Source organism: Ursus americanus, chromosome 17, assembly GCF_024610735.1.
Source record: "Ursus americanus isolate L20-20 chromosome 17, mUrsAme1.1.p, whole genome shotgun sequence".
Lineage (NCBI taxonomy): Eukaryota > Metazoa > Chordata > Mammalia > Carnivora > Ursidae > Ursus > Ursus americanus.
The window spans coordinates 9,367,228-9,477,026 of NC_142143.1; the positions used below are offsets into that span (position 1 = coordinate 9,367,228).

The 109,799-nt window shown below is 52.5% G+C and overlaps 2 protein-coding genes and 1 non-coding gene across 3 annotated transcripts; 2 read left to right on the forward strand and 1 right to left on the reverse strand.

The window, feature by feature from the left end:
• Positions 1-43,035: 43,035 nt before the first annotated feature.
• Positions 43,036-43,141, reverse strand: LOC123780960 (U6 spliceosomal RNA). Its single transcript, XR_006776555.2, has one exon. It is a non-coding gene; the product is annotated as a U6 spliceosomal RNA (small nuclear RNA).
• A 13,707-nt stretch (positions 43,142-56,848) lies between these two features.
• CBX6 (chromobox 6) lies at positions 56,849-67,799 on the forward strand. Its single transcript, XM_045779778.2, has 5 exons — positions 56,849-57,008; positions 57,189-57,232; positions 57,403-57,468; positions 57,620-57,686; positions 61,986-67,799. The coding sequence occupies exons 1-5, from the start codon at positions 56,940-56,942 to the stop codon at positions 62,985-62,987; spliced, it is 1,248 nt and encodes a 415-aa protein (XP_045635734.2). The 5' UTR covers positions 56,849-56,939; the 3' UTR covers positions 62,988-67,799.
• Positions 67,800-82,288: 14,489 nt separating this feature from the next.
• On the forward strand, positions 82,289-104,729 carry NPTXR (neuronal pentraxin receptor). Its single transcript, XM_045779540.2, has 5 exons — positions 82,289-82,909; positions 94,987-95,212; positions 97,244-97,491; positions 100,004-100,183; positions 100,581-104,729. Exons 1-5 carry the CDS (start codon positions 82,316-82,318, stop codon positions 100,803-100,805), a joined length of 1,473 nt encoding a protein of 490 aa, XP_045635496.2. The 5' UTR covers positions 82,289-82,315; the 3' UTR covers positions 100,806-104,729.
• The last annotated feature ends 5,070 nt before the right edge of the window (positions 104,730-109,799 follow it).

The window sequence follows — 109,799 nt, forward strand, 5'->3', positions numbered from 1 at the left end:
TTTGGTAAAGGCCACAGTAGAGCCTGGTGGTGAACTCTGGGTCCAGGAGGAGCACTCCACACCACAGACTGGCCATGACCTCAAAACACACAGGCAGCTTCCCTCAGTCTCCGAGGCTAGAAGCAAGAAGAGTGCAATCCTGTTCTATGGGGAATGACAGCCCTGTCCCCCACATCTGCCTCTGGAACACTGAATGAACATGTGAAAAGATCCCTAGGGGAGTCCCGCTAGAATTCTCCCTCAAAGCGTGTGACGGTCCCAGAAGGGAAAGGAGGGCCTGGGTCCCTCTTGAGAGCGAATGTGTGCCCCCTTACCCCAAACTCCAGGCAGGGGCAGCCCATGCCAGGACTGATCCCGTTCCCCTGTCAGGAAAACTGGGAACAGGGCGGGCTGCCCCGGGCGGGGGGCGGGGGGTCCAGACTGGGGTCAGAGACACAGACTGAAGCTAGAGGACCCCGGGGAGGGCGCACACACGTGGGCTCAGCCTGAGTCTCTCTGGGGCTCAGGGAGTGGAAGGTCCCATTAGTGTCTGGACTCCAGGCTGGGCTGCTCTGGATGAGGCCCCAGCGCTGCCCCCTGTGGGTGGCCTCCCCTCCCTAGAGCCAGAGGCCAGGACAGGGGGCCCGTGCCCAGCCCAAGATGGAGCAGTCTTCCCAGGCCGTGTCATGGCCCCTTCCCAGCACCTCCTGGTGGTCCCTGGGTCATGGGCCAAGCTCTGGGACCGGGGTCCTGGGGAGATGGGGTCCTGGGAAGATGGGACCCTGGGGAGTTGGACCCTGGGGAGATGGGGGTCAGGGCTTCCTGGAACGTACCCTCTGAAAACACTGGCTATGGGGACCTTTTTCCCCGTGTCAGACCTCTGTCTTCTACCTGGGTTGCCCCGTTTGCCCTGAGTGACTGCATTGTGGATTTTTTGGTGACTTGCCGTCTGAGTCCAGAAAACAAAAACAAGACAAAAAGGCGTGACTTGATGATGCGTTTCTTCCAACAACTACCTCTTGCGAAGTTTTAACATCCTGTCTTCGGTCCGACCCGGAGAGGCACTTGGGTGTGTCCAGTAATCCCCGGGTGGTTCCTTTTTGTCACGTCGGTGCTTGTAGGAGGAGCTGTGTGCGTCCTGGGGTGCCTGGGCCTGGGTGCTCAGGCACAGGGATATGGGACACCAGGGTTTGTCATAATTGTGTGTCCTGAGGTCCCAGGGATATCCAGAGGAGGAAGTCATCTAACGTGACGCACCCGCAAGGCTCACGGGCCGGAGACAGAGGCCTGATGTCCAGCTGCACCTCAGCCTGCAAGGAAAACGTAGGCTGGTATGAGCCATGTGCTGCTGTCCCTGTCCCTTCTCCCCACAGCGCATTCTCCCTGCTCAGAACCCTCCCATTTGTGCCCCTGGCTTCCAGTGCTTGCTCTGGGCCCCCTCTGGGCTGGGCTGGAGTCCTGGCTCTGCTCTGTGCTGGGGACCCGCAGCACAGCAGAACGTGGGACGACTGACTCCCGGTACTGGTATTATTCACTTTACCAACGTGCACCTGCTTCAGAGATGCAGACATTCACGCAGGAAAAGGCTGTGGCCGCATCCAACACACCCAGTCTCTCCCACCCCCAAGGCAAACGGAACCTTGTGGGGCCCTCCCATGCCCACTTCTGAGTTCTCTGAGGAAAGCGTCTGGGGCCTGTCTCTGTTTCAGGCTCTGACAAACTGCGGTTACTCCGAAAGCTGTGGCTATCACCTGTCTGGGCCAGCGAGGCCTTGGCTCCGTTCTCTGACAGCCCCTCCTCCTGGGGATGGAGACCTAGGCCCTGAGTCTGTGAGCTCCTGGATCTATCCCCCCTCCCTTTTCTGTGCCTACAGTTGTGCCCCGGGGGTGTGTGTGTGTGTGTGTGTGTGCGCGTGTGTAGACTTCGGGGGGGATGGGAGGGTTCTTGTTGGCAAGCAGGGGTTTGGCCTCCATCCTGGGCTCTCAGAAGAAGAGGGAAATCACCAAAATGTAACAGAGTGTCTGGGCCTTCACTCTGCGCTGAGCGAGAGTTCTCTCCCGGGCTCCTGGGTGTTCTCTGTCGCATAGAAAATTCCATTTTATAGGGGTGCCTGGGTGGCACAGCGGTTAAGCGTCTGCCTTCTGCTCAGGGCGTGATCCCGGCGTTGTGGGATCGAGCCCCACATCAGGCTCCTCTGCTATGAGCCTGCTTCTTCCTCTCCCACTCCCCCTGCTTGTGTTCCCTCTCTCGCTGGCTATCTCTATCTCTGTCAAGTAAATAAATAAAAATCTTAAAAAAAAAAAAAAAAAAGAAAATTCCATTTTATAAAGTCAGGGATGCTGTCAGAATTCGGGGCCCCGACCCCCCCAGCTCAGCTCTTCGTGATCGTCTTCTGCTATTCTCCTCTGCGACCAGAGGGCTGCCCACCTCCAGGCACCGGCTCTCATCCTAGGGCCAAAGAGGGCAGGGCCAACCTAACACCCTGGCCTGTGCCTGGGAAGTGTGGTCACCCAGTGTGAGTGTGGTCCGGGACAGACCCACTCATTTACAGTTCCTAGGGTGTTTCATTCGAAGACCGCGTTTGTCCTCCCCCTCTCTGAGCCCTCCTACTCGCTGGCCCCTTCTTCTGAGTGTCCCCAACCAAACCCCTTACCCTCCTCTCTCTCCAGACCCTTCTTTCTGGCTCTGGTCCTGCTCTGGCCACACCACTCACCTCTCTGCTGAGGCTCCTTACCTGCAGCCCTATCCCGACGCCTCCCCCCAAGTCTCCGGGGTGGGGGGTGGACACTCCCTCCCTCGGCCCCCATGTGCTCGTCCTGCATCCCCGGTTTCGGAGCAGCTCCCCCCGTGGAGTCTCTGTAGGGACGATTTACAGTCAGAAAGTCCTGGACTTCACTCTGAGCCCAGGCTTCTCCATACTCAGGGGCCCTGGGTTTCTCCCCCTAAACACACGGACAGTGGCAATGAAGGACCATGGGGGCTGTTGTGGCAGTTAAATGACAAAGCAAATGTCAAATGCTTTAGACTATGTCTGAGATCATTATTCCTCAATAAATGATGATGTTATTAATAAAAAAAAATAGAGGGGCTATCCTTGTTTAATAAATCACTCAACGCACAGTGCACCCCCCAGTCCTCCGGACATTCTGGCTCATACCCTAGCAGCCCCACGTGGGGGAGGCAGGGTGAGCAGTGGCCTCAGCAGAGTGGTCACCCCTGAGATGCAGGATGGGGCCAGTTCCTGGGGAAGGAGCAGGGGAAAGGATGGGGCGTCCAGGACTGTGACCAGAGAGGAGGGAGGGGGGAGAGGAACAGCCAACAAGAGCCACAGAGAAGGGGAATGCCGTCCTGGAGCTGGTGCTCAGAACTGAGACAGACCTCAGGGCAGGGGCCACAGAGGGCTCAAAGCTGCGGCTTAATTTCTGAGTCAGCGCCCAGGGCGGGTGGCACTGCTTCCTGGTTCTGTGACCAGAGGCTTATGCTTGCTTTCAGCTCGTGGTTTCACCAGGCTGCCCCGGGAACTCAGGCATCCCATATACACAAACACATGTGGGACCTGGCACACAGCTGTGCCCGGGCAGCTGCCCCGAATCAAAAGATAGACACACACACACACACACGCACGCACGCACACACACAGAGTGACTAAAAAAAGGACCTTCCTCGGGGTTCCCAGACACACCCAGAGCACACTCCCCAGGGCAGGAAAGCAGACAATGTTGACACTCCCCAAGGGGTAGTTGCTGGAAGAAACATCATCAAATCACGCCTTTTTGTTTTGTTTTTGTTTTCTGGACTCAATAGGGAGGGACTTTGGAGGTCCTGGAGGAGAGCCAGGCCTGCATCAGGGCGGCATCCTCCCCCCTGGAAGGCGAGAGCTGGGACCAAATCCTCAGGGGCAGGCCTGGCCTCTGCAGCCCCGGTCCAGGCAGGGATGGGGGCTCCCGCTCAGGGGGGCTGGAGACTGCGAGCTATGTGTGGTCTGTTGTGTGCACGGGCTGGGACCTGGGAAGTATGGGCAGCAGGTAGGATGGCCCAGAGACCACCTTGGCCCCCAGGGGACAGGGTCAGGGCTAGAGGGCACCGGGTCTAGGGGATGGAAGACATGGGAAGACGGCTCAGTGCAGGTACGGGGAGGACACCCTCCCCTCTGTCCAGGAACAGGGAATGCCCGCCCGAGAAGGAGGGGCCACGGTGCTACGGTTTCCACTCTCAGGATGTGACTAGACAGCCCGGGAGGGTGATCAGCCCAGCGGTTCTCGGTGCAGGCAGCCAGGGTGTGACTCAGGCCCCGGTTGGCCCAGCTAGCCCCGGGACAGACACATCCCTCAGGGAGGGGACACTGGGCCAGGACTGGGGGTTCTAAGGGAAGCCAGAATGGGGGAGTGAGTGGGACAGAGGGGCAGCCCTGAGGGGACAAATGGCCAGCTAGGGCTCAGGGACCTGCCTGGGGCTGGAATACGAATCCCCCCTCATTCCTTGAGGCCTGGGGGTGAACAGAAAGGGCTCAGGTGGCCGCCCAGTGGGATGTCTCCATCCCCCCATCCCTGCATCCAACAATGCCTGTAGGGTCCTGGCCAAGTCCCATTCCCTCTGGGAGCCTTTCTTTTCCCCTGCAGGTGATGGGCCAAAGGCTCCACGTCCAGTTTGCAATCACCCGCTGGGCGGTGTGCTCTCAGGGGAGCTCAGTACTTGTTTGTCCTCCTCCCTTGGCAGATGCAGGGATGAAGGCCCTGCTGCGACTTCTCAGACCAGACGCTCCCGCCCTCCACAACCCCTGTCATGTGCGGGTGCCCAGGTGTCTCACCCAGCTGGCCCCGGGGAGCCTGGGCCACCCCCTCCACCCCCCACCCCCGCCGTGCTGGCTGCGGACCGGGACTCAGGGTGGGGCTGCCCAGGAGCCTGCCCTCCAGGGGCCCTGTGTCCTGGGCCAGGACCTTCCTCCAGGGGGGACGCCTGTCCTCTCACTTCCTGCCTTGCTGGTCCCTGCTGCCCAGAGAGCCCGCACCCTCCCCGAACCTCACCTGCCCTCGGTCACTCCTTCAGACTTCCAGGTAGGGCCTTCGTCAGAGCAGGGAAACCAAAACTTAACTTGACCCCAAAGACTTAGGGACATGACAGCTGGCAGAGAAGTTCCTCCTGTGTTGACACCCATGAGGGTGGCATGAGTAGCGTGAGTCTAGCAAGGGGTGTGTCCCCGTAATGCCAGCTCAGCCGCTTCCAGGAGCTCTGATGGCATATAAGGCTCCTGGGTCCTTGGAAAGCACCCCGAGAGGATGGCACAGGCGGGACAAAGCAGAGAAGCTGTGGACACAGAGCCACAGCTGGTGAAGGGACCTAGACATGGATGCTGGCAGAGAGGCCTGGGACAGGTAACCCCGCCCCCTGCGTCAGCCCTGCTCCTGAGCCCCTCCTCCCGGCTGCCTGATGGGGGCTCGCCACTCCCTCCAGGTCCCTCCTGGACCCCTGGGGGCGCCTGCTCTTCTTTGCTTTGCTCCTGCCACCCCAGCCCAGGCCCACCGAGCCCTGTCATCTGACACCCGGTCTGCTTGTCCACCCAGCCTCCCCCAGGATGACTCCTGAGGACCCATCCGTGAGGGTCCCCACCCTTGGCTCCCTCCAATCCCCTCAGGAATCTGGTCTTTCTGCCTGGGATCCCTTCTGAACTGTGCACTGGAAGGTCCCTTTTAGCTTTTAGCTTTTGGTTTTGTAAAGGGCTTGTGGTATATTCATCATTACAGAAAAGCCCATGATTATTTCAGAAGCACAGGCTCTGGTGTTCTCCTATCGGCAATGGTCCCGCACGGGCATGTCTTGGCCCCAGTGCACCCTGCGGCACGGGCTAACCTTGAAGTCAAGAGGGAAAAGCCCCAGGTGTCCCTCCACGCAGGGGAGTAGGCCAGCGGGGACAGGGATGGGATGGTGAGGCCAGCAGAGAGTCTGAGCGCCCTGGGAAGCTCCTGGGGGTCACCTGACAGAGCACTGGCCTGGCCTCCTCCCCGGGGGATCCCAGAAAGGGTCGCAGAGGGAGGCTGGGTGGCCCAGCAAAGCCAGTGGAAGCCCGTCCTCTGCAGCTCCGGCCAGTATGTGGGGTGCAGGGGGGAAGGCCTGGGGCAGAGGAGCCCAAGAAACCAGCCAAAGACAATGAGCTCATAAGAAATAGTTTAGATTTTTAAAGATTGAAGTATCTTCACCTTTTACGGAAAACCTCTCTTCTATTCCCAACACACATCAGCAAGAGGACTCTCACTGCTCCAGGGGGAGGCCGTGTCCTTCAGCCTCTCCTCCGCCCCTTTGTCCACAGACACCTCCTGGATGAGGACACCTTCAATGAGAACTTCCGCAATGATGATTGGCCCTCCAGAACCTACCTCTGTTACAAGGTCGAGGGTCCCATTCAGGGCTCCGGGGTCCCTCTGGGCCAGGATAAGGGCATCCTGCGCAATAAGGTGACAAGGCCTCCCGGTCCTGGGACGTTCAGGGTAGAAGCTTCTGGGTGTACCAGGGGCAGGTCTCACCAATGTTTCCCCTTCGGTCCCCACAGCTGCCACACCTTGGCCTGAGTCAGGTGGGGACTGTTTCTGTTGTCGCTGCTGGCTTGGAGCCACACGTCAGAGAGCAGGCACAGTGTCCCAGGCCTGGCACCGTCAGTCCCTGTCACCCCAAGGCCCGGGCTCAGCCTCTCCCCTCCCGCTGTGCCTCTGAGGAAGGGTTAGGTCAGAGGAAAAGGCTTCTGGATAAGGGGTCAGCTTTTCTAAATGGGTCCTGCCTGGGGCGAGTGCCGGCCACAGAACCTGAATTCCGTTGGCTCTCGAGGCTTCCCTTGGTCACCAGTGGGGGTCCTGGCAGGACCCCTGCCCACTGCCTGGAGATCGTGCCAAGGGCACTGCTCCCCACACCAGCATCGCCCAGGGAGGTCCCCTCGTCCCCGATCCCCATCCTACTTCGCCCAGATCTCTGAGCTCGCACCAGGGAACCTGACTTGCTCCCCATCCCTGCTTGACAATCCTTCCCTGGACGGGTTGGACCCATCTCCACAGTCCTGTGAGCCCCGACAATGACATTCATCCCACAACCCAGGCGCCTCTCCTCTGGGCGCCCCTACCCCATTCCTCTCAGCACAATGAGCCCTTTTCTATCACCCGTGGGCGAGGCCCAGAGCAGAAGCTCCTGGAAGTGCTGGTGCATAGGTGGGAGGGACGTTCGGTGGGGTTGGATGGAGACCGGGGGATCCCTGACTGGAGGAAGTACCCACTTCCACAGCATCAGGCCAGGGTCCTTGGAGCTCACCTGGCCTCCTGTCTCCCTTCCTGGGGCTCTTCCGCTGCTGTCTGCAGGGCCCCAGTAGGTATGGGTCCCGAAGACTCTTCCCTTGGGCACAAGCTCAGAGGGCTCCAGAAACTCAGGGGTCAAGTTCAATCATATTTTAAAGCAATCCTTAAAAGTCGAAATTCCTACAAATCCCATGACAAATCAAATCACAACAATGCAAATGAGGACCAGTCAGGTGCCCTGCCATGCAGAGCCCTAGTGAGCAGAGGCAGAAAGCAAAGTGCTCAGCACCCCTCATCGGGCTCCTAGGAATTTGCCCTCCTGTGCTTGTCTGCCAGTGGTGCTGACCCGGGATCCTGGGAATACCGCACTGACATCCCAATCAGCTCCACGCTGAGAAGGGCTCCCCCTGTATTTTGTGCCTGAGGCCAGGACTTCCCTGCCTGGCCCTGGTCCTACCCTCTCCCTCGTTCACCACCAATGACAGAAACCCTTCCTGCCTCTTCTGTGCTCAGCCTGCCCAGGGACCTGAGCCCTCCTGCCACGCGGAGTGCTACTTGCTGGAGCAGATCCAGTCCTGGAACCTGGACCCGAAGCTTCACTATGGGGTCACCTGCTTTCTCTCCTGGAGCCCCTGCGCTAAGTGTGCCCAGAAGATGGCTCGGTTCCTGCAGGAGAACAGCCACGTGAGCCTGAAGCTCTTCGCCTCCCGCCTCTATACCCGACAGCAGTATGATGAGAATTACAAGGAGGGGCTGCGGACCCTGAAGAGGGCTGGGGCCAGCATCGCCATCATGACCTACAGGGGTCAGCGGGGCCCTCCCGGGGGTGGGCAGAGGGCAGGGAGAGGCCTGGGCAGGGCGGCTGCTGGGGGGAGTGGTGGGCAGGAGTCGTGTCCCTGGTGGTAGACCCCGTTGGCTACCTGCGGAGGGGAGGCTGGAGCCTGGACAGCACAGGACAGCAGGGTCTGTGGGAAGAGAGAGGCAGGGCAGGACAGATGTCTCCGGAAGGGAAGGGAGCATGAGGGGTGGACAGGCCACACAGACCCTGGGCTTCCAGGAAGAAGGCCAGTCAGGCTGGATGAGGCTCCAGGCTGAGGAAAGAGTCCCCGGGGTCAGGGGAGCGCCCTGGAGGAGAGTGAGCAGAGGTGTATTTAGGAGGGGCACAGCCTGTCCCTGGGAGTCAGACCCCCTGTGGGCCCTGGGCCTCCCCAGAGCCAAGCTCATGTCCCTCCTCTGCTTGCTGCAGAGTTTGAGCTCTGCTGGAAAACCTTCGTGCTCCACGACCAGGAGGGAAGCTGCTTCCAACCCTGGCCATTTCTGCATGAGGAGAGTCAGAAATTCTCTGAGAAACTGCAAGCCATTCTCCAGGTGGGGGTCCTCCTTCCCTTCCTGCCACCTCCCCTGCCCTCCTCCCCCCTCTCCTCTCCCTGGCCTTTCCCTGCCCCTTCCAGAGCCTCCACTGGCTTACCTGCTCCCCCCTGGGGGTCAGCTCCACCCCTCTGGCTGCCTGGGACAGACACCTCTGTTCCCTGTCCTCCTGTGTCCCCTCCCTTCCCCATCTCTGTGGCTGCCAGACCCCTTCTGTGTTCCCTCTGCCCCCCTGTCTCACTGCCCGCCCCATGCCACTCCACCTTCTCCTCCTGGAGCAGGGAGCCTGAAGCATGGACTCCAGTCTGGCTAAAGACCGCAGGAGACCTCTGTGAACAGCAGAATCAAACACTTCCTCCCGGGAAATGCAACCTTGCCCTCCACCCCCATCTCCAGAGGGATCCAAAGAAGCCAGCAAAAGCCAAGGAGCCCAGAGGAAGTTGTCTTGAAAGCAAAATCTGAGTAGATTTACTTGTCATGGGAAACCTGTCTTAGGTTCCGAATATACCTGATGAAGATTGCCCTCGTCTCTGTCAGAAGAGTTTTCAATTTTCAGAGAATAATTACTTTAATTGATTTCAAATGCAAAGCAATGAAAGGGGATATTAAGGCTCTCCTACCAAAGGTTTTCTCTGGAAATGTGTCACAATGTCCAGAGAGCCACACCAAGGCTTGTAACCCTGTGCAAACCTGCAAATACCTCTCCCTTTGCGGTGGGCCCTTCAGGGAGCAGTCACACAAATTCCCTCTGTTGCGAGTAAGAATCAGCTAAGCCTTATGGGGGGGATCTAGAAATCAGAAACCTGCCCCCTGCCAACCTGTCCTATTGTCAGCCACGCTGATCTGCAATGACAGCCTCGCTGTAGAGAATAGAAAGAATGAGTCTAAATATTGGGGAGGAACCCTCACATTTGAGGTAGGAGGGAGGGCGGGAGGTTCTCCAGTCCTCACCCCTGCTACATGCCCCGCCCTAAGAGGAAGCCTGAGGGAGGGGCCTCCCTGCTCAGAAGCTGAGCTCTGCTGCTTCATGACACAGGGCACCTGGGACAGAGCCCCCGGGTCAGGACCCACACAGGACAGGGCACTGGGCAGAACCCCCCGCAGGCCCGGCATCGCCCTCCCGCTGCTCTCTGTGGAGTCCACACCCCTGAGTGGAGCCCTGGCAGCCGGTGGGTCCGCACAAGGCCTTCCCGAGGCCCAGCACAAGTCCCCGGTCCCTCCTCACAGACTTCTGCTCCCCTGTCAGGGCCTAAAGGATGTCCCAGCCTCACACAGTGACTATAAGGGGCTGGAGAGAGGCCTCATTCAGGTTGGGACAAGGGAGGGACTGAGAGGAAGGGATAGAGGACCATTGCTGGGCGGGGAGGAAGGGGCTGTCAGGGAGGGCTGACACCCTGAAGTGGAGGAGCTGGAGGAGAGAAGCAAGCCAGAAAGAGGGTAGAAAGGAGAGGAGAGGGGCACAGCGGGGCCCAGGTCTGCCGTGGAGGACGGGACAGAAGGAGCCTGAGGACAGGACTCTGGGAGAGAGGGGCTGCCAGCCAGGGAGAGCTGCCCTGGGGGGTGGACTTTGGGGCTGTAGCCCAGTAGACAGAAGGGGAGGGGCTCAGCGCTGCTATCAGCACCTGCCCCCCCTCCCCGCCCCTGTTCCCCAGCTCCCCTCCAGGCACCTGTCTTCTCCTGCTGGGCTCCTGGGCCCCAGGGCAGCCTGCCCCCAGACAGCACCTCCTCCAGCCTGCATGGCTCACTCCCAGGAGAAGAGAGAGGGGCACTGACCTCAGACTTCGGAGCCTGTGCGTCCTTCCGTGGGCAGGAGCCGTGTCCGTCCCTGGCAGGTGGCAGAAGGGAGACCCCAGAAATAGGGTTCCCACTGGGATTCCTCCAGAGACTCTTTTGTGCTGCAGAGGGAACCAGATTGTCCTCGGGGCTCGTCACCTGGAACCTAGGGACTGACCGGGGGCTGTGTGACCGGTCCTTGTCCAGGGCTGAGGACAAGGTGTGACATGGTTTTTCCTCCACGCACGATGCTGCCGAGGAATGGAGGGGATGTCTCCGCTCCTGTGGGTCCCTCAGTCCGCAAATACTCCCTCCGTCCTGCTCGTTTGGGCTCCTGGCTTGAGCAGCCTGGCGCTGGGAGGCTGAGCTGGTTGGGCAGCCTTGGGGCCCTCGCCAGAGTGACAAGTGTAAGAATCGCGGTTTATGCAACTTTACAAGCAACATCCTAACCTCAGATACCACGTTCAGAAGGAAAAAGAAAGGGGCTCCCTTGTAGGGGAAGAAGAAGTTATACAGGCTCCCGCAGGAAACAATTACTTTTCAGAAAGGAAGCCGACTTGGCCTTCATTTTCACCGACAGAACTTTGGCAACAATCTCAATCACTCCCGTGTCCGAGTAGAAGCCCACCGTTAACATGCTTTCGTAAACGTTGGCTGAAGTAAAGCTGTAAACGGGACGCCATGTGAACACCCCGTGCCCATGGCCGACTTCAGAAATAGACACAGGACAGCCGACCTGGGCGCCCGGGCCCCCTGTGTCCTGCCCCCTGTAAGGTTGGGGAAAACCAGTCACCCCTGCCTTCCAGCTCGGACTCAGGAGGGGCGAGGGAGTCAAGGGAGGGAGGGGACAGGCACAGCCCTGGGAGCAGGGCGGCCTCTGGCCTGCAGGCGGTCCCTTGTCCCACACTTGCACACAGACTGTGCCCACACCTGCTCCCCCGCCCTCCCCAGCACATCATTCTCGGTCCCCCAAGTCTGACACATGTCGAAAAAGAATGCATACTCTTCAAATACTCGGAGGACCACATCGATATCCAAAAGGACGCATAATATTCTCTCCGTGGGGCTGAGCCCTGGAGACTCACTTGATCCCACCAAGCCCCTAAGGAGCACATCTAGGTTCTTTCCAAACATTCAGAATTCTCCGGAACGTCGCAGCGCTGAGTTGTGTAAATGCTCTGGCATTTTGGACAGATGGTCAGAGGAAATCCCCAAAGAACTGGTGGCAGGAGCTTTGGTCCCTTTGACAGACTTCCCTGTGACAGCTTGTGTGGAGCTCCTCTCCCACTGGAGGCTGTGAGAGGCGCCTGATGACACCACCACCCCTGGCCCTCCTGCATCTGGGGGGTCCTGGCAGGGGAGGAATAGGACCGTCCCACTGCCTGGGAGCAGAGCAGCCCGAAACCACGTCCTGGCCACTCTTCTGGAACAAAATCCCTGTGTACTGAGCTCAGATCACTCTGGAGGACGGCCCCACCTGCCACAGTGGGGCTCAGCAGAGTCACCCAGTTAGAGGGTCCCATTATGGCCGCCTAAAGCTGCTCCGTAAAGGAGAAGGGGTGCAGGTTGGGACCTGTAGGGTCAGAGGGCATGGGCAGGGGAGAAGCCCAGTGGCCAGGACAACAGAGGCAGGGGAGAAGCCCAGTGGCCAGGAGGACACCTTGATGAGGGAAAGGAAGGCAAGCTGAAGACAAAGCAGAAGCTGACACCCTGCAACCCCCCTCCCCCCCCATGTGATGTATGTGACATTCCTCAGGCACTCCTGGCTGCCCTAAAGGACAAAGAAATAGTCCTTAATACCTACAGCCCATTGACAAGTCCTTGAAACAGGCATGGTGACATTCCTCTAGGAACTCAGCTGCCGGGATGTTAATACTTTGCTAAGGGCAAAAGGCAGTCCTAGCCTGACCCCCTCCCCTCCACTAAGATCCTGTAAGTCTACTTGAACATATAAAAATTCCTTTGGAAACTTCCTTTGTCCATAACCCCCCAAGATACATATTGGCAATCATCCCCCAAGCATAAGGCCCACCGATATACATCTGAAGGGTCTCATGACTCAGGTTTTATTAGACAGTAATAAATGACCTTTTCCCAACAACAGCTAGCCCCCTCAAGGTCTTGGAAACCTTGCTTCCAAAATTCCTTAGAGACTTATGCTATCCCTAACCCCCTCCCAACTTGAGGGTATATAATGGGCCATTCCTCACAACCCCGGGGCAGCAGCTCTTTCTGCCCACGGGTCCTGTCCCCGTGCTTTAATAAACCACCATTTTGCACCAAAGACGCCTCAAGAATTCTTTCTTGGTCGTCGGCTCCGGACCCCACCCCACTGAACCTCACGTATATTCCCCAACCTCATCAACCTGAGGCAGGGGCCCTGGGGACTGTCATCACACATAGGGGGCCTGACAGAGGGAGCAGGCAGCCTCTGGGTCTCCGGGGTGACCATGTCTCCAACTCCAACAGAGAAAAGCATGAGATGTGTCCTCACGAATCAGCTGAATTCAGGGCTGGGCTTCCCTGGGGGCACCAGCAAAGGCAACAAAGGCTTCCCAGGCTGTTACCAAATGGTTGGAGACACAGAGACAAAAAAAGCACCTGCCTGGACCCCAGGAAGCCCTCTGTACCTTCCTTTTTTCTGCCTCCAGTAGCCTGGTGCCCCCAGCTGACTTTCTCTTTCTTGGACAGGGGACGGGTGGCACGAGGCTAACCTATGTTACCATCTGGTGCAACTGGCCAGTGGTGCCCGTGTGGCTTCACAACGACGTCCTTCACAGCCAGGCACCAGGCAGGAACAAGCCCAAACATGTCCGATGTGCAGGAGAAAAGTGCAGCTGTAGGTGGGCTCTTCTCAGTCATACACCTGTCCTCCCAGCATGTGTAGCTCAAAGGTGTTGGTGGCGTGGCAGTGGGTGGGGACAACAAAGATGGAAGCCTGGTCCTGAGTTGTCCCCTCGGCTGGAGGGGCCAAGTCCAGACTTTGGAGTCCATGGGCAGGTAGAGGGGGGCTCTGGGGGATGGAGAGGTGTGGTTACTGGGTCCTCCCCTGTCTGCTCCAGACTGAGATCTCCTTGAGGACAGGACAGTGCCTGGCCCATCCTTGCCTCCCAGGTTCCCCCTAGCGTGGGACTGTGAGTCGGGGCTCCTGGGTGCTGTTGAATGGCTGGGGGACACAGTGAAGGACCAAACCAGTCTTGCCTTCCCCATGGGCGGGAATCTTATCATGTGGAAATGTGGCCCACATGCTTGGAGAACATTCTGGGGAAGCTGGAAGCACACGGGGGCTGCCGGGTCCCATGGTCCATTTCCCGGAGCCCTGGTTCTGAATGTGCCCAGAATGCCTATGTCCCTGACTTGAGCACAGAGCCCCCTGCCTGAGGACTTTGTAGCCTGGACCCCAGCACTGGTCATCCCCACAGATGGCCCGGAGCTGGCACCAGGCACAGGGACCTCCTGGGGGTCAGTGGCCTGGCCGGGCTGGTGAGGAGTGCCAGCCAGTCCCCAGAGGGAGGATTCTGGCCTGTGGTGAGTGTGGGGGCAGGGTACTGGGGTAGGTGACACTGGGGACAATTTCAGTGTACCCCTAGGGCAAGGAGACAGACAGGGGGCATGTGTGGTGGTGGTGGGGTCTTCTGCTCCCTGCAGGGAAGCTGCCTGTCTCCTTTCCCACCACAGAGTTCCCAGGATGCTGGGAGGACTCAGGGACCCCAGGGAGGCCTGTGAGCCCTGGTGTGGCCTGCACACAGGTGCTGGAAGGGTCCTGGGGTGGGACGCCGTCAGCCCCTCGGCCCTTCCCTTTCCGTTTCCCCCCTCACTGGCCCTTGGTCCCTTTGGGGGAGACCCTCCTTTCTGTAGGTTTTCCTTCTCCCCCAGGCTCCCGCTGCCTCTTTCCAGTCCCTGTGCTCACTTCAGCTTAGCTCTGCTGTCCGCAGTCCCCCTTCCTGCCTGCCCACAGTCTCCCTTCCTTCTGTCTCTGCCTCCTTCAGGCCAGGGAGGGGCGTGGGGGGAAGGGAGTGAGGAGGAGCCTCCGGGGAGACCAGAGTTGGGCTTTTTCTCCTGCTGCATGCTCCCAGCTCTATTTAAACCACATTTCCTTCCTGTCCCCTACATTTCCTATCACTGCACTGTGCACGTGCATAGCCTAATGCATTTATTTGATAAGATTATAGAGAAAAGGGGGCGCCTGGGTAGCGCAGTCGTTAAGCGTCTGCCTTCGGCTCAGGGCGTGATCCTGGCGTTCCAGGATCGAGTCCCACATCGGGCTCCTAGGCTGGGAGCCTGCTTCTTCCTCTCCCTCTCCCCTGCTGTGTTCCCTCTCTCGCTGGCTGTCTCTCTGTCACATAAATAAATAAAATCTTTAAAAAAAAAAAAGATTATAGAGAAAAGGCTGAAGAGTATGAGGTAAGGGTGCCTGCCCTTCCGCAGAGACACGATGGCATTTCTGGGCACCTTTGGGCCACCTGCTCAGCTGCCACTCGGTGATAGGATGGTCCCCAGAGCAGGGCGATCACTTGTCCCAGGATGAATTCGGTTCACGTTCTGTTCTGGGACCCAGGCTATGGCAGTGGCCTCGCCCTTTCCGTTCAGAGAGAGATTCTGGCAACAAACATTGTGCAACGGAGTGCGGGTCCACCTGAACACAGCAACCTGTCCATTCTTTCATCTCCATCAGAAATCAGTGGTAGAGAGGTGGACAGATGATAGATGGATGGATAGATAAGGAGATAACAGAGCCGGTAGCGAACAGCTAAGGAGAGAGCGGGCAAACACGAAAGAAAATGGGGAAACTGTTCCCAGCATGCAAATTCGGGTGAGGAGCATAGGGATGCTTTTTATATACAACTTTCTGCAAGTTCAAAATAAAATGAAACGTTTAAACAAATAAAAAATAAAATTAAAATTAAAATTAAAATTAAAAATAAAATTAAAATAAAAAATAAAATTAAAATAAAATTACTCTCTGTAGGAGGTAATATGGTCCTTTTCTTTTTTTTTTTTTTAAAGATGTATTTATTTATTTATTTGACAGAGACAGCAAGCGAGAGAGGGAACACAAGCAGGGGGAGTGGGAGAGGAAGAAGCAGGCTCCTAGCAGAGGAGCCCGATGTGGGTGGGGCTCGATCCCGGAACGCCAGGATCACACCCTGAGCCGAAGGCAGACGCTTAACGACTGCGCCACCCAGGCGCCCCGTAATATGGTCCTTTTCTGTCACAACTTACATCTCCTCTTCAAACTGCCCACAACGAGTGAGAGTTGTTTCTACAGTCATAGTAGTTAGTCGGAAGGAAAAGTCTCCTGAAGTCCTCCTTCGACACAGCCCAGTGTCCCCGGCTGCGGGAGCCAGAAGTTGACGAACAGAAGCCACGTCCCCGGAGAGCGTGTGCTCCCATTCCTCGGTCTCCTTGGATCTTTTCGATCAAAGAAAAGTTTTGCTTCTACGTCAAGGTCCATGAACAGAGAATCACCCACCCATGCACCTGGCTGCAGCGACCAAGGGTTGGTGACAGTCCAGCCTTGCTGGATGCTGATCCCTTCAAAGCCAGGTATGACCCAGAATCCAGTTTTGCAGGAATCCGGGACAAAGCTGAGCCTGGCTTAGCACTGAATCCAAGCTTCACGGCTGCAAATTCTTTAAGTTCCATGATGCCAAGATTGCATTTTTTCCCCCTTGTCTCCATCTGTGTGCACTGTTATAAGCACCACAGACCGGGTGGCCGATAAACAACAGAAATTTATTTCTCATGGTTCTGGAGGTTGGAAGTCTGAGGTCAGGGTGTCGGTGTGGTTGGGCTCTGGCGAGGACCCTCTTCCGTGTCCTCACCTGGCAGCGAGCAGAGAGAGGAAGCAGGCTCTCCGGTGACTCTTATGAGGGCACTGATTCTACTTATGAGGACTCTACCCTCATGGCCTCATCTAATCGTAAAGCCTCCCAGAGCCTCCCCTTCCTGATACCGTCACATGGAGGCAGGGATAGGGTTTCAATGTATGAATTTTAGGGGGACACAAACATTCAGTCGGTGACATACCCCCAAGATCCCCGAGACTTCCCAGGACCCTGATGCCCGGACAGATTTGAGCGTTGCCCCCTCTCCTCTGGATGTGGCGGGGGGGGGGGGGGGCGGCACAGCAGGTGGGGGGGTGTGGCTTCTGAAGAAGGGGGGAGTTTGCAACATAGCTGCTGCCACTCCCCCTCAGGCAAGACTTCCAGGGTCCCCAGAGCCTGCCCGGTATCTACTGAGCTGAAGATAAAAAGGACAGAGGGGGGGGCACCTGGGTGGCACAGTGGTTAAGCGTCTGCCTTCGGCTCAGGGCATGATCCCGGTGTTCTGGGATCGAGCCCCACATCAGGCTCTTCCACTATGAACCTGCTTCTTCCTCTCCCACTCCCTCTGCTTGTGTTCCCTCTCTCGCTGGCTGCCTCTATCTCTGTCGAATAAATAAATAAAATCTTTAAAAAAAAAAAAAAAAGGACAGAGGGGGAGGACTCAGATCCCAGATGGACTTCCCAAAGCTGATTTTCAAAAGGCATGTGACTCCCAACTGTCCACTTCCTAATTCAGAAAAGTGAGGGATGAGCCAGGGGAAGAGGGAGAGGAGGGCATTGCCGACAAGGAGCAGAGTAGAGCAAAGACCGGGGAAGTGAGGAGAAGCAGGGTGTGGGAGGCAATGGCCAGCAGTCCCTGAGGCTGCTGGTAGGTGATCTTGGAGCCAAGAGGGGTGGAGAAGGGACAGAGTTGGCATCAAAGCCAGGACACAGAAGACCTTTTTTTTTTTTTTTTAACTGCGGTAAAAAAAAAATTAAAAAAGCAACACAAAATATCCCCTTCCTAACTTCAATGGCCTTAAGCACATTCACATGGTTGGGCAACAATCCCCACTGTCTCCAGACCTTTTTCATTATCCCAGACTGAAACTCTGTCCCATTATACACTGACTCTCCCTACTCCCTCCCCTCAGCCCCTGCCAAAATGTCACCTGTTAAGGAAACCTACAGGACAGTTTCTACATCATGTCTGCAAGTCTAAATTTACAATAATGAATTCTGTTCTTTTTTTTCTTTTTTTTAATTTAGAAGGCATGTAGGATTGTAAAATTTAACCACCCAATTTTATTCAGCCACCATGCAAAAAACACAAAAGAAAGTCCCAGCATCACAAATTTTGGAGGACTGAAATATCTGTTATCTACAGTAGTCTCAACTCTTTTAGCCTGAAATTTCTGACTTATTCTCCTAAGAAAAAGAAATCCCTTTCAGGTCTTTCTTCTACTTTTGCTAGACTGAGCTCCAGAAGCATCGGGAGCTAGAACCACAAATTCAGAGTGTGACAGTTGTAAAGTATTCTGTTGCATACATGAGTAGACTTGGAAATTTTGCAAGTTGCACTGATTAAAGACAGGCTGTCTGTCAAATGGAATTGAAAAAGTAATCCTGACCCATCTGGCCCTACTTAGTCTAAATGACCAAAGAATATTTTGTAACACATTTTTTTAAAAGATTTTATTTATTTATTTGACAGAGATAGAGACAGCCAGCGAGAGAGGGAACACAAGCAGGGGGAGTGGGAGAGGAAGAAGCAGGCTCATAGCGGAGGAGCCTGATGTGGGGCTCGATCCCACGACGCCGGGATCACGCCCTGAGCCAAAGGCAGACGCTTAACTGCTGTGCCACCCAGGCGCCCCTTTGTAACACATTTCTACCTTTGGGAGAAGACAAACGTCAAACCTATGCATATTATATGTGTCACATTAATAGTTCAAGAGAATATAAAATAGGATCGTACTTTCCTACTTCTAAGAATATCATGTACAAGATAAACCCCCAAGATAAACCTTGTGATGGCTTTTCAGGTAGAAGCAGTCTTACAGACAAAAACAATACGGTTTCTCCACAGCTTAGGTATCTATATAACTTAAAGAAACCCGAGGGAGTAGTGAAAAAATTCTTAGTCCACTAGAGATTGATAGCAAAGATCATGTGAGATTTAAAAAGCATTTTTAAAAAACATCCCGGTGGGGGGGCACTGTATTCCCCTAATCTGTGGAGTAGTTTCTCTTGAATGAACAGAATCAAACCCATTAAAAAAATAATCCAGACTACATACTTTCTGTACAAAGCAAAATAGTGGATTTCTGGATGACCATATTTGATTACACTATGAGGTTTAGAATGAAATCACATCTTTGGTAAAAAGCTATTTTCTCCTTTACTCATTTGTTGACCGCATTCACTTGTGAACTAAGGTTTATATTTAGTTCGGTTGCAATTACGGCACAAAATCTCATTTCCAAAACAGTGGCACCAATTTTCCTTAAGAGTAAACACCACTCAGTTTTTAGCAGCCATTATATTTTTAAAAGGTTGACAACTTGTAGAACAAAATATTTTCACTATATTTACTTTCTACTTTCTACTCACTGCCTACCAGCTATAATATTGAAAGGAGGGGCCCCTGGGTGGCTGGTCGGTGAAGGGTCTGCCTCCCGCTCAGGTCCTGAACCCAGGCTCCTGGGATCGAGTCCCGCATCGCATAGGCTCCCTCCTGGGAGCCCTACTTCTCCCTCTCCCTCTGCCCTCTTCCGCCCCAGCTCGTGCTCTCTCTGTCTCTCTCTCTCTCTCATGCTCTCTCTCTCGTGCTCTTTCTCTCTTTCAAATAAATAAATAAATAAATAAAATCTTCAAAAAATATATTGAAAGGAGGAATAATCCACCTCCAGGGTGATCTTTCTCGCTCTCCCATCCCACCTCTTACTCAAAGGATTTTCCACCCACCTCATTTCTAACCTGGTTGGGAGGAAGTGGAGATGTTTCAGAAAAGGCACCTGTGTATTTTGGATGGGACTGGATTTCAAGTGAGTATAGAGGCAAATCTAAGCCAAAGAAATCCTGAGTTCATAGTACCTTACAGCGCCCCGAAAGTTAGGTATGTGAGAAATAGCATATGAAAAACCTGCAGAAGATGAGGCGTTCTGAGGTCCCTCCATGCGCAATATCAGATTCTGTGACAATGCAACAGGGGGAACTTAATCTTAAAAAAAGTCACTTAGCTAGTCAAGCAAACAACACTGACGGCCAGTAGTAATTACATCTTAGCATGAAAACTGCATTTTGTTAACAATGCCTCCCTACATGCCCCCAGCTCTGTGGAGCGACACTTTGCATTAAATTATTCTTGAGTTGGGGCGCCTGGGTGGCTCAGTCGTTAAGCATCTGCCTTCGGCTCAGGGCGTGATCCCGGCTTTATGGGATCGAGCCCCACATCAGGCTCCTCTGCTGGGAGCCTGCTTCTTCCTCTCCCACTCCCCCAGCTGGTCTCTCTCTCACTGGCTGTCTCTCTCACTGGCTGTCTCTGTGTCAAATAAATAAATAAAATCTTTTTTAAAAATTACTCTTGAGTTAGTAGAGGACATAATCACAGCAGGCTGTGGGTGACAAACTACTGCTAATTGTGAAAATTGGGGTGAAAGAGTTGGCAAATTCCTGAAAAGAGCAAATTAAATCATTTGTTCAAAAGAAATACTGGACAAGATAAAACTAGCCCAAATCTGAAATTTGAATTAAATTAAATTAAATTAAATTAAATTAAATTAAATTCGAATTGTGACCCTATGAAACAAGTTTTGGAGTAGATGTGAAATTTCCTAAGGCTCCCAAAATGATCATTTTCACCAATTCCCACCCAGAAGGAGCTGTAAAATACGTTAATGCTGTGAAAGAGGAAACAAGGAAGAGATGTACCCACAAGTTTAAGTGGCTCTGAGTTTTCGAAGCTGCCACTGGAAAATAAGCCACAGGCTGATGTCAAATGGACAAAAACATCTGAACGCTTTGAATGAAAAATGACAACCGAAAAACACAAGGTGGAAGAAGCACAATTAGGGCTTGTAAAAAAAAAAAAAAAAAGCAAGAAAAAATTTAAATCCACATGGCTTTGGCCTATCAGAAAATTTAAATTATTTCGGAGCATCTGCAAAACGTGCAAATTGTTTGAAAACGCTGCCTGGCAAATTCAGCAATCCTATTTGTTAAAGGTTAGCCACGCGTAGTCTTGGTTCGGCTCCGATCCGCCCGGGCGTCTCCCGAACCAGCCTCCGACGCCCTGCATCGCCCTGCTCCGCACAGCCGGCTCCTGCCGCTCGCTCGCTCCGAGCGCACCGTCCGCTGCCGTTCCGGCCGCCGCCCGCTGGGGGGCGATGGCGAGGCGGGGGCGCGAGGCGCGCGCGTGCCGGTGGGCGTGCCCGCTCTCCAGCGGGCCCCTCCCGCCGCTGCCCTCCAGCGGGCGCCCGCGACCCCGCCGTCCGCGCGGAGCCCGGGCCCGCGGCGGGCGCGGCGGGGTCGGCGACGGGGCGAGCGCGCAGCGGCGCCGCGCACCGGAAATCTCTGACCGTTAAATAGATCTTTGTCTTCTAATTACCACCGGGGACCGGAGGCCACCCTGATGTTCAGTTCTGGGTTTTGTTTTTGTTTTGTTTTTCTTGTTAATGCTGTTGGGCTTATGTTTGCTTGTTGAAAGTCCATACCAATAAAGCGGTCTGCTGAGAATATTCCTGATTCTTGGTGTGTGAGTGGCAAACAGAAGACGCAAGAATGGCGACTAGAATGTTGAACGCTTGAACATACACGGGTGTCCTTCTCTGTAAAAAACGAGGGCTTTGGGGAGTGGAAGACAGGCACGCTGATGAGATACTGCTGGCTGCCCACCAGGGTCGGCTTTCTGGAAGCGAATCCGGCAAAGGGATCCACGTTCTTTATTTATGTGTGCACTCCACCCACCCCACCCCCCGTTTGCGTCTACACTGCAGAAACAACCCCTTCTCAAGATCTCAGTGGTTTGAAACAAGGAATTCTTTTTCTTGCTCCTGCTAACCGCCCACGGTGGGGGTGGGGGGTGGAGGGTGGGGGGTGGGGGACACTGTCCGGGGGTCCTCGTCAAGATGGGGGGGCTGACCCAGAGCCTCCTCCCTGACCGCTGCTCAGCACTTGGCGGGGACGCAGCACTTCACTCCCTGGCTTTTAAAGCCTCCCCCTGGCAGTGATGGGTCACTTCTGCTCCTAGTTCAATGGCCAAAGCAAATCACCCGCTCACACCTCAACTCGCAGGTGTGGCGGAAGTGGAACTCCACCAAGCCACAGAAGAAGAAAAACGGGAACGTCCACAAGCAGCGCGGAGGGCCAGCGCATGTAGCCCCACCTCGCTAAGCCAGCTTCCTGGCAAAGGTCTGAGCGAAGGAAAAGGAAAGAGGTGTGATAACTGCAAAGAGGAAACATTTGTCATTATTTCTAGGTTATTTTCCCCTCCTATCTCTACTTAAGAGGATAGAGGGGTCACAGCCTGGCAGAAGCTGGCGTCCGTGTCCCACAGGTATGAGTTGGCTCAGGCACAAAGCAAGCATTTGCCTTAACCTACCACCGCCTCCTGGCCATGAAAAAGCAAAAGCTTCTACAGAAAGACCAGAACGGAGGGAAAGAGCTGAAGACAAAGTATTAATGGTCTCACAATCCTGAGATATATATATATATATATCTTTATTCACTTTAAAGAGAGAGCACATGAAGGGGGGGCAGAAGAGGAAGGAGAGGGACAAGGAGACTCCCTGCTGTGGGGCTCCCACAGGCTCACCACCCTGAGGTCATGACCTGAGCCAAAATCAAGAGTCTGTCACTCAGTAGATTTAGCCACCAGGTGCCCCCTGATATATTTTTTCAGATTTGCACTGTCTTCTTCATCTGCTTCCACCTCCCCTCCTCCTCCCATCTCTCTCTCTCTCTCTCACAAACACACCCCCCCACCACCAAAACCAACACGTGAAGCTTCAGAAAATTAGGAATAAAAATAAATCTTAAAAACAACCAGGTGGGAGAGGTATATTCCTCTCCTAAGTGAACACGATCAGACTGACATAGGGCTTCTGGCTGGCAAGTTGTTATTCTTGCTATTTTTGAATTTCTGTGGTTACTATTATGTTGCATCATCTCTCCAGTTCACAAAAACAAATCAGTGGCTCAAGCAGGTTCTTCCAATCGTAAACCAATGGTGACGGTGGCAACGTAAATCCTCAGAAGAACACAGCGCCCACCATGAATAAGCAGTTCTCCAGTGTGGCGAAGAAATAGGGAACCATGTATTCCAGGACAAGCAAATTCTTGCGTAACGATGGTACGCATGCAGCCGTAAGTGAAAACTGTGAGAAGTCCGATGGGGAATTCTGGAAATTTTCACGATCGCACCAGCAGTGTGTTTGCCTCTAGTCCTCAGCATGTTACCAGTAACATTAAAACTGGGGTACGTAGTCATCTGAAGCCATAAAACATATTTTTCATTAGCTTCCCCCAAAGCAACCAATCCTGTTTTCCCAGAACAGAACAAACCCCAAACAATGCTTTCTAATGGAAGATTGATTATTCTTGTTACTAAAGACGCAGAGGAGGCCAGAGCTACAGGGCCATCATTCTCAATTGCTGCCCTATTAACAAATGCACAGAAAAGTCAGCCTTACAGTTACCAAGAAGCCTGTAAAGCAGCTGCAAAAATAATGATAAAGACCAGGCGTGGAGAGAGAGCCAAAGGACTATGGACAACACTGCTTTATCAGATAACACGGTGGGAGGTTGCAGGACATGAAGAACCCGCCGAGCAGAAAAGCAATCAGTGCACACACGCTGGTGGATACTTGGCTGTGGAGCAAGCCAGAACTCTCACGTGAGGCGGATGAAGCAAGCCCTTGGCACAGACGGGGCTCAAACGTGAAGGAAAAATGCTGCCTGGCTTGTCGTTTTGTTTGTCGTGCCAAAGTGTGATAAGAGGCTTTTCATTTATAGATTATTTACTTTGTGAGTCATGCGGTAGCAACGGTGCCTTGGGATCAGTGCCAGAGTTGGAAGGAGCCGCGGTTGCCGCAAGGAAGGGCTCGGTTCTGTGAGTAAAAGAGGTGGCTCCGCGCACTGCTTTGTTCACAGAAAAGAGTTGATGGTCAACAAAATGCTTTGGGACCTTGATTCGGGATTAAAGGAAGTAAAAAAAAAAAAAAAAAACCCCAAAACAAAACAAAACAACAACAAAACCCCCCCCAAACAACCGAGTATCTTCGAATCCTGGCAGAGTTCAACGCACATCTTTTTGGCATGCTGTGAGAAAAAGCAGGTAGCGTACAGGTCAGTATGCTTTCAGTCAGGGATGATAAAACTCAGTTCCAAGTGGATTAAGCAATAAATGGAACTAATTAGATCATTTGTGATGTCAGGGCTCTGGCTCCGTTTCGCTGCAGGTGCCTTGGCTCCGTTCTCCCCCTTGCGTTGGCTTCCCTTCAGCCCAGCTTCCCTTGTGGTAGAAAAATGGTACAGCAGCAGGACCAAGCCCCACACGTTCACCCCACACCATCCAGACCAATCCCAAATTCCCCCGAAAAAGACCTGAGAGTCACACTGATTGGATTGGCTTGGGTCACATGGCCACTTTCGAACCAATCACAGTATGGCTGGGGGTGTGGAACCCGCTGATTGCTCCACCCCTGCCCTGACTGCCGGCACAAGGCCAGCAGAACTCGAGCAAGAAGGGCGGGAGGGTGGGAGGGAGACTTTCTCACGGATACGAAACTGTTCTTAAGGTTTAAAATACTGTTTTATCTTGAAATTTAAAACCGTTGATGAAACTCTACTTTCTTGCTACAAGTTGGTGATCTGTGGTGTGAAAACTTGGAGGAACTGTGCCTTACGAGGATGCTTCAAGTGTCTGATACCTGATCCCATCCCTTGCAAAAACAAAACAAAACAAAACAAAACAAAACAAAACAAAACAAAACAAAACAAAACAAAACAAAACAAAACAAAACAAAACTCTCCTTCATCCGTTCCCCTGGTAGTGAATGGAGTCAGTAAGTGGCAGGGAGAAGGCTGGAAGTATCAGGCGGGACTTTCTACTATGCCATGGCTCTGAACTCTGCTGACCAGGCACCAGCCCCACAATGTCAGTGTTCCCTGCAGGCTGTCCTCGCCATGACAGCACCTCTGTCTGCCTCTTCTTGTTTGTTTCTGCTTCTCTTTCTTCAGCTCCTTCATTCCGTCTCCTCATCAGTCTGGTTTCTCTGTTTGCACAAGGACTATCACGGCTGTCTGTCCCCAAATGGCTCCCTCAGCCCCAGGTCTCCCTGACCTTCCAGGTCTAGCAGCCAAAGCTAACCTAGAAGAATGTCTGCCTTGCACGTCTCACTCTCCAGAATAGAGAATCTGATTGGTTCAGCTTGCATCGGGTGTCCACACCTGGTCCAATTAGCCATGGAAGACTAGGGGACCCACCAGTGTGAGGGAGGAGGGGAGATGGTAGCAAAGGGGACCCTGGCTCAGTAAGTATTTCAAAATGTTTCAGATCCTTCGGAAGACATCTTGACATCCTCCTCAAAGTACTCCTTTCATGAGAAGAGAGTTCTTAAGGGTGACATGGACAGGGTTGCCCAATTAATGAAGAGTACCACTCAAGCAGACCGTGTGGAATTAGAATAAGCCCCCAGCTGACTGGAAAAAGCTCTGTTCCCCAGTGCTATGAGGGGAGGGCTGGCTGCATCTCTGGATCTGATTGAAATCTGGGCGACTGCCATGCTGATTCTTCCAGGAGCTGAAGAAAACCACCTGGCTGAGACGCAGACCAAGCCTTACACTTCATCACCTGAGCTGTATTTTGTTCTTGTACCAGAACCATTGTGTCTTTATGGGCTCTCCTAATGATTTCTGTTGTCTTTGGGAATTACTCCTTACTTTTGCTGACCAAAGCTGGAACATGTATGAGACACTGAGACAGGGAAAAACCCTGGGCCCTGCCGAGTTTTGAGCCCATCTCTTTCCCCTCCTTAACCTTAGACCTAAGCTCCTGGCTCCAAAACCTGATCAGTAATAGTTGTCACAAAATCAGCTTTCTAACCTTTGACACAATCTCTAGACAAGATGCTTGTACAGACCGCAAGCCCATCTTTCCCTTGTGAAATTTGTGTCTCTCCTTGCATAAGAAGAAAGTAGACAGTGGTGGTGGGGAAAATATGGCCTTTGGGGTCAGCAAGACCTGAGTTCGAGCCCTAGACTCACCACAAGAGCAATGGGATCTCACTCAGGAGGCTTGCCTCTATAAGCCTGGTTCTTCACTGAAAAATTTGTGATAAATCTCCCATGAGGATTAAATTAAAGAACCTAATTTCAAATGGCTGGCACAGGTGAATCTCAAATGTTAGCCCCTTTGCCCTCCTTCAGAGCAGGGATGAAAGCAAAATTTGAGTACCTAGTCTAGGCTCTATCTCTTACACACAACATCTTATCAATTCAACCGACACTTACTGAAGGTGGCAAGGTGATAAGGGAATCCAGCATGGACCCTGAACTCCAGGAATTCACAGCCTTGTGTCTCTATCCTCATCTATAAACTATAATCTACAAATCAGAGAGAAATGGTGGGGTCATGTGCTTCCCAACAGAGATCTTGGAGAATATAAAACTTCATGAATGATGATTGCAAGGAAATCCCATTTTCCTCTCTCTAGAAATGTCTCAGCAGCAGGATCCTCCAAAGGACTTGGTCTGCTTTTTTCTCTTCTCTCTCTCAGACCCTTGCTCGCCTGATTCCCAGTGGGGTTGAACAGGAGTCACCACTGCCCCAGTGGAAAGTGGAATAATAGTGCAACAGAGACGAGCAGCTGTAGTTCAGGACCATGAACAGCACCAGGTATTCGTCTCCTGGCGGAAACAGGTGAGTCCTCTTAGCCTGTGGCCTTATTGCCCCTGTATAAGAGCCATTCTGATGGCAGCGTCTCCCTGCCTCTAGTAGGATTGGCTCCTGCTGCCTGAGAAACTGGATCTACACCAGAGCTCGTGTTGTGAACTATTACAACATTCTCCTGGCGGCTGGAAGATGAGTCTGAGAACCCAAAATACCCAGGAATGCTTTCCATTTGGACCAACGCACGGAGAAAGGGAAAACCCAACTGTCAGCTTCTGGGGTAACCAGATATAAAGGGACTTGGCATTTGTGGATTTGCCCAAGAGCAATTTCTAAGCCAAGTCACAGTGCTTTTCTGCTTTGAGCCTCCTCTTCAAGCCAGTCAATGACTTTCAAGCACAAGAGTTCACAGAGGAATGCCCTAGTAAGAGAAGCCCAGAGCCAAGTCCGAAGTCTGGCTGATCCTTTTCTGCTGGCCCATATGTGGCACTTGAATGGGTTGATCTTCCCCTCCTTGAGACTCTGTTTTTAGAGCGATGCCTCTCATAGCAAAACTGCTAAACTGACATTCCTTTTTCCTCCTACCCCATCACTGAAGGCCTTGAATGACACCAAGTTGTTCTCTGCTCTCTCTGTCCTCCTTTCCTTCTGTCTCAAGCCTCTGTTCTCACTTTCCTGTCTTTGCCTCCAAAATCTGCTTCACCATCCTGGTTTCTTTTTTTTTTTTTTAAGATTTTATTTATTTATTTGACAGAGACAGCCAGCGAGAGAGGGAACACAAGCAGGGGGAGTGGGAGAGGAAGAAGCAGGCTCCCAGCAGAGGAGCCCGATGTGGGACTCGAGCCCGATGTGGGACTCGATCCCGGAACGCCGGGATCACGCCCTGAGCCGAAGGCAGACGCTTTAACGACTGCGCTACCCAGGCGCCCTGCCATCCTGGTTTCTTAAACTCCAGTCCCTTAGCAATGTAGAATCACCTGTGATTCTTCCTGTCCCTCCCTTCCTTGTTAAATCTGCTAACGAAACCTTTCATCCTTTCATTAGTAAAGTCTCTAAATCAACCAGTCCTCCGATATTTTCTGAGCCAAAATATATGTAGACTGAAGAATAAAATTTAAAAAAAAATTTTAAATGGAGATTTATTTATTTGTTTTTAGAGAGTGCAAGAGGGGGAAGGGGGAGAGGGAGAAGGAGGGAATCCACAAGCATGGGGCATGGGGCTCGATCCCACGACCCTGAGATCATGACGTGAGCTAAAACCAAGATTTGGATGCCTAACCGACTGTGCCACCTAGGTGTCCCTGAAGAATAGGGTTTAATTTTATTTTATTTTCTTAAAGATTTTGTTTATTTATTTGACAGAGAGAAAGGCGGTGAGAGAGGGAACACAAGCGAGTGGGAGAGGGAGAAGCAGACTTCCCGCTGAGCAGGGAGCCTGATGCGGGGCTCCATCCCAGAATGCTGGGATCATGACCTGAGCCGAAGGCAGACACTTAACAACTGAGCCACCCAGGCACCCCAAGAATAGGGTTTTAAATGATAGTTTGGACATCCAGTTGAAGCTGATGAGGTGACCACACGTATCCAGCCCATTCATCTCTGGAGACTCCTCCGAGACGATAGTAAAAAATAAAAAACGAATGAACCCATACTTAGGAAGAGAAAGGAAGGGAAGTCATAGAAAGAAAGTAATCTGAAAGACTGAAAATAGATGGAGAAGAGAAAACCAGTGATGCTTAGATACACAGAGGGAAATCCAACCAAGAAATAAGCTGATTTGCTCCCAGGGACTGCTCGCAAAGTAGAGGGCAGGGCCCAGGCTCACTATTTGAGGTCTTGGATCTTGGATGGATTGCCGCCCACCTCTGAGAAGAAGATTGGGAAGGCTAGGGGGTATGGGAGTATAAAAGATCTGGGGCTGTGCCAAGCTCCCGCTGTTCTATAACTGGATCAGTCATAGCCCAATGTAACAGCTGAACTACGAATGTGAAATGGGATCAAGACTGGGGGTCTGAAAGACCCAGCAACTGAAAAATGATGACCAAGGAGAGCAATCGGGGCAGGAGGGAGGAGAAGAAAAAAAGAGACAGAGAGAGATGAAAACAAAAGGGTTTCCTTTCAAAATAACTCTGTAAACCAGAATTCTCAAAACCTACAAGGAAATGTAATGCTAAGAAAGGAAGCCAACAAAATCAACGCATGAAGTCACTACAGATTAAGTAATCCTATAGGCAATACGACAATGACTAAAGAAATACATTGGAAATATTCAACGATCTGAATGCCTGCTCTGACTCAAGGCTGGGAAATACTTGTAAAGAGGCTTCCTCCTGGAATTCTCTGGGAGGTGGTCTTAGTGCCAGAACCCACCCTTGAACCACTGACACACACGGCGTAAAACTCCTCTGCTTTTCACTACTTGCTGGACTCTTGCCATTACAAATATTCCAACAGTCAGACTTCAGTCCCAACAGGCTGGCTGAGGAAGGAGCATCAGGTTAAACAGTTAGAACACATACTTAATGTAGAAGGCTGAATAATAGACCACCCCTCCAAAGACATTCACATCCCAGCCTCAGAACCTTTGAATATGTTACCTGGTATAGCCAAAGTGACTTTGCAGATGTGATTATGTGAAGGATTGTAAAATGGGGGAGATTATCCTGAATTATCCAGAAGGGCCCAGTGTAATTGAAAGGGTCTGTATAAGAGGGAGGAGAGGGTCAGAGTCAGAAGAAAGAGATGTGACAATAGCACCAGAGGTTAGAGTGATGTGCTTTGAAGATAGAGGAAGGGGCTCTGAGCCAAGGAATGTAGGTGGCTTCCAGAAGCTAGAAGAGGCAAGGAAGTGGGTTCTCCCCTCGCAGCCTCCAGAAGGAAACTGACACCTTGATTTTAGCCTAGTGAAATGTATTTTGGTCTTCTGACCTCCAGAACTGTAGGAGAATACATTCATGTTGTGTTATGGTCACTTTGTGCTTCTTTGTTACACAAGCAATTGAGGACTAATATGCCTAGTGAAATGGAACTGTTTAGTTTAAAAATGAGGTCTAAAATCCACAACTTCTTGGAGCATAAAACATGATTTTCAACTAAAAACCTCAGCAGGCAAATGAAAGACTACTGAGACCTAATTAGTGACCCTGAGGATGACATGCAGGAAATGCCTCAAAAACAGGGAGAAGAAAGATTTTTTAAATGTAATTTATGAGGGAAAAGAGACATAGTGAACAAAACCAGGAGATCTAATGGACAAATAATAGCTGCTCCAGATGGAGACAAGCATGAACAGATGGGGAAGAAGTCTTAATTGAATACTAGAAGAAAATCTTCCTGAGCTGAGGAAAATACATCCATCAGCTGATTGAAAGGCTCGCTGAGTTCTATCTGGATTGATGAGAAAGTCACACGTGAGGGCACATCCTGGTAAAATGCATAATCTCAGAGAATAAAGAGAAAATCTTCCAGGCTTCCGGGCAGAAGAGCTCAAAAGGCTGGCGTTGTATCTTACAGAGTGCAGTTTATGCTTTGGGTTAAAAACCTATATATGGTATTTTCTCTCTCATCACTGAAATATAGGAGTCCAGGAATTAAGGGATAGAAATGGGAGTGAGACCTCTCACCATTACACCTAGTAACCTGTTTGCAGAATTTTTACTTCCCTCCCCACAACTCTGAGCTCTGTAGACATGGAGGTCTTGCTTCCTAAGAAAGAAATACTTCTACCAGAGGGCACAAGTATAGTTCCATTAAATTGGAAGCTGGGATTGCTACCATCCATTTCGAGTCTTCCTTCCACTAAACCGAGACGAGAAGAAAAGGGTTACTCTACTGCCCTAGGTAATTGATCTTGATTACAAGGTGAAATTTGTTTGCTGCTACACAGTGGAAGTGGAGGGGACTGTATCTGAAACCCAGAGGCTGTTCTGGGCTGTCCCTTAGTACTTCCATGCCCCATTGTAAAAATGAATGGAAAGCTTTCAAAAGGCAAAGCCACTAAGGATTCAGAGACTTCAGAAATGAAGATTTAGGATACCTCATCAGGTAAAGAACCCTAACCAGTTGAGAAGAAAGGATATGTAGAATGAAGAGTAGAAGAAGGAATTATAAATGTCAACCACAGCCCCATGACCAGTCACAGAAACAAAGACTGAATCAACTGTGAATATTTTCTTCCTTGCTTGCTCTATAATATGTGTGTATTTGTGTATATTAACCACTTTTTTTCTTCTCCCCCCTCCTTCCTGTTATTTTACGTAACTTTTGCTGGATGTTAACTTTCCAATTTCAAATTTAGGTAACAGAATATTCAGGCAGGACTGTAATTGAATTTGAGAAGTTATTAGTTGACCAGAGATGAATACAGCCCTTTGGAACTTTGTGCCTTCTCATTTTGGGGAGAGACTGAGAACGTCATTTTTACATGAAAGATAGTTGCATCATGTTAAATGGAAACATAGAGTTATTTTCTTGTTGCATGAAGGTCAAATGTATGTGTAACAGTGACTGTGAATGTTAAGAAGCCAATGAGAAGGACTATGCCACAGAAAGTAATGTCTCCCAGCTCTAAACGCATCCTTCTATACTCTGCTTTGTGATGGGGACTGAGACTCCAAACCGTATTGCAACTTGGTCAGCGGGTGCCTTGTTAGACTCTGCCAGTAGGGGACACTAGAGGAACAATAGGAGCCCAGGGGAGAAAAAAAAGGGCTGGCTACTTTTCATCTGCTTCTTATTTGATTCCCATCAGCTTGCTTTTCCTGCGAGAGTCACCTAGCAGGTCTTCCTACAACAGCAGATGAGCCCAGTTTGAAGTCTGTCCAGCACCTGCAGACCCACCCTCTTCATGCTCCTCACGCACAACCCAAAGACACTAGCACCAGCCAGCCTGGGCTCCCTCCTAGGAAGTCAGGTTTCCAACCCTGTGGGGCTCCTCCTCCAAACAGCAACACCTGCTCCAGCCTGACAGGACCTCTTCATTAGAGGTCTGAGTTTCTCCTCTATGAGGTCCCTCCTCTAAGTCACAAAAAAATTTTTTTTAAAGATTTTATTTATTTATTTGACAGAGATAGAGACAGCCAGTGAAAGAGGGAACACAAGCAGGGGGAATGGGAGAGGAAGAAGCAGGCTCATAGCGGAGGAGCCTGATGTGGGGCTCGATCCCATAACGCAGGGATCATGCCCTGAGCCGAAGGCAGACGCTTAACTGCTATGCCACCTAGGCGCCCCTAAGTCACAAAATTTTAATAATCCAACATCTTCCCTTTGTTTCCCCAACCCTACGAGTGGCAGCTGCATCATGAAGTTACTTCCTCCATATCTTAAAAGGATCTCTTAACTCTTTCAGTTACCTAGTTAAGGCCTTTATACCTAGTTAACAATTCTTTCTTTTCAGTTCTCTCTGCTCAAATAACATGTAGTTTTTATTCCTTGAGTAGACCAGACTTACATACTATTCTTTCAATGTCTTCAGTGATTATAGGACTATTCATGTTTTCTACATCTTCTTGAGTCATCACTGGTAAGACATATTTTTCTAGGACTTTGCCAGTATAAAATTTCAGATATATTGGTATAAATTTGTTCATAACATCCCATTATTATCTTATGGATATCTGCAGCCTCTGGAGTTATATCCTCCTTCTTCCATTCTTGATATTATATTATTTGCACCTTCCCTCTTTCTCTTGATCAGTCTCAGTAGAAGTTTATCAAGTTCATTGGTATTTTATTTTAATTTTATTTAAAATTTTTATTCTAATTCCAGTCAGTTAACAAAGTGTTATATTAGTTTCAGGTGTACACTATAGTGATTCAACATTGCCATACCTCACCAGGTGCTCAACCCAAGTGCACTCCTTAATTCCCATTACCTGTTTCCCCTATTCCCCACCCCTCCCCTCTTAACCACCAGTTTTTTTCTTTATAATTAAAAGTTAATTAGTATTTTTAAAGACTTAATTGTTGTCTTTGTAGATCTCTTCTACTGTATGTTTGTTCTCCCTTTCATTAATCTCTATCCTTAATTATTTCCTTCCTTCTCTTTCTTTGGGTTTGTTTTGCTGCATTTTTTTACTAACTTCTTGAAATGAGCAAATCATTAATTTCAATTTCCTATTTTCCAATGTATGAAATTAAGGCTATACGTTTTCTTCTATAAACTATTTTAACTGCATGTCACAGATTTTACTATGTGATATTTTTATATTATCTTTCAGCTCAATGTTATAATTTCATCTCTGACTCTCAGATTCTGTGGAAGTAAGCATCTTAATTTCCAAATATGTTAATAATTTATTATCTTTTTGTTGTCTGTTTATAACTTGAGTAATATAACCACAAAGGTGACCTGTATAATTTTAATCGCTGGTATTTGTTGAGACTTGCTTGGTGACATATGGTTTATTTTCACAAGTGTTACACAGAAGCTTGAAATGAATGTGTATTCTCAAATTCCTGTTCAAAAAATTATATAAATTAACATTCAATCATACTTGCTAACTACATTTCATAGCTTTTACATCCTTACAGGGTTTTTTCTGCTTGATCTGACAATGATAGCGAGAAGTGTGCTAGCATCTTCCACAATGGTGATGGATTTGTCAAGTTCTTGTTCTGTCGACTTCTGCTTTACTCATTTTTAAGGCTATCTTATAAGATGCATGTAAATTTTGAATTGACTTGACTTCCTAGTAAATTGATTATTTTATCACTATGTAGATACTCTCTCTATTCTCAATAATGGCTCTTCTTTAATAAATATTTTATCTGATGCTAATATAATTAAAATAGTTTATTTTGTGGGGTGCCTGGGTGGCTCAGTTGTTAAGCATCTGCCTTTGGCTCAGTGATCCCAGAGTCCCGGGATCGAGTCCTACATCGGGCTCCTCTGCTGGGAGCCTGCTTCTTCCTCTCCCACTCCCCCTGCTTGTGTTCCTTCTCTCACTGGCTGTCTCTCTCTCTGTCAAATAAATAAATTCTTTTAAAAAAATAAAATAAAATAGTTTATTTTGGCACACCTTTCTCATCTTTTTGTTTTTAAGCTTTCTACACCCTTTTCAATTGAAGACATCTCTTAGACAGCTGGAAGGGGGTAGGTGGTTAATTCATTTTGAAAATTTCTGTCTTGCCCCACATCAGGCTCCCTGCTCAGCGGGGGGGGGGGGGGGGGAGCCTGCTTCTCCCTCTCCTCCATGCTCCTGCTCTCTCTCTCTCCAATAAATAAATAAAATCTTTTTAAAAAGTTCTTTCTTTACCTGGTGAGCTTGGTCCATCTACTTCTGTGATTACTGGTAAATTTGGACTTATTTTTACAATCTTATTCTTTTTCCTCTTTGCATTTTCTTTTTGATGCCTCTTTGTTTTTCTTTCCTGATCTTTTCTTTTCTTTACTGACTGAGTTTTTCTTTGTTTTATTTTCCTATTCCTATTCTCTATTCCTATTTGTATTTTCTACTTCATGTAGTCTCTGGAATTTATACACTCAATTGCTTTTTAGGGATGATCTTTGAAATTATACCATGCATGTGTAATTTACAAAGTCTAAAATAAAGCAATATCTTATTCTACCCACTCCTGAACAATTCAAGAAACTTAGAACACTTTAACATCGACTTATCTCTCTTTAATTATAAGCTGTTGCTATGAAGTATAATGAGTCCTAAATTTATTATCCATTAAAGAACCAACTTTCAGCTTTGTAGATTTTTTTTATCATCTGTTTGTTTTCTTTTTCTTTTTTCTGTTATCTTTATTATTTTCTTCCTTCTGCATACTTGGGTTTAAGTTTTTCTTAGGAATTAAAGAGTAAAATCTTAGAAGAAAACACAGGTATATGTTTTCATGACTTAGGATTAAGCAATAGTTTTTAAAATATGACCCCAAAAGCACAACCAACCAAAAAATAGACAAATTGAGCTTCATCCAAATTTAAATCTTTTGTATTTCAAGGGACGCTATCATGAAAGTGAAAAGACAACCCACAGAACGAGAGAAAATACTTGCAAATCGTATATTTAAAGGTATTGTCTCTCAGCTCTAAGCCCACCATTCTATACTCTGCTTTGTCCAGTATCCAAATATGTAAAGAGCTCTTACAACTCAACAACAAAAAGACAACACAATTTTTAAAGTGAGCAAAGGACTTGAAAAGATGTTTTTCCAAAGAAGATAAGATTTTACGATGAAGATAAGCTTAGAAGCTAAGTGTCGTCTTACACAAATGAAAAAAAAAAAGAAGGTATACAAATCGTCAATAAGCCCACGAAAAGATACCCAACATAATTAGTTATTAGGAAAGTGCAAACCAAATAACAATAAGATACTACTTTACACCCACTGAGAAGTCTATAGTCAAAGACAGACAAGAGCAAGTGTTGGCGAGGAAATGGAGAAATTGAAATGATTGTACATTGCTGGCGGGAGTGTAAAGTGGTTCAGCTGCTGCAGAAAATAGTTTTTCAGTTCCTCAAAAAGTTAAACATAGAATTACCCTATGACCCAGTAATTCCATGCCAGGGAATCTACCCAAAAGAATGGGAAATAGGTATGCAAATAAATATATGTGCACTCATTCCATAGCAGCACTGTTCAAAATAGCCAACAGGTGGAAACAACCCAAATGCTGCTCAGTGGATGAATGGATAAACAAATTGTAGTATACGATGGAATATCATTTAGCCATAAAGAAGAATGAAATACTGACACATGCTACAACATGGATAAACCTGGAAACGTTATCCTAAAAGAAAGAAGCCAGACACGAAAAGTCACAAATTGTGTGATTGCATTTATATGAAATATCAAGAACAGGTAAGCCCATAGAGACAGAAAGCAGATGGGCAGATGTAGGGGTTGGGGATGAGGGGAACAAGGAGTAAGTACTTAATCGGTATGGTGTCTCCTTTTGGGGTGATAAAATGTTTTGGAACCAGATAGAAGTGGGGGTTGCCCAACATTGTGAATGTACAAAATGCCACGGAATCGTTCACTTTAAATGGTTAATTTAATGTTATGTGCATTTCATGGCAATAAAAAAAAGGGGAGTATTTGTCAGGTTTGATAGAAACAAAATCAAAGTTTGAAAATAAAAGAATGAAAAATACATAATGGGAAAATACTCACCGAAAAAACAGGTGTACAAATATGTAGATTTTTTAACTCCTTTACTGAGTTAAGAGAGTTTCTTTGTATTCTTGGTTTACCTGGGATTTTTTTAAATCATAAATGGAGGTTGGATTTTGTCAAACACTTTTTCTACATCTATCGAGATGATCACGTGGTTTTTCTCCTTTTATCAGTTAATGTGATGAATTCCATTACCTGATTTTCTGATACATTCCTGGGACCAGTCCACCTTGGTCATCATGTATTACTTTTCATATGTTTATGAAAAACTCGACCTACATTTCCTTTATTTACGTCAGCCTTTGGCTTGGATACCAAGATTGTGCCAACTTCATAAAAAGTGAATTAGGGAGTACTGGTATTTTTTCTCCTCTCTGGAAGAGTTTGTGTTAGACTGAAATTATTCAATCCTTAAATATTTGCTGAAACTCCCTGGTTTAAGAAAAAAAAGTCTCATTCTGATATTTCTTTGGCATGGAGATTTTTGATCACCCATTCGATTTTTGAAATGGTTCCAACATTGTTCATATTTTAAATTTTTTCTCGAGCCAAATTTCACTACTTGTAAATGTGGAAAAATTGCACATTGGCCAAAGTTGTTCATAATATCCTCTTCCTATATTTTTAATACATTCTTTGTCTGAAGTCATGTTTCCTTTCAATTCCTTTCAATAGTTTATGGGTTCGATCTTTCATTTCCTAATGAGATCTGTTGGACGCGTGGTAGTTTTATTAGCCTTTTCTAAGAAGCAGGATTTGGCTTCATTATTCACATCTAGTTTATGGTCGTTTCTATGTCATTTATTTCTGCTCTTATCTTTTACATTTCCTTTTTCCTACTTTCTTTGGGTTTATTCAGCTGTTCTCTTGCTGACTTCGTAGGTCAAATGTTTGGCTTGTCGGTTCTCAGCCTTTTTATCCCGTCTAAGCTTCTTGTACATTCTGATATGTGAAATTTTTATTATTGTTCACTTCTGGTATATTGTAAAGTCCATTCTTTTTTATCCAGGAATTATTTAAAGAGAGTTTTTTTTTATTTCTATATATTCTTGTGATTAACTTCTTGAGTTACGTGGTAGTCAGAAAATGTTATTTGTTCAATTCAACTTTTTTTTTAAGATTTTATTTATTCATTTGACAGAGAGAAAGACAGCCAGCGACAGAGGGAACACAAGCAGGGGGAGTGGGAGAGGAAGAAGCAGGCTCATAGCGGAAGAGCCTGATGTGGGGCTGGATCCCAGAACGCCGGGATCACACCCTGAGCCGAAGGCAGACCCTTAACGCCTGAGCCACCCAGGCGCCCCTCAATTCAACTTATTTGACAGTAACCAAAGATTGCATCTTGGTGAGATAAATGATCAATTTTCATAAATGTTCCAGGGGTGCTTGAAGAGAATGTAGTGTCTCCAGTGACTTGGTGAAATGTTCTGGGCATCCCCATTATGGGATGCTTGTAATCCTGTAACTCCCGTCTTCTCTATCCTCACAGACTTTTTGTTTGCTTGTTTGTTTGGGTTCTGTGCTCCAGCTAGTTACTGGGTGAGGGGGGTAGATGTGGGAAAAGCAGGAGACAGAAGGATGACTTAAACTCACAAGGAACCCATCAGACACATCCAGAAGGCAGAATGTTCTACACAAAAATGGTTTAGTCCCTTCAATTCATGTTAGGAAAATAGGGACCGTTCTAAATTTAAAAAGATTTAGGAATGTCAGCAGGTTGGGCCCTGGATCCTAATTTAGAAAAACGAGCTCTAGAGGACATTTGGGAGACCATTGATTTGGGGCTCTCTAACTCCTAGGCCCCTCCTGTCTAGGTCCAAGGACATCCCAGTGTCCTGCCTTTCTAGATGGCCGGTGCTTTGGTTGGGCCGGAGGAAAGCTGACATCATCGTCAAACTATTACAATGATAATAGACACTTCTGTTGCTATGATAACAAAAGTCGGTTCCCAGCACCCAGAAGAGTATCTGGTAAATGGCAGACACTTGAGAATATCATTTTGAGTGATTTACCAGTGGACTTTAGAAACCGACTGTGTGGTAGGTCTTGCTCTCTCTTAAGACTCTGACGATGGGGTAGCCTCTCCCCCATGCCCCCTCCCTTGTTTCACAAAACCCAGAGCAGGTTTATCATTACCCTTACAGCTCTCTCAGTAATCTGTTTATGGGCCTGCCTCCTCTGCTGGCAGCTAGAGCCTCAAGAGCAGAGACTGTCTCGTTTCCCTGGATCTCCCCAGCATCTAGCCTGGCTGTTGGAGCAAACAGAATTAGTAGGCCATGGAATCTGGCCTCTGTCTTGGCATAGCCTCCACAGGCTCTATATTTGCAAAATTCTTTGCCCAACTCTCTTACCGCCTTCGTGTCTCTTCAGATAGAATATTCTGGTCCATCAGGGAGGGGAAAACATTATGTACAAGCCCAGCCCTGACAGATGGGAAGGAGGGCAGATGGCAAAAGATTTTTGTGGCCAAACTATGACTCTGTCTGTCCAAACGGGGAAATTTCAGGGTTTGGAAATTCCCCAGCTGAGGACAGGCAGAGGCTCCTCCCTGGCCAGCTCTCCCAGCCGGCAGCGGGTGAGGACAGCTTCATTTTGGGGTATGAGGCTGCGCTACACCCTTGAGAGGCCCCAGCAGAATGAAAGCACTGTTCAGAGAAGTTGGGGAGCCCCTGGGTTTGCAAGAAATGAGAATCTGCAGCTGAACTTGATGGCACAAGGTCAGCTGTATACCCTCCACTAACATTTAAGAACTTTCTCTAAACTCAGGCCACTAGACATAGACTAAGTAGATAATTGGGCAAATGCAAGAAGACGTGTGCTTAAGGGCCTTTGTCACAGCTTGTTTGTAATTTAAAAAATGGAAACAACGTCTAGATCCATCAATTTGGGATGGATAGAAGAATAATGCTTATCTGCACAATAGGCTACTGGGTAGGCGCTGAGGGATAATGGCAGATCGATATTCATTGATACGGAAAGAGATCCATCATACATACATAGAGACTAAGACATACGTGTGTATATATGTATGAAGAGGAAGTCCGGAAGGCCAAACTGTACCAAACTTCACCAAAGATTATCACTGTGTAGTGGAATTGAAGATGACTTTTATCTTCTCACTTACACTTTATGTTCTATTCAATTTTTTACAGTGAGTGTACATGGTTTTTCTTACCAGGAAAAATAAAGTCATTCACATTTGGGAATACATACAATGCGCCGTTGGCATTTTTGAAATGTTTAAAAAGAATAATTTCTCAATATACACATATATCAAGTCATCATGGGACACACCCACAACCAACACGATGCTGTGTGTCAACTATGTGTCAATAAAAGAGTTGGTCCGCATGCAAGAGTCTATTCTAAAAGTGGTAAAACTTCAGTGCACCATTTGCTCTGCTTCCTCACCCCTCCATGTAGGTTCTATTAAAGCCTGGAATTTAAGCCTGAGATTTGTTTTTGTTTTAATGATGCTGCTTCCATGCTGGAAATTCTGAACAACTGAGGCACACAGGGCCAGCTGCTGGAGTCAGACCGCCTGGGTTCGATCTGGATCGGGTCGTGCTCTAGCTCTGTGATCCTGGCTGGGTCGTGTAATCCTACTTGGACTCATATTTAAATCTGGGGTGATCCGAATACCTACATCACCGGATTAAGGATCATCGTGAAGGTTCAGTGGGTCGATATGGTTACAGAAAGCACTTAGAACCATGCCTGGCTTAAAGCAAACATTCGATAAAGGTTTTCATTTTAATTTTTATTAAAATTCACAGTCACATCTCTGCACCTGGGTGGCTTGGTCGGTTAAGGGTCTGCCTTCAGCTCAGGTCATGATCCTGGGTCCTGGGATCGAGCCCCACATCGGGCTCCCTGCTCCGCGGGGAGCCTGCTTCTCCCTCTCCCTCTGCCTGCTTGTGCTCTCTCTCACAAATAAATTTTTAAAATCTTAAAAAAAAATTCACAGTCACATCATCAATTATGTGGACTTACTATACATTTTACTGGTTTACTCTTAAATTGCACATCTCCCATTTTGGATCCCATTCTCTTTTTTCTGGAGTAGATCCTTGAAAAACTTTTCCCCAAAACGTTGACTAGGAGTTAGCTTTGTATGTCTTTGTGTGCACAAAATTGTCATTATTTTGCTACCATCCTAAACAAAATTCTTCATGAGTCCAGATGGGTTAGAAATTATATTCACCGGGGCACCTGCCTGGCTAAGTTGGTGGAGTGGGCGACTCTCGATCTCGGGGTTGCAAGTTCAAGCCCCATGTTGGGTGTAGAGGTTACTTAAAAATTTTAACAAATAATAAAATTAAAATTAAAAAAAGAAAGAAATTATATTCACCTGGAAGTGTGTAAATGTTGTTCCTCGGGGCGCCTGGGTGGCTCAGTCGTTTAAGCGTCTCCCTTCGGCTCAGGGCGTGATCCCAGAGTCCTGGGATCGAGCCCCGCATTGGGCTCCTTACTCTGCTGGAAGCCTGCTTCTTCCTCTCCCACTCCCCCTGCTTGTGTTCCATCTCTCGCTGGCTGTCTCTCTGTCAAATAAATACATAAAATCTTTAAAAAAAAATGTTGTTCCTCTGTTTGACATTTCATGTTCAGGCATCCAGAAAGGCCTGGGATTGACAGCTATTTATTGACATTTCAAAGGGCATCAGGGTAAGTCCCTAAAGATCACCAAATTCTAGGAGAGTGAGAAGGAGGGGGGTGGGAAGTGTCCTGGGATAGGAAGACAATGCATTTCTATGTATTATTTGGGTTCACTATTCAGCAAATACTTCCTCTCCTTCCCCCCGCCCCACAGGGGCAGGGTGAATGTCCCCACCCTGTTGCTATGGGGCTGGGGCTTGGACAGGCATTAGCCAATGGGATGTTTGTAGCCATATTGGAACAAAAGCATGAAACGCCTGCAGTGGGACTTGCCCACTTGTGCTTCTGCCATCACCAGAGGGATAATATTCTGCGGCTACCATGCCAGTCCAAGGAAGATGGGAGACACATGGAGCAAACTAGGACCCAGCCTACCCCTTGAAGCCAACTCCAGCCTGAACCAGCCGACTCCTAGCTGACCCCAACAGCATAAGCAAAGCTGTTTCAGCCCAACCGATCAACAGGAAAATGGGTAAATAACTTAGGGTATATCTATGCTACTGAAATAGAATACTACTAAAAAGAGGAAGATATCGGTAAACACAACATGGATGAATGTCAACATAACTACGCTGAATCAAAGAAGCCAAACAAAAATTATTATGCGAAGTGCTTGAAAAGGCATACCAGTCTAGACGCAAGGCAGATCAGGAATTGCCTGGGATTTGGGGGTGGTGAGGGGTGGGCTGGAGGGAGGGGTTACCAAGGATCCTGAGGACACTTTTGGAGGCAACAGATATGTTCACTATCTTGATTGTAGTGATGGTTTCACAGATTTATGGATAAGTCAAAACTCATTGATTGTACATTTTAAATATATACAGTTTATTATATGTCAATTTTACCTCAATAGAGCTGTTTTCAAAAAAAGAATAAGTGGGTGCTGTTTTATTTATTTATTTAAGATTTTATTTTTATTTTTATTTTTTTTGTAAGTTATCCCAACACCCAACGTGGGGCTTGAACTTGCAACCCCTGAGATCAACAGTCACACACTCCACTGTCTGAGCCAGACAGATGTTCCTAGTGAATGTTATTTTAAACCACTGAATTTTAGGGTGTTTGGTTCCATTGCAAAAGCTTCCCCATTGTTAATGTTTTGCTACAATGTTTCTCCGGTATCTCTTCCGATGGGGAAGCAAGGGCCATTTCCCCAAATGCGAAGATGCACTTCTCAGGGCTAACACAGAATGGGTGTGCCACTCAGGCATAGTCCGAATAGCAGACATCAAAGCCAGATGAACGTGTGTGCATCTGCGTGTGGAGTCGGGACTGGGTAGTCCACATCCTGAGAGAGACAGAATTATTTTAATCATTATGAAAGTGAAGTGGTCCTACCAGGACTTTTTAAAAAATCAAGGTCCCAGGTAAGAGCGTGGGCTCTGAATCCTGTATCATCCTTTAACTGCCCACATGACCCTGGACAAATGACCTAATCTCTCTGTGCTTCAGTTCCTTTATCTGTAAAATGGGAAAAATTACAGCACCTACTCTGTGAGTTGTTATGAATGAATGAATGAATGAATGAACGAATGAAAAGCACGTAGAACTATCCTGGGCATATAGCAGGTCTTCGATAAGCATTAGCTAGCAATGTCTTGAAGTTTAAAGGTCTTTAGACATTTAAACATCTGAAGAGGCAAAGAAATACAAAATCCAATCAATGATTTAGAAACTAAGTTTGCAGATTTCCATCAACGGAGGAAAGAATTAGGTAATGACTCAGTCCCAAGGATACAGATCAAGGCAGTCATAAGGGCTCTGAGATGACCCCACATGGAAGGTCTTGAGATTAAGTCCTCCCATCAGGGTCATGGACAAGGACCCAGCGTATAGATCTTAGGTCATTATGCGACATCAAACAGCTGAGTAGGTATCCTCAAAAATTGCTCAAATGATCTGACAATTTCCCCAGTGAGTAAGTACTTTTTGCTGTTTTATATCCTTATAATGCTTGTGAGAACTTGGTTTATTAGAATAACAGATTACCTTGTGATTCCAATTTCAAATACATAATTGAGGGGCTCCTGGCTGGCTCAGTCAGAGGAGTGTGCAACTTTCGGCCTCAAGGTCGTGAGTTTGAGCCCTACATTGCGGGTAGAGATTACTAAAAAAAATAAATAGGGGCGCCTGGCTTGGGTCATGATCTCAGGGTCCTGGGATTCAGCCCCACATTGGGCTTTACTGCTCAGCAGGGAGTCTGCTTGTCTCCTTCTTCCTCCTCCACCCCACCCTCACCCCGCTCGAGCATGCGTGCATGCTCTTTCTCTAATAAATAAAATCTTTAAAAAAAATAAACTTTAAAAATAAATAAAATATGTAATTGAGGGATTGCTCTGAACTTAAGATTTTACCCTTTCATACATTGTGCTGGGACAGCTCATCAAATTTCAAAGACACTGTATCTATAATCGAAATGTGTTAGGTGTATAAGAGTCACTTAAGCTACTTGAGAAAGTTTGTCAACCAATTATACTTAGGAAGTTGAGAAAATATAGTAGATGTGATGGGTGATGCAAAGGAAACATTTACAGGAGTTTATGTTTATAAATGAGACCAAAATTGATCAAAGCCTCCCGAGCAGTGACTGCTAAAATTTGCGAGACCTGTAATTAGAATAAGAAGTTATTGAAAATGAAATTAAGAGCTTAAGGACGAAGTAGGTTTTTTCCTTTTATGTATAACTTTAATAAATCGAATACTAATTTTTAAAACCTAAGCCAAACCCTAAATAATCTTCTCTGCACACAGAAACTACTTTTTAAAATACTTTTTTAATTGAAATATACTTGACACACAATATGACATTAGTTTCAGATTACAATACAGCAATTCGACAACTCTGTACGTTATGCCACGTTCACCACACGTGCAGCTCCCATCTGTTATTCAAAAAATTACTTTTAAGGGCATCAAAGAGTATTCACATTAGTGTATAATATGTGTGTATGGGTTTGAGATTATTTGAGGCAGTCTTTTTTTTTTTTTTTTTTTTTTGAGAGCTAAGACAGTTTAATTTAGAAATAAGCTTTGGACAGCCTCCCTCCCAATCCGAGGGGAGCCTAAGGGCCCACAGAGGAGAGAAAAGCCATCAGGGAGTGTAAGGCCACCGAGTGGGGAGGGAACAACACAGGAGCAGCTACCAACAGTGCCATAAAGCAAAACTATGGAACCTTCACGAATTTGCCTGTCATCCTTACGCAGGGGCCATGCTAATCTTCTCTGTACCGATCCAATGTTAGCATATGTGCTGCTGAAGAGAGCAGGAGACAGTCTTGTCACCTCTCATTTCTGTCTGTGTGGGGTCAAGAATAGAACAAATTCCCAGCAGGCCCCTGGGCTAACTTCCCAGCCCCCTTCAGTTCACACAGGAACTATGCATGGGTCACGACGCTTTGGGCAGTGCTCACCCATCACCACCTATGGAGCCTGGAAGACAGAAGTGTCCCCAGCCCTTATGGGACCAAGGGTGTGGCTCACAGTGTCCCCCAGAGGGATGTCCTATCTTGGTGTGAGAGGCAGCAATGGGCAGACCCGTCCCAGAGTCCGGGGCTGGGGTGAGCCACGGCTCCTGCTCCCTCCACGGCTCAGAACACGGAGATCAGGGCGCAGTCCTCGTGGGCACCTCCTTTGAGGGAGGCCCTGCGGTGGTCAGCAGCATGGCTCCGGGCAGGAGAGCCCACCTTAAGAGAGGCCCTGTTGGTGGAAGGAAGAAGTAAATGACAAATCGGAGTCTCGCACACAGGACTAGAAATAATCTCTGGAGGAACTGTGATGAACTTCACTGGTGACAAAGGTCAAGGGCAGGGGACAGGCTCCAGAGCAGGGGACTGACTCCACAGTGGTAGTTTCTAAACTAACTACATACCATCAGTAGTACCATTTTGATCGGGGATGGCATTGAAAGTGTAGATTGCTCTGGGCAGCACAGACATTTTAACAATGTTTATTCTTCCGGTCCATGAGCATGGAATGTTTTCCCATCTTTTCGTGTCTTCTTCAATGTCTTTCATAAGTGTTCCGTAGTTTCTAGAGTGTAGATCCTTTACCTCTTTGGTTAGGTTTATTCCAAGGTATCTTATGGTGTTTGGTGTTATTGTAAATGGCATTGATTCCCTAATTTCTACAGTTACATTGTTAGTGTAGAGAAGAGCAACTGATTTCTGTGCATTGATTTTGTGTCCTGCCATGTTGCTGAATTGCTGTATGAGTTTTAGCAATTTTGGGGTGGAGTCTTTGGGGTTTTCCACATAAAATATCATGTCATCTGTGAAGAGAGAGTTTGACTTCTTCTTTGTCAATCTAAATACCTTTTATTTCTTTTTGTTGTCTGATCGCTGATGCTAGGACTTCTAGTACTATGTTGAACAATAGTGGCGAGAGTGGGCATCCTTGTCGTGTTCCTGATCGTACGGGAAAAGCTCTCAGCTTTTCCCCATTGAGAATGATATTCACTGTAGGCTTTTCACAGATGGTTTTTATGAAATTGAGAACTGTTCCCTCTATTCCTACACTCTGAAGAGTTTTAATCAGGAAAGGATGCTGTATTTTGTCAAATGCTTTTTCTGCATCAGTTGAGATCATATGGTTCTTGTCTCTCCTTTTATTAATGTGTTCTATCACACTGATTGATTTGTGAATGTTGAATGACACTTGCATCCCAGGAATAAATCCCACCTGGTCGTGATGGATAATCCTTTTAATGTACTGTTGGATCCTATTGGCTAGGATCTTGTTGAGAATTTTGGCGTCCATATTCATCAAGGATATTGGTCTGTAATTCTCCTTTTCGATGGGGTTTTGGGATCAAGGTAATGCTGGCCTCATAGAACAAACAATCCTAAAATTTGTATGGAACCAGAAAAGACCCCAAATCGCCAAGGAAATGTTGAAAAAGAAAAACAAAGCTGGGGACATCATGTTGCCTGATTTCAAGCTATATTACAAAGCTGTGATCACCAAGACAGTATGGTACTGGCATAAAGACAGACACATAGATCAATGGAACAGAATAGAGAGCCCAGATATGGACTCTCAAATCTATGGTCAACTAATCTTTGACAAAGTAGGAAAAAATATCCAATGGGAAAAAACAGTCTCTTCAATAAATGGTGTTGGGAAAATTGGACAGCTACATCCAGAAGAATGAAACTGGACCATTCATTCTCTCACACCATACACAAAGATAAACTCTAAATGGATGAAAGACCTCAATGTGAGACAGGAATCCACCAAAATCCTAGAGAAGAACATAGGCAGTAACCTCTTCGACATCAGACACAACAACTTCTTTCAAGACACGTCCCCAAATGCAAGCGAAACAAAAGCAAAAAATGAACTTCTGGGACTTCATCAAGATAAAAAGCTTCTGCACAGCAAAGGAAACAGTCAATAAAACAAAGAGGCGACCCACAGAATGGGAGAAGATACTTGCAAATGACATTACAGATAAAGGGCTGATATCCAAGATCTATACAGAACTTCTCAAACTCAACACCAAAAAAACAAATAATCAAGTCAAAAAATGGGCAGAAGACATGAACAGACACTTCTCCAAAGAAGACATACGAATGGCTAACAGACACATGAAAAAATGTTCAACATCATTAGCCATCAGGGAAATTCAAATCAAAACCACATTGAGATACCACCTTACGCCAGTTAGAATGACAAAAATTGACAAGGCAGGGAACAACAAATGTTAGAGAGGATATGGAGAAAGGGGAACCCTCTTACACCATTGGTGGGAATTGGTACAGCCATTTTGGAAAACAGTATGGAGGTTCTTCAAGACGTTAAAAATAGAGTTACCCTATGACCCAGCAGTTATACTTATTTACCCCAAAGATACAGATGTAGTGAAAAGAAGGAGTACATGCACCCCATTGTTCATAGCAGCAACGTCCACAGTAGCCAGACTGTGGAGGGAACCAAGATGCCCTTCAACAGATGAATGGATAAAGAAGAAGTGGTCCATTTATACAATGGAATATTACTCAGCCATCAGAAAGGATGAATACCCACCATTTGCATCAGCATGGGTGGAACTGGAGGGAATTATGCTAAGTGAAATAAGTCAAGCAGGGAAAGACAATTATCATATGGTTTCACTTATATGTGGAACATAAGGAATAGCAGGGAGGACATGAAGAGAAGGAAGGGAAAAATGAAGGGGGGCAGAATCAGAGGGGGAGATGAACCATGAAAGACTATGGACTCTGAGAAACAAACTGAGGGTTTCAGAGGGGAGGGGGATGGGGGATGGGTTAGCCCGGTGATGTGTATTAAGGAGGGTATTAAGGAGGGCACATATTGCAATGAGCACTGGGTGTTACATGCAAACAATGAATCGTGGAACACTACACCAAAAACTAATGAAGTACTGTATGGTGACTAACAACATAATAATTAATTAATTAATTAATTAAAAAATAAAATAACTACATATGGGTGCCTGGGTGGCTCAGCCGGCTATGTGTCTGTCTTCAGCTCAGGTCATTATCCCAGGGTCCTGGGATCAGCCCCTTGCTCAGTTCCTTGCTCAGCAGGGAGCCTGCTTCTCCCTCTCCCTCTGCTGCTCCCCCTGCTTGTGCTCTCTCGCGCTCTCTGTCAAATAAATAAAATCTTTTAAAAAATAAAATGAACTAACTACATAATCAGGTTGACATAAGTCTTTTGTCCTCTGTCTGTGGCCTGCCTGCTCACCGGAGAATGCCACACTGCAGGAAAATCCCTCTCGCAATGTCTGGGAGGCCCACGTGTGTCCCCAAGCCCTGGGGACCCGCTCCCCTCCCACGGGATCTGGGATGCTTGGCTGGCGCGGCACTTTCTGGGCACGTTCTCAGCTGTCTGTGCATTTTGGAAGCAGAGCTCAATGAATCCACTAGAAGGATTCTTTCTAATTAACCCCTAGAAGTTTATGTTTTCAGACAGTCCCAGAACTGCCATGTCACAGTAAGATTTTGATCCTTATTATCACTCACCCTAAGGGCTCCCTCAGGACCCCAGGGAAGGAGACAAAGGTGATGTGACACTAGAGAGGCTCGCCTCCAGGCAGGATGGCTGGCCCTGGGGTGACACTGGTCCCCACCGCGAGCAGAAGAAGGGGACCGAGGCCAGGATCTGGGAGAGCAGGCGGTCAGCAGCCAGGCTTCTCTGGCCCCCGTGCGGGCCCACTGCTCCCGCCCAGAGCTTGACAGAGTTGGCAGAATGGAACCAAAGAAAGCACCAGCCTCTTGCCTCACCCCCTCTCAGATGCAGCCTCCAGGTATCCACCTGTCCCGTTGCCCCAACCTCTCCTTGCCTTGAAAAAGAATCTGGGAAATTAACATTCCCCCCCGCCTCCCCCCCAACAACTGAGAAGTATTTGAAAAAGTTTCCCAGCATAACAGGAAGAGCAGGAAGAGGACAAGTTTGCACAGAGCTGGCTGCAGTCTGCTGGGAGATGAAAGAGAAGGTTCTTCTCATCTGTTTTGCATTCTCTAGAAGAGGGACGGGGTCGTCAGGGCCCCTGGGGCTCACATGAGGCAAAATCATCCCTGATTTTATTGGTAATTGCTTGGGAGTCAGTTCCCCCCAACTGTGGCCTTGACCCTCCCCTGCAACAGTTCTGCTGACCTTGCTGGGGGTCACCAGCCTCGACAAACCAGATTGTTAATGAAGACAGAAATGAATCATTGTATTTTGGGGTATCTTTGTCCAGCAGCTTAACATCCGCCCAAACTAACTAGCACTCAGGAGAACGGCTTCCTCCCCCTTGTCTACCTTTCTGTTGGAGGGTACCCAGGCTTGGAGATTCTAGAGACAGCTCTTTCCATGTTTATTTACAGCCTCTGCATCCCTGAATGTACATCAAGGAGGCCGATTTGAGAAGCAGCCACCACTGGGCCCTCAGGACCTCGCCAACAACCCAAGCAAGGCTTTCCCTCTGTGTCAAACTCACTTTGATGGGTCCTTTTTCCTCTTGCAATGAGTTTTCTCCTGGAGCTTCCCTACTGCACTCCGAAGAAAGACCGAGCTCTCCTTTGTGGCCATAAGGTCTGTGTGTAGGGTGCCTGCCTTCCTTGAAAACCTCAGCCTCCCAACCACTCCACTCCAGCCCCACTGTCTTGCTTCTGTCCCCCAGATAGGCCAAGTGCATCCCTACCTCAGGGCCTTTGCACTTGCTGCTTCTTCTGTTTGGAAACCTCTTCTCCCACATCTACGCAGCTGCCTCCTTTTCCTCATCAGGTCTCATCTCAGATGTGGTTCCTCAAAAGGTCGGCCCCGGCCACCCTAGCTGAGCACCCCATCCACACACTCTGTTCCTCTCTACCACGTGACCCTATTTAGTCTTTTAATGACACAACTCTGGCCTGGAAAATCATCTCCTTGTCTCGTGTGTTCATTGTCTGTCTGCTACCCTCATAAGAATCTAAGCTTCTTGAGGGCAGGGGTCTGTCTGTCTTTTCTCCACCACATCCCAGCGCCTAGGAGCTAGGCTCTTGGTGGGTGCCCAGTAAGTATCAGCTGACTGACTACCCAGTGTCCCTGTCATCAGAGAGCTCAGGCATTATCAGAGTTGACACACAGAACTCTCCTGTGTTACTAGAACTCTGCTAACCCTCAAATGGGAGTAAATGAAGCCTGGCTAATTCTACCCCAGGGGCCAGGTGTGGCTTCATACAGAAGGACTCCCCAGAACTGCATTTTGAAAGATATGTAGGTGCTTCCCAGGTGAACCAAAGGTGCAAAGGTGTTAAAAAAAAAAAAAAAAACAGGACCATTCAGGAAACAGCAGGCAGTTTGATGAGACCAGAGGAAGGGTTGTGCAGGATGGGGGGAGGGGGGAAGAGACCATCAGGAGGGGCCCCTCCACAAAGAGAAAGAACTTGGGTTTCCTTCTAGAGACAGCAATTGGCCACTGTGAGGGTGTCTTCCCTGTTAATATTTTGGCTCCTTCCCATGTTGAAGAGTCTGAAACAGAGGGATGACTGGGTCAGAACTGCAGTTCCAAAAGATCCCTCTGCCAAAATTGGAGTCCCCTGTGTCCCTTGCCCAATTATGACCGCATTCAGGCATATTTCCAAAGACTACTGCCCTCTTTCTAAAAATAGTTAGTTTTTCTTTGGGGGCACAGAAGTCTGCAGCACAATCTTCTAGAAGGAGCGATCCATGTTTCAATTCCTCGAGACTTGTATCGTCACCTGACTGCATGTCTTCAGCTTTTTTTGTCCACTTTCGAAAGTCAAATTACATCACATGGCAGATCTCATGGGGTGGCAGGAGGAGCTAGAGGGTGTCTGATGGACTAGAACTTAGGCTTTGTTCAGCTCGCCTCTGCGTCTTTCATGTTTGGATAGAAACCCAGCAACCGCAACGGTGAAGTGGAAACATACTAGTATCTGGCCGCTAAGATTGTTTTGAAGTTAAAGTTAGTTAATATCGTGTATCAAGCACTTGGAAGATTCCCTCCGATATGATGAGCGTTATATAAAGTGTTTGGTGTTCTCTGGGACCAACACAGATTCGCTGTCTAGAGTTGACCAAATAAACTGAGTTTCAGTGGAAGAAAAACATAGACGTATATACCTTGTGTGCATGTGTGTGTCCGTGTCCCTTTAGTTATGAGCCAGCCTGGGACATATACATACTTCCACTTCCACTCTCACAGACCTACTACGTGCCCAACAGAGTTCCAGGTGCCATACATGTGTTATCTCATTATCCGCACGATGAACCTCCAAGGTAGGCATGATTATCCCCACTTTACAGGTGAAGAACACTGAGGTGCAGAGAGGTTGACAACTAAAAGTTGCACAGCTCAAACTTCACCTGTTTGCGCCTATATCCCTCCTTGTACCTCAGTAGCCAGAGGACAAAAATCCCATCCTTTCCATCTTTGCATTCCCAAAGCCCAACACAGGGAGGGAAGGGGATACCCGGTGAGTGTTTGCTGGGTCTGTATCCCTGTATATGTTATATGGTCAAAATTACGCTTGAAAGCTCTTTCAATGGTCCGCTCATGTATCCAAAAAATGTTGATTGAACACCTACTATGTGCAGGGAGATAGCACTGGAGATAAAGTGCACCGGATGGGCAAAATCCCTGTTCCTGTGGAGCTGGGAGTCTAGTGAGGCACTAACTCGATGGTTAATATCACATCAGGTAGTGTTAAGGGCCAGGAAGAAACAACAAGGTGACGAAGGGAATAGAGAGTGACAGGTACTACTTTAGATAAGAAGGTCAGAGCATACTTTTCTGCCGAAGTGAAATTTGAGCAGAGCTTGAAAGAAGTGAGAAAACAAGACATGTGCCCATCAGGAGAAAATGTGAGTATTCCAGGCAGAGGGAACAGCAGGTGTCAAGGCCCTGGGGTGGGAATTAGCTTGGAGTTTGTAGAGCCCATAAAGTGAAATATACATGGTGTTATAGCTCAGCCCTTCACAGCGACCTCTGCTGGCTACCTACCGGAGGGGATCCTCTTTGTCAAGTCCCCACCCCCACCCCAACCTAGGTGCTATGTGCCTTTCCTTCCAACAGCCAGCACCTGCGCCTCTCCTTCTGACCTCCCCAATACACTGAAGCCACTTTGCACACTGAGGTAGAAAGCAGGAAGTACCTGGAACTGACTGCTCTCCTGACACCTTCTCCCTGCCTCCTTTAACCGGTGCCTGGAGGGTGGGGACAAGTATGGAGGAGTGACTTTCATTCCAGAGCTACCCTGCAGGAACAGGCTGGCCCAGCCACACAGGACTGCACCTGAGATGACCCCTCCGTTCTCTGTTCGGCTTCTCTCCCTTCCTGTCCTGCTTCACCCACTCCCTTAGCGTCCTCATGGGAGCACATCCTTGCTAAGCCACTCGACTACCTGAAGCAAACATACAATGAGTAATGTTGCAGAACATAGTAATAAACACAGCTGCAGAACGTTTTCTATTTTTTAAATGATGGCAACAAAGACATAGATTTGGCTGTGCTGAGTTAAATGCACATAAGATGTTACCCCCACTGTATTATATCCCCCACTCCAGCCCTCCAGGACCCCAAACTGGGGCAGCATGAAGGCCTATGGCCTGTGGGTCTGAGCTCAAAGCACTGCCTTTTGGCATCAGGGAGGGGATGGTCCTCTCTGGAAAGCGAACTTGGATCGATCTTCAGAGAGACAGGAGATAAAGATATTTTTTTCCAATTCTAAGGTTACTCAAAGCCTCAGGAGACAGTCTGAGCATATCAGTCATGCCAGGCTGGCATCCAAGCCTATCACAAAACTACTTCTCCCCCTCCCGAGGACTTCCCTGCCCCAAGTGCAGGCAAATCCTTTTTAGCAAAGGCCTCGCCCTCATCCCTGGCATAGCCCAGGCTTGAACGCATCCGTTCCTTCCTTTGCTCAGCAGACATTTACTAAGGAGCCATTGAGCCAACTCGTGGACGACACTAAGCCAGGTGCCCACAATTCCGCAGGTGCCCAGATGGAGAGAGCATCTGGCCCCAAGGATCCCATCAGCTTTGAGTATGAGCCGTGTCCCAACTAGGAACCCACTTGTAATAAATTATTACAAGAATGGCCTGCGTCCCCTTCACAATGTGATCTTGTCCCTTCTATCCAGGGGTGGACTCTATTTCCCCATCCTTGAATTGGAAAACTCGACTAGAAAACTTATATGTTAGTTTTCTATTGCTCTGTAACAAATGGCTACCACAAACTTAGTGCCACAAACTAGCACAACACTCAGGCACCATTTCCATTTCTGTGGGTCAGAAGTCCAGAAACAGCTTCACTGGATTGTCTGCTTGGGGTCTCAGGACGCAGTCAAGGTGTTGGCTGGGGCTGTGTTCGCATCTGAAAGCCGGGATCCTCCCCTGGGCTCACTGGTTGTTAATAGAATTCGGATCCTCCAGATTGTAGAACTGGGGCTCTGGAGGCCGAGAGACCACCCACCGTTCCTGCCATGTGGTCCTGTCCACATCACGGCAGTTTGTTTCCTCCAGGCCAACAGGAGACAGTTTCTGCTGCTTCAAATCCCTCCCCTCAGCAAACACCTGGATCCTCTTTTAAAGTGCTCTCCTGGGCGCCTGGGTGGCTCAGTCAGTTAAGCATCTGCCTTCAGCTCTAGTCATGATCCCCGCATCCTGGGATCAGCCTGGGATGGAGCCCCGCATGGGGCTCCCTGCTCAGTGGGGAGTCTGCTTCTTCCTTTTCCTCCGCTGCTCCCCTTGCTTGTGCTCTCTCGCTCTCTCTGTCAAATAAATAAATAAAAATTTTAAAAACAATAATAAGAAAAAAGTTTAAGAAACGTATACTTGGTCTTCTTCCTGGGCTCCTGGCACAAAGCCCCTAAAACCTTCGTGATTTCCTAAGTGATGGGATGAGAGGAGGGTCTTGTGTTATTCAGTCATTAGCCCCCTTCCGCCACACCTGAGTTTATGCTAATGCAATGACTCTTGGTGCACCTGCCCCTGGGTAGCTTCAGGCTGAGACTTGTCACCAGACAGCCCAAGTGATTAGAACAAGTGGTTGGCACTTGAAGAGCCCCCTTGAAGGCGCTTGGATGAGCTTCTGGGCTGGTGAACGCACGGAGGTGCTGGGAAGCAGGTGCACCCCGAGAGGGTGTGTTAGGTCTGCACCCCGCTCTGCATACCTTGCCCTCTGCGTCTCTTCCTTTGGCTGTTCTTGAGTTAGATCTTTTCTAATAAATTGGTAAATGTAAGTCAAGTGTTTCCCTGAGTCCTGGGAGCTGTTGCAGCAAACGATGAAAACTGGGGAGAGGGTCATGGGAACCCTCAATGTACAGCCGCCCAGGCAGAAGTCGGAGTGATCCAGACTAGCTATCGGCGCCTGAAGGAGTCTTGTGGGATCTGCGCGACATCCAATTGGTGTCTAAAGAGCTGAAAATCTGGCTGTCGGTGCGAGGAGCAAACCCACACGTTTGGTGTCAGAAGTGCTGCGAGAAGAGAACCGGATCAAGGACTCCCTTTGATTAACTCAGGGTCAGCTGGTTTAGGGACTTTACCATATCGCAAAAGCCCTTACCTGTTCACTGAACCCGTTCAGGGGAGAAAATCAGCTCATTGCAAGTGCCATCTGACTCAGGGGAGGGGATTATGCGAGATAAGCACAGCGGGCCGGGCCGGGGGAGGGCGCACAGGGCTGCAGGAATCTCGAGGGCCCTGAATTCTGCCGACTCTGACCTACAGCGTGCAGTGGGAGCGATGTTGTGCAACTTTCAAGGCTGGGCCTTAAGAGGCCTTGCAGTGTTCTTCACCTCCTTACATGGCTCCTGCAGCCCTGTGAGGAAGCCTGAGCTAGACTGCTGAATCGTGAGAGGCCTCGGGAGAGCGAGGCCCAGCCAACACCCAGTACTAAGCCCCCAGACATGTGAGTCCCCTCTGGCCATGTCTCTGACTGCAGCCCCGTGGAGGACCCGAAGCAAGACCAGGTAAAAAAACAAAACAAAACACACACACACACAAACCACCCAGCTGAGCCCAGCCGACCCACAGAATCATGAAAAATAGATTCTTGTGTATGAAGGCAACAAGTGATGGTGTTTCGTAGCACAAGCTAATGAAATCGCCCTTTCTCTGGGCAGCAGCTTGCACAATCCAGGAGATTAAACTTCTCCCTTGCGGTGTTGGACCAAATCTCAGAAGGACAGACTGTGGAAGAGGTAGAAGGAACTTGCTGTCATAGAATAGAGAGTGGGTGGCTCAGTTGGTTAAGCATCTGCCTTCTGCTCAGCTCATGATCCCAGGTTCCTGGGTGTTGGGCTCCATGCTCAGCGGGGAGTCTGCTTCTCCCTCTCCCTCTGTTCCTCCCTGCCCTGCTCATGCTCTCTCTCTCTCTCTCTCTCTCAGGTAAATAAATAAAATCTTAAAAAAAAAAAAAAAAAAGAGGATGTGGGAGAGGTGGAAAGATTCAACGTGGAAGTTACTTCCTCTCCTTAAAGCTCTGGCTGACTCCTCTACCCGGGCTGCCTTTCTCATTCTTCACTTGCAGGCAAATTCATCTTCAGCTTCCAAGGCCTCAGTCAAATGTCCCCACCTCTGAGAAGCCCTCCCAGCCTCCTCTGCTCCAGGTAGAGGACTGCTCCCTTATCTAGTATGATGGTTCATTTGATGTGTCCGCTTGCCTGGGCTCTGGGATGCCCGGATAGCTGGTAAAGATGATTTCTGGTGTGTCCCTGAGGGTGTTTCCAGAAGAGAGTAGCATTTGATTGCATAAACTGAATAAAGAGATACACACTCACCAATGTGCACGGTTGTCATGTATCCACCGTGGGCCTGAACTGAACAGAAAGGCAGAGGAATGGTGAATTCCTTCTCTTCTCCAGCTGGGATATCGATCTTCTCCTGCCCTGGTTCTCTGCCTTTCCCACCAGGGGACGAACACCCAAAGCCTCCTAGTTCTTGGACCCTGGGCTACCAGCTTCCCTGGTTCGCCAGTTTCTAGACTTCTTGACCTTCAGAACCACATGAGCCGATTCCAACAAGGAATCTCCTCTTCTATATTTCCATATACACCTTCATGGTTCTGCTTCTCTGGAGAACTCTAACACATTTAGATTCCCAAGGCATCCTTTACATACCTTTTGTGGTGGGCTGCATATGCCCCATCCACCCAAAGATGTCTACATTCCAATCCCCAGAGCCTATGAATATGATACCTTACATACACTGTGTAATATGTTACCCTGGGGTAAAAGGGACTTTGCAAATATGATTAAGGTAAGGATGTTGAGATGAGGAGATAATCCTCAGTTATGTGGGTAAGCCCAATGCAATCACAGAGGTCCTTGTTCGAAAGAGGCAGGAGGTAAGTCAGGGGAAGGCAAAGTAAAGATTGGAATGATGCAGCCATAAGCCAAGGAATGCCAGCAGCTTCTAGAAGCTGGAAGAGGCAAGGAATGGATTCTCTTCTAGAGCCTCCAGAAGGAGCCAGCCCTGGGGATACCTTGACTGTAGCTCAGCGATGCTGATTTGGAACTGTAGGATAAGTCTGTGCTACTTAAAGCTACTAAGTTTGTGGTGATTTGCTACCGCTGCCATAGGAAAATACTACATGTCTATTCTACCGCCAGTCACACTATATGACAGGTCCCTCTCTCACCTGATGAAGAGTTCCTCAAGCCTGGGGCACCTGTGTTTGGGTGGTTTAACACAAAACCTTAAAAAGGGTCACAAAAGCTGCTGAATGAACTAACAAATGGATTTAATGTTTACCCACTTAATCCGGCTTCCTGTCTCTCTCAGGCTGAACACACACACACACACACACACACACACACACACACACACACACGTTCGTGTCCACACAGTTCATCTGCCCATTCGCCCCCATCATCCCCAGGAAGGCAGCTCTATTCTTAGACCACAGCCCACTTTGGGCTGGCCAGCAAATAGCTAATTTTCAAGAGCATGTTGATTTTAAGGAAGGTGAGGGGGGATTTCTTCCAAGATAATAATGGACAAATCTGTATAGATACAGGGATGAGAAGCAGAAATTTTGATGTGGTCGATTTGAAACCATAAGAATTGGTATTACAGTACAGAATAGTAAAAATCCTCTTTTCTGAGAAACAAGTAATGAAAGCAAGAGAGATGCTGACCCTCACCACGTCCATCTCAGCTCCACCACAGCCACGAAAACGGTGGCAAAATTTCCATTTAATGACACCAAGAGAGGTTCGCTTTATATCATGAAGGGAGAAAAGCACATTTCAGACAGTGTGATTCATAAGATCCTATTTTGTTAAAAAGAAATACATATATATACTATGTATATACAATGTATACAAATGTATACATACGTGTGTTTGTATAGACGGAGAACAGAGGCTGGAAGAGGATTCATAACGATATTAACAATGGTTTGATGGAGACTATGGACAGTAAGTAGGTGTTTTTTTTTTTAATTTACAAAGAACAAGACAGTTGGTGTAATAAAAAATAAAGTTTAAATAATTCAAAGGAAAAAGAAATGGAGCGTTTTGTGTGGCGGGGCTATTTTGTGTCCATTCCGGGACAGCCAGGTCTCCCAGTCTCTCCTCAAATAGGAAGCTGGGGTCTGGTCTCCCTGTGAGCAATGGCGGAACCACTGAAGAACTGCAGGCAGCCGGAGAGCGCCGAGGCCAGGAGGCCTGGGAATCAGAAAACATATAGACAAGGTCGTGTAGGTGGTTTCTGCCAAATGACCCAAGGATGGCCCACTCGGGCCTAATGTGGGGTGCCAGGAACCCATCTCACCCCACAGCGTCTCCGTCCCTCCCCTCGCCGCCACATAGTCCTGGCTGCGATCCTCAACCCGCCTCTGGGGTGAAGGCAGGTGCCGCCCAAGACCCCAGCCGGCCAAAGAACAGATGCACAGGATCCTCCCGCCCTCCTCCACCCCATCCACCGCCCCCACCCCACCGCCTCTTCCTGCGGCGGAGTTTTTGTTTTAATTCATCCGAACTGGTTACAAAACCACACTCCCACGAATACATAAATAATGGATTGGGGAGGGGGAGGGCGATGTTTTAAAGAAATTCCCGCAGGGCCTGGCAAAGCAACGGCAAATGCATTTCTGCTGTATCATATTTAACTGTTTGCAAACTTCTGGGAGGATGCGCAGCAGCTGCAGAGACTCCATCGTCCTTCCCCCGCCGGGGCCTAGCGAGACTTGCAAGGGGGAGGTGTTAAAAGGAGGGAGAAGTTGTCGGCCATCGGGGGCCGGGAAGATGGAGAAGGGAGTAAGGAAGTGTTTGTTAGACTGCCCTGCGCCCCACCAGGCTTCCCGCAAGCCAAGCATCCACCGGGTTCCGGGCCCGGACTCCCGCCGCCAGGCGAGGCCCCTTTAAGAGCCAGAGCGCGCCCCCGCCCCGCGAGCGCTCACTTTCCCTAGCAACCGCCCCGGGGGAGGGGGAGGTCCTGGCAACGGCGCGCCTGCCCCGAGGGGTCACGTGACGGCCCGCAGCTGGAACACGAGCGCGCGCCCCACCGCGCGCCCGCCCGCCGGGGCCTGTGCGCTGCGGCGCGTGCGCGAGCGGTGCAGCACCGGCCGCGGGAGCAGGGAGTATTATGGGCTGTGGGTGCCGCTGAGCAAGATGGAGCTGTCTGCAGTGGGCGAGCGGGTCTTCGCGGCCGAATCCATCATCAAACGGCGGATCCGAAAGGTGAGCCGCCTCCCGAGGCGGGACGCCTTGCCCCGCAGCCGGTGTCCGGGTCCGCGGCCCATCAGGGCGAAGCGGTCCCGCTAACCCGGGCTCTCTCGCCCACCCCCGCGCCGCCGCCTCCTCGCGTCCCCGCATCCTCCCCACCCCCACTCCCCCCTTTTTTTCTTCTCTGTTTTTCAGGGACGCATCGAGTACCTGGTGAAATGGAAGGGGTGGGCCATCAAGTAAGTGCCGGTGGGGTCGAGGGGGTAGGGGGGAGGGGAGGCAGCGGACACCCGGGCCTTTTTTTCCCCCTTGGTGGTGGCGGGGGGGGGGGGTGTGCACGTTTGCTGCCTCGCATGTTTCTCTGCCTTTTAGGTTTTCATTTTTATTTTGTGCATGTGTGACTCGGCAGGTACAGCACTTGGGAGCCCGAGGAGAACATCCTGGATTCGCGGCTCATTGCAGCCTTCGAGCAGAAGTGAGTTTGGGGAGCTGGCAGGGGCGGCGGGGCCAAGGCTCGGCTGGGGCGCCGCGCGGGGAAGCGGGGGAAGCGGGAGAGCCGGGGAAGGCCGCGCGGAGTGGGGCCCGGGAAGGGGCTCTTTTTAACCTTTGGCGTTTCTCGGCCGCAGGGAGAGGGAGCGTGAGCTGTATGGGCCCAAGAAGAGGGGACCCAAACCCAAAACTTTCCTCCTGAAGGTAACCTGGCCCAGCCCCAGCAGCCCCCTCTCGGGCCCCTAGCCCTGGCGCAGCACGGGGCCTGCAAGGGAGGGACAGATCCTCGGCTGCCCAGGCAGGCGGACCTTTCCAGAGGGGCCCCAGCTGGGCAGGGGGTGGTTGTGAGCCCCCGACCGAGCCCCTGGCAGCGGGCCCTGGCCAGCCCCAGCTTCAGCAAGAGGGGCCTGGGAGTGGGGAGTGAGGGAGGAGGATAATCCTCGCTGACAAAACCAGGGTCCAGGCAGGCCAGCCGGCCTCCAGCATGGGGGTGGATGAGGCAGGTGGGGCTGTCCTCCTGAGGGGGTGGCAGGGAGGTTACTTGCGCTCATCCGGTGAGGCGAACCCTCATCTCCCCCAGCCTTGAGCTGGTAGGGCTCTGCCTGGAATTAGAATCCATGGGGAAAGTAAATGTGGTTTCCCTCAGGGCTGGGAACAGGAGAAGCATTTGGGGGCCACCTGCCTCCCCGCCCCCAGCTTCCTTCTCTCTCTTAGGATTTGTTCTGCATGCCTCCCCTCCTCACTGGGGAATGCAACTTGAATTTGACCTTAGATCACTTCACTTTGAGTTTATCCCCCCGGGCCGTGCCACTGGCTTCCCCCCACCCCTGTCTGTTTCTGAAGCTTCTAATGAGGGTAGGGTGTGGGGGAGCGGAAGCATAGCACATTAGCCTTGGCAAGGGAGGGAAACCTAGCCCCAGAGGAAGCCATCTTAGAGGTTTCAGGAGGTTATTTAATTTTTCTTAGTGAGAAAGAACAGAGTCGGAGAGGGAAGGTGAGATGAGGAGACAGGCAAGACTGCAGAAGGGCGTCCGTGGGACACCACCGTTGGCCCAGTAGTGCTAAAGTTGCGGCGGGGCCCCTTCCCGCCGTGACAGCCTGTGACTTGGTAGCGATTGGCACGGGAAGGGCAGGGAAGAGACTGTGCAGAATGCACAACCTCGGCATCTCCCGTTTGTGCAAAAGGCTCAAAGCCCCAGGAGGGTGGGGTGGGCTTCACTGTGCATGGGTAAGGGATTGAACTTAAAGCAGACGTGAAAGAACCACTGGTTTCCAGAATTACATATTTCCGTGACTTCTGTTCCCAACCCACACCCGTTAGGGGATCCGTGGAGGAGCACACTTAACCCTTGATGCTTCTTAGGAGGAGGGATGGGGCGGAGCAGCCTGAGGGCGGGTGGGCTGTGTGACAACCTCTCAGCGCAGCTGGGGCGCCCTCTAGTGGTCAAGTGAGTAATGACCGTGAGCTTGGATTTGCGAAATGCGTTTTTTTTTTTTCCTTTGATAGCTCTTAGCTCCCGAACTGGCTCTGGGCCTAACAGTGCTGAGCCCTCCCTTGGATTTTCTCCTTTAATCCTCTCAACAACCCTATGAAGGAGTGTTATTCCCATTACCCAGATGAAAAAAAGGCCGAGAGAGAGGAGGTGACTTAACGTGCAGTCCCACCACCCAGCTTCCTGGCTTCATTCTGGCTCCTTTTCTTCACCCTGTCCCTCAGATAGTACATACATCCGGTTGAGGGGACAAGGTGGAGACACCCAGGAAGCGAAGGGGCGGTGGGGCAGGCGGGGGAGAGGTGGCTGAGAGGACCTGAGCCTTAGGAGAGCTATGTGGGTGTTTGCAAGGGGTGATGGAGACCAGCTTGGTCTGAGCCCGTGGCTCTCTGAGTCAGCGAGAGGCAGCGTGTATAGTAAACAAATTATACTCCGCGCTTACTTTCTGCCCGGAACCGTTCTGAAGGGGACCAGGAGCCCCGTTTTACACCTGGAAAAACGGAAACCAGGGAGGTTGTGGAACTGGTCACAGAGAGTGACCATGGTCACTCAGACCTGGTAGAATCCAGGTCTTTAATCTTCTGTGCTGTCGTCTGTGCTGCACGCCAACCCTTCGCCGCCGTGCCTCTCCCCCGTTGGCGTGCCGTAAACACGGTGGCTGTGGTTGGCATTTTTAATTCACAGGCAGACCCAGGTCCCACCTTCACAGAATTCTCAGCCTGGGGTGGGGAGAGGAGGAGGAGGAAGGGTAAACCAGTCTTTTTTAAAAAACAACAACAATAGTTAGAAGCTATAAAGTAAGAAATGTCTCTCATAAGAAGTTTGGAAACCGTCCATTAGTAAAAGATCATTGCTCATCAGCCCCCTGCCCCGCACCCCCGGGGAGAGAAATCCCGTCTTTCTCGAGTACTTGCTATGGGCCAGACGTAGCGGTGAGCAGGTAGCGTGTAGAACCTGACGGTATGTGATGGCCCACCAAGCCAGAGTTTCATCCCAGCTCTGAGGTTTCCCACTTTTGCCCCTCCTCAGGGACCCTCACCCCTGGACTTGGGCAAAGCCGTGAAGACAGAGGTCTGGCATGAACTCCAACCCCCTGGGAGGGATCAGAAAGAGTGGAGATTCCCCCAAGCTCTCTTGGGGGTGACCCTGCAGAAGGCCCTGCTTGCCATGCCGAGGAGAGGCTGGTTCTCTCCCGCCCTTGTCTGAGAAGGGACGTGAGGGATTCAGGCCCTGGCTCCACCGGCCGGGGCCCGGGAGGAGCAAGGAGCCCTGGCACGGGGCACCCTGGGCCATGGGTGCTGCTACCTAGTGATCGGAGGGACTGTTGGCCAAGCAGCCCCAGGAGACCCCCTCCCAGCGGGGTCAGGAGGGCCAGGTAGCGTTAAAAGTATGTTTCTACCACCTTCTAAAGATCTTGCTAATTCAGCAAGTGAGTCCCCAAACACCCCTTCGGGGGATTGTGGTCAGATACAACCTAGTTTTGTCTTAGGGGCACACAGGCTACCTCCCAGGGACCCGTTAAGTGTCTAGTGCTGGGGGGGTGGGGCGTGGAGAGACCCCAGACCACCATCCCGCTCTCGGGGAGCTCATAGACTGACTGTGGGAATGTGGCCTCCCCCTCAGCCACCACTGTCTCCCACCCGGCTTGAGGCAGACACCATGATGTCTGTCGATGACAGGTCACCCTTTGCTTTTAGTCCCTTGACCACTGATCCTTTCAGCGCTGGGCTCTCTGCCTCCCCTGTTGGTCTTAGGGGCACCCCTGCGGCAGGCCACCAGAGCCTCTGTAGCTTCCTCGAGCGTCATTGGCTCCAAAAGGACCAGGGCTCCCTCCTACTAAGGCTTCATCCTCTGAGACAGGCCTGTGCCCCCAAGCTGTGCTCCTGTAGGCCCCATCCGTCCTTTATTACATTGAATCACCCAACATCCTCACTGCCCATCCCCCGTCGTCTCCAGGGAGGGCAGCCGGTGGGGGAGAGGCCGTGTGTGTTTGTAGTCGTAGTTCCGAGCAGCTGGCTTGTGACTCTAGTCCTTAGGTAGTGAAGGAAGGACTGGTCGTGGAGGACGGTTTGTATGGCCTTATGAGTCCCCTGCTCTCAACTCGGGGTGTCTGAGGGCCCTGCCACACCCCTTATTTTCCATGAGTGGCAGGTGAGCTGCTGCAGGGAGCCTGGGACAGTTCCTGGCTGCCCACAGGCCTGCTCAACCACCCTGCACTCCCCCCACCCAGGCCATCCTGGCACAGAGATGAAGTTGGTCCCACCTCGTGGTCCATCCCCCCCAGACCCTTGTCTTCCTGGGGTGGATTCCAGCCTAGGCTTTAGGTGCTGGCTTTGGAATCTGTTGGCACTGATTTGCTCAGCCCCAGGCCTTGGGCCAGATCCTGGGCAGACATGAATCAGACCCAAGAGGGGAAGTGGAGGGGGCTGGGCACATACAGGAGGGGCTGAGAGTGCCAAGGGGTTGTCCCAGAGGTGACGGTCAGCCAGGGAGGCAAGTCCAAGCTGGAGGCGCAGCCTGTTAGAAGCAGAGAGCACAGAGCCTTTGGGACCCTGCAAGTAGGTCAGTGGCGCTGGGGTGTGGGGTGGAGCAGGGAGGGGCCTCCCTCTTCCTTCTGTCACCAAGAATTGGTCCGTGGAGGAGTGCCAGGCTAGGCTGGGCTCCTTCACAGAGCAGAGTTGGTCAGGGGCTTCTGAGCAAAGGGTCGTTCTTCCCATGCAGCGTCCTGATTGCTGACACTCCTCTGGGTCAGCCAGGGCAGCTGTCTCAGGGGCCTACAGCCGTCAAAAGTAGTGGGTCCTGGAGTCCCGCTCGGACCAGGGCTCCACCTGCCCTCAGACCCGCGCACTTGGCTTCCCCTGCCCGAGTCCGTTTTCCTTCATCTCTAAGACCGGGTTGGGAGCGCCGCGGATTCTCCGAGGTGCTCTCAGGATGGTCTGATGAGACGGGGCTTGTGGGCGCTGGCGCAGGGGCAGCCCAGCCTCCGCTCACCGCCCCCTCCGCCCCGCAGGCGCGGGCCCAGGCCGAGGCCCTCCGTATCAGCGACGTGCACTTCTCAGTCAAGCCAAGCGCCAGCGCCTCGTCGCCCAAGCTGCACTCCAGCGCCGCCGTGCACCGGCTCAAGAAGGACATCCGCCGCTGCCACCGCATGTCCCGCCGCCCCCTGCCCCGCCCAGACCCCCAGGGCGGCAGCCCCGGCCTGCGCCCCCCCATCTCGCCTTTCTCCGAGACGGTGCGCATCATCAACCGCAAGGTGAAGCCCCGGGAGCCCAAGCGGAACCGCATCATCCTCAACCTCAAGGTCATCGACAAGGGTGCGGGCGGGGGCGGCGCCGGGCAGGGGGCCGGAGCGCTCCCGCGCCCCAAGGTCCCCTCGAGGAACCGCGTCATCGGCAAGAGCAAGAAGTTCAGCGAGAGCATCCTGCGCTCGCAGATCCGCCACATGAAGTTCGGCGCCTTCGCGCTCTACAACAAGCCCCCGGCCGGCCCTCTGCCTCCGCCGCCGGCGGGCAAGGCGGACGCGGCGGCCTCCCCGGGCCCCGGGCTGCTCCTGGCCGCCCCCGCTGCCCCCTACGACGCCCGCAGCTCCAGCTCCTCCGGCTGCCCCTCGCCGGCGCTGCAGTCCTCCTCCGACCCCGATGACGCGCCCCCCAAGCTGCTCCCTGAGACCGTGAGCCCAGCCGCTCCCGACTGGCGGGAGCCGGAAGTGCTCGACCTGTCCATCCCTCCTGAGGCCACGGCCACCGGCAAGCGGGTGCCTCCCGACGTCCCTGCTGCCTTGGGCCAGGCGCCGCCGCCGGCCCCTGAGCCTGCCGGCGCCGCCTCCGAGCCCGAAGCTGGGGACTGGCGTCCCGAGATGTCACCCTGCTCCAATGTGGTGGTCACCGATGTCACCAGCAACCTTCTGACAGTCACTATCAAGGAATTCTGCAACCCTGAGGATTTCGAGAAGGTGGCTACGGGGGTCGCAGGTGCCACTGGGGGTGGTGGCAGCAGTGGGGTGAGCAAGTGAGGGGGCTCCATCAAGGAGGGGGGCTTGGGGGGGCCCTCCTGCCCGAAGTCATACTCTTGCTCCTGCCCCCACCCCCGCCCCCGGACACCTCTGCCTGTGCTTTGCTTGTTTCAAGGGGCTCGGTGTGGATCCCGGGATGGGGCTGGCCGGTTGGAGCCCCCCGAAGCCCGGTGGGAGCAGCGGTCCTGGAACGGGTTAGGGCTGGGGTGGGGTGAGGGCACTTGCAAGTCCTCCCTCTTGTCCCCGGGCACCCTCCCTGCCCGTGCATGGTGGGGCCTGCTGGGGGGCTCCCGGGGAGCCCCCGAACCTGGGGTTCAGCTGCCGCCTCCGCATCCCACTCTGTCTCTCCCCAGCTTGCTTCCAGCTCTCACACACAGCATCTGATTTCTCGGTGCTAACCCGGCAGCTGCGGGGCCCCTTAGGAGACCCCCTCCCAGCGGGGGCGCTGTCCCTTTCCTTCCCCTGGATGCCTGGGCAGGAGGGCCAGGGATGGTGAAGCCCAGTCGGAGGTTGAGGTGAGGCCGGCCTCGGCCCCTCCCTCCACATCGGTGAGGGCAGCGGGAGCGGAGCCAGAGGCCTGGGTCTTCTCACCCACTTCTGGACCCACCCGGGCAGGACCCTTTAGGCTCCTTCCGCCTGCCCATCTCAGAGGTGGGAGTGGCTGGCTCACCCTGCCCCGGCCTCCCAGCATCTGAAGGGCCCTTCAGTTCTTGACCAAAGGTGCTACAAGAACCTGCTGTGGAAACTTCCAGCTGGCACGCGCACCTGCTGCCCCACGGCGTGTTTGTGCACGAACCCGATGTGCACGGGCCCCGGGCTTTCCAGGCAGCTCTGAGGCTTCCTCAGAACGGGGTTGTCGAAGGCCCGCCCTTTCCTTGCCCTGACTGGTGCGGGTCCGAGGAGTTTGGCGTGGAGCCCCCAGGCCAGTCCCCCCTCCCCGGCCCAGCTGTGCTGGGGTGCGTGCCCCCACACCCTTCTGGGCAGTCCGCCTAACCAGCCAGGCCTTTGCTGCAGGCATGGCATGGTGGGGACTGAGGTGGAGAAGGGAGACCCCCACCCCGGCCTTCCCCTTCCTTCCTCCCCTGCATCTCGGGGAAGGAGGAAGCCTGGAAACCACTCCCCGGGGGCTCCTGCCTCTCCGGCCCCCCGCCCTTGCTTCTGACCACTGAGGCTTTTCTCAGAGTGCAGCCTGCTCGAAGCAGTGGGGGGCCCCGGCGCCCAGGGCAGCTTTCCTTCTCTCTGTTGCCAGGGAGCTGAGGTGTCCATGCCAGTGGCAGAGACCAGGGCCCCAGCTTTAGGCCGGGCACTGGATTGGGGGGGGAAGGGCAGGCCAAAGGGGGTGACCAAAGAGGGGGCCTGTGTTCTCCAGGGGAGGGAGCGTATGTGGGACCCGGGCTCTGGGGCGCTGTGGGAGGCACCCACCTGGCCAGCCCCAGGTCTCAGCCTGGCCTGGGGGGCAGGGTCCTGAGCATGGCTCGAGGGAGCTTCCTGGCGTGTGCAGCAAGAGGGGTCTCAACTCAGAAGCGTGATGGCAAAAGGTAGGAGGAGGCAGAAAGGGAATCCCGTTAGGTAACAAATGCCTTTGTCCGAAGTATGGGAGGACTCGGTTCTTCCAAATCTCCTTGCCAGGGGCCACGGCATGGCCCCTGCCCCTCCCCACCCCAGGATGTAGAACAAGGGCCCTCACAGGGTTTGGGGGGCTGGCACTCCTAGACCCCTCCCCACCCTGCCCTTTGTGTTGGCTCTGTGGCCGTCCAAGTGCCAATTGGCTTCCCCCCAAATAAGGGCTGGTATTTCTCCTCTGTCCTTAGAGGGGATGTCCCCCCCGACCCCACACCCCAGGTGAGTGGCCGCCTGGGGTGCCAGTTACAGGTGTTTTCCAGAGACCATAGAAATGTGTTTTCCTGAGAGTCTGTGTCATTCGTGACTTTTTTGTAAAGAAGTTGTGTTTTCAGAGGTGATTTTATGACAGGAAAGTGAAAGAATTAGTTTTGCAAAAAAACAAAAAACAAAAAAAGAGGAAAAAAAGAAAAAAGAAATAGAAAAAAATATTGTGGGATTCCTATGGGGTCGGGTGGGAACGGGAGGGGGGGGGAGAGAAAGAGATATTTAAAGAAAAACTAGTACCGCAATGATTGCACAGGTGAGGTGGCGATGTTGGGAATGGGGGTGGAGGCCTGGGCCTGGCCGCGGGTCCCTGGGGTCTGGCCGACTGCTCGCTCGCTCTCCTCGGCCTGACGCAGGGGGTGGCCTCCCTCCTGTCCTGGGCCTAGACCCCACACCTACCCTCCTTCAAAGGGAAGGCTGACCGCTGGTCCCCATGGAACTAGCGAGAGCTGCAGGGGCCAGGCTAATGGGACTGAGTTTGGGGGGAGGGTGGGGGGGTCAGCGGGAGTCCCACTGGTGTGCCCTCGGTGACTTTGTCCAGGAAGGCCGGTGAGTAGATACAGCTGGGTTTCTTGCTCTCTTCTGCTTGTTTGCCAGCTTGTCGGGTCATCTGGTCCCTCCCTCCCCATCACCCCAAAGACCATGACACCCCTGAGCTTCCCTGGCCAGGTCAGGGGTACAGGCTTCAGGAAGACAGGAGCTGTAGACTCTGGGAGAATCTTAGGTGGTGACCCTAAGGGATTGGAGGTAACCGTGGGGAGAAGGGCATGCCTGCCCCTTCTCTTTCCACAGGTGTTGCTGCCCTGACCCTCAGCCACGTGGCCCCACCCCATCTCAGCACACGCAGAGGCACGCATGCACACTGCTTCGAGGTGGGCACCTCCCCTGGGAGGCCCAGGTGGGCACAGGGTCGAGAGCAAGTGGAGCCTTCCTTACCTCTCTCCCAGGGTGGCTCAGAGTGGGGACCCACAACCCCACCCCCACTCTTGCACGAATCAGCCTCCTACTGGCCCTTCCTCTCCCCTTGCTGCTTTTCCGTTTGCCTAATTACCAAGCAGAAGTTGCATTCTGGTTTGCTTTATTTTTATATGTGAAATACCCCCAAAGCCCGATCTCCCATATTCAGTAGCGGTGGGGGCCTCTGTCACCTCCCCTTAATGCCACCCCCTCCCCACCCACGTGTCATAGGAAACAGGTGAGGTCTGGTGTCTCCAGTTGGAGGTGGGAAGTTGGGACACCTCCCTGTCTCATTCTCCTCTCTGACCCTCAGTGTGCCCTTCTGTGAAATGGGTGTATCGGGCTCAAGGCCTCTTCGTTAAGCACTGCTGGTGTCCAAACGGCTGTTGAGGACTCAGTGCTGGCCAAGGTCGCTGGCGCCGGGGCCTCTAGCCTCCCGCAGCCCCCTCTCATTCCTGCCCTGCCAAGGGTTCTGGGGCAAAATCAGCTCCATCCTTCCCCTGCTCTGGAAAGAAGCGATGATTGAGGTCCAACCTCAGTGCGAGGTAGGCAGAGTGGGAGGGATCACCCCGTGGAAAAGACCAGAAAACTGGGGCTCCGGGATGCAAAGCTGCTTCGCTGGGGTGAAGAGCCTAGCTGCTCTGGCGTTTTGGGGAAAGCCCCGTCAGGTGGGGACCCCGGATGCTGCAGCCGCTGCAGAGCTGGCGGGCTCCCCCCCACCCCCTTGCCAGGCAGTCCTGGGTGAGGGATCAGCCCGGAGGAGGAACCTGTTAGGTCAGGGGTGCTGGTCTATCACCAGCCCTTTTAGCCTCCGTGGGGACCCAAGCAGACGCACTGCCATTCCCACCTATTGGGGTTTTATTGGTTGGTTGGGTTGGGTGTTTTGGGGTTTTTTGTTTTGTTTTTGCACTTGGCCCATGCCGGACAGTGGAGCCCCACATGGTCAGTTCCACTTTTGGGCTCCCATGCACTAGCGGCAGCCTTGGGGGGCTTGTATGGTTTAAGGAATCACTTTTAAAAAGAAAAGGAAAGTGTTTAGAGGTTTTCGTTTTTTTCAGTCTGCGTCTCCGCTCAGATTCAGAAAGGAGTTTAGGGGCTAACACCCCAGGAGTGGGTCTCCCTAACCTGACTCCGTCTTGCTGACAGTCACCAAGATGCCGAAATAGGGGGACAGGCTGATGGGGACTGAAGACCCCACGCCCCAGGCCTGCGGGGTCCCCCTGCCCTGCCTTGAAGGAGTCGATACCCCACTCCAACAGTGAGTGAGTGCCTACTGTATGCAGAGCTTCAGCTAGGCAAACGGGGCTGGTGGTCTAACAGGGGACCCCTCGCAAGAGGCCAAGGTAGAAGGAACGAAGAGTTCTGGGGCCGAACCCCCGCTATTGGGTGGGGTGCAGGTGGACACGTTTTGTTCGTTTTAATTTAAAAACACAAAGGCCTAAAGAAATGTATCTTATAATTTTTTTAATTTTTGAAAAGCTCATTTAATGAATTGTGCACGAATGAATTCTATATATATAAAATATACGTATATAGCTCTATATTTGGGGAGGGGCGCTGTCTGTTTTTTCTCTTTCTCATTTTAAAAATGAAGTGTTGCCTTTGTCTGTGGTTCAACCATCCAGCTCCCAGCTGGCTAAACTTTGCCTCCAGTGGTGAAAGAGAGGGACCGAGTTGGGTTGGCAGGAGACCAGGAGTGGAGATGCCGCCCCAGCGTGGGGGTGGGTCCCCCAGGCCACCTGCCCCCTCCCAGAGGCTGCAGGTGGAGAAGACGGCGTGTTTTGGGTGTGGGTTTTGGTTCTGTTGTTCTGGATTTGGTTGTTTCCAGGCCGGGGGAGGGGGGTTTGTGCCGATTACTCTCGTCTTGTACGTTTAGTTCTGCTGCTCTTCAATGTTGTATCAATGCCAGGAAGGGGGAGTGGAAAGCCTCTTTTGCCCCCCAAATAAATTGTCACATTCCGAAGCTAAGGTCTAGCCCCTGGGGTGGGGACGTGTCTGTCTCATTTCTTCCGGCTGTGCCTGTGTGAGGAGGGGGGTGTGGCCTGTCCCTCCTGCTGTGGCTGTGGCTGTGACTGTGGCCCGATTCCAAGCTCGCCACCTCCTGGTCTCCCCCCACCTGGCAGCCTATAAGTGGGCTGAGCAGGAGGTGAGGACCCCTACCCAGGTAAGACCGAGGTGCTGCCAGGCAGGCGGGCGCCTGGGATGGGGGAGGTCCTGCCACTGCCCACTCCCCACTTGGGATCACAGTGGCCACCGAGGAGGGGGCCCGTGGGGCTGGGTCCCTAACAAGTCTCTTGCCACAGAGCCTGGGAGAGCAGGCCATTCTCCGGGCGCTCAGGTGCCTTCTCTGATGAGACGAGCAGCCAGGAGGAGCCCTCTCCCCACATAGGGCACCCTCGTGGCTTCAAAAGCTGCAACCCCGGGCAAGCCTATACCTTCCTCAAGGGTCCGCTGCTCTGCTCTCAAGCCACGCCTTTGCGCAGCCGTGGCCACCCGTTTGCCAGGCCTTGAGCAGGTGTGCCCCCAAATCCTCCCCTTCCCTAGCACCCCCACCCCCGGATCATGAAATTCCCGGTGTCTCCCCTCTCGGATGTCCCCCCACCCTGCGCACCCCCACCCGTCCTGATTGGTCTGCCAGGCTCCGTTCTTGCCTGCTTTACCCCTGCCTCTTCCACGCCAGTGCCACAGGGGGCAGGAGCCCATTGCCATGAGGATCATGCCCATGTCCTCCACCTGGCAGGCTGCAGGGGGTGCCGGCCCCTCTCACTCTCCTCGTGTCCTCTCCAGGGGCCTCCCATGGCCTACAGTGCCTCTTGGGCACTGACCCATGGCCTTGTCCCTCCAGGGCCGCGGGGGGGGGGGAGCATATCATCCCACGCTACCCACAGCTCACAGCCTAGCGCCTGACACACTCTAGGCCCTCCATTCATCTTTTCTCCAATTGTCACGCCCGTACTGATGGGGTCAGTGAGGCCAGGGAGTAGCTGAGCAGCGGACCTGGGACCCCAGGACAACTCATCCAACTGGTCCTGGGCCAGCAGGACAAAATGGGAGTATGTCCCTGTCTGCCCCTGGTCCTGGCAGTTAGGTGGGAAGGTCGGCGAGGGCTGCGGAGTCCCGCTGTGAAGTCAGAGCTGGCCCTCCTCCACGGCACCTACTCCAAACTACCCCTCTCCACACTCCCCCTGGTCATCTCGCCAGGTTCAGTGTTCTGTTGTCCAAAAATCCTTCATGCATACTGACGGAGAAAGCAGCCATGAGCTCCGTGCACCCACCACAGGCCAAGCCCCAGTGAGCACTTTACTATCTCCCTTCATCCCCCTCTCTCCCCCTGCCCACCTCCACACCACGCACCCCCTCCCCAGCGCCCAGGGAAACCCAAAGTGAGGAGCTGTGTCACGGGGGAGACTTGGTTAAAGTAATCGATTCCTTTGCCTGAAGTGGCAGTTCTCAGTGGTGGAGGGGCCGCTCTCCAGGCTCAGCTCTCGCCCCCAAGCCCCCGCTTTCTGGGATTGGCCGCCCTTGGGAGGCCGGTGCGTTCAGAGATTGAGAGTCAGTACTGCCCCTTGTCACAGGGCATGCCATCGCTAAGCAGTGAGCTCTGTGTCTTGGTTGCCCGTGAGCGAGTGTGGCCACGACTGTGTCTTAAGGACATTGGAGGGTCTGTTTCGAGGGCCGGGCAGGGCCACGGACTCGGCTCGGAGGGCACGATGCCCTGTCTGAAACGTGTCCAGGTCACTGCTAGCGTCACAGGGTTCATCTGCCAGGTAGTAGCTGACCCAGCCCCCATCCTCACCTCCTGTTCCTGGACCTCGCCAGGGGTTCGGGTCAGTCCCGGGGTGAAGCTCAGGGCTGGGAAGAGGGAAGGATGGGGGTTGGGGTGGCCCAGAAGGACAAGCTGGCACAATTACTCCGTCATTTTTTAAAAGCTGTAAGTGCTGTGGTTTTTCTGTCCCTATCAAGCTCTAGCTGAAGTGAAAAGGGGGGCTCAGCGTGGTTGCCTCCAAAGGGCAAGCCCCCCTCGAGCCAGATCACAGGCCTCCGGGCCCATTCTGCACCTTTGTTCAGGCTGCTGGCTTCTGACAGTTTGCACTTCAAAGAGGGCTCTGGCTCAGAGAGCGCAGGGATGCCTGATCCATGTGTGTGTGGGGGGGGGGGCTGCAAGGGCGGTGGGTGAGCCGCCCCCCCCCCACAACCATGCATTCTGAGCACCTGCTCGTCACAGGAGGAATGGAGGAGGAAGTAGCCCTGGTGAGCGGTAATGAGAGCCGGGCACAGCGGAGGCAGCGGGGATGGCAGGAAGTGGTCAGAGTTGAGAGATATTTGGAATATCGAAGATTTTGTGACTGGAATGCAGTGCTTGCAAGCGGGAGCCTCTGAAAACCTCCCGGTGTCTGGTGGGCAAAGGAGCGGGTGTTGGTGCTGCTCACGGGCGGGCCGGGGAGCCTGGTGGAGGAGTCAGCTTGGGAGCGGGGTGAGTGCAGTTTGGGACACCTTGGGTGTGAATCAGCTGTAGGGGTGAGGCTGGGAGCAGCACGTTCCGCTCACCCAGGCACTGCTAGAGAAATCTGTCCCTTTGTTGCAGAGCCTTTGTCCCCAAGTGCACCTCAGCTCTGAGATGTCACCAGACACCCTGGAAGGATCACTAGGGACTCAGGTGTTTTGCTCCGGAGGCCACGGGGATATCCAGCCCCTGCCTGCCACCCACCCAACAATCTCACGCCTTTCATCTGAGTGAGGTTGTAGGGCAGGTGGCTGGGGACAGTGAGTCAGACAAGCGGTTTGGGGGGGCGGGGGCTTACCAGCGTCACTCAGAGGCTGAAGGAGTGGAACCCAGGTCTTGGGCACGGTGGATGGAACTTTCTGAGGGGATACTACACCATACCTAGAGATACTAAAGTAAAACAGACGTTCTGTTAAATACCCAGCGACCCTCCAGGATTGTAAAGAAATCCCCAGGGACCATAAACAAAGAGGAAGCCAGCATCAGAGTGATAAGCAGATGCCAATCCTTTGCCCTGCAGCGTGGGTCTGCGGGTGACACAGGGACAGGTGTGGGGAGGTGTTGGCCTTTGCTGATCTTGGTAACCAAGGAGCTTGGATTCTATATCTGTATACGGTTGGGAGACAAGGCCTTGAGCCCTTGCCAAAAGAGGTCTGAAACCAAGACACCTGAACAAAGCGTATCTTCAGTGAAAAGACAAATGGTTAAAAAAAAAAAAAAGTTGTCGAGAGACGTCTCATTTTTGGCTCTGGTTGGAAAAACAAAAATGAAGTCTCTCTTGAGAAATCACGACTCCAGACCTTCCCTAGCACAAATCTGAGGTTTGAATTTGCATTACCCACATGGTCCCAGAACTGCCAGGTCTGCTAGTTAACATACAAAGCAAATGTATGGGGGGGGGTGCTGCATGACCCCCACAGAGCATGTGACAATAGTAAATGCAAGCCTCTCTGGAGGACATTCCCACAGTAAGAGACCAATGGGATACTCATGGATAAAACCCTTGTTAACGTGAGCTTGCAATCCAAAATTACAAGACATACAAAGAAGCAAGCCACAGAGGCACACAGCAGAAGGACAAACAGCAGGTACGCACTCCTGCACCTGACACGTCATTTTCAGGCACACACTGAAGATTTGCAGACGTTACCGCGTACATCACGTGGCATGCTATAAAGCAAACCCCAATAAACTTCAAGAAATTGTCATCACAGTTCATGTATAATTAAATGAAAAATCAATAGCTGAAGGAGAACTGAGAAACCAAGCCTCCTATCCTTGAACAGTAACCCACATCTCTCGTTCCCCAGCATCACGCTCCCTCCCCAAACTTCTGAAATCTCTGTAAAGCCATGAGACTCAAGATGAATGTGAAAATGTGAATACATGGCCAACACACAGGACGGGCACAGCCAACCGGAGTTGGAGCTGGATGGGAACAGGTCCCCCGTCGTCCCTCTAGACGGAATAGGACCTTCATTAGAGCAGAAGACCAAAGTCTTCTCTGCCTCTTCCGAAGGCTGAGCTCGGAGTGTGACAAAGACATGAGCTTCCATTTAAATGAGAGCTGGTAGCGATCAGCCTTTAGGAGCCAGAGGGAAACATCGATGCAGAGCCACGATGGACCAATGGAAATGGGACAAAGCAGGTGGCAGGGTTCTTGGTGCTGTGACATAAAGACAGGCCCCCCTGCCAGACTTCTGCCCGCCTCATCTCATGGTGTGAAATCCCAGCACGAGCAACGCCCTCTTTTGAGGTGGATTTGGAGGTCCCTAGGGGTTCTCTGTTAAGGCTCCAATACTCCCATCTGTGAGGAAGGCAGCAGGACACACTTTGGAAAAGGCAATTGTAGACTGTCCCCCATGGGGACTCATTAAAGTGACCATCTTCTCTCGGGCTCCCTTGACAATCCCCACAGGCACCGGCAGCATAGTTTCCATGTCAAAGTGTCCTGGTGGAGGCTTTCTGTTCTCATCAGCCCCAACCTGCTTGCCCATACTCACCCCTCCTCTGCCTGCCTGCCTTCCACAGCCCTGTCACCAGAAAGAGACCCTTGTCTAGGTTCAGGTGGTCGGGTCCCTTCCCCTCTCCAGCCCTCGTGCTCCTCAGCTGTCGTGGAAGCCGGGAGTCCCTGCTTGGCGGGGTTCCTCCGGAGGCCTGAGGTGATGGGGGCAAAAGGGTTTCATTCGAGCATGGCGTGGGTAAGAGGAGACATCTTGCAGACCCACGTGTCCACACTTGCCCATTCCTCTCACTTCCGGTCCGGGGGCTCCAGGGGTCTGCTCACCAATTCTCGATGCCCTTGTCCCGTGTAACAGCTTCAGGATAGCTGAGAAACAGTGGATAAGTCCCCACTCTGCCACTTTGTGATCTCAGGCCTGTCAACCACTCTCTCTCGGCTTTCACGTCTTCTTCTGTAAAATGGAGGAGAGGGGATTCCTCTAATTATCCTTCCAACCCAGAATGGCTCTAAGAGGGACACCTAACACGGACAGAGCAGACTTTACAAGGATTAACTAATTAAATCCTCACGACCCAGAGAGCTCAGTACCCACCATATAGAAATGAGGGCACTGTGGTCCGGAAAGGTGAAGTAACGGCTCATGAATTCCTATGCGGTAGAGGTGGGATTTGACCCCGTGCGGTCGTCCTTCCCGCTGGGCCAGCGTCCTCCGCTGTAGCAGGGGTAGGTGAGGGCCCAGCGAGTGGACTGGGCAGCCTGACTGTGTGGGTCTGCACAGCATGTTGCTCAGCTCCACTGTGCCTCAGTTTGCCCATCTGTAAAATGGGAGATGAGAGCAATTCTCCCTTCCTCATGGGATTGCAGGGAACCCTGCTGAGGGCCCCATGAGCCCGGCTTTGAGCTGCACCCTAGAGTTTCACTCTGGCTTAAGGCTCCCATGGTGCACCCAGGGAAACGCAAGAGAGACTGAGTCATCTGCCCCGGGAGGTACTCTTGGTAAGTCATGGAGCTGGAATTGAAACCCAAATGCCCTAACTTCAAAGCCCATGCTTTCAACCCCTCTGCTCCACCCCCACGGGACACCCTCAGACTCCATGTTCCAAACCAGCCTCTGGACTGCAAATTGGTCCCCACGGGCTGCGTGACTCACTGTCTTCCACTGGTGGGGTCTGAACCCTGCGCCTCGTCTCTGACTCATCCCTTCCTGGCCTGTCACCAGCGTCTGTGCTGGAGGGACCCCTGAATGGAAATGCCACTCCAGTCCCTCCCTTCCTCTCCAGCCCCCTGCTGCCCACTCCAGTCCAGACCCCCAGAACTGAGGACAACGGGTACTAAGTACCCCCCGTTCCAAAGCACAGACTTTCAAAGGGGCTGGGCCAGAAGTGCTCCTGGTCCCTCAGCCCTCCGAGGCTGTGTGGCTAAGTGGGAGGGAGGGGGTGTGAGAGGCGCCTCTGTTTAGAGACAGTTGGCAATGCTCCCCAACCTCAGGCTGAGTGAGGGGGCTGCAGAAAACCCAAGACTGTGTCCCCTGGAATTCTGAGGGTGAGCGACGAAAGGGAGAGGCTGGCTAGGCTTCTTTGCTTCTGTGGGGCAAGGACCAAGCTGCTTTGGGAACAGCCTGCCCTCCCAACCTTTGGGGGCCAGGATACAAGTGTGTTTCCCAGGGCCGGAGAGAGAACCTTGCAGAATGTGGCTGGTTTGAGGTCATTTTGAATTAGGACCTGCCCCAAGAGGGTTGGTGTGTGGGGGCGGGGGGTGAAGCAGGGAAGGGGCATGAGATCCTATCAGAAGGACTCATGTTGGGTTGGACCCCGGAAGGCAGGTGCTGAAGGGGGCTGTAAGCCCAGCCAGCTCAAGGAGGCTTTGCCCAGGTAGAAACTGGTGAGAGATCCCTAGTGATGGGGGGGGGGGGTGTCTCTGAAGAACCCACAGAAATACCTCTAATGAGAAAGAGTGCCTCCTTCCTCATTATACAGGTCTTTGAGTGTAAGGCAGACTTGAGGGAAAGGAGAAGCTTTGAATAGAGCTTAAAGCTTTGCTGCTAGACTAGGCTATTTTAGTATCTAAAAAATTAGGTAAAACCCAAGAGTGACTGGAAAAGTTATGAGATATGCCTGAGATTTCATCCAAGAGTGGGAAAGGTGGGGTCAACAGAACGGGTGGACAAGGCAGCCACTGGGAAAGAGTAAAATTACTTCTGCCAGCAGTCTGCCAAGCAAGCAAGCTCATTCTGGGTCTGTTCACTGCTTCAGCTTCCAAACAGGCCCTCTTTCCTCCCTTCTGCTGTTCCTGCCCTACCCTTAACCTCTGTCCCAGTCCATCAGGCTCAGGCCTGCCAGAACGGCCTTCCCTGCACCGTGCTTCCACCTAGAAAGTCTGTATAGCCTAGTGGTCATGAACTTGAATGTCTGGGTCTGAACCACAGCTCCTCGCCTTGGCAGCTGAGCGACCTGGAACCAGTTGCTTGACTTTTCTGTGCTTCAGCACTACGAGCTGTACCGTGGGGATGGTGGTAGCAGCATGCCGGTTCCATTGGGGTTTTGTGAGGCTTTGGATGATTACGTATCACGCGCTTAGGAACAGAGCAAGGACCACCTCGTCATTATCATCAAATGCTTCCTCCTTGCTGTGTAATCTCGGGAAAGTCCCTTTCCCTCCCTGTGTCTGAAAAAATAAATTGTGCGTGGGTACGATTTGCTAGCGGCTGCAGCTAATGCTGGTGGCAGGCAAACTTCAGAGGCGAGAGACCCAAGCCCAGACCCATCCCGAGGCGGGCCAAGAAGAGGGCTGGCAGGCTCAGTGGGCGGGAGCAGGGGTCCAGCCAGCAGGACCGCCCACGGTACCCTGCTCTCCTGCATGGTCCCTTCTTCCAGCCTCTGGGAGAGTCTCCCCAACCTGCCCCCCACTTCCTCTAGGGATCACCGTGGGTCCCCCGAGCTAGATCAGGAAGCCCATGGTATTTGAGGAGTAGCTGCCAGATACCCTTGGTTCTTCGCTGGATACACATGATTGCTCATCAGTGAGGTCCCAGGGCCCCCCTTGCCTCTAACCCCATCACAAACCTCGGCTCTGACTCCTCAGTGTCTGCCTGTCCCTGAGCCTCCTTCATAAGGAGACCTGTTATCTTTCACAGGCCTGCCATCATCTCCGTAGACCGCAAGGTCTGCCCATACCCGGTCTATGGATTAAGAAAGGGTTATTCCTGGAGCCCGAAAACTTGGCTTCCCTGCCTTGCAGTGCAGTTTCTGCAGAACTGTGGGGGTCATCAGAAAACTGCCTTTCCTAGAGGAGCTGGAGAAATGGCCATCGGCCCTTAGGTTCCATCGTGGGTGATGTAGACACACCTGGAGCTCACCCTGGGTGCCAGTGACCCAGATACGAAAGACGCGGTGCCGGACCTCCAGAAGTTCTCAGGGTCACGGGGAAAACACAAGTCACAGGTCAGTGCAACAGAAACAGGTGCCGGGACCCCTGGGTGAGGGCGGGGGCGGGCCACAGTGGCTCCTGGGTTTAGACAGGCTCCTAAGGTCAGGGGAGGGCCTGGAGAAGGAGGTGGACTGAGCCCCAGGTGGCGTGAGGCTCCCAGAAAACAGTACTTGGCTGTTTCCTCATTGGTCAGGATCTGATCGACTCTGAGAGCGAGAACATGCAATGTGGAGTCTGAAAACCTCCATGTTCGAATCCCAGCTGTACCTGCCCTGACTATGGGGCCCTGGGCAAAGGACAGAACCTCTCTACATCTCAGTTCTTTTTTTTTTTTTTTAAGATTTTATTTATTTATTTGACAGAGAGAGAGACAGCCAGCGAGAGAGGGAACACAGGCAGGGGGAGCCGGAGAGGAAGAAGCGGAGCAGGGAGCCCGATGTGGGGCTCGATCCCAGGACTCCGGGATCACCCCCTGAGCCGAAGGCAGACGCTTAACGACTGAGCCACCCAGGCGCCCCTGAGTTTCAGTTCTTAATCTGTGAAACAGGGAAGGTTCTAATGCGGAGCTCTGGGGTTGCCGTGGTGAGTTACAGAGTAACAAGTGTGGGGAGGAGGAATGGACTGAGCCCCGGGGCTGGCGGGATGATGGCGAGACAGTGAGAGCACCCCGGCCCCCGACAGCCACAGAAAGAGGACACTGCCTCACTGGCCGGCCACTCGTCCTGGTCTTTCTTGGCGGGGTCTGGCTGCAGGCATACACCTTCCCGCCAACTACCAGGCCCCCTGCAAGGAGGACACCCGTTTCCTCCTTGGTTCTCGGCCCCTCCTGAGCTGGGAACAGATGTCCTTGCTTCCTGCCTGAGCCTGAGAGGTGGGTTGGCTCCTTTTGCTGCTTCCAGGGAAGCAGGAACCCTGGATGGAAATCTCTGGGCTTCCCCAGAGAGGAAAGCTCCCTCCTCCCTGGTTTCAGCCCCTCCTCTCTGGTCGGGCTCCTAGTCGGGGAATCTGCTGTAATAGGCAAACATTTCTGAGCCCTGCTTCCCCTTGGAAGGTGCCAGGCTGGAGTATGTTGATTGAACACGCATATGAGCCTTAGTCTGAATGATCCCCCACTCTGTTCGGGAAGGAGGTGGGAAGGGAGCCAAGAACGGACAGCATGCCTTTGGAGGAAGGCACTGTAGGCACTTGGGGAATAAAGGTGAAGAAGTAAAAAAGGGGGGCGCCTGGGTGGCTCAGTCGGTTAAGCGTCTGCCTTCAGCTCAGGTCATGATCGCAGAGTCCTGGGATCGAGTCCCACATTGGGCTCCTTGCTTAGCAGGGAATCTGTTTCTCCCTCTCCCTCTGCCGCTCCCCCTGCTTGGGCTTGCTCTCTCTCTAACAAATAAATAAATAAAATCTTTTAAAAAAAGTAGAAAAGGAAATTAACCTTTACTGGACACCTAATATGAGCTAGCAATAAATCAGGAAGGAATAGCATGTTTTGGGCATTTACTAAGTGCTAGGCACTGTGCTGTGCCCTAGACATGCAAAACAACCTGGGGAGAAATGCGCCTTGCCTCCGAGTTCCTGGGGGATTTTACACACATCTCATGTGCTCTTATCCCGTTCTCATTATGTGGTAGATACCAGGACCCCACTTCACAGACGAGGAGAGACTGAGGGGGCTCTGGTTCTGGGACAGTCCATCCCTGGCTGACAGTCCATCCTCCCTCAGGATGGAGATGTCCAGGATGGACACTGACAGCTCTCTTTGTCCCCCAGCCCTGGCTTCCCCACTCCCCAGGGAAAGGAAGCTCTTTAACTCACAAACACACCCCAAGAGGAATTGTCCGCCTTCGCTGGGAGCTTGGAGTATCCACAAGATACTCAGAGACACAGAGACACAGAGATGAGGAGGACGCAGCTGGTCCCTGCCCCGGAGGGGCTCACGGCCTTGCAGGAGACAGGGAAAGGGGAAGGGAGGCACAGGGGCTAAGGAAGGCAGGACGAGGGAGAGCTGTGTGCTGTTCCATACCCATTACATACCGGTACCTGGGCGGGGGGAGTGTGATTTGGAGATAGTTAGGGTGACCAACTAGCCTGACCTTCCCAGGACTGAGAGGTTTCCCAGGACACAGGACTTGCCATGCTAAACCGAAATGAGTTGGTCACCTGAAGCCCCAAGTTCAAGGTCTGAGTCCGCCACGTGCCTGTGGCAGACAGAAACTTCGAGGTGCCAAACTAGCAGGTTCTCCCATTCTTTGAGACGTGACTTTGCCGTAGCCTGAAGTTTTTCCCTACCCACTCGTCCTTCCTTCCTCCCCTACTTGGAAAAAACCTATCTCGGTTTCTGTAAACATTTATTGAGCAGATGCGTCATACCATGGACTTCACTAGTTTAGGGGAAGGAAAGAATATTCATCCCACCTTTTCTCAGCAGAAGTAGTAAGAGGGCAAGGGGGGTTTACGGTGGGCAGTGGAGGGCAGAAGCAGTGGATGCCTCTTGGGGCCCTGAGACCAACTGTAGGGATAGAAGCTCTGGTTCATCCGATTGACCCCCACTTCTAAACGTCCCCTCGTCCCCTTGGGAAGAGAGTCCCAGGGTGGGGGTGGGGGTGGGGGCGTGGAGGAGCTGCTTCCTGACCTGTGTGGGGAAGTGGATCTTCACAGCGCAAGGGGTGGGCTGTGGCAGCCACGGAGGGGCACTGCTCCGTCCCCCTTCAAGAACGAGTCTGCCGCGGGGTTGCACCTGCTGCAGTTAGCAGACACTCTCCAGCTACCTTGCTTTCTGGAGTCACCCCAACTTCTGTTTGTTCGTTCGTTCATTAGACCCATCTTAGCTTCATAGAAATATTGAGCAGAAGATACAAAGATTTCCCATACACCCCCTGCCCCACACATGCATAGGCTTCCCCACTATCAACGTCCCCCACCAGAGTGATACATCTGTTGCCATGAAGGAACCTACCTGACACATCATTGTCACCCCAAGGCCATAACTTACATTGGGCTTCACTCTGGGTGTTGTGCATTCTATGGGTTTGGATAAATGTATAATGATACGTACCCACCATGATGGTAATCCTGGAGAAGAGTCTCCCTGCTGTAAACATCCTCTATGCTCCGTCGATTCATTCCTTCCTCCCCCATAACCCCTGGCAACCATGGATCTTTCTACAGCCCTTACAGTTTCTACTTCTCCAGAATGTCATATAGGTGGAATCATACAGCATGTGGCCTTTTCACACTGGCTAATTTCACCTCGTCACATGCATTCAAGTTTCCTCCATGCCTTTTCATGGAATGTCTTTCTGACAACCTTATAAATAATGTCCATCTCCCAAATCCCTCCCCCAACACACACACACACACACACACACACACGCCTAGAACTTTCTATAATATTACTTTTTAAATTTTCTTTGTAGTCCTCATGACTATTATAAATTAACTCATTTACTTAATTATTCATTTGTTTACTGCTTGCCTCCCCACTAGAATATAAGCTGTGAGTTTGTCTTATTTCCAGCTCTCCCCAGTGCCTGGCATTATGCCTGGTATAATGTCGGTCTCAAAACATATATTTCGAATGAATAACTATACTTGTTCATTTAGGGCAGAATTCCCTTACCCTAAGGATGGAATATAAGTGAAGAAATAAAAAGCCTAGAGGCACAAGACTTAAGAGGGAAAATGTGGGGACAATCCAAGTCTGAGGGGAGTTCCCCTGAGAATCCGTTTCTGGCCATCTCTGGAGGGATTCTGCATTAGGATTGGGGGGGCAGTCTCTCCCACAGCCCCGGAGAAATGGGTTTCAGGACCTCCCTGTCCTAGCCTCCCCCCTCTGCCTCCGGCAGCAGCCAGTGCTGGGGGAACTAGCTCTGCAAACATTTACCAAGAAGCTGCTCTGGGTGGGGGCTCCGTGCTGGATGTTGGGGACAGAAATGAGCCAAGGAAGAAGGAGAGCAGTGGCTCCGGGCAGCAGGCAGCATGCACAAAGGCAGAGAGAGGGGACATTCTGGTGCGTTTAGGGAATTACGCACACTTCGGTATTGTTCTGGACAGTGAGGAATAGAAGAGGAGGCTGGAAGGGTGAGCAGTGTCCAGATTACCAACAGTCTTACAAACCAAGAGAAGTATTACTGTTGTTCCCCCATTTTATAATTTGGAAAACTGAGGTGCAGAGAGGGTGTCGAGAATTGGGAAAGGCCTGAGACTTCACCCTCCTTGCAAACTATGTCACACAACTGGTAACAGGGGCAGGCAGGGTGAGAATGAGGCCTTCTGGCTCTAAGAGAATCCGCGCCCTTGACCTCCAGGCGGTACTGCCTCTTAAGGGGTTTGGAATTTATTCCGTAAGGGGCGGGGAGCCACTGATGGGCTTAGAAGCAGGAGAGTGGCATATTCCTATCACCGGTCTAAAAAGCCATTCTAGGGGCTAAACAGACCAGTTTAAGCAAGACTTGACTGGAGCCTCTGGCCCCATTTATCCAATTGTCCCCAAATCTCATGGGGCAGCTCACATAAAAGTGGCACCATTTGGTGCCCAAGCCGCAGTGGCTTCGCAGCCCTTGGCAGCAGCCCCTTCTCTCAGCCTCCCCTGCGCTTCCCTGGATTTTCTGCAGCAGTTTCTCCTGGGGATGTTAGGGGTGTGTTTCCGTCTTCACAGATCACTGCGTAGATGCAGTGCCTCCTGCACCTGCAGGACTTCATGGGCCCCCTTCTGCCTGAGTTTGCCTTCAGAGAGCCTGGCTCACCTCTCCACTGGGGAGAGAGGCTTCCCCCACGCTGTGCCGCCTGGCGGGGTTTCCAGGTCACTGCTCCAATGAGCCCTAACTCACGTCCACGGTAGGGCTCTGGGGGTCCATCATGTCGAACTTGCACTCGCTTGGCTCCCACTTTGTAGCTCATGATCCTTGACACCAGAGAGATCTGGTGAGCAGGGTGGGCATCATCCTGGGGCTGGGGGAGGGGTGGGGCGTGAGGAGCATGTGCTCAGGGACTACAGGGCAAGATCCCAGTGGTCAAAGAGGGTCCCCAGAGCTGTGGCCTTCTGAGAAATGTTCTGGTCTCTCCCCCCCACCAGCACTGTGCAGAGACCGCACGGTAGCCCTGGTGGTTCAGAGGCCGTTTGTGTCTTCCTCTCAAGTCAAGAATGCAGGCTAGGAAGGGAGACAGGCCTGGGTGTGGCCTAGGCTCAGCATTGACCCGGGTGTGGCCTTGGCCAGTGACTCCCAGGAGCCACAGCCCCTCTCCTCCACCCTTTTCTGCAAACAGCCGGACATCCTTAGCCTTCTCAGTGCCCTTCCAGCCCTGGGAACCCACGCTGGTCAGAAAACACCTCGTGGAAAACTAGAGCTGGACCTGAATTGTGGAGGTTGGTAGGATTTTTTTTTTTAAGTTTTTAATTGCAAAGTTAATTTGCAACAAAATATATATAGACATTTTTGAAAGGAGAAAGTAAAAGTCTCCTCAACCACCCCCACACCACAGCTCACTCCCATTCCTTCTGGTTCCCTCCAGTGCCTGGTCCACATGCCCAGCAGGGTTTTGCCTTCCTAATATAGACTGCGACGGGGATAGGGGTCTTCTCTGTGACCCCTGACATTTCCTGCCCTTACGGATTCAGATTCAGAGGGGGAACTTCTGCTACCCTCTGAGATCATAGGAAGTTTTTGCTTCTTTGTTTTTCTGCTTTGTGTGTGTGTGTGTTTTCTTGTTTTTTTGTTTTTGTTTTTTTTTTTTTGGTTTTTGGGGTTTTTTGTTTTTATTTTTGTTTTTGTTTTGATGGGGGTGGAGGGGAGTAAACCCTGCTCCTTCAGGAGGCCGGAGGTAGGGAGTGACAGGCTGGCGGTAGGCTCAAAATCTCCAGTCCCCTGCCCCCAACATTGACCTCTTTTCTTCTACCCACGCCCACCCCAGCTCCATCCCACAACCTGAGTCCCTTGAGAAGTGCCTGAACTCAAATGCTGCTCCAACGCGTCCTAGCTGCGTGACCTTGGACAGCGGCCTGACCTCGGTGGGCCTCCGGCTTCTCATGTCCACGGTGAGCGTGTCCACCGTGAGGCTTAATTGCGCCCGAGCTCGTAGCTCGCTCGGCACTGAGCCCGACACGGACACAAGCTCCCCGCCAGGTAGCTGTCGGCATTACGAGTTCGGGGAGGGGGCCGGAGCACAGGACGGGTGCGGCGGGGGTCCCCCGGGAGTCCCGCCGCGGGGCCACAGGGTCGACGCCCCCACCCCCACCCCCGGCGCGGTGCGGGCGGCGGGATCACGCTCTCGGCGGCGCCCGGGCCTCGGCGCCCGGCACGGAACGGGTGCGGGGCTGGGCCAGGGCCGGCCCGGGGGAGCCGGCGGGGCGGGGCCGCCGCGCCCGCTCCCCCTCCCCGCCGCCCGCCGCCTTCTCCTCCTCGCGCCGCCCGGGCTCAGAGCGGCGGCAGCAGCGGCCGCGGCAACAGCTCCGGCTCCGGCTCCAGCTCCCGCTCGGCCCCGTTCGGCTCCGCGCGCCTGGGCCCCGCGCCCCGACCCCGCCGCCGCGCCTGCCGGGGGGCCTCGGGCTCCCCCGCCGCCCGCCTCACGCTGAAGTTCCTGGCCGTGCTGCTGGCCGCGGGCATGCTGGCGTTCCTCGGTGCCGTCATCTGCATCATCGCCAGCGTGCCCCTGGCGGCCAGCCCGGCACGGGCGCTGCCCGGCGGCGCCGACAACGCCTCGGCCGCCTCGGCCGCCGCCGCCGCCGCCGCCGCGTCCCCGGGCCCGCAGCGCAGTCTGAGCGCGCTGCACGGCGCGGGCGGCTCGGCCGGGCCCCCAGCGCTGCCCGGGGCGCCGGCGGCCAGCGCGCACCCGCTGCCGCCCGCGCCCCTCTTCAGCCGCTTCCTCTGCACGCCGCTGGCGGCCGCCTGCCCGTCGGGGGCAGAGCAGGGCGACGCGGCGGCCGGCGAGCGCGAGGAGCTGCTGCTGCTGCAGAGCACGGCCGAGCAGCTGCGCCAGACGGCGCTGCAGCAGGAGGCGCGCATCCGCGCCGACCAGGACACCATCCGCGAGCTCACCGGCAAGCTGGGCCGCTGCGAGAGCGGCCTGCCGCGCGGCCTCCAGGACGCCGGGCCCCGCCGCGATGCCATGGCCGACGGGCCCTGGGACTCGCCGGCGCTCATCCTCGAGCTGGAGGACGCTGTGCGCGCCCTGCGGGACCGCCTGGACCGCATCGAGGTGAGCGCCGCGAGCCGTCGGGCGCCGACGGGGGCGTGGGAGGGGCGGCGGGCGGGCGGCCGGCGGTGGAAAGGGGAGGCCGGCGCCCGCCGTCACCGAGACCCGGGCGCGGGGGGCGCGCGGGAGAGGCCCGTTCCCCTCCCCTTTTCCTCCAGGCACCTCTGTGGTAAGCCTCAGTTTCCGCATCTGCGAAACGGGCGGCACAGGGTCCGCGGGTAGTGAGGATTTAGTAAAATGTAGGTATGTGAAAATGCTCGCAGCGTACTAGGACCTCGTTAAACGTCCGTCTCATTTGTTTCTTCCAGACGCCCCCAAAGCAGCCCCAGTCCCACTCGCTGCCCAGGGTCGGGAGAGAGATAGGAAGCGCTGTCCAAGGGACTCGGGAAGCTGCTGTCCTGCCGAAGAGCAGGGAACAGAGTGTCCCATACGCCAGATCCGGGTGTCCCTCAGGGCTGCCCATCCCCATATCCTCGGACCACGGACCCGAGGGCCGCAGCTCAGATGGCGCTGGCCCAGCCCCCAGTACCTGGAAGCCAGCAGCTCCGGGTGGGGACTGACTGGAGAATTGGGCCTCCCCCGGGTTCCTCCTCCTCCACACACCTTTTTCGGACGTCCCTGGCTCAGATCAGACACAGGGGGTCTAACAGGAGGAGGTCTGCTCTTGGCTGTGGTGTGATCCCGGGCCAGTCATTTCTTCTTTGAAGCTGCCAGACCCCTACCTCCCTGGCGGAGCTGGGCAGACATCTGCAAGACACTGGCCACCCCCAGCCATCCGTGATTTCCAGATGGGAGGGAGAGGGGTTACAACAAAATTGAGTCTGTGGAAAGAGGGGGGAGAGAGAGGCCAAAGCCCCCTTTTATCTCCCTCTCCCCCCACCTAGCGGAGCTGGCAAAGGCAGAGGGAGGAGAGGCTGGAGGGAAGGAAATGTAGGGACTCCCCCTCCTCATGGCTCCCTCAGATCAACCTCCGGCGGGCAGCACAGACAAGGCCTGTGGGGAAGGTTGGCCATCACCATGGCCCAGCGGCCCTCCAGAAAGTCTGTGCTGCTGTCAGCACCCACCCCACAGGGTGTCAGAGCGCAGCCAGGCCATCACAGCCAACCTTACTGGTGAGAAACCGGGGGTTCAGGGCCCCTCTTAGGTGAGTGGCAGAGTCAGGAGGAAAGCCCAGGAGGCTTGTCTGCCAGGCCAACAGCATCCCCTTTTCCTACTTCCGCTCTGGGGCATTTCTAGGATGAGAGAGCCGAGAGCAGGAAGATAATCAGGGAAACACTGTAATTCAACAGTGCTGGGGAGCCTCAGTTTCCTCACCTGTGAAATGGGGACAATAATAATGCCTACCTTGTTGGGGTGTTAGGAAGATTGAGTGTGTTAGTCTTTTCGAATGGTCCAGAGCAGTGCCTGGCAGCGATGTGCTCCGTCAATGTGAGTGACTGCTATTTTTGTCTTTAAGCTACAATATTGCTAATTTTTTTAAGTAGCCAGAAATAAAAATGGGAACAAAATACCCTTTTAGGAAAAAGAGTTTATTCATGTTAAAAAAAAAAAAAAAGATTTGGTTTTCAGTAAACTTCCTCTTGCCTGCCCTAGCCCCTGCCTCCACACCCAGATGGCGCCTGTGGTTCCTCCCACGTCTGGGGCTGGCAGAGCTGGGCTTGCCCTGGACCTGTTCCCCCAGCACCTGTGCATTTGGCAGGGTGGGCTCCCCTCCAATTAGCCTGCTGAGGTTGGGGAGGCGGGGATCCTGGCGGCTGGGATTTGGCCCCAGATCAGCCTCCCAGGTTGGGAGAGACCTGGCTTCCCTACACAGAGCCCTCCTGCTTTCTGAGTGCAGTGGACATGGAGGGAGAAAGGCGGGGGTCTGCTTGCCCACCAGGTCTGCCTTCTGAGCCTGACAGCAGCCAGAGCCAGCTGCCGGGGCACCTTTGGGAGGGGCTGGGGTCCGGACCCTGACAGTCCAGTCATGGGGTCGGACTACTGATCGCAGTGGGACCGCAGGCCTCCTGTAGCCACGGCCTACGTGCTCCCCTCTCTTTTCATCCAAGGTCCTCAAAAGGGTGCCTCCAGATTCCCAAAGTCTGTTTTCTTGCCATTCCTCTCTCTCCCTTTACGGCACCCTGAACGTGCTCTCGGGACGTCACCGAGGTTGATCAATTGAACAGGAATGATTCAGTCCTTATCTTGCTGAATGCCTCTCCAACATCTGACCCCATCCGTCATTGCCTCCTATGGACCTCCGTGCCCTTGGCTTCTAGACATCTCTTACCTGCTCCTGCTCCCTCTCTGCTTCTGTGTCCCCTTTGGGGTCCTCCTCCTTTAACGGTTGTGCCCCGCCTGGCTCTCCTCTCACTTTCCCTGGGTGAATGCAGCCACACTCTGGCTTCCAACACCCATTCTACTGTGGTTTTCCAACCAACTCCGTCCAGCCCAGGTTTCTCTCCCGAACTCCAGACCGGTAGATCCCACTGCTTCCTGAGCACCTCCCTCTGGACAGCGCACCAGCCCCCTGCCCTCATGGTGTCCAGACCTGACCTCAGGTCCTCCGCCAACCTGCTTTTTGGGTGTGCTCTGAGAAGCTCCTCTCCCGCCCTCCTCCCTCTGGCCAACCTCATTTCTTGGATGCTTGCAGCATCCGCCTTAACCTACCAGGCACACCCCTCCACCCATCTTCCTCCAGGCAGCCCCAGGGATCTTCCTTAAGCCCATTATGGGGCTTCCTTGTGGCACAAACTCCCCAGCCTGCTCCCAGGCTGTCATTTCAGAGCTGGCCCAACTCCCAGTTCCTTTTTGACTCTGCCCAGATTACTCTCAGAGTATCCATTCTCATCATCTAGGAGTCTGCGCTGAGGACGCCGCCTCCCAGAGGCCCTCCCTGATCACACACTTCCTTTTTCCTAGCCCCAATCCTGCTGCCATAACCCTGGGCACATCCCTGCCTGTTCCCACCCGGCACATCTCTGCATCACCCCCTCCCTCGCCCCATCGGCCTTCTACCAAAGGGGAGGGAAGGTCACACTGGCCCAGGCCTCCCCTTGAGGCCTCAGGTGAGAGCCACGTTTGAGGGCTTAGGAGAAATTGTCTTCCTTCCTGGGTTTTTATTTTTGTTATTGTTGTTGCTGTTAATTGAAAAAAGTCAAAAGGCGTTTTGGGAGGAGAAATGGCATTGCATTCCACCCTTGTCCCCATTCTTGCGGCCGCTCTGGGTCCTTTCTCTAGAGGTAGACATTGTTCCAGGGTTACTGGTTGCTGGTAATCACCATTTTAATGATGGCCATGATACGATGGAATCCATCTCCGGTTCCGTCATCCATCAATCCTCCGATCGTCTCTTGCTGTTGGAGATGTAGCTTGGTCCTAATTATTTTTCTTCTAGATCCTCATTGCAGGATCAATTTCATGCAGATAGTTGTTCGGGTTTTTTTTTTTTTCTTTTCTTTTCTTTTTAAGTCTGTTGAATTATTTCTTTAGGCTGGAGTCCCAGGAGTGGTATTACTGGGTCAGAGGATATTGATCTCTCATGGCTGTGGCCAAGAACCACTCTCCAAAAAGGTTGAACCATTTATATGGCAACCGGCCACGTACGCATGTTCCAGGGTTCCATTTTTGCAGTAATTGAATCTATGTGTAAAATGAAACTTTAAGATTGATTTAATCAGCAGTTCTTTGACCGAAACCACATCCCTAACCCGGCCTGGCACGCTGGTTGCCTACCCCCATCTTGGAGTGGGAAGACAGGGGTAAGGAACACTCTGAGCACGGTCACGGGGGACCCTGGACTTGATAGCGATTACAGCTCACACTCCCTGCACTTACTCTGTGTCGACCACTGCACGTGCTCTCATTTAATACCCATCAAATCTCCATGGGGGAGGCAATAATTATTCCCCCTTTCACAAAAGAAAAAAAAAACATTCAGAGGGGTTAAGAAACTGGCCCAAGGTCACACAGTAGTGGGGCCTGGATTTGACCCTGTCAGTGTGTCTGGCTCCAGAGCCCTTCCTTGTGCTCCATCATTTTCTCTAGATCGTCTGGAACGGTCAGACCTCACCTACCTTCAGGAAAGTGAGAAAGACAGACAAGGGGTGTCCCTGGGGCTGGATGTGGCCCTGGGCCATTTCTGCCTCAGAGCTCCCACCCAGAGCAAGAGTGACGAGGGCCAGTCCTCGAAGGCTTGTCCTGCTGGCCGGCAATATCATCAGAAGGCTCGCGTGGGAGCTTTGCTGATAATAACTAACAATAACTCATATCTATTAGCTTCTCAGTCTTCAGCCTTGGGAAGGGGGCTGTTTGCGCCCCCATCTCACGAATCAGGACGTGGAGGGCCAGAGAGTCTAGAGGAACCCGAGCCAGGCACCCCACCCCACCCCCACCCCTGGCTTTGGTTTCCACTCCATAAAAGGATATGGTGGGCCAGATGTTCTCGAAACACCTGTCAGCTCTAAATATTCTTTGAAATAGGCTGGCTGGTGGCCCGAAGTGGAGTTCTTGTGATTTTAAGCTCTTCACCTCCCTCAGTTTTTTTTCCGTTTTCTTATCTGTAAAATGGGAGCAAGGAGGGGCTCAATTCGGTCCTGGCCCTTTGGCCTCTAAATTGGGAGGTCTTGAGCCAATGCATCCTGCTTTGGAATTGGGGGGGGGAGAGTTACGCATGTGTGCGCGGCCCCGGCCGGGCCCCCAGCCACCCACTCCCAGACCTCCCGTTTCTGAGGGAAATCTGGTGGAGAATCTCCTGGTGCCTTTTCTGAAGTCTGTTGCTTGCTTTTGCTTTTCTCTTCCACTGCTGCCCGTTCTGGCAGCTTCTGCTCTGTGCGGGCTGGTCCCCCTCACCCTGCCGCTTTGGCCGTGAAGGGGGCTGGCAGGGTGCAGGGAGTCTGCCCGCTGGCCTTTTGTTTTGAGGAGGTGGGACCTCCGCGGCCGCCAGGCTCCCTCAGACCCTGCTGGCCCCTCTGCCTGTGGCTGGCCTCCCCCCATCTCCGGGTGGGGCACTCCTGCTGCGAAGCCCTGAACCCCTGTTCCTGCCAGTGTGGCAGCTTTACTCTACCAAGAAACCTGGTGTTTCAAGCCCTGGCTCTGCCACCTGCTTGCTTTGACCTCAGAAAATTCCTTCTTCTCTCTGATCCTTAGCTTCCCCTTCTGTCAGATAGGGGAAGGATGGGCAGGACCCCCGAGGGGCACTCTTGCCCTGTCAACCTGGACCCTTGTGGCCTCTCATCCCTGGCTGCCCTTCCCCCCAGGGAGGAGACCCGTCCTGCCCTTCCAAGCCTGGCGGGAGCTGCTTGGGCAGATGTCAGGGCCTTACCGGGGGGATTTTCTTTTCTTTTCTTTTTTTTCTTTTTTCTTTTTTTCAGGTATATCTTACATTCCAGGTATGTAAGAGCTCATATATCTTACTTATAAAAACACACAGATCTGGGCTCCTAGTCGGTTAAGCATCTGCCTTCTGCTCAGGTCATGATCCCAGGGTCCTGGGATCGAGTCCCACGTCGCGCTCCTTCCTCAGCAGGGAGCCTGCTTCTCCCTCTGCCTGTTGCTCCCCCTGCTTGTGCACGCTCTCGCTCTCTGACAAATAAATGCATAAAATCTTTAAAATAAATAAATAAAAATAAATAAAAACACACAAATCTTAAGTGTACAGCTCAATGAAAATTCACGTGCGGATGCCCGTATGAGAGCACCACCCGCATCAAGAAGAGGGCATTTCCCGTGCCCCCGAAGGCTCCTTTGTGCCCCCTAAGATCCCTTCTTCCCCAGAGGTTCCGCTCTCCCGGCTTCCGTCACCGTCGACGTGGTCTGTCCGTGTCTGAACCGCATACGAGTGTTCTCAGACAGCCGCACCCCGTTGTGTCTCTGTTCTGTTGTATGTTGCGTCTGACATTTGTTCGTGGGGCATGTGTCAGGGGTGTGTTATTTTTCCACGCTGTGCAGTGTTTCAACATATGGATGTGCCTAAGTTTACTCACCCTTCCTCTATGGCTGGACATTTGGGTTGTTTCTGGCTTGGCGTTATTACAAATAAGGCTGCCGCGAACGTTCTTGTGACATCTTCTGGTGGCGATAAGCCCTCATTTCTCCTGGCTACGTCCCCACGAGTGGGTGTCTGGGTCCTGGGAGAGACATTTATTTCGCGTTAGGAGGTGATGCCAAACACTTTTCCAAAGTGGCAGTAAGCGTCGACATGCCCACCCGTGTGTGAAGCTCGCCAGCCTCGGTAGGCTTATTTTTAAAACCCTCCCCGTTCTGGTGGGCGTGTGGTGAGCTCGCTGTGGTTTCAATTTGTATCTCTCTGATGACTCATGATACGGAGCACCTTTTCTTCTATTTATTGGCCATTTTGTGAAGTCCTTGCCTGTGGGAGGTGAAAAGAGGTCAGGGGGAGGAGCTCCTCACCAAGAGAAAATGTGGTGAGGTTTCCCGAGGACAATTGTGGGCCCATGGTCCCCATAGAGCTCTGGGGACAGGGACTGAGACAACCAACCCAAAGTGGAAGCACTTATGTGCCCCCGCATACCCCTCATTTGACTCCAGGGGAAGCTGAGGCTCAGTGTGGCTGAGTAACTCGCCCGAGGTCACGCAGCACAGCAGAAGCTGAGCTAAGCTCACAGCCAGGATTTTCTATAAAAACGGGCTGGGAGCAGGGGGATCCTCAGTCTTTGCTGCAGATTTTTGGCCAGGGCCCAGAAGTCTGTGGGCAAGCTGGACCGGAGAGAATTCCGTGGCACCTCAATGCCACAGCTCACCAGGGAATACTTGAAGGGAGAGGCAAGAGGGCCCGGGGTTGGGGGAGTCTTGTCACTTCCTCTGGGGTCTCCAAGCGCGGGAGGGTGAATGGACAGATGCTCTCGGAGCCTTCTCCTCGCCTCACCACACACTGAGCGCCCTGACCCGGCAACCCCCCCTACACACCCCGCACTGCACAGAGACCCATTTGTCTGCTTTCGGTTACAGCTCCCAGTCGGTGGTGGATGGACACACGGGGCCTGCTAGGCTGGCTCCCAGAGAGAAAAGGCCCCTCTGAGAGGCCCGCCTGACTCACCCTGACCCCTGCTGCCCCACAGAGCCCTTGCCTCCCTGAGGGCGCTCATGCTGTCCCGGCACCCAGTCCACCTTCCCAGCTGGCCGCTGAGAGCACCGCCTGGGGCAAGTGCCCGCCTGACTCACCCCTGGAGCCACAGCCCCCGGGGCTCGGGAAGAGGCAGCAGGGCTGAGGGCACCCTCTGTGCCAGCCTGTTCTAGGGGCCTTACTGTTGAGTCCCAAGAACCATGGGACTGTTACTGTCCCCATTTCACAGGTGAGGAAACAGAGGCCGGGAGGGGTTAACCTGGCCCCGGGGCCTGCAGCTGGGCTTTCCCTCTGGGCAGCTAGCTCCAGGGCCCAGCCCCGCAGCATGACCACTCTCCGTACCCTCCCGCCCCTCAGTAGACACGAACACGAATATTGCTTATACCCATTTATCAGCCACATACCGTGCGTGTGCCAGTCCTCACACATGTTCCTTCGTTTGGTCATTAATTATATTCCAAAACGCAGAGACGATTATCATCCCCATTTTACAGTTGAGGAAACCGACGGTCCCAGGAGTTGGACAGCTTGCCCAGGGCCACAGACCTAGGAACCGGGGAGCCTGGAGATGACGCTGGCCTGTCTGATGGGCGAGTTGTGCCTGAACTCACGACATCGGTGGTCACAGCCTGTGTGGGCACTCGGATGGATGCGGGAGGGAGGGACCGAGGCAAGGAAGATTTTGCAGGCCCCCACAGAAGCCCTCTTTCCTCTCCCCTTGGAGCATCTTAGATCAGGGGTCGGGAAAGCTGCCATCTGGAGGGGGAGCCGACATTGGCCAGGGGACGTGCAGTGGGAGCAGGAAGTGTGTTCTTAGCAGAAGGAACAGCGTGTACGGATGCCTTGGGGTGAGAAGGGAGCCGGGGGCAGTTGGGGACTATACAAATGGTATCTAACTGTACTTCTGTAACTTGCTTTTTCTCTCAATATGATGATTAAACAAAAAGATTTATGGTTGGAGTTGGAGAAGGATGGGCGTCTTCAGGAGCTATTTAAGTAGTAGTAATAATAACTGACACAGAGCGCCACGGGCCCCTCTACCCTCAGGGCATTATGTAACTCACTTAATTCTCACTACAATGCGATGAGATATTATTGATCTACCCTTTGTGCTGGGAAAACTGAGGCACCACGGCTGCACAGAAGGTCCCCAGGCAGGTGGAACCCAGCTGTGAGCCCAGCAGATTCACTCTGGACTTGGGGGTGGTCAGATGGGGAGGTGAGGAGACCGCACCCACAGGGCGTCTGTGAAGCCTCTTCTCCACCCTGCCCGCTGCCCTCGGAGCTGGGCCCCGTGCTGTCCCGGGTGGGGGTGAGCTGTGCGCTGAGGTCCAGCACCTTCCCTCTGCTTCCCAAAGGACAGGAGCAGACCCCGCCTGGGGACGAGCTGGTTGGGTCCTCCCCACATCCTCCCAGCCTCCGAGCCACCCTCCCTAGACAGGTCCCCTCCTCTCCAGGTCCCTCTATAAGGCTGCCCCCCACCACGGTCTGACAGCCTGCCACACCCTCCCAGCCTTTTCCTGACCACCGGAGCCTCTTCCGCTGCTCTGCCAGGCGGGCAGGGCAGCCAGCACTGCGCCCAGACTGAGACCCGCACTGTGGGGGAAGGACGGAAGAATGAGAGCAGCTTCTGGAACCAGAAGGGCCTGGGCTGGGGTTCCTGAAACTTCAGCTCACCGTCTCAGTTCCCTCGTCTGTAAAGTGGGCCTCCTCACTTGCCCAGATTGTTGAGAGGGGTTGGGAAATGTGCGCACAGGCTTCCCCGGTGCAGGACCTGGCAGGTGGTATGTGAGGATGAGGACAGCTGCCGCTGTCGCATTCTTATTACTGAGTGCTAATGAGCCCAGCACACTCGCGCTGAGCTGGGCTGGAACCCCGGGCTCTGGCTCAGGGCCTGTATGCTTACACCAAACCCCACCCAGACTCCCAGCATAACAGTCTGTGGGTGCAGAGCCCCCTCTCCCTGCCACATCGGGACCTGAGTGGGGGTGATGGCATCATCGTCCCTCCCCCCATCTTGGGCGAGGGGCCCAGTTGGCATCAGCCAGGAGCCCACGCGGCACAGCCTGCGCCCGTAGCAGATGGGAAAGTGGGGGGAGTCATGTTCTTCTGATTCAGACATCGGGGTGGGGAGGGGGCCGCACACGATCTGGAGAGCCCACCTCCTCCCTGGCCTTCCTGCCGCCGGCAGGGCTGGTGGCTCCGACAAAAGAACAGCTTGCACGCCCTCCCTCCTCCGCCTGCACGGCTCCTCCTCGCCACGGCGTCTGTGTAAATAGCACTAGACGTCCTGTTCCTCCTCTGACGGAGGACGCCGCCTTGCTAGAGAGTTCCAGAGGTGTCAGCTTTGCCCCAGCCCATTGTTGTAGGAAATCCAGAAGGACTTCTGCCTCAGTTCCCCCATCTGTGAAATGGGGGCACTAAGAGTACCAATCCAAACGAGCGGCTGTGAGGATTGGTGAGTAAATACACGTAGAGTGCCAAGGACGGGCCTGGCACCCTGTCTTATTCAGATGTGTGGCCCTCATGCCAAGCTTGGCACCATGGAAAGAGGGAAACTGAGGAGAGAGGGTGCTGGAGCCCAGGAGACCCAGCCATGGCCCCGCTGGCATTGAGACGGGATGCCCTCTATGAGCTAATTGCCTCACCCAAGATTTCCTGGAAGTTCAGCCGCTTTAAATGCAGTGGGTGGCTGGCCCTGACACTCCATGGGCTTTCGTGGCCAAGGGAAGGTTCTGGAGGTAGCCAGCTCTTCGTTGGCTGATGTAGTCAAGGCTCGCAGTTTGCATTCTGCTTTTATAGTCCAGGAGGGTTTGTTACTTTCACTCATTGATCCTTACATCTGTCCTGGGGATGGACGGGCGGGGGGGGGGGGAGCTGTTGTCCCTATTTCACAGAAGAGGAAACTGAGGCTTTGTGTTTAGGCAGCCCCAGATTTAGGATTCGTAAGCACCCAAGGAGTTAGGAGGAGCCTCCAGGTAGGGTATCAGAGGTTAGTGTAACAGGGATGGGGCCAGGTGTACAGAGCTGCTCATTGGTCCATGCCCCACCCACCGCACTTGGCCTGCGCCCCAGCCTGGGGTCCAAGCATGGATGGGCAGCTATGCCCTCTTATGTGGTGGGGGATAAAGGTGATCCGCTGTGGGGGCACCTGGGTGGCTCAGTCGGTTAAGCATCCAACTCTTGGCTTCAGCTCAGGTCATCATCTCAGGGTCATGGGATCGAGCCCCATGTCAGGCTCCATGCTCGGCAGGGAGTCTGCTTGAGATTCTCTCTTCCTTTCCCTCTGTCCCTCCCACTCATGCCCTCTCTCTCATTCTCTCTCTCTCTCTCAAAATAAATAAATTAGTAAAAAAATTTTTTTTAAATGTGGCCCACCGCGGTCCAGGTTTGGTCTGGGCTCCTCTCCTGCACACCACCATTTAATCCTGACCACAGCTCTGCCAGCTGGGTGTGCCAAGCCCTTATTCTATAAATGAGGCAAAATGACAGCAGAGAAGTTGGCGCCCCTGCTCCCACTCTCGAGGTGGGGTGTTAGTCCCTCCAACTCCCCCGCCTGAGGTCATGACAGCTTCTCTCAGGCACTGGCTTCCCTGCCCCTCCCTCCAGCACTTTGAGGCAGGACACCCACTTATCCCCTCATCACATGGCTAGAAGACAAGCACCTCGAGGCGAAGGAATCTGCCCGGTTTCACTCAGCAAATGACCAGCAGGGCCAGGGCTGGGCCAGTGAGGCTAGGGAGGGGTCTCCTGTACTCGCCCCAAGCCAAGGGGCCATCCCTGCGAGGCACAGGGCACTCAGGCAATGTTAGGTTGTGCTCTGGGTTTTCTGTTTTGCCTTCGGCTGTCTCTTCGGCACCTGGTGCAGGGCCCAACCCATAGCAGGTGCTCCCCGATTCCTTGCTCAGTGAAGGCATCGTGAGAATTCAGTGAGCTGGGGTCCGGGGCTAAGCCTTCAGGCAAGGCCCAGGGCTGACTGACCGGGAGCTGCCTGGGCCCTTGGGGAGTGTGGAGGAAGCCAAGGGGACGGGCAAGGTCTAATCTGGCTCCGAGAAGCTCACTGAATTATTAATGTCTGCCAGAGACAACCCCTTCCCAGGATCTGGACCTGTGGCCTCGCCTGCCTTCTTCCATCCCAGAAGAAGCTTCCTCAAGCAGGAGAGGGGGAGGGCCCTCCCCCTGTGCCCCTGCCCCAATTCTCCTGCCCACTGGGGTCGTAAGACAGCAAAAAGGGGACTCTAAACACTTCGTCCTCACCTTGGGCAGGATGAAGATGACAGAGACCAGCTTGGATTGCTCTGCCCTAGGCAGTAATTGCAATAACCAGGCTCTGTTCCTTGGCATTTACTACTTGACCATCCCCCAACCCTTCTGAAAATGTACAGTTGTCCCGTTGCATGTGAGGAAACAGAGGTTCAGAGAAGTCGAGGCATTTGCCCAGGGTCACACAGCAGATTGATTCTGGAGCTGGATTTGAACCCTGGGTTGTCTGACTAAGGCACACCATGAAAGCCCTATTCCAGAAGCTCCTGGTTTGTGCCCCTGCATCTGCCCAGTGCCCACACAGAGCCTGGCACCATCTCAGAGAAGCCTGGCGAGTGAAGGAGTGAAGACTAAGACAGTCCACCCCTTCAAGGGCCCATCAGCAGACAGGTTTTCAGTTATGAAAGACTCAGTGGCTCTTAACCCCAGCTGCAACGTGAGAACCACCCAGGGGACCTTCTATGGCTCTCCACTGCCAGCCCCCCACCTCCACCCCACCATAGGCTGAGATGTTCTTGAGGGCAGAACCAGCCTGCTTTCAGCTTACCATCAGGCACTGGCAGTGGAAGGGACCTGCTCTTTTGTTGAACGTGTGTTGCCTGAATTTGGTATCGCCATCCCCATTTTGCCTTTGGGGAAACTGAGGCTCACCTGGGGTCACTCGACAGGGGTGGTAGGCATCTCTGAGCCCTGTGTCTCTTTCCTTCCCCCCCCCAAGTGACCTCACATGCCTTTTTCTCTGCCCCGTAAGCAGCAGGAGCTCCCAACCCGTGTGAACTTCTCAGCTGCCCCAGCCCCTGCGCCCGCGGTGCCCACCGCCCTGCACTCCAAGATGGACGAACTAGAGGGGCAGCTGCTGGCCAAGGTGCTGGCCCTGGAGAAGGAGCGCGTGGCTCTCAGTCACAGCAGCCACCGGCAGCGGCAGGAAGTGGAGAAGGAGCTGGATGCGCTGCAGGACCGCGTAGCCGAGCTGGAACATGGTGGGTCCAGGGCCCTGCAGAGGGCACGGCAGGCGGGGCCTTGGGTCCCAGATGGGTCCTCAAGGAGGCGGATTCACTCGAAAACGTTTTGATGCTCTCCAGAGGCGAAAGCTCGATGGGAGGGTGGGGAAGAGGCTGCGAAACCCAAGAGGGAGAGAATAATTGAGGAATATCATTATTTCTCTTAGCAATTAGCATTTTCTGGCCCTTACATTCTGGGAGTGGCCTAAGTACTTGACACATCAGCTGGTTTAAGCTTCACAAACCACATGAGGGTGGTACTGTTATTATCCCCATTTCACAGATGAGGCTCAGAGAGGTCAAGTGACTTGCCCAGCATCACGCAGCCAGTGAGTAGTGGATCTGGACCTCAAACCAGGTCTGAGGTTTGGACTTTTCCAAAGTCCATGCATTTAACCACCCCACAAAATCACACCTTCAGTGAATCAGAATTGTGTTACTTGCTTAGCACCTGGGCCTGGCACTGCCAGGGGTCAGAGAAACGTGCTGTCACGGACAGCGCTCAGGTCTGAGCATCAGGACACCTGGCTCCTGGCTCCACAGCTGTCACTGGATTGCTCCGTGAGCTTGGAATTTTGTTTCCTTTCCCCAGGCCTCGTTTTTCTCACCTGAAATATGGGGATCTTGGACTCCTGAGCTCTCAGGAAACTTTCATCTTTGAAACCTTGTGAGGACCGCCCTCAAGAGGCTTACAGACAAGTTAGGGACACCAGAGGAAATCATGAGCAATTATCGGGCACTGGCTTAGATGTGGGATTTGAGTTCAGGAGAAGGAAATCCAAAAGGCTTCCTGAAGGAGGTGAATCCCAAGCTAGTCGTTGAAGGCAGAGGGAGAGAGTCAGTTTTGGAGTGGAGGGGCCAGAGCAGGGGCACAGCCCGGTGGGTTTCAGGGCCAGCATCCTGGCTGGAGCACAGAGACAAGAAAGGTGAAACTCATCCCTCCTCAGTCCTGCCCCCGGCCCCTCAGTGGGGCTGCATCTTCTAAGGGATTGGGGGACATGCCCCCTCCAGAGGCTACAGAGCAGAGAGGAGGCAGACAACTAGGCTATGTGTCCCTACTTGGGACTCAACTTCCTCATCTATGAAATGGGTTTCAAGGGCACTGAGTCCCTTCCTCTCTTACCATGTTACATGAGCACATCAGCCTTCACCCCTTGCCCCAACCAGACCTGGGAATCCGAGTCCACCATTCCCAGCCCCAACCCCTTAACCCCAGGCCTCAACAACCAGCTAGAGAAGGGGACCTTCTACCCTAGAGGTGGGTGTCGTAGGTGTTACCCTCTGCCCTTGGAGGCAGTGAATCCCCAGTCTACCCCTGCAGAAAGCCCTCTGATATGCAAGACATAGAATCCCTGAAACTCTGCACCCATAGACACCCTGGATACGAAGGTGTCCCAAGAGGATCTTGTTCATACGCCAGCTCTGCCACTGACCAGCTGTGTGGCCTTAAGAAGATGACTTAATCTCTGTGCCAAGGCTTCCTCATCTGTGAAATGAGGATTATAGTAGTGGCTACCTCGTAGGGTCGTCACAAGAATGAAGGAGATCACAGGTGTAAACGCTCTTAGAACAGGGCTCTGCATAGTGCTTGTTAAATAGGCAAAGAACTCAGGAAAATGATCATTGCCATAGCTCACATTTGTTGAGACTTTACTACGGGCCAGGCCCTTTACGTAGTGTGTCCCATGGCCCTCACACCAGCCTGGGAGGGAGGAAATCTTACTTATGTCATTTGACTGAGCAAACCGGGAGCGGAGAGATGATGTTGAACTTGTGGAAAGTCACGTGGCCGGAAAGTGTGGAGGCAGGATTTGAACTCAGGACGTCTCAGGTCCAGAGCCCTTGTGCTTTAACCACACCCGTCAACACAGAGGCAGGGTAGAGAGGGCCGTGAAGGCACCTGGCACGTGGCAGATGCCCACGGACTAGGACCCCTCCTCCTAGAGCCTGCCCTTCCCCCCATCAGTGTCCACTGACCCCCACCATGTCTGCCTTGCCCACCCCCCTCAGGGTCCTCGGCCTACAGCCCCCCAGACGCCTTCAAGATCAGCATCCCCATCCGCAACAACTACATGTACGCCCGTGTGCGGAAGGCCCTGCCCGAGCTCTACGCCTTCACCGTCTGCATGTGGCTGCGCTCCAGGTCAGGCGGCAGTGGCCAGGGCACGCCCTTCTCCTACTCGGTGCCCGGGCAGGCCAATGAGATTGTGCTGCTGGAGGCAGGCCACGACCCCATGGAACTGCTGATCAATGACAAGGTGAGTGGGGGCTGGGCAGAGTGGGAGGAGAGTGGGGGTGGGGTTACTCTCCCCGAAGCCCCTGCACTGGGCTGGGTCCCAAGCATGTGGGCCCTTTCCATTCCCCTGCTCGGCAGCTTTACCACCCGGGAAATGCCTACCGTGTGCCAGGCTGGGTTCTGGGGATACAAAGACAAGCCAGACCTGGGGCTGGCTGAAGAGAGGCTTGTATCCAAGAGAGGCTATCGGTGATGGCGTTTTCATTTACAGAGGAGGCCCATGGAGCTTCCCCAGTGACCCAGCTGTGGGAGCAGGGCTGGAAGTGTGTGTCCCAGGACCCTGCTCATTCTCCTGGACAAGAAGAGAAACAAATGAGGTCTAGGGACCTACCTAGGGAGGGAGCACTGGGGGACTCCTCCTCCCCCCTCCTCCCCTGTGGCCAGACCCTCTGCCCCTCCCCTCACCTGGAGAGAAGAATGGTGCCACAGTCGGGCCTGAATGCTGGATTCAAGTCCTGGTTCTGCTGCTTACCCACTGTGTGACCTTAGACTGGTCATTTACCCTCCTGTGCCTCAGTTCCCTGTTAAGAAGGAACGATAATAGTCTCTACCTCATGGGGTTGTGGTGAGAAGTGACTTAAATACATGTAAAGGGCTTTGAGCAAGCCTGGCATTTAGCAAGCCTTGGTCCATGTGAGCTGGTATTATTCCAGGCCCCTGCCAATAAGCACTTCACTCACATTATCACCCTTGACCCTCCCAAAAGCACGGCACCCTTAGTGTCACTGTTTTGCACATGGAGAAACTGAGGCTCAGAGAGAGCAAATAATACGGCCAGGTCACACAGCTGGTGAAGGGGCGGTGATGTGGTTCATGGCCTTGGGCTGCAGGAACCTTCTCTTAACCCCTCCACTGTTCTGCCCTTGGACCACCCATCTTCCCCATGCCTGGGCCGCCTGGCCCCACAGCCCTCCCTTGGCCTGTCTGCAGGTCAGGACAAGGATATGGGGGAGCAATGTGGGAGGGGCCTGGTGATTGAGCAGGAGAAGAGGGAGTGTCTTATCATCCTCATTTCCTCCAATATCCTCCTCTCTCTGCCGTATTGCTTTGGGATTTGCCAGCATGGTGGTCTTTTGAGACCCCCTGGAAATGCAGACACCACATATCACACCCACTCATGACCAGCCCACAGCCACGTAGAGCTGGTAGGAAGTGGCTGTCACCCATCACAAGCCAGCTCAGCAGGTGGCGTCTTTCATGGGTGTCCTGGAGGATGAGGAAGGAGAGGGGCCCAGGGGACAGTGAGTTTCTCTTGTAGCCCAGTGGGTCCTAAGAAGAGTAGGGTAGCTGGACTATATCTAGATCCTGCTGCCATGTTCCCTTCATACACCCCCTGGCTGCCACCCTTGGCCTTGCCCAAGCTCAGCCCTGTGCTCTCAGGGGAAAGGATTCAGCACCCTGGACAGGGCACAGACCAGCCCTATTCCAGGAAAACTCCAGCTTCACAGGTTACTCAGTTCCCCTTTTATTCCAGCCTCTTAGCCTTTGCTGCTGCTGTGCCCCCACCTTGTTTTGACTTGCAATGGAACAGTCAGATCCATTGTCCTTCCAGATGTGTTTGAATTCCATGTCTGCTGTCCCACACCCGCCTCTTCCTCTGAACCTCCCAAATGGCCCCTGTTACTTTGCCTTGTAATAATCTCCCTGCAGTTCTTCCCTCCCCTGCAGACTCAGCTCATTTATAGCTAGGACCAGATCCACAGCCCCAGTGTCCAGAACAAGCCTGGCACTAAGTGGGCCTCAGAGAATGTTGTATTTAAGTGTGATCTCACAAAACTTAGGAGATGAAAGGGCCCTTCGGGCATCCCAAATCCACAGGCAGCAAGTACCTTTCGTCTCACAGGCCAGTGCTAATCAATCACCAGCGGCTTCCCAGAGCACTGTTTTAGGGAAGATCCCAGGGCTGAGCCTGGGTTCACGATTGATTAGCCATATCCGCCTTGGGTAGATGAGGCAGAGGTGGCCACATATTTGCTGTCCTTTGCCTGACCGATGAGGAACTGAGGCCCGAGCCCCAGGGAGGAAGGAGCAGCCTCCCCGAGGTCCCATAAGAGGTTGGTTGGCAGAGCCAGGGCTGGACGCCAGTGCCCAGCCTCTGAGTCCAAGGCTTGGTCCAGTGCTGCCAGTACTCCTTGAGCCCAGCCGTGTGCCAGGCACTATGCGAGGTGTTCAGAGGTCATGAGATGTGGCTCCCGCCCCACATGACCCTACAGGCCTGTGAGAGGGTGAATAAGGGACCTGGAAACACCCGAAAACCAATTCTGGATAGTCCCTTGTGATCTGAGAGAAGCTGCCTGGTTAAGTTGTGGGGAAAGAGGAAAAAGTGATAAGAAAGACACTGGGCTGGGAGGAAGGGGAGGGTCAAGCCTTGCCTCGGTCCCTGGAAAGAACACGGGTCTCCTGGTCCCCACCCCACTGGTCCAGCCTTGGGACTTGGGGCACCTCTGATCTGGGGTTGCGGGACCTATGTCCAGGTGGCCCAGCTGCCTCTGAGCCTGAAGGACGATGGCTGGCATCACATCTGCATCGCCTGGACCACGAGGGATGGCCTGTGGTCTGCCTACCAGGACGGGGAGCTGCAGGGCTCTGGGGAGAACCTGGCTGCCTGGCACCCCATCAAGCCTCATGGGATCCTTATCCTGGGCCAGGAGCAGGTAAGGCTCAAGGTGGTATGGGGGCTTGAGGCCTGAGTAGATACCGCACTCACCCAGGGCCCCTGAGAAGGAAGGGTTAGGTAGAGGGACCCTAGAAGCACAGCAGTGATCACTCAGTGTGACCCAGCCATTCTGCAGATGGGCAAACTGAAGCTCAGAATGAGCAGTGATCTGCCGGAGGGGCTGGGACTTTGGGGACTGAGCTGGAAGCTTGGGGTGGGGCTAGAGCTTGGGGGCGGGGCTAGAACTTTAGGGGCGGGGCTTCAGCAGGACCTGGGGCCCGATTGAGCCTGTCCGCCTGTCTTTTCCGCTGGCTCACTTCATGTCTCTCTCTCTCTCTCTCTCTCTCTCTCTCTCTCTCTCTCTCTCTCCTTTCTCTGCTCCTCTCTTGGCCCAGGATACCTTGGGTGGCCGGTTTGATGCCACCCAGGCCTTCGTGGGTGACATCGCCCAGTTTAACCTGTGGGACCACGCCCTGACACCGGCTCAAGTCCTGGGCATTGCCAACTGTACTGGGCCGCTGCTGGGCAATGTCCTCCCCTGGGAAGACAAGCTGGTGGAGGCCTTCGGGGGTGCAAAAAAGGCCACCTTTGATGTCTGCAAGGGGAGGGCCAAAGCATGAGGGGCCACCTCATCCAGGGTCCCTCCCTTGCCTGCCATTTTGGGGACCTTACGGTGGGGGCACACATTCCCTCCTCAACCTACCCACACACTGGCCTCCCCTCCTGCCCTGCTCCTGGCCATGCCTCCTGTTTCCCCCACCTATACCCACACCTCCAGAATGCCCTGCCCTGCAGTGGCTGTCCCCTAACCCCACTTGGATGGGGATAAGCAGCTCAAGCCAACACGTCAAGCCTGGGGTGAGTCCAGAGCCTGGCGGGGGGTGGGAGCCATGCCCACAGCACTGCCCACTCTCTGGGCATTATACTGGAGCTGTCTCTTACCCCCACCCACTCTGGCCCATCAACCACGTCTGATTCCACTGGTCTCAACAGCATGTCCCACGGGGTTGTGTATGGAGGAAGAGCCCACAATCTCAGTGGTAGGCGTGGCTGTCTGCCCTCCTGTCCCCCATTAACAGGCCTGGCCCCTTCCCCTTCAGGGCCACAACAAGCTCTAGAGCTGTCCCCCCAGCTGAGACGGGGTGACAGAGACCTAGGAGACTCAGACTCACCCCTCCTCCATCTTTCCACCCGTTGCCAGTGAAGGACAATGGGATCTTGATGGAGCCTCCTGCACCCTCTCTCGTCCTCCTCTTTCCTCGTTTCTTTGTGTGCAGTGGTTTGAATGTTGGTTCCATGCCTGGCCCACCCCCACCTCAATTTCCAGGACATCCCCTTCCCGGATCCAGCCTGAGGGACCAAGACCCTGGGAGGCCAAAAGGCCATAGTCACCCCTTGTGCCCCCCCACATGTGTGCTAACTGGCAGGTCACCTCTCCTCCTCTGTGCTCAGGACAGGGCCTGGGCCACTTCAGCCTGGGCTAGGAGCAGCTTGTGTCAGAATCATGTGCCCAGGGGACCCAGGTTCCAGCAGAGCCACATTACCTAACCCTGTGCATGGCCCTGCAGCCTCTGCGGAAAGAAGGAAGAAACAGAGTGGGCAAAGAGGGGAGAAGCATGGAGTGGCGTGCAGAGCACTGGATGAGGAGGAGCGCATGGTTCCTAGCCAGCCCGGCTGCTCACCTGCTGTGTGGCCTTCTGTAAGGCCCTGCCCTCTCTGGCTTGGCCTTCCTCATCTGTGAGCTGAGGCCCTTGCTTTGGTCATTTCAGAGAGCTGTCCAGATCAAACGTGAGGTGGTCTGCGATTCCAAGTGGATAGGTTGGGGCAAGCCTGAAGCTGCCTAGGAACCAGGGGCAGATCCTGAGAGTAGGCAGCAGATGGGACCTGGCTAGGCTTGGGTCACGGTCAGCAGCTGCCTCCAGAGAGCCGGGGCAAGGGCAAAGGGCAAGGCAGGCCAACCTCATGCCCAGATTGTAAAAACCAGCTTTTCTGGATTCCCACCCAGCCTGGCACCTTTGCCCATCCGAGAGGGCTGGTGGCTTCTAACTCCCCCCCCCACCACCAAGTCCTCACCAGCTCCCCCCAGAGATTGGAAGAATGTAAAAGCTGAGAAAAGCCGCCCAGTCTGACCTCTTGCTTGTATAGACGAGGAAGAGCTCCGAGAGGTCAAGTGACTTACACAGGATCACCAATACAATGTGGCAGAACCAGGACTAGAACCCAGGGCTTCTGACCCCCTCTTCAGTGCTCTTCCCCCCTACACCATCCAGCCGCTCATGAGGCCTTCACCTGGGAGGATGGACATTTGAAAAGAGGTCAGAATGCTTTCCAACATGAACATCTTCCTTCATGAAACACACAAACATCTTGGCATCCAGCACCCTCCAGGAAGCAGGGGGAGAAGAGGGGTGGTCCCCAGGCACACTAGCAGGTGTCCCCTCTGCCAGTCACCGACGAGGTGTCGGGGCAGCCGCAGACTACCTGGCTCGAGCAGGTAGTGGTGCCTTTTTGCCTCGATTTCTGATCCCTGTCTCTGCTCCCCACCACCGCTTACCCTGAGGCATGAGGCAAGAGCTGCAGGCTGTGGGACCCATTGCCAAGCAGGCTTCTCCAAGACTTGTTGCCTCCAGCCCCCAGACACTTGTTGCCATTTCAAGAGCTCAGACAGACCGTTCAGCACCACGGGCCCAACTCCCCCTAGAAGAAGCAGCTTCAGCCAGAAGCTGCTGACACCAAGGTTGCCCCGGTAACAGCCAATGACATCAGCCCAAGTGCTGGGTCAAGCGTCTCTTAATGACATCTGTTGTTGCTGGGGTGACAGTGGAATTCGGAACCCAGATTCCAGGGACACTGGGCTTTATTGGGTTTCCGTTACTGGTGTTAAGGAAGCAGCTTTTGTGGAGGCTTTGGGGGAAAGAAAGGGTCTAGGAGGAAAGTGACAGAACCCGAGCCCACCCAGAGGCATCATCCCAAGTCCTTTATGCTTTGTCGTGGTGATGATGAGACATCTGACCTTGGTCCTGTGCTGAGTCGCCCTGGTCAGCCCTCCAGAGAGCAGAGGAACAAATGAGAGGCATTGAGGTTCTGGCTGTAAGTCTGGGCCATTGGTGGGTGGCCTGGGTGCCCATTTCCATTCCAGGAATGTGAAAGCCCCAATGTCCCCACCCCTCCTTCATCTGTTGATCGTTCTTCACCTTTGCCGAACGCCTGCTGTTTGGACTCCAGCTTTGGTCTTGTCCAGCTGCTCCTGGGCACAGCCGAGAAGACGGGGAAAGAGGAGCTAGGATGGCGCTCGCTTGTGTCCCTGGGCTACTCTGGCTGACGATGATTCTGAAGCCTGTTTTTTACATCTTTAAGCATCAGGCACTGTGCTGAGCACCACATAGGCATCATCTCATTTATCCTGACAACACAGTTGTAAGCGGGGACTGTTCTTAGCCCCATGATACAAGGGAGGGAATGGGGCACAGAGAGGTTAAGTAACCTGCCCAGTGTCCACCAGCTGGCAGATGCTGGAGTCCAGACTTCAAACCAAGGCAGGTTACAGCCAGGACCAAAGGGACGGGCATGCCCGCTCTCTGTGGAGTGGGTCTTGAGCATGGGTTTTGCCCTAAAGAGATGTGCTTGACCCCATTCACTACCATCACAGGGTTGGTGATGGAGGAAGAGGCCCGGGATGGGCCGGCCCCAGGGCCAGGGTCCCCTTGGGTGAGGCTGTGGGAGGGTTCTCTGCAGTGTGCCCACCACCTCAGCCCTTCTCCGGCTGGCTAAAGTTTTCAGTAGAACTCAAAGGGAAGAGGAAGCTGGACGATCTCCCAAGAGTCCCAGGCAGGGAGGGCGTAGATGATCTTTCTCAAACTTCTGCTTCAGGTCAAGCCCTGTGCCAGGTGCTTCACAGCTCTTAGCTGCCAGATTTCGCCCCCCCTTTGTGGCATGCTGTACGCCCAATGAACATCCCGAGGGGACAGGTCACCTTGCCACAATCATGCATGACCTAGGACCACTGCTTTGGGCAGGAAGGTTTCTTCAAGAGGCCCAAGCCTCGATTTATAAAGGAGGATGCCGGGGCCCAGAGAGGGTGAGTGGCCCTTGGGGCCACCCAGCCGGGACACCCGGAGACCTGATCTCAGCTTTCTGCCTGTCCACAATGCAGTGGTCCCTACCCCCCACCAAGAACTGGGTCCTGGTTCCTCTCCATTTCCCAGCACCTTGCCCTGAGCAGATTGGAGACGGAATCCCCTTCCAAAGATGGGATCATTCTCTTCCCCTCTGTCCCTGCTGCCTGCCACCCCAAACCCTACCTCACCCCTACTAGGTGGGGAAGGGGCTCTCATGGGCCCAGGCTGAGCAGTGAGTGAGCACGTCCAGCTGTCGAGACTGTGAAATCAGTGCACCTGCCCCCCCCGCCCAATTTTGTACATAAAGTGACATGAGATGCAACATGTGTGCGTATGTGTGTATGTGTATGAGATGTGTCCTGGTTTTTGTTACTTTTTTTGTTTTTGTAAATTCGAATGTTCAAAATAAACACTGTTTACTCTGAGGCTCTTCTTGCAGGGGTGGAGCTAGCTTGGGGGTGTGGGGCAGGAAGGGGATGGCTACTTGGGCCAGGGCAGCGGGCAAAGACAGAGGAGGCGCCGCCTTGGTGCCCCGTAGCCTCACTACTTTCTCAGACTGATCGTTCTGCCAGCTCCCAGGCGCAGACATACTCCGTTCCCCAGAATTTATGCAGGAAGGATGTAAAGAACACAAGTCCCACATGGAAAGTGTCCCAGTTCTGATAACTGGGTTTTGGCCTCATTCCCAACACCCCATCTCCACCTCGTGCCCCAGTTCTGGGAACCAGGTCCCTGACTTGTTCCCTGAGACCCAATCTGCCTGAGTCACTTGCCTGGACCCCCAGAGTGTCACCTCCCTTGGGCCCTGGAGAGACGGGGTAGGAGAGAGGGAGGGACTCTGCTATATTTCAATCTGTCCCTGCTCCACAGTCCACCTGGACCCCTCCGATGTGTTTGGCCTCTAGGCTGGACTCTTTGACAGTGTCAGGGTCTGCTACCTCCACCCCACCCCTGCAGCACCCACCCTACCCCTGGGAAGTCTTGCTCTGGTCCCCAGCCCTCCCTGTCCACACCATCTTAGGGACACAACCTCCACCCTCCCGCTCCATCAATACTCTTACTGCTCATAGTTGGACCGTGTCCTCAGACAGCCCCTGTGAAAATGCCAGGGGGCCCGGCAGGTCAGGGGGTCGTGCCGGTAGGACAAGCCTTCCAGAACTTTCCAAAGCTTCCCAAACTTCCCACCTAAGTGAACTCACCCCATGAAGACCAGGGGGTATAGCTAGCTGCAAGCAGCACTTAAAAAAAAGGAAAACCATATCTGAAGTCTACTGAGTTATCCGAAAACTTCATGTGCTTTCTTTCTTCTCCAAAATGAATCCAGACTTGTTTTAAAATATTGCTTTTGATTACTCACCACGGAGCAAAATTAAGTCGCAGGCAGATACACTTCGTTTATTTTCTCTCACACTGATTTACTTACAAACACCCTCTCTTCCTCTGTCCCACTCAGCTGGCAAAGTCCAGCCCTGGTTTAATCCCTGCCATCCACCTGCTTCGTGCCAGCACCTGCCCAGCAGAACACTGATGCAGGAAAGCACAGGGCTCTGATGTGGGTTGACCCTCATTTTAAATTCATGGCCAGAGATCTCCAAAGGCGTTTCTGCCTGCCCTGCAATCTTAGCACTTTCCTTGTATGTGTGCTGTATGTCCAAAATAACTAATAATCAGACCCTCTCCTCAGACCTCCTAGAGCCTCCAGCCCCTTCCTGCACCCTCAAGGGTAACCTTACCCCACAGTCCAATGAGGACACAAAATGATCATTGCCTCACCACGTCTGTCTACAAACCTGCACGTTCCCCGGCTGCCCTCCTGCTCCACAGAGAGAACCGTCCCTGCTCCTACCTGAGGCCCTTGTGTCCTGGACCCCAACCCCCTCCCCTCCTCAAGAACGTCTCTCCCGAGTTACCAACTTCTCCTTGTCCCTTTATCATTCCAACAGCCTTGCGATGATGCCCTCGTATCTCCTCAAACCAAATCCCCCCACCCCAAGCCACTACACACCTCCAAGCCTCTCTCTTTCTCTGCTCCTATCCCTGCAAAAGGCTTCTTGAAAAAGCAGGTGTGCCAGGGTCCCCAGGACCATGCTCAGCTTTGATGAGTCACTAGAAGGACTGCAGAAAGTTGTTCTTCTCATGGTTATGGTTTGTTATGGCAAACAGATACAGAGGGAAAAGGCACTAGGGCAGGGTCCAGGAGAGACCAGGAGTGAGCTTCCAGGTGTCCCTTCCGGGGGCGGGGGGGAGTCATGGACATGGGTCATTCTCCCAGCAGGGATGTGCAACACTTGTGCAGAAAATCATCCTGGGAAGCGTACCTGAGCCTCGGTGTCCAGGGTTTGTACTCAGGGTCAGTCTTGTAGGCACGCAGCACCTACATGAGCCTCAACTACTCAGGCTCCAGCCCCCACACCCAGAGGTCAAACTGACACAGCATGGGAAAAAAAAAAAGCAGGCGTTTTCCATAAATCACTCTGTCGACATAAATTCTCTGATGTGGCCCAAGATATACAAAGACGCCCTTATCAAGCAGGATATTTGAAGGGCTCAGAAGTTATCTACCAACCACTGGTCAAGGCCCAGTCCTTTCTTTGGAATGTGCAGGGTTTGAGGACCCTAAGCTGGCTGAGTTAACCCTTTACTGCACACGGGGTCCACAGTCTTTGCCACGTCCTCCCTCTCCCATTCACTCCTTCTCCAGCTCCCTCTCTGCCACTGTTCCCACAGCTCACTGAGATCACTCTTGTCAAGGCCAACAGTGACTTCCACATGATGAAACTTCATGGCCAGGCCTCTGTACTCATCTGAGTTGAGCTCCCAGCTGCACTGACACATAGTTAACCACTCCTTCCTTCTCTTAAGATTTCCTTCTCTTGCCCTTCGAAACACAGCTTTCCCTGGTTTTCCTCCCATTTCACTGGTTTGGCCTGTAGAGCAATCAAAGCACTGATGTCTGGGCCTCACCCCCGAGCGTGTCTGAGGCAACAGGGCCGGGGCGCGGCCTGACATTCAGCATTTCTAACAAGTGCTAGGTGATGCTGTGGCCGCTGGTCCCTGGACCGTACTTTGAGAACCACTGCTTGACTTCACTGGCTGCTCCTTCTCAGAATTCCTTCCTTTCTGATTTTTTGCAATTCCTCCTTATTTCCCCAACCTCTAAATCTGTAGAAGCCCAGGCCACACCCCGGTGTCTCTTTATTCTTTCTATTAGACACTCTCCCGAGGAAATCTCATTCAGGTGCCTGGCTTTAGCTATCGTCTGATGACATTCCAACCAAGGACTCCCTGCCTGATAGGAGTCTCAAAATCAATATATCCAAAACTCCTGATGCCCCTCGACTTCTACCCCAGCCTTCCACTTAATAAAGAGGCTCATGAGCCACCAGTTGTTCAAATCAGAAATGCAGGAATTATCATTGACTTCCCTCTTTCTCTTGCATGTCCGTCTTCTGACTCTACCACTAACACGATCTCCAGCCCACTCACTCCTCTCCACGTCTGCTACCGCTCTGTCCAAACCACCATTGTCTCTCAGTTGTACTCCTGCAATGGCCTCTCTCAAAATCCATTCCCTATACAACCCCCCGAGTGACGTGTTGCAATCAACACAAGTCATTCCCCTTCACAAAACTCTCCAAAGCGGGCCGGTACACTTGGAATGCAATCCACACCCTCACCCTGGTTTAAAAAGCCCTGTGTGATCTGACCCCTTCCCGCCTCTCAGGTCTCATGGATTACCTCTCTTCCTTTCTCCCATTATGCTCCTGGACACACAGGCCTCCCTCTGTTCCCCAAGCCTGACAGATCCAGGGAGATTGCATATGTTCCCTCAGTCGGGAAGTCACCTTTCCCTAGTTCTCATGGGACATGCTCCTTCCTGTCATTCAGGTCTCAGCTTGTCATGCAACAATCGCAGATGTTTTGCTGGCCCCTCAGCCTTAAGTTGCTGCCTGGTCAATCTCTGCCACTCGCTCGGTCCTCTCCTCCACAATCCCGAAATTGGCAATTGAGCCCTACCGACTCGTCCTGGACCCAAACCTGTCGGGGTCGCCTGCTCTATTGTCCTCTTTAATTCTTTCCGCAGCATGTACCTCTCTTTGATAATGATCTTGTTTACTTGCTTTTAATTGTGGATCACCCCGGGTGTCAGCCCCGTGAGAGAAGGGACTGTATTTGTCTTTCCCACCACAGTGTGTATCCAGCATCTGGCTGAGTAGGGCTTACTATGTATTCACCAAACACTAATAACTGGCCTATATTAAGTGCTTACGATGCGCCAGACATTTGCTGCTCTGATCACTTGACACATACTAGTTTATTTAACCCTGGGAGGGAAGTACTGCTAGAAAACAGGCACAGAAAGATGAAGTGCTTGTCCGAGGTCCCCCGGCCGGGAAGTGGCAACATTGGGATATTAATCCCACCTAACTCCAGAACAATCACTCAAAGGCTGCACTATATGACCTGTGATTTGGGAGTCTCCTTAGCCCCTCAGGGATATCAAACACTGGTTTGAGAAACAGGCTGATGTAAGAGATTTCTGTTGCAGATCAATTCTCCCCCTGAGAAAAGCTCGAAAAACCAAACACGTATGAAACATCCAGGCACCAGAGAGGCATCAAGAGAGGTGAGGGTTAAGTTAACCAGATCCCATGGAGATTCACAGAAGTTCAGAGAGGTGAGCCTGACTTTGGGGGCTACAGTTTTCCTCTTGAGGCACCTGCCCACTTATGACAAATACCTAAGTGGAGCAGAGAGCAGTAGCTGAGCAGCTGGTTAATAGGTTCGAGAAATTGTACGACAAATAGAGGTAAGGATTCCAGCTAAAAATTGGAGTGTAAGATAAGGGGCTCTAGGTAAATGACACAGACTTTCAGCGAGACCCCAAATGGTTACACTCCGAGAGTAGGGTAAATTGGAAATATTCCAGCCCTCCAAAGACGGAATCCCAGCTTCCGATCCTCTCATTCACTGATTGAATTAAGGTATCTGCACTTTCACCAACATCTTGCCAAAAGCAAAAGTAAATTCTCTCTGGAGGAAGGATAACAACATCATCCAAACTCATATTATATTTTTGTTACACAAGGTTTGGCATCATCAGACATATCTGGAAACAAAACTGAATGACTAAAAATCAAGAGAGAAAAAAACCGTAAAGGCCAATAGACCTACGCATATGATAAAATTGCATGGAACTAAATACACACATACACACTCGAGTACAAGTAAAACGGGAAATCTGAATACGATTGCGTCAATGTCAATATCCTGATTGTGATATTCTCCTATAGTTTTGCAGGATGCTACCATTGGTGGTAAGTGGAGAAAGGATGCATAAGAGCTCTCTGTATTACTTCTTACAACAGAATGTGAATCTATAATTGTCTCAAAATTAAAAGTCTAATTTTGAAAAGATCTCTTTAGGAGATCCATATGGTGGAGTTGTGAAACATAGACCTGAAAATAATTACGGTTAATATATTTAAGAATTTA

Excerpts from the sequence above, each read along its gene's own strand:
- CBX6 (XM_045779778.2), top strand. The coding sequence starts at position 56,940 with ATGGAGCTGTCTGCAGTGGGCGAGCGGGTCTTCGCGGCCGAATCCATC. Across the intron at positions 57,009-57,188 it reads TCAAACGGCGGATCCGAAAG|GGACGCATCGAGTACCTGGT; the intron begins GTGAGCCGCCTC and ends TCTGTTTTTCAG. Across the intron at positions 57,233-57,402 it reads TGGAAGGGGTGGGCCATCAA|GTACAGCACTTGGGAGCCCG; the intron begins GTAAGTGCCGGT and ends GTGACTCGGCAG.
- NPTXR (XM_045779540.2), top strand. The coding sequence starts at position 82,316 with ATGCTGGCGTTCCTCGGTGCCGTCATCTGCATCATCGCCAGCGTGCCC. Across the intron at positions 82,910-94,986 it reads ACCGCCTGGACCGCATCGAG|CAGGAGCTCCCAACCCGTGT; the intron begins GTGAGCGCCGCG and ends CCCCGTAAGCAG. Across the intron at positions 100,184-100,580 it reads TTATCCTGGGCCAGGAGCAG|GATACCTTGGGTGGCCGGTT; the intron begins GTAAGGCTCAAG and ends CTCTTGGCCCAG.